This window comes from Neofelis nebulosa, chromosome 10 (genome assembly GCF_028018385.1).
Source record: "Neofelis nebulosa isolate mNeoNeb1 chromosome 10, mNeoNeb1.pri, whole genome shotgun sequence".
NCBI lineage: Eukaryota > Metazoa > Chordata > Mammalia > Carnivora > Felidae > Neofelis > Neofelis nebulosa.
Window position 1 is genome coordinate 88,597,818 of NC_080791.1, and position 144,179 is coordinate 88,741,996.

The 144,179-nt window shown below is 44.1% G+C and overlaps 1 protein-coding gene across 3 annotated transcripts; it reads left to right on the plus strand.

Annotated features, from left to right (window-relative positions):
• Positions 1-12,391: 12,391 nt before the first annotated feature.
• Positions 12,392-53,801, plus strand: EHF (ETS homologous factor). 3 transcript variants are annotated; one of them, XM_058688610.1, is made up of 9 exons: positions 12,392-12,549; positions 33,380-33,479; positions 37,303-37,548; positions 39,744-39,806; positions 42,433-42,501; positions 42,623-42,691; positions 47,782-47,841; positions 49,084-49,279; positions 49,369-53,801. In XM_058688610.1, the coding sequence occupies exons 2-9, from the start codon at positions 33,383-33,385 to the stop codon at positions 49,466-49,468; spliced, it is 900 nt and encodes a 299-aa protein (XP_058544593.1). In that variant the 5' UTR covers positions 12,392-12,549; positions 33,380-33,382; the 3' UTR covers positions 49,469-53,801. The 3 variants fall into 3 exon arrangements, with proteins under 3 accessions (XP_058544593.1, XP_058544592.1, XP_058544594.1); XM_058688609.1 differs by having other exon boundaries at positions 12,393-12,549; positions 47,779-47,841; XM_058688611.1 differs by lacking the exons at positions 12,392-12,549; positions 33,380-33,479 and adding an exon at positions 36,670-36,745 and having other exon boundaries at positions 47,779-47,841.
• Positions 53,802-144,179: the final 90,378 nt, after the last annotated feature.

Here is a 144,179-nt window from a genome sequence, read left to right on the forward strand (position 1 = left end):
TACATGTGTTATCTAACTTAATCCCCTTCATTACCCATCACAGTTAGTACTGTTCTAGTCCGCATTTAACAAATGAGGAAGTGAAAGCTCGGAGAGGTCAAGTCACTCGGCCAAATTCACGCAACTGCAAGTGACATATGGAACGAAAACTGACGTCTCGCTGACTTACGACCAAAATGCTGAGTAGAAACTGCTTCGGCAGGGCCGGGCTCACCTTGGGGGTGGAGGATGCTGTCATGGATTGCTGGATATGATAGAGGCCGGTTTTCATTTTCTGTCTGGAAAAAGGATCTATTTCTGTCCCCTTGTAGGGCAACACGAAGACCCACAAGTTCCGTTTTTCAACCACATGGCTGATTTTTGTATATTTGACTTTCTATTACACTCCCAACAGTGTGATCAGAGCCCTCCTCCCACCTTTTTTGAGAATATTGGGTTAATGGTGGGGAATAGCATTGGGGTCTTTGGCATGGACTTCGGAGGGAAGAGAGGTAAGAAGGTTGTGTGCTGTGCTGGTCGGGATGGGGGAGGTTTTTACTTTTAAAATTCTAATTGGGTCCCCGGTGGCCTGGTGGAGGCTCTAGATCTCCAAGTCTTTTTTTTTTGTAAGTTTATTTATTTTGAGAGAGAGAGAGCATGCGCACATGCACATACAAGCAGGGGAGGGGCAGAGAGAGAGAAGGAGACAGAGAATCCCAAGCAGGCTCTGCACTGTCAGCACGGAGCCCGGCTGGGGGCTCGATCTCACCAACTGTGAGCCGAAATCAAGAGTTGGCGCTTAACCGACTGAGCCACCCAGGCGCCCAGGCCTCCAAGTCTTTGAGGTTATGACCCACTGCTCTATAAACTAGTCAGCCCTTGGCCTTCATGTTGCCTCTCCAGGCTGTAATTATCTCTGCCACAGGTTGCTGTTCAGCAGGGAGATGTTCTTTCCTTAGTCCCTGGGGATCCCTGTCACTCTCGGGCTCACGTGTGCTTATCAGGAGTGGGGAACCCCTCGCTATCATCTGGGAGGACAATGCAGTTAGGAGAGGAGGAAGTGCTCCCACGGGAACGTGCTCCCACCGCGAGGGCCCTCCCGCGTGAGGGGATGGCCCCTCTTTCCAGGCACATTTCAGGAACGGTGGGGCTGAGAACGGTGGGAGGGAGGACACGACCACAGGGAGGCTGTGAGTTGGGCACGTTCACGTGTGTCATCCCATGGAAAGCTGTGCAGTATGTGCTGCAGGAGACAGCGGACAGGGGGGAGGAGGGAGAGAGAGGGGGAGGGCAAGGTTCCTGGACAGCCTGGGTTCAGACCCAGGCTCTGTCACTTGCTAGCTGTGTGACTTCAGCCCAATTTCCTAAGTTCTCCAAGCCTCTATCTCCTCAACCGTAAAACAGATTAAAATAGTGACCTCATCGGTGGTCTGGGTGGCTCAGTCGGTTGAGTGTCCGATTCCTGATTTTGGCACAGATCATGATCCCAGGGGCATGGAATTGAGCCCCGAGTTGGCCTCCAAGCTGGGGGTGGAAACTGCTTAAGGTTCTCTCTCTCTCCCTCGGTCCCTCTCCCCTGCTCGCAGGCTCTCTCTCTCTCAAAAAAGACAAATAGGGACTTCACCGAAGAGTTTTTGGGAAGAGTTGCTACAAAGATGTAAGTATCATGCTTAGCTTAGTATGGGTATTCCGTGAGGGGTGATGCATCGGCTGATGATGCTGGGACGAAATTCACACCCATTTTACAGATGGGAGAACTGAGCCTCAGGTTGTCCCAAGTGGCATAGCTAGTAAGTGGTAAAGTTGGGATGAAAATTGTCTAAGTCAGGAACCCTTGCCTCTGTGATGGACAGCCTGCAGGAAGGGGTCTGTGTATTGAGGACTGAAAAACAATCTGTCCGAACTACAGTGGCTCATTGGCGTGGGTTGGTTCTATGTCCTCTCCTTGGTCTGAAGCTGGGAGAATGTAATGAGATTATGTAAATATCTATTCGGGGTTTGGGGAAACCCAACAGGGTTCAGGGTAAGCCATCCCCCAGCAAGCAAGGGCTCACATGCCAATTCTCTTTCTCTCCAAGGCTGATCAGATTGCTCTGTGCCCAAATGCCAGTTTCCTTCTATGTGTGGTGGGGAGAACAGCAGTCAGCTCCTGCCGAGGCACAGGGAGAGGATGCTTCCTACATAGGGGTAGGTGGTGGTTAGGAATCTAGGTTCTGAGGTCAGGCAGCCCTGGTTTTTGTCTGTCCTTTCCAGAAGTGTGACCTTGGGCCCACTACTAACCCTCTCTCAGCTCGTTTCTTCGTCCTTAAAATAGGGGATTACAATGAGGGGCTGTGTGAGGCTTAAGTGAGAAATTGCTGGTAAATAAAGTGCTTAGTATCGGGCACTTAGTAAGTGCTTAATAAAAAGAACAAGGCAGAGCTGAGTAGATGCCAGGTTTTTTACAGTGCTTTGCTAGCAAGTGTCTTGTTTCCTGCCCATTCAGAGACCCTGGTGAGACTGTCTGTTTTGGCCACAAGAGCCTTGGCACATCGGTCTCCAAAAGAGATCTGCTCAGTGGGCATCAACCAGCTCACAGGTCCTTTGGTCCCCCTGCAGCAACCCCTTTTTACTCTGCCATCTCCAAAGTTACTAACGGCAACCATTTATGGTGCACTGGTGGCCCCCTAGACCTCCTACATTACTTCTTCAATCCCCGCCTCAGCCCTGGGGCGTAACATCATCTCCATTTGCAGATGAGAAAATAGGGACTCAGAGATGGTGGTAACTGCCCAAGGACACAGCTGTTAGAGAAGAGCAGATTGGAGCACAATCTTTGTCACCTTCCGGTAGATTGACCAACCTTCGTGGGTTGTTTGGATCACGGGGTTTCAGTGCTAACCCTGAGGAAGTCTGGGAAGTCTGGGAAGTCTGGGATGGGTTGGTTAGCTTAGCCACAGCCTCCCTGTCAAGGCTTGGCAGTGGTTCTGGAAAAGAGGTGGGCGTGACAGAGAGGAGAAGAGAGAGATGCAGGGAAAGAAAGGCAGCAGGAACTCTGCACTGTTTCTGGAAAGATGTCCAGGGCTTTTCCTGCTCCTGACAGTGTTCTCTGGGGTCCTCCTTCCCCACAGTTGCTACTGAACTTTGCACCGAGGGACTCAGTAGCTTCTGGGGATTTGATTTCCAGTGGGGATTAGAGTGGCCTGTGTCCAGAGGTGTCCCTCTCTGAGGCTTGAGGAGAGCAGTTGCGATGGCAGGAGGAGCCCCCGGGACCCGTGTACCTGACCTCAGGCCCCTGCCTGCCATGCACTGAATGACTTCTGGAGAGATGCTGAGCCTGATGGGGTCATCAATTCGACTATCTTGTGTGCATCACATGTGATGCTGGGAGGAGCTTGGGAGATACACGGAGGTATGAGTTTCTAAACCACCAGATACACAGGGTGTGTGGGTTAGGCCACTGCTTCTAGATACGTGAGACTCAGCTCTGGGGTTTCAACCTCTGGGAACGGCCAATTCAACGTCCCGCTCCTTGAGAGGGAGTCATGTCAGGCCTTTCTGGGAATAGGTGAATGAAGACACTGTCTGCCTGGGTTCCCCAGGCTGGCTGGAGAAGGGGAAAGGCAGTACCCCAAAGTGGCCCCACATGGCAGAATAGGAAACATGCTGCCATCTTGCTTCATTAGAATGTCCATTCTGTGATGGCGGGAATGTTGCCTTTTCCTCCTCTTATGGCTGAATCCCCATTGCCTAGCACAGAGCCTGGGACATGGGAGAAGCTCAGTGTCAACTATCAAATGGTTCCAAGTATAGCTCTTCTTCAGCGTACTGTGGGGGTTTCATCCGGGTAAACCTATTGTAAATTGAAAATATTAAGTCGATAACACACTCTTTTGGCAGCCTGACCTGCCAAACATCCTAGCTTAGCCTAGCCCACCTTAAATGTGCTCAGGACACTTATATTAGCCCACAGTTGGACACAATCTTCTAACACAAGTCTAGTTTTATAACAAAGTATGGGATATTTCATGTAATTCATTGATTTCTGTACTGAAAGTGACAAGCGGGGATGGCTGTGTGGGTGCAGAAGGGTTGTGAGTGTATGGGTTGTTGACCCTCGTGATCGCGTGGCTGACGGGGAGCTGCGGCTGCCCAGCCTCACGAGAGGATGGCACCCCGTGTCACTAGCCCCGGAGGAGACCTGAATTCAGAATTCAAAGTATGTATGGTTTCTACTGAACGTGTACCACTTTTACACCATCATGAAGTTAGGTCGAATAGCTAGGTCGAACCACGGTAACTTGGGGACCATCCGTACAAACTGTCCTGGGAGATTTCAATTCTGATGAAGCAGCTGTGGAAAGCGGAATGGGGAAAACGAGTTGCGTTTCACCGGGCAAAGACGGGGAAGGGTGGTCCGAGTGGCGGGGCAAGCGGGAAGCTGGGAAGCACGTGACACACGTATGTGGACGTGAGGTGGGTCCACCGTGTCTGGGATGCACCCCGTGAAGTATGGTCGGGGACCAGGGGACTTAAGGTATGGGTGGAGACCATGGAGGGCCGGTAAGCGGCCTGCCCTCAGGGAGTTAGGACTACCCGTCTTTAAGCCATCGTTTCTCAAATTTCAGTCACCTACGTGTCCTGAACACTATTTTCGCCATGTGTGTGTACCCGCCTATTTGTCGTCTTGCTTCCTACCCTCTGTAGGTGCACTGCCCTCCGAGGAGCACCTCTAGGGACTGCAGAACTGGCAAAGATTTTTGAATACGGCAACGATCTAGTGGCTTTCTGAGAAGGCCGCAAACATAAAGAATGGGAGTGTGTGTATAAAATTCTGGTACGGTTGTGACTGAAACGGTAAGAAGTAGTACCAAGGTGAGTTTCTAGGGAATTTCACAGCTCTGTATGGGCACTAGGATAAAACACGCAGGACCTGCTCTCTGCCTCTTTCTTTCTCGTGTCACCCTTTTTCCTAGCAACTCAGCCCTCCTGCCTAATGCTCGCTGCTAACAGCTCTGGGGGCTGGAGAAGGAGCACAGTTGGAGGAGCGGATGGTCCACTCCGAGGGGGGCTGTGGGCCGTGCCATGACCCGTGGGGGGTCCGGATACCTCTTGATTGTATCCACAGTGTTGTGGCTTCCTAGCCTTGTCTTACCTGGCTGTTCAAAGAATGTTTCCCCCAGCCAGGGCTCAAGTTCACAGAGCATTGACCCATCCCCTAACAGGCTTATTTTCCCTAGCTGTGCATTTAGCTTCCAAGTTAAGGTGACCTGCCAAGCTGGAAAGAAAACGGATCAGCAAAAATTAGACATTTGCCAAGGCTACCCCTCCTCCACCACAACCACACACAATTGTGAGACCTAGGGTTGGCCTCCCTGAGTCTTTCTGCTCTGGTGGCTTTGGCAACTCGGAGAAGCACAGACTGGTGAGTTAGAGGACTATGAACCTTGCGGAGACTTTGAAGTCTTCTGGAAGAAGTCCATCAACACCAATCTTTGCTATTGACGGAGAACGTCGCCAGCAAGATGACCGTGACTTTCTCACACAGTTGTCTTGTCAGGAGTGGTTCCTGTCCCTGGGCCTCCGTATCCCATTCTTTCTAGCATAACAGAACTCTGTGGCCTCCACGTTTTCCACTGTAAGGAAGTGGGTAGACTGTGGCTGGTCCCTTTCACAGCAGGGCTGTCCTCCCTGACAGAGAAGTTTTCAGATGAACCGACAGTGCAGATTTTTGGTTCAGTTTGCAAAGAAGGAGTTCCTTATTTCAGTTTTACTGTGCACCCACCTACATAATATTTTTTGGTTCTCAGAATTTCAGAGCCATTAACCTCCAACCTTAAATCAGGATTCTCATAAAACTTTCCTGGGGCACCGTCATAAAAGAAACTAGGTCTCAAAATATGACTGTTTGGTATGCTGTCCTTGTCCAGGAAGACAGATTGACTAATTTCAAACCCTGAACTCACATGTAGTTGCTAAGAATGGGGGTGGGGGAGAAATAGGGGAGAAAAATCACAGATATGCCATGATACATGAGGGAAAATTTCATCTGGATTTCCCCCAAATATGGAATTATTCAGAAATAATTCCAAGGGCTTCTCTCTTGACATTCCACCAATGTGTGGATGCACATGTTTTGAGTGGACCGAATGGATAATTTCTTTATGCAAATATGTCTTTTGTACAGTTCCAACGGATGCGCATGTCATCTCTCAGATATTGTTTCCAGGGGGTGTCTTGATATGCTCTTCCAGAGGCGTGACCAGATCCAGAATCCTTAATTTCTATCTGAAATACATTTAGGGGCAGAATCTGGTGGATTAGCATTTCGTGTAACCTTGAGACGCTCTCAATTGCTTATGAAGAACGGGGATGGAAGAAACTAGAAATTGATGGCAATTTGTACCCTCAACTAGATTCCACTCAATCTTCACATTTGATGCCTTTATCATCACACTGACTCTTTGATCTATCCCTCTATCATTGCTGGACCCAGATGCCTACGATCCTCTCGCTGTGGAATGGAGCCTGCCCAGGGCTATTAAGCCTGGTGGGTGGAAGAGTGACCTTTCTATCAAAAGAATCTCATGATTTCCCAGGCAAGACCAACTCACAACCTTTCCAGTGGGTTTCCCCTCAACTCTTATTCTGAGCATTTAGCTCTTTAAGTATTTGACATTGAAGGGCAGGGGCAGAAGATTGTCATATTAAGATCCAGACCTGTCTGCCTATTTTATAGTTCTTTCACTTCAACTTTACCATCCCAATCTTCCAAGAAACAGTCACATTTCCAACAACCTTCCAGAAAGGAGCTCAGTTTTCCATGCCTAAGGAAGGTGTTATAGTCCAAATTTCAACAAGCGGTTAAGCTTCTTTTTTTTGGCAGAGGGTTGTGGTTAGGAGATCTTGTTTTGGAATGACACTGACTTTGGCCTGAGCTCCCGTCATTGGTTTTACTGTGTGACCTTGGTCAAATTGCTTTTCAGGCTTATGAGGCTTAGTTTTCCTAATCTGTAAAGGAAGAATAGTAATAGCCCTTTCCTGATGGAATTTCATGAGGATTAAACGAGGAGGTGCAAATTAAACTCTTAGGCCAGTGACTAGGATAGGACATGGCTAAAACTTCGTAAAGGTGAGTAGTCATTTTTACTCTGTGTTTCCTAAGACTTTTCCAGTTTCACTCCCTTCTCCTCTTTTGTCTTTCGAAACATGGAGAGTTCATTTTCTGGCCACTGTGTGTGACCTCCTATGTCACTAAGGGGATCGCTTAAGATTCAAGCTTCATACTTCGAGGAGACAGTAAACATTTCCTGAGAGCCCACTTTGCTAATGCCTTATACAGTTTCTCACTTAATCCCCTATAGCTCGCTGAGAAGTTAATATTCCCAATAACACAGACAGGGCAACTGAGACCAAAAGTTTAAATAGATGTGGTAAGCTTGTCCTCGCTCCCTCTCTATCACACCAGGCTGCTCCCGAGGAAGCTGAGCCATCTTGTTTTTCTAGGGTAAGAGAACAGGTTCTGAGCACTCCCAGTCTTCCAAAGCCACAGGCTCTCCCAAATAAGTAGGCATTTAGATGGTGATTTTCTACGTTTCTCCTTGGGTCTGAGAGTTGGCTGTCTCTCGTGGTCCCTGGGTGAAAGAGACCAGGCACCGAGACCTTCACCGGAGGTTGGCTCCATCAAAATGTCCCTTAAATGGTAGAAACCCAGTCTTCTGGTTTACCATCCGTAGAATAATATGGGAGCCTACAAAACATGAATAGATCATGATGAATGAAGAGCCGATTATTGTCTCTGCTATCACCCACCCACCTACCCGATTTGGTAGGTGTGGGGAGGAACCGCTGAGTTGGGAGGGTGGTTCTGATGCTCCATTGGCTTAGAGCAAAGAGCAGAGTCGGAACGATGGTCTAGTGGAGAGAGCTGTGCGTCAGGTGGATGTCGGGAAGGGCGACGGATTAGGGGAGGCGCCAGCTCTGTCACCCCCAACCCACACACAGCAGTATCTCTTCGTTCTGTGTTCTGTTTGGGGGCTCCGTGGGAGTGGAAAATGAGTTATCATGCTACAATAATAAACTAATATGTAAACACACCTGCTATAATTATAAGAAACTTCTCCAGACAAAAAAGAAGAAAATACTGGCTGCCGGAAGGTTTCCTGGAAGGGGCCAACGTTTGCCTTGTCTTCTCTCCTGCTCTGAGACTGAGAAATGTGCCTTCTCGAAGACCCCGCTGAGAGGACTGTTTAGACACTAAAGCAGTTTGGTTCAAGAACCAAAGTGCCTATCTCCACAGTAAAGTTGGCACTGAGTGTAGAGCAATTTGTGAGGAAAGATAAGGCATGATAAGCACGATACAGTGAAGAAACAGAGCAGGGTGATTTAAGTTAGGCAAGACGGACTTGAGAATAATCAAATATGAAAGGGGAGTTCTGAACCCTCATTGTCGGTGCATAGCTGAGACTGGGGACATATTCTGATGCCCGAGGGGTATCTGTGTGTGTGTGCGCACGTGCATGCATCTATGAAATGGGTCCTTCTTTCCAGAAATGGTGAGCCGCCCTCCCCCACTCCAGCACGACACCTGTCCGCCACCTCAAGCAGTTCAGTGGTAGGTGCCATTGGTGTAGGATTTGCTCAGCACGCAGGCACAGATGTGATGGCAAAGGGCATGATCAGGGGTGCCACACAAATCGGTTAGGACAGCTGTCAGTGCCAGACCTCCCACATAGAACTCAGAGGCCACCTTCAGAGCCCAGAAAGCTTCTCCTCAGGGGATTTGAAGATTCTCCAGGTATCTAATCTAAGTCAAAAAGTAAGGATTTTGGAAACGTGGCGTTTAGAGGAGCATAGGGTAAGAGGGAAGATGGCATTTATTAATCCTAGTTCCTTATTTGACACCAGCCAAGGTAATTGATGGTAATGTTCTGCTCTCTGGAACCTCCTCTCCACCACCAGACAGGGGTTCTCATTGCGGTCAGTCCTATAGTAATGCTCTTGTGTGGCTCTCGCTAAATAGTTGTCAGGTTCTGCCCTGAAGGTAACTCCATGTCATCAAGAGGGCATGATGGACAGAAACATATACAAACACACACTTGCTTTCAAAAATAAATACAGGGGGCCTCTAGTTAAAAGGTGCTGTGTAAAGTAAGCAAGCATCCTGTTTCTTGCAAAGCAAGCACAGAACTCACATTAACCTCATAACCACAGCCCGTGTTGGTATTAAGACTCAGACCCCTTAGGGCTTGATACTTGGCTCAGAGAGATTCTTTGTCTTGGCCTTGATTTAGGAAGTAAGGTCCCTTGAGGTTCTTTGGTTCTGTGTCTACGACAAGAGGTGAGTCTTCTAGTAGACAACCCAACGGAACTCAGGGTCGCTGTGCTATCGCACACGATGTGGTCTTTTCCTCTGCGGGAACCAGCATTGGGACTTGATTCAAGCGTCTTTGTGCAGATCTGGGACAGGGATAGGGCCTTGGCCTGCAGGGGAGACCAGGAAGAATAATTGGGTCTGTAGGGCTGGTTCCTGTTCCCAAAATTATCTTGATCTTGACCTGAGGGCAGCCTGTGTTGCCTCACTTTCTCTTATGTGAGAGAAACACTCTGTAAATCCCAGGCAAACAGCTCTCCCTCATCACTTCATTCACATCCCCACGTCTTCGTCAGTCTCCCAGGGAGTCACGGGAGCACAGAATGAATGGAATTTGTGCTAGGATTGAAGGTCTGACGTGACAGTGAGACCCTTGGCTGATCTTCCTCAAGAAGGTTATGACTTTTAGGAAAGAAATGATGTATCCATATAAGAGCTCTGGTACACTTGATGTTTTGTGTTTACACTTTTAAATTTCTTGTCTGTGAGAGACATGCTCGATATATTTGAAACTGTTGGAATAGAAGGTCTCAGCATTAAATCCAATTTTTAGCATTCTCAGTTAAAAATCGGGACTTCTATCATTTTTTTCTATCTATCATTCATCTATCTATCTATCTATCTAATCATCAATCCATCATCTATCATTCATCTTCTTTGATGCAAGTGCTGTCTTGTTGAAGCTGACCATAGATTGAAGAAATTTCTCTGTGGACTTAACATACCTAAAAATCTAGCTTCCCTTCTTTTCTTTTTCTTTCTTTCTTTCTTTTTTTTTTTTTTTGAGAGGGGAGGTGTTGTTTTTGTTTTTGTTTTTCTTCTAGAAGTTTTGACTAAGACCCAAGTAAAGAAAAGAACCAATACTTAATAAGAACCCAATAAGTCCCAGACACGTTGTTAGGTACTTTATATACATAAGGACTCCACAAATAAAATGGCTTGTGAGTATGAAGTGACATCTCTCCATCCCCTTCCACTGCCATTCCCAAACGACCCTGGTCAGGAATGCCTTAATGGAGCAGTCCTTTGATGTAAAATAGGCAGAAGAGTGGATAAAGGAATGGAGACGTAACCGGAACTCTTCAGCCAGAAACGAAAGGGACTGTAAATTCTAAGTAGTTGGGACTGGACCGGAGAGCCACATCATTTTGGGGGTTGCTTTTGAAATGTGCCACCACCTCTTGTCCACACAACCTCTGCCTGCCACCTACCCCACCACTCTCTCAGGTTAATCTCAGGCAAAGTTGTAAAGAAGGCCAAGTTTACTTCCTGGAATCACACTGGTACTAATAACAGCCCACGGTAACCACCTCCCCTAACATGTGCGCACGCGCGCGCGCACACACACACACACACACACACACACACACACAGAGGCACCCATGCAAATACCCTCTAGTGGGTGGTGGTGTTACTTCAGACTGCTCCTGATTCATCTCTCAAGCAAAACGTCACCAGCCTATTCCCTCAGGGCCCTGCTCTCAGATCTGGAGCTGATTAGACTAATTGGGGCTAATGTGATAATGGGCAGTAATGACATTTACTGTTTTTATCAGACATTTGAATTTTAACAGGGCCCTTGGGAAATGCACAGGTTGACAATAGGGGACAGTGGCAAGTTTGGTGAAGGCTAGGAGGCCAAGGGGCTTTTCAGGGCCTGCCTAAATTGCACTCCCCAAACCTTTAAGACCTTCGGGACCCGCCTGAGTTCCATGACCCTCCCCAATCCACCCCTGCTCTCCCACTGAGTTTTTCCCATATTCAAAAACCTCTGCGTTCGTGTTATGTGACCTAGGAACACGGGCAAGAAAGGAATATGACTACCACTCACTTACCATTTCACCTGAGTAGGACAACCGCGTACTTTTTGTTCTATTCCGTCTTTGCCCACGTGCAGACTTTCTTTTTTATACAAGGAACTTCTTGGTTTTGATCACAAAATCTTTGTGTCTTTGCCAAAACTCAATTTCCCTTTTCTTTCCCACAAAGGGGTGTTCTGATGAGTTGAAGAAATTTGCTTGGACGCTTAGCTCATGCCAGGTCAGTGTCCAGGAAGGCTCAGGAGAGAAAGTTAATGGTTAGGGGATGGTATTTTTCCTTGCCAGGGGCCATCACTCACTTACACAGTGGAAGTACATTTGTGACCCAGTGAAGCAGGCCCTTGGCCCAGGGAGACAGGGCCGCAAGGACACTTGAAATCCATAGCTCCTCTCCGGGGTTCCACTTTTTCTTGTCCAAATTGCTCTCTTTTATTTCCAGTTTCAGCATCTTGGTCTTTTTCTCTCTAGCTCCTAGGGAGACATCCAGGGAGCATCAATAATATAGTAAAAAAAGACCATGTAAGTATCAAGAAAGAATAAGAACCTGGATAATCCACCAACTGGATAGTCAGCTCTTGCATTGTTGAGAGTTGACTGTTCCACCTGAACAACTCAGATTCAACCCTCTCTCTCAGGACTCTCCCTTCAAACTTCCCAAAGCTCTTATCTGGGGCCAGGGGAGAGATTTGTTTTTCAAAGTCCATGGAAATTGCCAAGGGTCACTGTCAAAGAGACAATCATGGCACCTGGAGAGAGCTGCTTCAGAACCTGGTACCTGCACAGCCAGGGCACTGATCTTGATGCCAAAGGAGAGTGGACTAAATACAGATTAGTACACAAGACAGGTGTTTAAGGGCCCCCCCCCCATCATTTCCTCCAGATTTGAACTTCTGCTTAGTTTGCTTTTACGTGCACCCTTCCTGATGGTGTTCTGGGGGAGCCAGCACGGTGCTTTTCACCTGAAACAGCCTCTAAGCTGAAAAGAACAGTCACCACCAAATCAATTCCTCATCCATTAACAGGTTGTCTCTCTGTTCTTGAGACACAGGCATAACCTGGTTAGACCTGTTTTGTTTGAACACTAACGTGTGAGTTGGCCAAATGCAAATGAGCTAATGTTTGTAATCCTTTATTTTATTTTTTTCAAGAGCCCGGCGGCCAATCAGCAGAGGGGGAAGTGACTTAGGGAATTCCCGGTTGGTGGCTTATTGCTTAACATCCTACAAAATGATTTAAAATTATTGTCATATGCATTTATCTCCACTCTGATGAGGGCTCAGACGTGATATCACCCCTGGTTCCCTATCCCTGTAGGAGCTGGTGTGAGTGCTACATGCTGCCTCCCCTCCATTAGCCACAGCTATTGGATTTCCCACCCAGAATCGTTAGGTAAATGAGGTAAGTCTTTATTTTTAAACCTTCTTTTGAATCTGGAGTTCAAACACCTGAGTGGAAAGAGAAGCCTGCCTTGAAGCAGACAGATGAAAATAAAACAGACTCCCGGAGGCAGCTGGCAGGAAGTGAAGCTCGCCTCACCTGCGCTCACCTCACTGGGTCTTATTAGAATTTTATTTTGGAAGGCAGCCGGGCTTCTTTGGATATTATCTGTGAACTGGCTGCATTGAGTTCGGACTTCCAATCACTGTGGATTTAAAAGCCCCTTGGGTTCCCTCTGCGTGACAAAGCCATTTCCCTGGGCTGAGTTCTGAAGCAAAAAGGAAGCTAGGGACAGGTGACCCTGATATAGCTCAATGAAAAGCTGGTTGGTTAAATAGCTGTTGGGGCTCGGAGAACGCATCCTCACTTTCGAGAGAGGTCTTCTGTCGGTAATTTTTCTGACTCATTGGTTGTAGGGGAAGGCAGATTGGTCTGTAATACGTTCTGTTGTTGGAAAATGGCTGGGAACGGGCAATGGCGCACGCATCCACACTGGAGAAAGTGGTCGGGCGGTCCAGGTAGGCAAGGGCACTGGGGAGAAATGTACACCTAAAAATGGCTCTGTACAGAAAAAAAAAAAAAAATTGGCAAAGAGTTTTGCCATATTGCAAGGGGACAGATTAACCCTTTGTTTGTGCCATAATGGGCTACTGAGACCAGACAGGCAGTTGAGTCAGCAGCACCAAATGCCTTCCAAAACAGGGACTCTTTTAATATTGTTTGGACACCATGGAGAAGTGTTGGCCTCAGTGTGGATGGAACTGGGAACAATGGGGAATTAATCTTGTTGGTACATGACAACATGGTGTTGGGAAGTAACATTTTCACCATCTGTCTTTGAGTGGATTTAGTATATTCCCAGTGTAAGTGTAAGTAAGTGACTGGATTGAGAACTTTCCGATGGAAGGTCTAATTCAGGAAATGGTTCTGTAGGCGTGGGTGTGAGGATGTGTTCAGATAGAGCCTTTCTGTGTGTAAAGGGGTAGCCGGGGATCACGAGTGGTCATGCGCTAATTCCACGAGGTCGAGGGAAGTGCTAATTTCCAATAGGAAAGACGAAGTCATTAGGAAACGTTTCATGGGCTAGAGACCCTACCAGAAAAAGGCTCTTAAAAAATTTCAAGAATAATTTTAATAACTGCATTTGGAGTTGCGGAAGGCTTCTTCGCTTGTCCTCTTTATGAGATCTCGAATTCCGAGGCTGTGAAATAATTCATCCATTCCATGTTCTTATAACACAAAGTTGTGTAGGGTCACATCTTTTCTACACCAACTGCTAATGGCTGATGTGGACAGCTTTTACAAACAATGGGAACATGAAATGAGGGTCTTTTGGAAGTCTGTGATCACATTTGAAAAAAAATTACAAATATAATGGAGACAATCCTTCTGCATGTTTCCGAAGTATTTTGCGGAGGCATTTTAAAAGAAGGTAACTTGGAGGGAGTAACTCTGCTGGGAGTTCTCTCGCGTTGTTGTTCAAGATGGCAGTGTTAGCCAGGCCCTTTCTAGGGTGACCGTGGGCAGGGCAATGAATTTGATACAGGCCTCATATGTATGGAAGATCTAAAATTCAATTATATTTGTTCTTTTGTGTTAAAAAGCATCTATTTGTTAAATTCAAACAATGTTGTTTTCATTATTTTTTTCCATTTTTTAATATATCGTGAGCTCCCCAAATGGAAACGTCTGGGGCCTTTCTGAACCTCTGAAAAGTCCTACACTCACACTTATAGTTCTGTGTTTATGCCCCCGTCAATTTACCCATATCCTCTTTCAATATCTTTTTGACCCCTTGAGAGGCTGAGATAATGCATCCAATCAACTCATTGGAAACTGGAAGGAACTCATATCAGGTCCTAGGTCCAAACGTGAGTGCTCTGGGCCAAAGTTCATTTTCAGGAAGGACAATTTAGCTCTCTGCAATCTTGCAATATTTTATTTCCTCCTCGTCCTTCCCCGATCCCCTAAATTAGGGAATTTTAGCACTGGGCTGTGTTTTTCAGACCCCCTCGCTCTTCTGAAAGCCCAGTGTAAGAACCTTGCCTGATGTGAAACAGCAAGCATAGACAGAGAGGTTTATACAAATCAGTAAAAAGCCAGTCTGTTCCCCTTTCTCCAGACGGAGGCATCCCCACACCCTTTCTAACAGATGTGATTTTCAAAGACCTGAGGGGGGGTGGGGTGGATACCAAGAATGCCACGGCAGAACCTGCCAGCACACTTGAGAAGCAGTGCCACAATTTTAAGGGACCAAATACAAACTTGGAACCTGATTTTCAGTGACACCTTTTTGCTGCTGTTTCAGCCTGTTTCTTTTGTTGACAGCTCTTTCTGGTAAAACTGAAGCGACAGTCATTTCTGTTGTGGGTGGGGCCCTGGTGGGGAGGCATTGACTCCACTTCAGGCTCTATGTTTAGAGACCACGAGTTCTCACCCTGGCTTTGTTCCTGAGTAACCGATGAAGTGCGGTGGCTTTCGGCTTGGGTAAACTGAGTCCGTGGTGGGGGGGATTGTCATCTGAAGACAGAGGCAGGAAGGCAGCCATATCTTGCCAGTATTCTCTTAAATCTGTTGCTGAATAACTGAGGAGATGAGGAAAATACTAAATTTTTCTTAATGTTTTCTTATCTAATTAAAAAAAAATTTTTTTTTAATGTTTATTTATTTTTTGAGACAGAGAGAGACAGAGCATGAGCAGGGGAGGGGCAGAGAGAGAGGGAGACACAGAACCTGAAGCAGGGTCCAGGCTCTGAGCTGTCAGCACAGAGCCCGAAGCGGGGCTCAAACTCACAAACTGTGAGATCATGACCTGAGCCGAAGTCGGACGCTTAACCGACTGAGCCACCCAGGCGCCCCTCTAATTTTTAATAGTATGATTTTAAATTATATGATCTGTTTTAAGGTGCAGGCTCTTGCTAGAAATAGGTGACTATTCTGTTTGTTTCAATTGAACAGGGTTTTAAAGGGCCAGACTCTTAGGTTATGCAGGAAACAGTGCAGTGGGGAGAATGGCTCCCGCAGCAGCTAATATTAGGATGAGAGGTATGTTCAGGCCAAATGGCATTGATGTCAGGAAGCCGAGATGTGCTGGAATAGAAATGTCCACAGATCCCTCAGAGTTATTTGACAAAAAGTTTATTGGACTTCGGCGGGGGCGGGGGGGGGGGGGCGCGGATAGGATATTTCTTTAAGAATCTTCCCTGAAGAATTTCAGACTTACGCTTTTGAATGATTGGGGCACAGTGTGTACAAGGCAGTATACAGGACTGGAAGTCAGGAGATCTGGTTGTCCAGTCCTGGCAAAGCTGTGTGCCCAGACCAGCACGCTCCAGCTTTCTGGGCTTCCATTTCCTCATTCAAACAAAGGAGTTTGAACCCGATTATCTTTAAGATGCATTTCCACCCTCAGATTCTGATGACCGGGAGAAAGCAGGTAAGCCTAGTGGTCAGCTGGTTTAGCTTGAGTGGCAGCAGCTGAGAAGGGGTGGGAGCTGCCCTCCTAAGGATGAGATGGGAAAGGAAGGCAGTAGGAGCCCTTCAATGGCTTCCTTAAGGTCTTCAGAACTTTGGCTGAGGGATATACCTGGTGGAGGTATTAAGATCGGATTCCTGGAGTCTTTATGAAGGGTGTTAGTATCTGTTCCCGTGGCAACGTCCCGTCTTTATCGATTTGCCTCATGTGTCCAAAGTTGGTGGGGGTATGGAAGTGGATGAAAACCAGGTGTTTTGTGGCAGCCAGTGGACACAAGCAGGGACTCTAATGATATCTTCTGTAAAACACCAAAGTGGCCCGCTGAAAGGCGAACATTCAGGCACCCGTGGAGTCTACTCCATTTGTGTGGTGCTGATCAGCTTGCTTGACTGATTGCCCATGGATGATTGGGTAGATTGGATGGATATGGACTCACTTGTTCTAGAGGAAGACCCAAGAGGTAATCAGAAGGGGAGTGTGGCTGGCCCAGCCCCCGGGCAGCCAACCTGGAGACTTGGTGCTCTCAGAGGGCCTCAGCACGACTCTGGAGCAGCCGGAGCTTACAACAGGGTCAAGCGGAGTGGCCCATTTAAAGAGGCTCCAGGGGGGGCGCCTGGGTGGCGCAGTCGGTTAAGCGTCCGACTTCAGCCAGGTCACGATCTCGCGGTCCGTGAGTTCGAGCCCCGCGTCAGGCTCTGGGCTGATGGCTCCGAGCCTGGAGCCTGTTTCCGATTCTGTGTCTCCCTCTCTCTCTGCCCCTCCCCCGTTCATGCTCTGTCTCTCTCTGTCCAAAAATAAATAAAAAACGTTGAAAAAAAAAAAATTTAAAGAGGCTCCAGGGGTTCTAATTGGCCTTGTTTTAAAAGAGACACCCTGTAAAATACCCCTTTGAAAATTGATTTCACTAGCACCTAACCACACTCTGTCTTTGGTTTGTTTTATGGGCTGGGCCCCCTGTTCTGGTTCATCGGATTCACATTACCTCTTCTCTTCCGATCTTCCCACACACCCTTGTCCTTAGAGCCTCCTTCTCTGTCCTTCTCAGAAGCATCTTCAACACTATTAAGAGTATCTGCCTATTTATTTAAAATATGGCCAGCATGGGGGCATTTGAACGTGTTTTCTGAGGAAAACGAAGCCAAAAATAAAAAGAGAATGAAGTGCCTTCTATAATATTTGGATTATTACGCTTAATAGACCACCTGATTAAGCCCATTATTTTAACATAGCTACGTATTTTTACTTTTGTATGGCCTTGTCTCGATGCACTTTTTTTTTGAAGTTGATGTGATTGTGGTGACCTTAAAATTGCATCTTTTGTCCCTTCCACCTCACTGTATGTCATGGACACAAAATGAACAATCTTGGGGGCTGGGCCCTTATTGGCCCAACCGTGATATGAGAAATTTCCATCACCCTGCCAGCCCTTTCTCAGCTTGATACAAATTTCTTCTAACAGTGTATTGGCTTTTTCTTGGAATACGAAGGGGGTCTTCCATTTTTTGTGTATGACAATGGAGCTTGGAGAATATGACTGTCTTGTGGAGATTATTTTGGGATCCCTCTTAGGAACCTTTCAAAACAAACCTCCCTCAATAGGGCAAATGATATATTTTGGTGGACATGGTAAGTGAGATCTGGAAGGTGAAGGCTATTTTCGGCACTGTCTTCATGGTGACTACTCACAAGACTTGTTTTGTCTTTGAAAGGGGCTTTAGATTTGGCCCCAAGTCCAGCCTCTGTCTCAGTTGTGTCCACTTAGAAACTCAGACAGCACTTAGCTCATCTTTCACCCAACTTAACTCCACCAGCCAGAAGGCTGTGGGTTGAGGAACACTGATGAAGAGTAGACTTTGACCACTTGTGTATCAGAATGGGCAGGAGGCTGTGAGTTTTTCGTTGCCTGGAAGCAGCTGGAATGTGGCACAGAGAACACCAGGTGTAGAGTCAGAGTACCTGGGTTCAAATGTAACCCTGCCACTGAGTAGCTGAGTGACTCTGGGTGAATTATGCAAGCTCTAGACTCTAAGTTTCCTTTCTGGAAAATGAGGTTAATAACATCTGCACATGGCTATTGTGAGGATTAAATTAGAGCCGCCACCACCCCCCCTCCAATCTAAAAACACCTGGACAAATGCTTGTAAGTAAATAATTAGTAATTTGTGGAATGGAAATTGAGGCTAAGTCCTCAATAGGGGTGTTCTCAAAGACTCTTGACTGGGTGAGAGTGGATGGATAATTCCGGGATTTTGTTTTCAAAGTGATCAACATTGGTTTTGCACTTAGCCCATGAAAATAAATGCCATAAGGTTTTCACTGGAGAAGGCAGGCAGCAGGGACATGGAATGAACCATGTTAATGGGGGGCTTCCAGATGGAGCTTGTCCTAAGCTGGCTGCACGCCACCGTCTATGGGAGTTCCAAGCAAGGCTTGGTGCGGGCACACAGCATGTTCCTATCCATGTGTCTTGATACCTGCCATAGAAGGGGCCTCCAGAAGAAGCTGATCCCCCACAAGGCAGTTCACTTGACTAGCTGCAACCTCATAGACCATTGCCCACCCTTAAAATTCTTGATATTACCTCCAGATGTGTACTAACCGCCACCCTGGGTGTTCTGGAGGCTTTGAAAACAATTGCCAAGATACCATTGCCAGACCCAACAGGGGTCTGCCTCTTGGTAAATTGTTCAGATGACACTTGTAGTCATGTGGAAACGGTATCTAGAGGCTATTTGAGTTGAACAAGAAGTGTTTGCTGTTAATAAAACAGCAAGACTCTAACCTGGGATCCAAGAGGCTCCTGGTGTACATGGAGAAAATACAGGTAGTTTGTCAACCTGGATGTGGAAAAAAAAATGATATTTTTGTTTTTAATCATCTAACTAAAATCTGACCTTTTCTTTCAATGTAAATGTAGGCAAAATTCTACAGTAGTGTTAGCTGTAATTGACTATCACAAGATAAATTACAGACATTTTTATATACATTACACCTGTTGCAGATACCTCAAAATATCGATGTTCATCATGATTTTGATGCCGTGGAGGTTGTTTGACCTGCACTAGATATTCTTATTTAATGTGTTAAGAAGCATATATATTATTATTATACCACACTAATTGTAAAAGTATTTAAAAAGTCGATCATTGTATTTCAATATAAGCTTCCTTTCTAATCTTGCTATTTTAGTTTGTCATTTAAAAGCATTATTTTGAGGAGGGGTCCGTAGGTCAATACCAGACTGAAAAATGGGTCTATGTATATAAGTAAAAGGCTAGGAACCCTTAATTTAGATCATTCTCTTGCACAGGGCCAGTGAAATGATTTCTGAATGACTTCAGCTAATAGATGGTCTCTGTAAAAACAGGGGTATATGTTCTTCCCACTCTTTGCTTTTGCCTATGGGTACCTTTGGAGTTGTGGAGGGGCCTCGGCATAATGAAAATAATGATTAATCATAATTAATAATAATAATAGTAATAGTAATAACAGCTAACATTTATTGGGTGCCTGCCATAAGCTAGGTGTTATTAAGGCATGTTCAATGTCATATTTTACTTAATACTACCAAACGCTCCAGGAGATCATTCCTGGGGCAATGACAAAAGATTTCCCTCTTCTCCCCATGTTGATTGAGTATTGATGCAGGTGAAGACAGGGGATGGGACTAACCCCCGGACAGGGCCAATGTCCTCAGTATACAACCTGTGCAGTAACGCAGGGCTCCACATTTAGAAAGGCTCTGTGCTTGGTTTCATGCTCTGAAATTCACACAGTTTGAACAAGGGGCTCTGCATTTTCCTTTTGCTCCAAGCCCTGCGAATTATGTAGCTTGGTCCATCTCTGGATGTGACGATGTTGTAATGTGTGACAACTCCTGATACCCGGAAGCTGGGACTCTACTGTGGAGATCCCCCTGTTCCTCCTTACTCATCTAGCTGACCTTTGGTGGAAAGCTGAGGCCTGTCACAGAGAGAGGCTGTAGTTTCTGAGTTGGTGAGTTTTATGATTTTTTTCTTTTTTCTTTTTTTTTTTTTTTTTGAACATCAAAGATTTCTTTCCTCTGAAGCAACTGGAGGAATGTCTGAGTAACAGGCTGGAAGGCACCTGGTTCCCTACCTTTCTGGTAGGGAGCTGCCTAGGTTTGCTGATGAGTTGTCTTCATTTTTTTATTTTCCAAAGTGTGCTCTGCAAGGGAAAATGAGCCCCGGTGTGCCGAGAGCCTGTCATTCTTGTAGGAAGGTGCTATGAATGAACTTGGCTTTCTTGCCCACTGTCATTTAATGGTTATCTGTGGGAAAAGAAAGCCCTACTTCTAAAAAGGAGATCCCCTAGTCTGTGAGGAAATTCAAATAGCATTTGCTTCTCAAGTTCAAAGATGATCATGGAATAAGCTTTATGAGGTTCTGTCTGCATTTTACAGCTCTGTTTTTACAAACTGTTCCAGGATCATGGACCTGGTGGAAGATGGGGGATCTTTCCTAGATTCGTTTGTCAGAGTGATGGGATTCAGGCTCTAAATGACACATCCATGTCCTTTCTTTCATTGGTGCGATGTCTACAACACAGCAGGTCTGTCATCAGGACCTATGTGTGACAGCTCAGGCATAAGGTGCTCTTCCAAAGGAGCCATAATTTCCCCTTAATTTTTCAACAGTGTTTTTTTCCTTGTTGTTATGACCGCTCTTTTATCATGGCTAATAAGTCTGAGGTGGCTTCGAGCAGCCAAGCCCAACCCCTGAGTCAATGCGGGGCTTTCAATGGGAAGCCAGACTAAAGTTTGACAGATGGGTTTGAGGGGCCATGTGCTGCTGTGTCTGTAGTATCTGGGCTGATGGACACCAAAGGCACGTTTCGTAGTATGCCACCAGGCTGATTGGTGTGCCTCCTATCCACATTTAGGGGAAAAATTATGGGAGCTGTCCTTAAAGAATCTCAATTTCCAAAATAAAAGCGTGAGGTCCTAAAAGACACCCTCTTCCGCTTCAGAAATACAAAGGATCCGTTTTCAAAGTTACAGAGAATTCTGTTGCATTTCCTGTCATTCCCAGAACCCTGCTCCCGGCCCCGTACATTTATTGAAATATATCCAGTCCCCCATTTACTAGCTCTGTGTCCCCGGGCAAGTTGCCTACCCTCTTGTGCCTCCTCAGCTGTAAAATGGGGATAATTATTAGTACCAACGTCCGGGGTTATGGCAAGGATTGAACGAGATCATTTAAAGTCTAGCTCAACTCCTAGCACGTCAGGACTGCTCGATAAATAGAAACTATCGTTGCGGGGCGCCTGGGTGGCGCAGTCGGTTAAGCGTCCGACTTCAGCCAGGTCACGATCTCACGGTCTGTGAGTTCGAGCCCCGCGTCAGGCTCTGGGCTGATGGCTCAGAGCCTGGAGCCTGTTTCCGATTCTGTGTCTCCCTCTCTCTCTGTCCCTCCCCCGTTCATGCTCTGTCTCTCTCTGTCCCAAAAAATAAAATAAAAAAAAAAAAAAAAAAAAAGAAACTATCGTTGCTATCATAGTTTTGGCTGTTGTTTTGTCATTAGTCTGAGAGATTCCATTTAGTGGCTATCGATCTTCCTTTGGCTGCAGCATCTTGGTTTTTTCCTGGAAAGAAACTCAAATCTTGACACGGTCAAATCCATTGTTCCAGTACATCCCAACCCCTCCCTGGCTCCAATCCCCACCTCTTACCTCTCTCCACCCTTCCCGCATTCCTGCACAGTCGGTCTTCTTTTTTTTTTTTTCTTTTCTTTCTTTTTTTTTTTTTTTTTTTCAGTCAACTGAGGGTGTTGTTAAATCTTTTATTTTTCTGGCTGCCCAGTTTGGTTCGGAGGCACTCCACTCCCGCCCTGCTCATGACAAGAATGCTGGGGAATGCTCAGCCAGCCATGTCCCTCCCCTGTCAGAACACCCAGTTCTTAACGCTCCCTGAGAAGCGGCATTTCTGAGGCCCCACCTGCTGCCGTGACTCCCCCATTGAGCCGGTGGTCTGGTGATGATGAAGACTGAATGGCTGAGAGAAAGCCAGGGGTAGGTGGTAATCGAGGGGAACATCACACATTGCCCACGTCCTGTGCTTGCTTCTCAAGGCTTCGAAAGAGACACTGAGAGGCTTTCTCTGATTGTGTACGTTGAAGGCTGGGTAGTGATGCCATTGCTTAATTAGTGTTGTTGTGATCTACGTTTGAGTGATTTGTTTAGCTCTTTGTGGCCCTTTTGGGCTTGAGCTCATCATGTGATATTGACAGAGTGATGAGAAATGGGAGTGCAATCATGTTTGAATTAATGCGGAAATCACATCCTCAACGTCTCGGGTCCTTTCCACATTGGACGTGGGACCTCAAGTCACTTGGCAGGACATGAGTGAGTCTACACAGCCCACCTTCGAGGTAGGTATGGATAGCCTCGTTTCCCTGATGGAAAAACTATGGTCCAGGGACCAGAGGTTTTCACATTCTGCTTATTGCCCAGGGCCAGACCGAGGAAATCTGTGGGAGAGGCTGGACTGAGACTCGACACGCTGAGTCTCGGCTTTAGGAGGTAACCTGGAGACCACACCTCCTCCCTGAGCCGTGTTGACTTTCGGAAGTCAACCATTGGGAAGAGCGGGGTTTGGGTTTTGATCGTATCCTGGCAGCCCCTTCTCTGCCCCTCTTAATCTGATTCATGATCTTAACCTGGGCTGACTGGAGGCAGGCCGTGTCATTCTGCAGATCTTGGACACCCCTCAGTGCCTTCGCAGAGCCAGCCGATGAAACAAAAAGACTGGAAGCCAGTCTTCTGGCTTCGTGGCCCTGCCAGCTCTGGCCAGTCTATTCGATACCTCCTTTTCTTCTGAGGGAGTGGGAAGGGAGCATCCAAACTGAAAGCACAGGTTTTTCTTTGGTTTTTATAGGAAAAACAAATTGGCATGAATGCTCAGTCAAACCAGCTCAGGCTGTTCGGGCAGATGCCTTTCTTTGCCTTTTTCTGTTTATTTTCCAACAAATCAATGCTTAACTGCGTTGTTATTGGAGCAGAGCAACAGGTGCAAAAAAATAACTCTGCTGCCAACTCAAATGAAAAGGTAGGGCTTATACCCTCTGGGAGGTATTCAGAAGATAACAGAAGACCCTGCCAGCAACTGAATTAACAGCTCTGTTTACGGTGGGTTTTATGTTAACAGCTTGCTCCTAACCCTCCCACACAGAAACGTGCCATTGTCTTGGGGACGGACAATCAATCAGCCAGCCAGACAACTGACTACCTTATTCTCTCCTGAGTGGAGATCGGTTTTGGCCGAGGCTGCTTTGTGACAGTCGGGGGCATTATCCTGTCTGCCAGTTCGATATCTTAGTACGGGTTTCCTGTGAAGGCAAGGGCATGGGGTTGCCAGAGAGAATCCGTCCTGCTTTTAAATGTAGTCACGGTTCTTTCCAAGGTTGGTTGTTTCCAAATGCCAGCAGGCTGCCTGGCTCCCTCTGCTCTGGCTTCACTCTCTCCCCAACAGGAGGTGGGGAATGAGCTCAGACGACTTTGGAAAGAGCTACCGTTGTTTCGGAAGTGGTGTCTTTGCTGAATAGTCCATCAGGGGAGGGCAGCGTCTATGTTCTGTTCATTTTTGTGTCCCCAGCACCTAGCAGAGTGCCCAGCATCTAGTAGACATTCCATAAATGTATATTAACTGAAGGGGATGAGTAAATATGTATATTAGCAAGACAAGCATTTCTTGATGACCATTTCTTGCCACTGAAGGCTAAGACAGCAATTTTCTTGGGTATGAAGCCTCAAATCTAGGGTGGTTGAGTAATCTTTTGAAAGCCTAAGATGGGGAGTGGGTTGGGTAAGCTAGCCATGAGATTTTGTGATGGAAGCGATCGTCATCTAAATCCTCTGCAAAGGCTATGTTCTGAGGCAAGGTTTGTTGGTTCAGGTCTTCAAAGACTCATAGTTGTGAATAGCTGAGCACTGTTGAATTTAACAATTCAGTAGGACTGAGCATTAGGGCCTGCTTTATTTCAAGTTAGCAAATAATGTGATAGGCTCTCCACAGATGCCTTGGAGCTTGAGTTCTCTGGACTGCAGGTGTCATCTCTGATTTTGAGAGGATTTCCACTCCGAGGTGTTCCCTTCAAGGATAATATCTCCTGGAGTTAGCTATCTTGTTGTGAAAATTTGAGGGGAGATAAGTAGGTGAGTCTATGACCAGAAGTTCTAAACCGCATTATTGCTTAAAGATTGATGAAGGGAGCTTCTTAAAAATGAAGATTCTGATTCAGAGGTTTGGGGTGGGACCCAAGAAAACTTTAAGTTTAAGCCCTCCTTAGTTGATGATGATACGGGTGGTCTATAGACCAAACTTTGAGGGACACCTGTGTGACCTCTTCAGCCTGGTTGGAAAATAAGCATCCTAGGAGTAGCCCTGGATGCTCTAGTCTCCACACCTGGGTCTTTCCAAAGACCTGTAGACACCTGTGGTTGTAATAGGAAGTGAGGCCTGTTTTTCTTCTGCTATACAGTTTCCTCTCTATTTTATGATTATTTGGTTTTAGACTGGAGAAAGGGGATTAGCAGGGAGACAGATACTGATGTTCAGGGTGTGGGGAAAATGGTGAATTCTTTACTGCATTGCCAAACAGAGGTCCAGAATGAATGAAGCCTTGTTCCTACTTCAACTGCCGATGGAGGGGGTTGGTGGGGCTCTTCCTGTTATCACCGTAGGGAAACAGGGTACATCCGTGCCAAGTAAGAGGGGAAGAATATAGTCTCTCAGGCTTTCTCTCATGTGTCAGAATAAACTTATGTCTCCTGGTCCTGACTCCACTACAAAGGTTTCTTTAAATTTCAATCTACCATGAGTGTAAGAGAGATTTCTTAAAGATCCATAATATACAGGGATCTGTAGGAGTCAGTGGTCTTTAGAGGGCCTGGGACCCACAAAAATATATGCAAAGCAAGGTGTGAATGTGCATTTTTTGGAGAAGAGAGCCCTAGTTTCCAAAGGCTCTATGACCTTTGAAGATTCAAAGCTTGCCCTATTCTTAGTTTGTCATATCTGAAAGGGATAAAGGCCCTGGAGGTCATATAAAGCAATTTTTTAATCAACTTTGGTGCCTGTCCTCTGTCAGTATCTGCGTCTTGTATGAGTCTGGCACCAAGAATGATAAAGATCAGCATGATATGTATATTTCCAAATGGCTTACAGTCAGTAAAGTGTATCTATAATGGATCAACACTTGGCTTCCCAACACTGCATCATCACTCATGAAAACGCTTGAAAGCACAGGAATAATGCTTCAGATATTGCCCCTGGGAACGTGAAATGTCTATTTCAAAACACATTATGAGGGTATGAAATTACCTGTGATGTAATCCCAAGAGGATCAAATACATTCCCCAAGCTTGATTCACATTTTGATTCATTTGGAAAACATGAATTATTGCCTGTCTTACATTCAGTTAAATTTCACACGTACATGAATTTTCTTTTCTCCTCTTTGGGAGTAGTTCTTTTGAAATGACAGTCATATTGAAACAGGAAGTCAGGAAGCTGGTGGAATATCCTCAGGGCAAATGCTGTGAATTCACCTGCTGGTAACTTTGATTAAGGACCGAGAATGGTCTGAATATCGCTGTCATCACAAAAGTAATTATTTAAAATGCCTAATTGCTCCTCTGGCTTGAGGAGTAAAAATACCCACGAGGCAGCCAATTCTGTGGCAGTTCGGGGATGATGTGGTTGAATGAATAAAGGAGTTGGGAAGAGGGCAGACCATGACTTTGACTCTTCAGTTCTCTGGGGCTGGGGACAGGGAATGCAGGCCGAGCCCTGCTTCAGATCTATTCTGTGACTCTGATTGTTCCCAGTGTGTTTTCACCCTCACAGCAGGAGCAAACCATGTTTTTTGTACTGAGGTCTCATTCCGAGGAAGAAAATAATTATGGGCTAGTTTATTTCCAAAATATAAAATACAAATTACTTTACTGAGTCATAGAAAGGGTATTTATATTATATGTGTATACATGTTCATATAGATGGCATACATATCCACATATATACATGTACGTGTGCGTATAGATACGTATATATACATAGATCTGTTTTAATGGCTATAGGGTTATCATGGCCCAGTTTTCAGGCTACTAACACATTTCTACCTGAGCATCTTGTAGAAGTGGCAAAATGAAGGCAGCTTTCTATTCTTTCATTCTGAAGGATCTCTCTGATATACTGGCAAGAGAGAAGACAGAGACTCACTGGGGGTCCTGGCATGATTGGATGGACCAGAGAATTTTATAACCTTGGAGAAGCTCAATAAAGGTGTGAGGCCCCAGATGGCACAGGGAGAATGCTGTGACTCTGTATGGAAAGGGGGTAGGGGTGAGGAGGGGTTGAAAGCAACTCTGTCTTCTGGCCAAACACGTGCTTCTCAGCAGAAAGTGGCTAAGTTCCCAGAGATTTATTGCTGGACGGTCCGAGTTTCCATTCTCTTTTGGATCCAATTCTTGCTAAACTGTGTGACCATGAACAAGTTAGCTGACCTCTCTGAGCCTCAGATAGGCCATCTGTTAGGTGACATAATACCTTATAGAGTTATTGTGAGTACTGACTGAGATAACGCATTTAAGACTATCATCATAGAATTGGCACATTTTAAGTGTTCACTAAGCCCTAAGGGCTATAGTATAGTTGTTGTTGTTGTTGTTATTTATTTATTTATTTATTTATTTTACAGTGTTCGGTCCGAGATCTCAGTAGCCACACCATGGATCGAAAGACCTACATCCCTCCAGATGAGCATGCCCAGACCAGACTAGGTCATGTTTGTCTCTGCTAGCAGGTTCTCTCTGTATATTTAAGAAGAGAGAGTGGCACCTGAGCAGCTCAGTCAGTTGAACACCCCACTCTTGATTTCAGCTCAGGTCATGATCTCACGTTTCGTGAGATTGAGCCCCACGTCAGGCTCTGCGCTCAGCATGGAGCCTGGTTAGGATTCTCTCTCTCTCTCTCTCTCTCTCTCTCAAAATAAATAATAAACATTTAAGAAAACAAAAGGAAGAGAAATCAGTTGAGCAGTACTTGGTCTTCTTAGGAGCCCCAAGACTGGGCAGAACCTTCTAGGTTCTAAGGTCTATGGCTCCAGCTCCCTGCCAGAGTCCCAGCGGTGCCTCCTTCCCCTTGCTTTTCTGTCCCTATGAGTCTCAAATCCTAGTAATTGAGCATTCCTTGGGCCAAGGGACCCCGTAGGATAGAGAAGCCCTCTGGCCACAGTCTTCCAGGAGCTCTTGCCCTTCTCCTCTGCACCTGCAAACCAACTGGTGTTTGCACCAGTACGATGCCAAGGCAGTAACGAAGAGCTGGTGGGGTTGTACTGTCCCACTGCTCCTGGCAGCATGGTGTGTCTGGTAGGAGGAAGGGGGAACGGGAGGGATGGCTTTTAGTCCCTGAGCAGGGACCATGCCCGGAGGGTCAGAGCACAGCTTCTGTGAGCAGGGGCTGAGAGATGCTTGTCATAGCTCAGCCTGATGGCACATCCATAGAGCAGTCCAAAAAGGGAGGTGGGGAGGCCAGAGATCCAGCCTAGACTTGACTATGCTGGCAACCTGGGATTGCAAAGCATTGTATGGATGGTAGAAGTTACAAGCCTTGCTTGAAATGAACTTGGCTCTCAATTTCCTCCTTGGAGATGCAGTAAAATAACAGTAATCACATGATAAAGAATAATAATAATTATTATAAACACCACCTGACATCTATCGAGTACTTACTATGTGTCAAACACTTTTCCAAGGATTTTACAGGCATTATCTCATTTTGTCTTTCAACAACCCTTTTCATATCATCTCATTTTATAAACGAGAAAATTAGGGCCAAAAGAAGCTGAATAACTTGTCCAAATTTGCCCCATTAGTAAATTGGCAAAGCCAGGATTCGAACCACGTTTGTCTGACTCCAGAGATGAGAGCTCCCAACCATTACACTATCCTGCCTCTAAAGGATCTACCCTGACCCCAAGAATGTCCTCGAAGGCGATCAACACAGTTTAATGAGAGACTCATGGGCAGAACTTATAACAATAGCTGACATTTTGGGGGGCACTTGCCATGTGCGAGATAATATGTGAGAACTTTGCAAACATTCTCATTTAACCCACACATCAGTCAAGCTGGTACCAGATAGGAACTTAGCCTTTGATGAAAGCCTGGAGGAGGACTGGGGGAAGATAGTGGCTTGTCTGCACATCTAACTGGCACAGAAGTGGTCCTAGTCCTTAGCAACTGGGGCACAGTGGGGGTTTGCGTTTCACCTGCATCTTCCCATTGACAAAGTGGGAAGGAGAAAGTGGCCTGTCTCTCCCCCATCAATGTGGGCTGTGGCCACCCCGGCACAGTGCAGTGTTATCTCTCTGCAGAAATGGGTTTTGGATTGACCAAATGCGAGTGGCTCATCATTTACAGGGCAGTTGATGCCTAAGGTTGAATAGGTCCGGGCTGGAAGCCTGGCATGAAGTACTCATCTGTACAATGGTCTACTGGGTAACGTGCCTGGCTCTTCCTCTTCAAATATAGAGCGGACTTCTGTCTCCAGAAGTGTCAGTCTTAGAAAATGCTGCGCAGGGGGCGCCGGGCTGGCTCAGTGGGTGGAGCATGCAACTCTTGATCTCGGGGTTGTGAGTTTGAGACCTGTGTTGGGTGTAGAGATTACTTAAAAATAAAAACATTTTAGAAAGAGAGAAAGAAAGAGAGGGAGGGAGAGGAAAAGAAGGAAGGAAGGAGAAGGGAAAGGAAGAAGGAAGGAAGAGGAAGGAAGGAAGGGAAGGAAGAAAAAGAAAAGAGGAAAGAAAGGAGCTGCTGTACAGAGGGTGATTTCTTGGGTAGATGTGGAAGTCTGGGCAATCACTGGGGCACAGAGTCAAATACCATTCTCTCCAGTCATTGTTGCTCATGAAGGGAGGGATAAGAGAATGCAGATGGAAAAACCCTCTGGGTAATCCGCATTTCATTCCACTTTGGGTTTGAAATAGAATTCACAGGTTGTGTGCTTGCGCGTGCAGGCGTGCGTGCGTGTGCGTGTGTGTGTGTGTGTGTGTGTGTGTGTATGAGGTAATTACTCTTTATTTGTACCAAGCACTGCCCTGGGGGCTTTAAAGCCCCTTATCTTTTTTAATCCTCTAGCAAACCTGTGCTGCAGGTACAAATGCCAGGCCTTTTTCCCAGGAGAGGGCACAGCAGTTCATAAAAGCTAGGGGACAGCCCAAGGTCGCCACACCAGCATGATCAAAGCCTGAGCTGCGGCCGGCCTCCACGGGCTCTCTTTTAAGTAGTGTTCTCAACTGGGGGTTATTTGGCCCCAGGGGATATTTTGAGAGTGGGGGCGGGTGGGAGGGGGGAGGCTGGAAGGGGTTGCATCTGGCATCTAGTGGCTACAGTCCAGGGATGCAGCCAACACCCTACAATGCCCAGGGCAGCCATAGAACATTCCCAGCCCAGGATGTCAGTCAGGCAGACTTGAGAAAATCTGCTTTTCACCCAGAGCACTTGGCTGAGGATAGTTGCCGGAGTCCCCCTCCTTGAGCTGGAGATGAAGAGAGGTGGGTTCTGTTCTCCACGTGCTTTTGACTTGAAAGGTGGAGTCATTCTTATTTAGGCTCTGAATTTACTTTTTCCAACCTTGGAAGAGTTAACTATGTTCGAGAAACATCTTCAGAACTGATACTTAAAGAAGGGGAAAGGAACTGATTTTTCATTGAGGCCACATGTACTGTGCCAGACCGGACAGCTTTAAATCCATTGGGTTATACATCCTTCAACACAGGACATCAGCATTCCCCTCCATGCCGCCTTTGAGGCCAGAGAAGAAATTGAGTTTGGAAAGGTTAGCATACTCAAGATCACATGGCCTCGGATGGGGAGTCTGGATTCTAACCCACACCTCCAAGGTTCCCGAGTCTCTACCTGTATCTACATGATACATTTTCTTAAACAAATAATAAAAGCTATGCTGAAGGTAAACTGGGAAGCTTAAAGAGGAGCATTAAATAATCCCCCTACTTTGTAATTAAAAGGATTTCTTTTTATACCCCATAAAGTAATCACCATGTACCATAGAAAGTCTATATTAGTATATGGGAGTGTGGGTGAGTTGGTTATAATAATGCTTTTTTACAATTCTCAACACACGTTTATTATCTATTATCTCATTTGATCTTCTCAAGACTCTTGGGAGGCTGTCGGTGGGGGGCAAATGTCCTCATTTTCCACCCGAGGAACTGGGCCTCAGAGGGAATAGAACTTGGGGAAAGTCCTTCAGCTATGCTAGCCCCGGGCCCTCTATGCCCACCTCCAGGGCACTGCCCAGGCAGCGTGCCATGGTGGGTTGGAGACGCTGACCTTCTTCCCTCATAAGCCTGGGTGAGCTCAAGTGAACTCTGACTCAGTAAGGGTTAAGACACATAAACTCTTTTATGAGTAGTAACCATTTACTGTGCCCTGTAAAAAAAAAAAAAAAAAAAAAAAAAGGGCCCCTTTCTGTTCTGGCTGCTTTCCCTAGCAAAGGGGGTACCAGCAAGTAACAGCAGTGCTCATGGGTAGAGGAGCCTCTTGGGGCGGCAGGGGGGCAGGTGGTAATGGGGCAGCTGTGGCCTCCTTATCCTAAAGGCTTCCCTGTGGGTTGAATAGTTCTGGATGCAGTCAGGGTATTGCAGACAGAAAAGATGCCTGTCCCAAGGAAAGGGGCCGTGGGCACTTGGTCACAAGTGGAGAACTGTGGTATTTATGGGATTCCTTTTTACTAATTGCTAAGCTTTCCACATGCACAACCTCATTTGATTCTCTCAGCCCTGTGAGTTTGCGACTGTTCTCAATTTATAGGTGGGGAAAGTGAAGATCAGAAAGTTTCTGGCTAGACAGACATGGAACTTGCTCAAAGTCCCACACAGCAGGGGACCCGGGATCTGAGCCCAACTCTCCCCAGATCTAAAGCCCGGTTGCTTAGCCCTCACATCAATCTGCCTTCTAGATTTGGGGGAAGTAAATGGTGAACAGAAACCCTGAGCTGGCTGAGAAGTAGCTAGCTGGTGATTGGCCCAGGGCACATCTGGGTCCCATGGAACAGCCACTTTGAAACAGCCCTGCAGGCAAACCCTTGTGAAAAAATTTCAGGGAAGACTTCCCCCACCCCAGCCCTGCAGGGCCCATCCCTCCAGGCAGATGGGCTGGGCCCTGAGCTTCGGCTCTTTCAGGGTTAAACAGTAACCTTTCTACTGCTTGTGGTTGAGCAAATGCTGGCGAGGAACAAGCCCAGCCTTGAGCAAACAGGAGACCTGGCCGTGCCCCTTCCCTCCCCCAGCTGCCCCTTTGGGGGCCTGCAGGTTTCTTTTGCCCTGAAGTCGCCCATTGGATTTCTTAGCTGAGGGCAACTGCTCTAGAAAGCTCAATGGGAAAAGAAGAAGAGGGCTTGCCTTCTCTGAGAGAGAGAAGCAAAGAGGTTTCTGGAAGGGGACGTAAGAATCGATTTAGTCACCTTTCTAAAATTTTTGCACAGGGAAACTGAGACCCAAGACTGTTTCTGGTTTGGGTTACCAGAGGGGGAGTGACTCTCCTCCTCATAACACCTGCCATATAGCCGTGTCTTAATTTGTGCCAACCGCTCCAGGTATAGAAACTCACTTAATCTCCAGCCAGCGCACATAGTAGGTCTGGTGATCTGCGTTCTGCATGTGAGGAAACAGGTTCCGAGAGGTCAGTGACTTGTCTGAGTTAATACTAACCGGCCGGTAAGGGGTAGAGCTTGGAATCAAGCCTGTTCCTTCTGGCTTTGAACCTCATATATATGGTGCCACCACACAGATCTCGGCTCTGCCCACCTCCCGGCCCCTGGTCTACTGTGGTGCTCACCATTCTCTTCTGTATTTCTTTTGCTACCTTCTACTTAGGCTGGATTCAGGCCTAATTATTTACCAAACAGCCACGATGATGTTAATAATCATCACGAATGTTCCTGTTTGGCCTAGCTTGACTCCTAGTCAAAGCTCTGTCCCTGGTGCCTGGAATAGTACCCAGCCCATTGTATGGCTGGTAAATATTTGTTGAGTGAATCAATATGCGAATGAAATTTTTATGCCTCTTCCAGACCCCTCTTCTCCCCTCTGAAGCCCTACCTAGAACCAGAGGAGTAGGAGCTAAGTTGGAGGAAGGGGTTTGGGGGCTGGAAGCTCTCTACTGGAGCGATTTCAATCTGGGGGACATTGGTGACACCCAAGGATATGATTTCCCTAAAACAGGCAGAAAAATTTCCAGGAGTCGCTGCTATGAGGCTACCTCCTCTCCTCACCCCAACATTTTAGAAAGAGCAAGTTATCTTTACAGGCCCTGGGTCATGCTCAATTGCCTTCTGGAACAGGCCGCTCTTCTTTTGAGTGACTGAACCTACTTCTAGGGCTTGAGTCTAAAAGGAAGAGAGCGTCCGACTTGAGAATAGGGAATATTACGAATGCCGAAGGGGTGAGACGCATTGTTCTAAAGTGTAGAATATTTATGTTGTTTAAAAAACCCAAACAGTTCCCCAGGAGAGAAAGGCTCTTCTCCTGTGTCCTTTGCTGAGAAAAGGAGACTGAGAGAGCCACCTTGGGGTCAGTTTCCAAGCCCGTGGTATTCTTCAGGGCTCTAAAAGGAGAGAGAAAGCTCGTCAGAATTTTTACTGGGATTCCTGACATTATCATGGAGCCAAATACTGGAGGAGCTCTAAGTACCTACGTCTGGAGTTCTTTGACATGTGGACACGGGCTGTGGCAGGTATCTACACTGAGGAAACGCGGTTAGGTGTTCGAGTGCAGGGCCGCTCAGTTGTGTTGGGACTTGTGAACGTCTGATTTCAGATCCGAGGGCCTGTGCAGGTGCCGGGTCTATGCCGCCACCAGCTTGGATTTTTATTGATTGCAATATCACTTTACACGAAATCTCTTTGGCATTTTCACTTTTGTAAAAAAAAAAAAAAAAAAAAAAAAAAATCATGGCTGCTGGCCAGACTCGCCCTGTGAGCAGGTATTGCATTTTCCTCCTGCTTCATTCCTGATCAGAGATTATTCATTTATGAATGGGTGGCTGTAAAAACTTGCCTCATGCATATGAAAGTTGAACCTGGAAATTTTTAATTGCCAGTGAGTTTTGCTTTTACTGAAGGGGCTGTGGTAACGTGCTTTGGAGGCAGTGGATGGCAGGACAAATTCTTTTTTTTTTTTTTTTTTTTTAATTCCTGAATTAACTCTATGATCTGTGCTCCCAAATGACGTTTGTCCGAGAGGCACTGACCGAGTGAACTGTTTGATCTCCTTACAGATCATGATTCTGGAAGGAAGTGGTGTAATGAATCTCAACCCCAGCAACAATCTCCTCCACCAGCAGCCAACCTGGACAGACAGCTACCCCACGTGCAATGGTAAGGGGACCGAGTGGGCGTCAGTGTCACGCCCCGTGGGGCTTTTTCCTCTGTTTTAATTATGCTTCGTTTCTCAACTTAATGTTTGAAAAATGCAGGTTTTATTCAGCAGGGGTGTGGGGACGAGGGGGAATGGAGCAAACTGCGTGCTGGAGGTCCCCATAGGCTCTTGGGGCCCCAGACAGAAGCTGGCTCCAGATATTCCATTGTTTCCTTGCAATATTCAAGGCAGTCTGGCAGAAAGGGTGGTAGAAGATATGCCCAAAGGGAAGCTTTTAACAGTGTTTGGCTGGGATATCAGGATAGGATAGCAGACGAAAGGGTGTGTGTGTGTGTGTGTGTGTGTGTGCGCGCGCGCGTGCGCGCGCGCGCGCGCTGTGTGGAAACGTGGAACTTAAGGAAGACAGGGTTACAGCAGCTTATTCTAGTTCATCTTCCGTGACCAGCCTTCGTAAGGGGAGAGATTTGTTGGACCACGTGTCTCCCTTTGGGGCTTTCACTTGGAGCCGATTGATTCGAAGAGGGAGGGCCTGCTGATGCGGCTTCCGGAGGGTTTGGGGATCAAGCCCAGGGCTTACTGTAGAAGTGAACTGGATGAAGACGTAGCTGAATCAGGCCCCACCCCCCACCGTGAAGGCCTTAGGTTCAGGCAGACTGCCGTGCATCAGACTGCAGTGGGTTTAAGGAGCTCCAGGCTCCTCTCCTGCCCCAAACTGGCTGCTAGTCTCCTTGCAAGAGATTCTGCTGCCCTTGCTCCTCCGGAGATGTGGAAATGGGCTGTCGGCAAAGCACAGCCGCGGAGATGTGGAAATGGGCTGTCGGCAGCGAGCACAGCCGGAGAAGCAGAACAGGAGGATAATGGAAGGCTTGCGTTCTCCAATGAGGGGTTGATCGAAGTGCAGCTCCACCCCTTTCAGTTTGGAACCCCAGTCAAACAGGGTTGGGAAGCATGGTCAGGTGACCTTCCCTCATTTGGCCACCTGTCCACAGAACTGCTGCGCTTTCCGGGCAGTGACATTGTCTGGTGCAGGCCTCAGATTCCTCGTGAGGACCTCAAAGGAGGATTCCAAATAGGGTAGGAAGTTTCTTCAGCCTGGAAAGTCTTTGGCATCCCCAGTCTGGACCCCGGATTAGGACAGCATTCCTCCTGTGTGCTTTGGAGAAAGCTGGGGCAGTGTTTTTAGCAGGGCATAGAACTTAGGGGCCCCAAAGAAGTCCCAGTTCCTGGTCATGATTGACAGGGGTCAGTTGAATAATAGACACGAGTTGAACTTACGGGATTTTCAGGGATTCTCCTAAAACTTGAGGAATTGGATGAGTCCCCTGGCAGACGGGGAGAACCCATCTTTAGACAAAACTCTCCGGTTCTCCCAGGTTCTAACAGGATACAGTATCAGGAGCTATCCTTTATTCTAGGAGTTGGGAGAGGAAATGGAGAGGCCTGTTGTCGGGTTATTGAGAGTTATTTCTCTTATTTCTAAACTCAGAGCTATACTGTCATAGCAGAGTAATTATCTCGGGAAAAAAAAGATCAAGGACTCAGGGAGTGACAAAAATATACCTCATCCCGAAACAGCTGTTTTTGTGAGACACCAAAAAATTGGAGGGACGTGGAAAGAGCCAGTGTAAGCTCTGCATGTTTGTATATTTGGGAATATTTCTGTGTAATTAAATTTTGGGACCAGATTGTTCCAATCCTTGTCCTTGTTCCCCACCACAATTGGCTTCCCCTTCAGGGCCCCAGTGGAGGGTTTAGGGCTGCTTTTGTCTGGCCATGACGGGTAAAGAGTGAAGCACATACTATGAGTGTAGATATGACCCATGGCAGTCACCTTCGTACCTAAATGACCTCTATCTCTTGCTCTTAACGCTTCTGAGGTCTGGAAGCAGGGGATGAATTCAGACGGGGTGAAACATTCCCCCTTCAGCCTTTCTGAGGGGTTGAGGGCTAGGCAAACAGCATTAAGGAAATCAAACCCTTGGAGCTCTTTAGCTGCTTGTCACTCAAAGTGTATCCACAGACCATCGTCATCATCACCATCATCATCATCATCATCATCATCATCATCTTGTGGAAGCTTGTTAGGAATGCAGAAACTCAGGCCTCACCCTAGATCTATGGAATTTGGATCTGCATTTGAACAACATTCCCTGGTGATTGACAATCATATTAAAGTTCGAGAAGTACTCACCTAGCATGCCTTTGAAGAAAAAATTAGAGATGGTTTTCTTGCACTGTGCTTTCCCGTGTTGGTCCATCATTCAGTTTGTGGGAGTATCTGTGTGCCATGTTCAGTCGGACTCCTCCCCTTCACCTTGGTGGGCTGCAACAGTGTTTTCCCCTTGTCCCTGCCCCTCATTTTTCTTGGATGAGAGCTCCTTCCCTTGACCTCTGTTTTCAAGGGGACTATAAGATCTCAGCCCTATTACCATGTCCCCAGGCACAAATTCCACCAAAGAAATAGAAAGAAACCCTCTCCATCCACCCCTCCCCCCCCCCACCAAGGACCAGGACTTTGGGGTGACTTTCTGAGGTTCTCTTGAGTGAGACAAGAGAGTCACAGATGTGGTAGGTTAGCCCACATCCAAGTCAGTGATATTTGTTGCCTTTGATGAATTTTACTTCTTCACTGGTATTTAATTTAACCATCTTGTGAATGCACCTCAAACTCTTCTAGAGTCCTACGTGATTTCTTCTTCGGCAACAAATTCCGCCAAAGAAATGGAGAGAGACCACCTACGATGGCCTAGTCTCTGAGTCTCTTTCAGTAGGAGATACAAAGATGAGTTAGACAGAGTCCATGACCTTGAGTTTACAATTTGCAAAGAAGGATGAGACAGAACTTAGAGATTTGTGAAGACAAGCAGAACGTGACAACAGCCATCAGGAGAAATGCCAAGCACATCTCCTGGAGACTCAGGGGACATCAAGCCCTTGCAGTAAGCTGGGGGGATCTGTGATGGCTTTTATGGGGTGACCAGAATCTGCAGGCTGGGTAGGACTTCAACAGGGAGTGATTGGCAGGATACTAACCAGGCTGAAGGAACACCTTCAGAAGTGATAGATCACTCGAAGAATAGTTACTGAAGAGCCCCAGTGCTGGACTTGTCAGTTTTGCACTTAATTTCAGTGAATAATGGGAAGCCACTGAGGGTAGCTGAGTAGGAAAGTGACATCATAGAGGCTGCAATAATCCATGGGGGGCAGGGGTATATCAGCACAGTTTGCTGATGGCTAGTCTGGACCACTCTGGGGAGAAGCAAAGGTATCAGAGAGAAAAGAACCTTATTCTCAGGCTTCATTTTTGGTTGAAAATGGTCTGAATTTGTGTGTGTGTGTGTGTGTGTGTGTGTGTGCGTGCGCGGGCGCGCGTGTGTGCATAACAGAGAGGAAAAAGTGGGAGAGAGAAAGAGAAAAGAGAGGAAGGGAACCGCGTGGGTGTGGACAAGAGGCTATTAGGTTGCTGACACTGTGGTGACACTTTAGCTTTCATGGCACTTTGCAGGAGGTGGGAATGAGCTCATGATCTCAGAGTACTTCAGGTCAAGTCTGTGTGCTCACGAAGTGCCCAGGGGTAAGTGTTGTACTAGGGAGGACATGAACCGGCAGGGAGGCTGATGATCAGCCCCCCGCCACAACTGAGGAAGGGACCGGGTTTCTGAGAGCCTCCTCTCCAGGGCCCGTCTCGTGCCCCAGCCCCCCCACTGCCGTCCCCTGACCTGTAGCGGTGCTGACGCCTGGCAGCCGGCGGTGCATCTCGTGTCCGAGATGATGTCCGGGAAGAACCACGGGTCACTCACGGGACCGCCTCCTGTTTTGCAGTTTCCAGCGGGTTTTTTGGGGGCCAGTGGCATGAAATCCATCCTCAGTACTGGACCAAGTACCAGGTGTGGGAGTGGCTCCAGCACCTTCTGGACACCAACCAGCTCGATGCGAGCTGCATCCCTTTCCAGGAGTTTGACGTCAACGGCGAGCGTCTCTGCAGCATGAGTTTGCAGGAGTTCACCCGGGCGGCGGGCACGGCGGGCCAGCTCCTCTACAGCAACCTGCAGCATCTCAAGTGGAATGGTGACTATCTCTTGTCCACCCCTCTGGGAGCCGGCTGCAGAGAGCAGGGACCCCGCAACTGGCAGGGCTCCTTGTCAGGGACATCAGAGGACGGTCTCACCTCCCAATTACTGGGTCCCGAGGGAGGGACGGAGAAAGGAGGCGAGAGAATAGGCCCAAAGTCTAGGGTTCCAGGTGTGTCTAATCCCATATAAACCCAAGATAATTTCATTTCTCCTTATGGTTAATTTTTAAACTGGATATTCACAGACTCACTATCAGAAAACCTTTCTTCTTTCCCTCGCAAACAGGTTTCAATAGCTTAATTCCCGATCACTTGCTTGTTAAGATCATCATGGATACTTTTTCTTTTTTTGAAACTTCTGGACCTAGGCTCTTAAGACGGGACCTACGGGGGGTAAGAAGAAATGCAGAATTAGGTCTATGTTTGTGTTTTGGGGACGAGATGGCTTGTGGTATTTCAACAGATTCTTAAAAGATCTGAAACTCAAAAAAAGGGGGACAAGTGGGGTTACAACTAATGGTCTGTGCACATGTGGGATGTTTCTGCAGCGATTTCCGGAGTTAGGGCCACCCCAGCGCCCCAGATGTGTCTTTCTTGAAGCCTTGCCTAGAACACAGGCAGGCTACCCTTTTGCACACTGTGCATCAGTGACAGCTTATTCACACACCTTCCATACTGGCTCGTCAGACACGCTAGGGCAGACAACTCACCTTGCAGAATGTCTTTGACACTGACATAAGGGTCTCCTGATAATACCAGTAAAAACCTAGCTCTTCTGAGAACCATGGGCATCTTGGAAGGCAGTAACATGTAGGAATTGCGAGCTGGCCTGTCCACATCAGAACAGGCATGTCTGTCTTAGCAGAACCTATGTTTGGGCAGGTAGCTGTAACTTTGGGAAGGCGTCAGTTCCAGGGCTCTGAAGCAGAGTCAGACTGTAACAGCCGTTACCAACACTGAGGAGGACCCAGGGTCTGGCCTCAAAGCTGGCAGCTGGGGTGGCCATTTTGGATGACCTCATCCAGCTCCCGGGCACTCCCTTCTTCCCAAGTACCTCACACAGACGGTTGCTCATTTTTCTTTTACTAGAACCAGACCAAACAAGGCTCTATAAATAACCCTCGGGAATCTTCAGAAGGAGCAGACTTACACTTGAAGATTTAAAAATATTTACCTCCCTACCTGCAATTAAATCCACTCCTTTAAAGCTTTGCCCTGATTGGAACCTAAGGCAGACAGGCTTGGGAGGCAGAGAGCGAAGGTGCTGCGGCCATCTTTGACCTCCTATGACTTGTCTGGTCCCACTGCATTCTGTTGGTGCCTCTGAGTGCCCGATCACCAGATTTCTTCCCTTTGTTTCCTTGTTCACCTTTTTGTAGACATTATATTAACTTATATTCTTTGAGTGTTTATTTATACCGGACACTCTAAGTGAATTGATTCATTTAATGACCTTATGACAAAAACTAAACATTGTACCCATTTTACAGATGGGAAACCCAAAGGTCAGAGAGGTTAAAGGTATGACCTCTTCTCTCAAGATATTTAAAATCTGTCTGGAGAGGACACACATACTCAACTCATTCACGTGTGTGTGTGTGTGTGTGTGTGTGTGTGTGTGTACGTTTATTTTTGGTATTCATTTATGTGGACATACCTCATAGATTGAATCTCATCAAATGGGTTTCATTACATTTAAGATCAAAGAAGAATCAAGCCAGTCAAAATGGTTTCTAGCCTATTTTTGTTTTCATTTTGTATCATATCTTAGTAGGGGAAAGCACCTTAGAGGCCATCTAGTGACTTTATCTAGTTTAATCCCCTAAATTTACAGATGACGAAAGCAAGACCCAGAAAGGCGAAGTGCCTCGCAGCTATTAGTGGGAAAACTGGCCCGCTGACTTCTGAAGTTCTATTTCCATCATACTGGATGGCGTCCCTGTACAAGGCCAAATAATTCCATCCGATGTAGATGCCCTAGCTACTGATTTTCTGGGCCAGGACTCCAGGCTCAAGTTTGTAGGTGCTGAGAGGGAAGCCCCCTCGCATAAGCCAACAGAGGTGGACAGGTGGCAGGACTGGCATAACGTCTTCCAAGAAGCCAGCTCTATCCTTGTTTAAGCTTTTGTGGCTTGTTTAAGTTTTGGCTCCATGTGAGCCGGCTCAGACTTTCCCAATCTGTCCTTCACAGGCCAGTGCAGCAGTGACCTGTTCCAGAGCACACACAATGTCATTGTCAAGACGGAACAAACTGGTGAGTAGCCCCAGACAAAGGGAGCCAACTCGGTAGGCAAAGCCCCGGGGGAGGACAGTTGGAGGGAGTCAGGAGAGCGTGGGAGCAGACGGATCCAGTGTGATGGCAGGAAACCCAAGGATGCCTCTTCCCTGGCCACCTCCAGCGGCCACTCCACCATGAACCTCGTTCTGTGCCTTTGGGACCAGTGACTGCCATCTATTTCTGATCTAGACTGGTGTGCTGCCCACACTTCTCTGCTTCCCACTACTGGTCAAGGCACCATGCAGGCTCTGGTCCAAGAGCAAGGAAAAATGCAGAACCTAGGTGGGCCTCCTTCTTGTAGGAAGAGAGACAGGGCACTGGGCTGAGCCGAGTTAGAAGAAGCAAGGGGAGAGAAGAGACAAAGGCCAGTGTCTCCTCCCCGCTCCTCTTTAGATGGGGGTATATTTCACAAAAAGGAGGAACATACAGATGTGCTCTTGTAGATACCGTAGCTTCTGGAAGGCCCTGGGGGGATGTCTAAGAGCAGCTGCAGAACCCAACTCCTGCCTCAGGTGCATTTTTAGACAAAAGACACTATTCTAGGCTCTGAGTAGGCTGTGCAATCTCATAGCATCTACATTTACTTTTGTTCTTCCCCTGACCAATCAACCCTCCTTTCTCTGTCCCACATCTTTCTCCTGGGGACTTTCTGCCGGTCTGTAGGACTTGCAGAGGGCAGGCAGGAGCTGCCTTGAGAAACTGCGCCCCAGGGCCTGGCACCAATCAGAGCTCCTTGCATCTTGGCCTTTGGCCTATGACCTCTCCATCTAGGGACACCTATGCAAGTCCCCCAAAGTCTACTGGCCACGATAAAATCGATAAAATCGTGCGGCTGCCGCTGCTCCAGGGTCACTCCCTACAGGCACGTCAGTGAGATTGTGAACCGCCTGGGATGAGTTTGCCACAGGACTCCCTGAGGGTTGCACGCTAGTCACCAAGGACAGGATTTGACCTCGGATGGGTTGTGAGTCCCTAGGGGCTGAAATTGACCCCACACGTTATTTGCTCTCTTTATTTGAGGCTAGTCTCCCATTAGTAAAGAGAAAACAATAGCTGCTAAGCATGTTAATTAGGTTTTCCTAGCCTTGCCCTCCCCTGCTCCCCCAGAGACCAGCGCTTGGGTTCCCCAGATGGTCTGTGCTTCTGGGCCTGATTGCCCTAGAGGCAGACACTGGACTTGTCCCAGAGGCTGGGGTTCCGCCCCTACTCCCACCAGGACCTGACAGCCCCATTGGAGGAGCCAGCTGGTATTGGAGAGGGCCCAAATAACCTGATAATTCCTCCTTGACCATCCAGACATTCTTGTGTTGCCAGTTCAGAAAAGCTAAGCCAAAGGGTGGAGAAGAGGGTCCACCCTAGGAGGAGAGGAGAAGAGGCTCAAGAGGGGGCAACACCCCCCAAAACTTTTCGGTTCAATTTGTTTTCAGAGACAACAACAGGTGTATGAGGTGACCCAACAAGGAGAGAGGGTGTGACCCCAGGAGACTGGGCTTGGGGTGGCCAAACACGTAGCTATTAGCTAAAATACCAGCTAAATCCCTATGGCGTAAACAGGAGGACTTAGCCAGTGAGTCTATGCTATAAAAACAAAATGAAACTCGGCCAGTGGCTTACCACCCTGACCCTGAAATTCAGAACCCAGACAGGAGGGGAGCTGAGGGCAGCCTCCATTGGTGAAGAGGGAAAAGCAGGACGTTCCTGGTGGGGACAAGGTGAGAGCTCCTGCCAGGTCTCACAGCTCTTGGCCAGGAAAGAAAATGCTTCTGTTGGCGATCAGCCCAGACGTGGGGGTTGTGTAGGAGTTGGGCTCCATTTGGGGTAGGTGGGCGGGAGTTTCCTTCAAATCTGAAATCTGAAGAGTCAGACATGCTTACCCAGCACACTGCAGGGGTGGGGGTGGGGGTGGGGGGAAGAAGCACGCTTCTTTTCCAAGATGAGGCAATGGGGCCTCACTCTCCAACGTTGTTTGCTTGATTAGGTGACACGCTCTTCTCCTTCTCTATTTTGTTTTGAGAATTTTATGTTGCCCCTTAAGATAATTGGAGAAATCCTGGGGGGAGGGAGCTGTCATCCAACTGGAGGGGGACTTCCAGAATTTCAGCCACAAAGACACCTTGATAAGACTAGCTAGACTTCCTGCAAGGAAACATTAATTCTCCCAGGAAGAGATTTCTAGGAAAAGACGCTCATTAATTAGGAATTATTTGTCGCCAACAATTTCTTTTTCTAATGTGAATTTTATCTAGTAGAATGCAAGACAATGCCAGGCTCCCGAGCCCAGCCCCTGCCACGTGCAGACTGGGAAAATTCCCAGGAAGCCAAAGCGATGGTCTGGGACCGGGTCTCACTGCGGTAACTTGTCTCATGTCCCCAAAGAGGCAGCAGGTATAGAACACCTGGCTGGGGCCGTGATAAAGCCCATTTCCCCCAGGACCCTGGAAGAAAAGTGAGTTACTTGTGGCAGAAACAGAATCTTACCCTTTCTCTATGAGGACCACCCACTATGTCCTGCCCCTCTCTGAGGAGCAGGGAGTTAGAAAAGGCAAACTCATCACCCAGGGGAAGATGCTTGCTGACCATTCCCATTTTCCGTCTTTTGTAGACCCTTCCGTCATGAACGCCTGGAAAGAAGAAAACTATTTATATGACACCAGCTATGGTAGCACAGTAGGTAACTAACTAACTCCCTGACACTTAAAGGCCTTTGACATTTTTACCCTGTTTTCTAACAGCCACGAAGTTACATTGTAAGGAGGGGGCGCCTAATGTCCTTTGTCTTTTCATTGCCGCAGATCTGTTGGACAGCAAGACTTTCTGCCGGGCCCAGATCTCCATGACAACCACCAGTCACCTTCCTGTCGGTAAGTTGTCCTGACATCAGGGCCCAAGTGTGCCACCGGCAAGTCCTTACTGAGAATGAATGAGAATCACCAACATCCTAGGTTTCCACTTTGCTGGATGGAGTCTTTCTCGTTAAAAGACTAGGAAAGGAAAAGACTTGCTCTTTTTAAGAGGCTTGCTTTCCAGCCAATATTTGTACCTCGAAAATGACCACCAGGGAAGCCTCTAGGAAAAGTGTCTGTCTCCTGTGAAACCAAGTCACCCTCTCGTGACAACAAAAACCTCTCTTTTCAACACGGACTTGCTCTTGGGAAACTATCTGATAAAACTATTCAGACTTGGGCATAGTTATGGGGGAAGAAGGCCATATCTAATTTTCAACAAACTATATCTGACTTTAGGGGAAGGCTATCTAAAAGTGGCCTTCAGAGATCAACGAACCTTTGCTGATGGTCTCTGAGTAGAAGGGTGGCAGTTGGACATTTCTAGAACCCTGGTTTTCACAGGTCAGTTTTTAAGTCTGCCCCCTGATGGCTCAGATTAGTCAGACCACCTGCATTTTATATGAACTATGTTCACATTAGCTGTGTTTGGTTAAAATTAGATGCAACTGGGGGGCTACCCTTAGCTCTCTGTCAAGGTTCCACTGAGGGGGTTGGTTTGTTGGGAGTCTGCAGAGGCGCTTTCAGATTATCTCTCCCTCCCCTCACAAACAGGGACATTGGCAGGTGCCATGTGAGAACTGGGGAGGTGAACAGAAGGTTCCATGTTGTCTCTTGACCTGGGTATGAACCCGTAGCTCTGCTTGGGTCTGTGAGGTTCAGAGCTTAGACTTGTCATGAGTCAATTGATCTTTTCCTGGAATTGAATTCGGGGCATCTTAAGAATTGGGATTTAAATGAAGAACTTGGAATCAAACAGCCTCTCCTCCCCTGACCTCCCCCTCCTTTTTTTTGCTTTTGTTCACTGTGTTTGAGAACTGAAGTAACAAGATTTGAGGTTCTGTTTTCGGGTCAAACCCCTTGAATGAAACAGAGCTGGGAGCCGGTGTAAATGCATCTGGAACTGAAGTGAAGAATGAAGGCCAATTCGTTTCCCTACTTCCCCCTCCCCTGATGGCCCAGAGGGTTATGTGTCACTGGAAGGATTTGTGTAACTTAGGAAATAGGTCAGACACTGGAAAGGCTCTGCAGTGGGTTCGCCATTCTGGGGGAACAGAAACAATTGGGGGGAAATTTCTGCAGCAGCCATTGCCACCCAGTCCAGACCCAGGATTTCAGAGCTGAGGAAACCATCCGGTCGCACTCTGACTCCCTCTCACGCTTTGCAAGGTGGTACCTCCTGCTTCCTTCCGGTTGGGTCTCTGGCTTATGGCGAAAGATGGCAGCTGAGAATAAACTTGCACAAACCACTTCCTAAGCTCAGAGGTTGTTAGGTCTTCGGGCACCTGGGAAACATAAAAGCCATGTCACAGCTCCCCTGACCTCACAGCCTGGCCAGGCTTCTCTCTTCTGTCTCCTGCCTTATCTTCTAGAGTCTCAGAACCAATAGGGGCCCTCTCTGCTTTCACATTTGCAGTAACCGGGAACTCACTGTCCCCTTATCCCACCTTTGAATCATCCTGATAAATGGACTTTGCAGATCTGCACACCTTTACCTCCATTGATCCTGGATTCCCCCGTCCGCTGTTCCTATCCTACGATGGAACCGCAGTGAAACAATCCGGGACCTCTACCAGAATCATTACAGCAAGAATCAGCTCAGTGTCTGGGCTTGGGAGATTCTTTGGAGGAACGGCCCTCCAGTGGGATAGTGAATTACAGCCTTGTATGATGGGTCCACTCCTTCCAGAAAGGTTTAGTCTTTGCTGAACCCCTGTAAAAAGACCTTTGTCATTTGTCTGAGTCTTTAGATTTTCAGTTCCCATTAAATCGGGTGCAGGTAAATATCTTTCTATGTTTTAATGCCAGTTACAAGCCAAGCGAAGGCGAGGCCCAGCATAAACTGATGCCCTCTGTGATAAACGCAGGTGGGGAAGCAGGCTTTGTTTTGATTTCTCTGTCGTCTGCCCATTTCACAAAATGGCTGCTGCCAGTGTTCCTGATCTGCCCGATAGTCCTCGAGCCAATCATGCCAACTCGGGCTTGATGTGTTTATTCACTGACTTGTTGAGCCTAGAGCTAGGGTGGCACGGTCTATTATAACACTGACATTTGTATATCCCGTAAAGAAATGGCTCACAGCTGAATCACATGCAAATGCTTCTAATCTGCACTTCTTGCGAAGCGACTTAGCTGAAGTCATGCTCTGGAACTTGCGTCACACACCTGTGGCTTGGTGCTGCCCTTGCCCAGACTGGACCTTGGCCTGAGGTACCTGGGAGCAGAGCAAGAGAAAGCCAAGCTGGACAACTTCCCCAGAGCGAGCCATTATTTTATGAGAGTGAATCACTCAACCACATGGCTAACTTCAAAGGTTTTGACTTTTATTTTGGGGTGAGGGGAAGACACAGGGGGAGAGGCCATCATATTAAAGTGAGCTTTCAGATCAAAAGACTTTAGTGCTAAGGCAGGTTGGTGATTCCACAGCTTGTCCACACACACCAGGGACAGGAAGAGGAGGCTGGAAGAAATCTCGAGTTTCCTTTTGCCTTTGGCTGTATAGTCAGTCCCCCGTATTATTTATGATGGAAACACTTTTGTTAGGAGAGTTATTTTATTCTTTGTTTTTAGTTTTTCTTTAAGCTGGATAGAGGTCCAGTCTCGGTAAATGGCTGACATCTCACAGAGGAAACTCCCTCATGGTCCGTCTGGTCTGGGGTCTTTAAGTCTAGAGTCCACGGACTGCTAAGCGAGCCTAAACCCCTAAAGTTGTTCACAGATTCTCCCTGAGTGTACACATATGTGCATTTTTTCTGGGGAGAGGGTCTAAGGTTTCCATCTTATTCGCTAAGTTACCTTCCCCCCAAAGTAATTGACTCTATGTCAGCTTGGAACCCCTAAATATTATTTAGGCCAATATTATTATTGAGGCCAATAAGCCAAGAAACACTTGGGTTTTTCTGAGTTCAACCCTGGCTCTGAAATAATGGCCCCATATCCCTCTTGGATGCCATTGGAAAATGAGCTTTGCTTGTGGCCTCCTGGGTAAATGCCACTCTTTGTCTGCAGAACAACGCGGCCCTGTCAGAGTGATGTATCACTTGGAAACCGGGGTGGGTGCCAGGCCTGTCGCAATACTGTCACATCCTGATGGGATGTTGCAACCTCGCCCTGAAACCTACAGGGAGGGAGAGTGGAGTCTCCTCACGTTTCCTGTGAATTTGCCCTTCCAGATTTCAGAGAAACCCAAGTCAGGTGCAGGCCCTCTTGCCGGCAACGCCTGGGGAGAGAGTCTTAACCAGAGTGAGAGGCTTCTCTGCTAACCAGAGCTGGTGAAATCCCCGTCCACCCACCATGGCTTACAGAGAAACTGCTCGGAACGCTGAGTCGTGACAAGCCGGGTGCTCCTATAGGTGGACGTGTCCATGCATGCTGGAAAATACAGAATCCTCAAGTCGGAATTGCTTCTCCCCCCCAGCTAGAGCATTATAGAACTGACCCTGATTCTCGGCAGGGAAGACATCTGTGAAATCTGTGCTGTGCCACCATCTTTGGAAATGGCACAGGGTGGTGGTTGAGATGAAGCCTCTGCATTCAAACTATTTGTGTTCACGTCCCGACTCCCCTCGCAGGCTGTGCGACTTTACACAAGGCATCTGACCTCTCTGTGTCTTAGCTCCACCACAGCTATAATCTGTGAATCATAGCAGTACCCACCTCATAGGGTCATGGAGTGAAGTAAATAAGGTCATTAAGGTAAAAAGCTTAGCACAGGTACATAGTAAGTGCTCAATAAACAGTAGCTATGCTTCTTAACCATTTTAATTAGGAGCTAATGGTTATTCTAGCTCTTTGAATGATGACACTCTTGACAATTAAATGAATGTCAAGAACCCTGTCCCTTTGCACACAGTTTCAGTCAGTCTGAAATGCCCTTGAAGGCCACACAGGGGTCAGTGAACCCTAGCTTAGGAAGCCCCGATGTAATGCCCACAGAAGAGATGCATTTTACTGGCTCAGTTCCTTAACAGGATTGGCTTGCATTTAGAGACTACTCTGTATTAAAATTGTGGATTTCTGATTCAGAGAGTTTTGGTGAGATCTGCTTTGGTCCTCCAAATACCTGAGGGGCCCAATCTCTCTCTTCTCTCTCTCTCTCTCTCTCTCTCTCTCTCTCACACACACACACACACACACACACACACAGACACACACACACACACACACTCCACATACCCATGCATACATGCACTGCTAGACCATTTAGTTTTCTATTTAAGAAGTTTCGTTTCACAGATCTGCCTCGGCCGTCTTCTCTTTGGCGATACTCTCAAGGGTTACCATGATGAGTCATTTGTTAAACTAATCTGTGTTTCCATAGTCCACTGGTGGCCCTCTGTACTGAGCTCAGGCCAGTCAATGGTCTCTTTGTCAGGCTGATTAAAATGTAACTTTGCATGCCAAAAAAGGGCACTCCTCTGGCTTAAAAGCCATTTTCTTTGTTATAAATGTTTACGTTTTATATTATGTAAAAAAAGAAACACACACACACACACACACACACACACATACACACTCAACTTACTTCAATGACCTAAATCCTTCAATGGCTTCTTATCTGAGTATAAAAGCTAAAATCCACAAAGAGTCCCATCAAGCCTGAACCTTTACCCCTTTGTCACAGTTGCACTGGCTTCCTTCTATTCTGTGAATGTACCAAACACATACTGACCTCAGGGCCTTTGCACTTACTATTCTTATTCATAGCAGGTTCTTCCATAAGCTCTCTGCATGGCTGACTGTTTCCCTCACATCCTCCTGGTCCCCTTATCCGCGGGGGATAGTTTTTATCATCTCTGTTTTGTTTTGCTCATATACCACATATACAAACAGTGCCAGGCATGTACTAGGGGCTCAAAAAATATTGGTTAAATGAGTGGATGAATGAATGGAAATCACGATTGTAGGAAAGAGGTAAATTAAACAGTTCTTGTTTTTTCCTTTAGCAGAGTCACCCGAGATAAAAAAGGAGCAAGACCACCCTGCAAAGTCCCACACCAAAAAGCACAGTAAGTTGGCGGGCTTTCAGATGGCTCTTGGCCCTTCCTTTCACGTTGGTCATAATTAGAGGCCGCTAATTTTTAGGCAAATATGGCCTCTGCCTGTTGCCTCCACTTTTCTACCTCCGCCTGTGTAGGCGAGAGAGTAGGGACGTCGCTTGCCCGGGGAAGCAGTTTCTCAAATAGAGACCCCCCCCCCCCCCGAGAGTTCCTCCTCATGCTGCTCTATTTGTTCTAAAACTGAGATACCAAGGGAATAACCGCTTCTTGCAGTCATGAGGTTAGTGACTCCCCCCGTTCCAGAAAAATGGGTGGGAAGAGAAGAAGGGTGGGAAGAAACAGCTGAGATTTTTTTTTCCCTTTTGTTGACTGTTGACTTCCTACCTCTGTCACGTTATTGATCCAAGAGGTGACTGTTTACTCTTAAGATGCAGCAGAGCGCTTTGGAAGTTGCATTTCCCCCAATAATCAAACCTCTTGAAGATACAGGAAATATCCGAGACATGGAGGAGAGGGCACAGGAAGATATCAAGACGGTGTAATATACAAGTGATAGGGAATCGGACATCTTCACTATCTGTACTCCACATCGCTCCACGGAATCGAATGAACACAGCACCTCAAATGGCGGGAGGAATTGTGCGGCCCAAGTCTAGTGGGAGTCCAAGTAGGATTTGGTTGCTAATCTTATTATAGGAGCCACTTCGTTTTCATATTGGCCCCCTCAACTCCCACAAGACCTTGCCCCAATATATTCTAGGAGTTAAAGTTCCAGAGCCCCGTCGATGCGCATTTGACTAAAGCACAGTTGCTGGGTGAGAGCGATCTACTTGGGCTGAGGTCCTAAATGAAAGTGGTTGAAATTCGCTCTTCAGGGAAATAACAGTTTAAAATGAATCCTGAACAATTTGTCCACGGTAATTCGAAGAGACTCTCCCTGGCATTGGAGGGCCGAGACCTATGCCTTCGTCTTAGCTTTGACACTGGTCAATTGGGTGACCTCGGTCAAGTCACTTACATTCTCTGTGTCTCAGACTCCTGATTTATAAGCTAAAGCCCTGTGCTGGTTCATTCTCAAATGCCTTTTGTTTCGATCTGATATTTGGTCGTCCCGTGTCTGGCTTTGCTGGTGGGGAGGGGAAAATGGAATGTGTCCTACTTGCTAGAAAATGTCACAACTCTGTGCCTCCTCTGCCCCTTCTTTACCGTGACTTAGGCCGTTAATACACTCCTTTTCCAACCTCTCCTCAGATCCACGAGGGACTCACTTATGGGAATTCATCCGTGACATCCTCCTGAACCCAGACAAGAATCCGGGGCTAATCAAGTGGGAAGACCGGTCTGAGGGCATCTTCAGGTTCTTGAAATCGGAGGCTGTGGCTCAGCTGTGGGGAAAAAAGAAGAACAACAACAGCATGACCTACGAAAAACTCAGCCGAGCGATGAGGTGAGGAGTTTCCAGTCCCAACCGTGACCGGTTGTTTCCTCGGCGGTCTGAGTCTGACCAGCCACCTCATGCGATGTCCTTTGTTACAGATATTACTACAAAAGAGAAATTCTGGAGCGTGTAGATGGACGAAGACTGGTCTATAAATTTGGGAAAAATGCACGTGGATGGAGAGAAAATGAAAACTGAATCTGCCAACACTTTGAACTCAAGCCAACACATACCCCAGACAATAGCAAACCAAGAAACCCTGCACATGCGTATTTCAAAGACTACTTTTCTCTGATATTTATGTACCATGAGGGGGAACAGCATCCGCTTCTAATGGGAAGAAGGAACACTACAGTCGATAAAATTATTTTGTTACTTTGAAGTATGTCCTATATGGGGAACAAACGTACACAGTTTTCTGTGAAATATGAGGCTTGTATGTGGCCGTGATTTGTTTTTGCCTCTATTGAAGTTCTTTTCCATGGCAAGAAGAACAGGATTGGTAGCCTTGTGCTTCCTGCTAAAAGAAAGAAAAAAATATTAGAGGGCATTAAATGTTTTTATGTGCAAAATGATTAGGGAAAGGTGATGTGTCTTCTGCACTTACGAATCCACGTGGCCTCATCAAGAGAGGTGGGTGTGGTTGTTAGCATGGACCCCGATGGTCTCAGATTGACAGGATGAACCAGAGGATGCTGGGAAGTTTAACCTGGGCTTTGGGAGCCGGTGAGTGGAGCATGAAGCCTTCTGAAATCCAAGTGGACTATAATCACTGCATAATCACAGGACTTGCGATGCTTAAATCATCGAGAAGAATAATGGTGGGGGCTTTCTACTCATTCAAGAATGATTTACCTGATGCCAAGGCCGTTTTTCTCTCTCCCCCTTGGATGATTGGCGGAGGGGGTGGGGGGTGGAAACTTCAATTGCCACCTCTGCTCACTTCTAGATATTTAAGAGAGGGTCTAGCCTTGGTTGTTTTTATCCCAATTGCTCCAAAATAAATGGGAAAAAGGAGGTGGTGATGAGTTTGCTGTTGGAGCCCTATAGCCCCTGAGTAATTCTTTGTTGTGTGTTATTGGGCTGTTTTGTGCATTGTAGGATGTTTAGTAGTAGCCACTAATTGCCAATAGCACTCCCATCCCCAAAGCTGTGACATCTTCAGAAATTGCCAGGTATCCCTTGCGGGGCAAAATTGTCCTTGGCTGAGAACCACCGATGTAGCCAGTCAAGAGGAAGGTGGTGATTTACTCTCAGAACAAACCTGTGTGTAGATCTTTTAGTCCCTAGAGTGAAGTAAAAGCAAGACTGCAAAGTCAACCAATTTTTAATTTTTAAAATGTCAGGGACGATGGGAATTCAGGAATGGGACATCTAGAGGGAGTTTTCAGAACCCCAGATGAGAGCCAAAGTCAGATGACAAGCTAAACATAGTAATGTAGCAAAGAACTATAATAGAAGACATTTCACTAGAATGAAAAAGAAGAGTAAAAATTAAATTGCACAAGGAAATGCTGAGAAAAGAAAGAGAGAGAGAGAGAGAGAAGAAGGGAGGAAATGAGAGACAGAGAAAGAGAGAGGGTTCCAGGGAAAATCTTTGCACATGTTAATTCTTATCATCATTCCTCTTTTGGATAATCTCTTTCTTGTCTCATCTCGACTCATCCCGAAGTGAATGGTATGTCGCCTAGATTCGTGTCCAGAGGGAAATTTTTGTTTGCTTTGAAAAGGAAAGACAGAAAAGAAAGCAAGAGGGAAGGGAAACAGAGAGCTCAGCTCCGGAGTTATGGTTAGTCAGAAGTTGGGGATTTCTTCGGTGGAATTGTTGAGAGGTGCCTGGAGACTCAGCACTGGGCCCTGCAGTCTGGGAGGAACGTGAGCCTGGGGACACTTTGGAAGTGACTTTAAGCACTCAGATCCCTTTTGCACCTTTTCGTTTTGGTTTCCCGTGTCCTTGGCTTTCTCCCCCCCCCCCCTTTTGCCTCTCTACCTTGAGCACAAATGTGGGGGTGAAGACAATGGGTTTCATCAGCTAATGGACCACCTACCACCGTGTCTCACCCAGGGAAGGCGAGTGATTCATAGTCGAAGGTTGTGAAGTGTTTGTAATGTATTCAGAAGGTAGGAAGTAAGAATTAAGAATTTGTCCTGATTATAATGAGAGCCGTTATGGACGGTGACCTTGGAGGCCCGGCTTAGGGAGAAGATCTCCTGAAGTTACAACCAAGTCCATTTTTATTTCCGCCTGCCTCAGTCACCTGCACGTACGTTGTCAAATAACAGTTACTGAGGAAACTGAGGGAAATAACAACGAGCAACACAGACCTGAAACATGCCTGCGTAAAAAAAAACACAAGGGGCTTTTCCAAGGGAAGCGAAAGAACTGTGAGGCCTTTCCAGCATTTCAGCACTTTTCACATGGAATGAATTAAACATCCAAATGTCTGAGTTGGTGTAAACGCATAGATGTTTGCACGTCTGTGTGCATCTGAACCACGCGGCGTCATTAGGGGCATCTGCTCACGTGCTCTCTGCCTTTTCCCCCCTGGCTTTGCCTGCTCTTCACCTAAAGTGGCTAGATCCTTCCCGGAGTTCACCCTTCCCCAAACCTGTACGTTTCTCACACTCCTCCTCTTGGCTCTTTCTGCACTATCTCCATCAAGAGCACTTTCTGGTAGGTAGTAAGTAAATCTGGGGAGTACCGACTGGAACAGTTCTGCAGATAATTCACAGATTGTGTTATTTGCCCAAAGTGACGGTTTCTTGGCACCTGGTTCCTGCTTAAATAGGCTGGAGCATTAAGTTCTTAGCGTATCTCTCTATTGTCTTGGCTTGAGTTGATGCATTTTCTATGTGCTGTTCGTGACTTGGAGAACTCATGGCAATTGGGCCATGCCAACTTAGGGTGTGAACGGAATACTTCCCACCACAGTGTTGCAAGGGAGAGCAAAATCCCAGAGAGAAGCCAGCATCGGGTGAAGCACCCTTCTCCACCCCCCCCCCCCACCTTCTCTTGGGGACTCATAGCTTCTCACTCAAGACGCTTATCTGTGTTGGATGCTTACATGGTTATCACACCTGGTCTCTTGAATTCTCAAGGCTTGGGCTCTAATTTGTCATTTTCATGGGAATCCGAGGCAGGAAATGTGTTGCTAAGACTTTGCCAGACTTAGATAATCTGAGACTCCGGGATATGTGACTTGATGAAATTTGAGCTAGGCCTTGGATCCCAGAGACCTATACCTGCGGCTTCTTGAACTTGCCTTCTGACCAGGGCAGACCCAGGTGATGAGTTTTCCTTTGAACATGCCGGTTCTTCCTTAAAGTTCTTGTCTTTCTAGACTGTAAGCTCTTTGAGGGCAGGGACTATATCTTACCCATATTTCCCAGCACCTAGCATGAGACAGGTCCTCAGCAAACATTTGTTGACTTAATGAGCAAATGTCTTCTGGAAGATGTCTCCATATCCATAATTGGGATGTGAATCGTTTCTTCACTGGAATAGGAGCACAATGGCCACAACTTCAAGGGCATGTTATCTATTAGACGAACATTCATTCTACTGTGAGACTTTTTACTTTGCCTTCCTCCTTGTGCTGAAATGAAACCAAACAGACAAGTTGTTTGGTTCCACAAGCCAACATACATCAGAGGAGAATTCTGTTGCCTTATTAGGAGCTGTGAGCCTTATTTAGTACAAGAAGCCAGTAATGGACCTTTGACCTGTTTTAACCAATGAAGATTATGAATGTGTTTATACGGTGTAAATTGCTATTTAAGTGTAAAGCAGTTCTGAATTTTAGTATATGGGGGTTGGTTTATATATAAATATATATATATATATATATGTATTTTGTCTTTTTGAAAAATGCTGAGGGATCTTTTGATAAGGTTAGTCATGCATGTTAGACTTTAATTGTGCAAGTGTGCTGTTTTTCAAATGTATAAAATATAGGAGAAGGTAAAATACTAAGAGGGAAAGGCAATTATGTTATTCTTCTATAGTTACTGTTGAGTGCCTACTAAGTGCACAGCATGGAGCCATATACGTGAGGAGCTTCTTTAATTAGACAGAATGTACCAGATGTTCCATAGGACCCTATTGCGTGGACACATACTGTGTGAAAAAAGGGACAGCGCAACAACGACGATATCAGAGCTGAATTAACTTCAGCTTTGGTTCTCAGGATTCCATTTCGGGATTAAGATAGCACTTGGTAAAACCCCACCGAGACTGTGCCTGATGAGCCCCTGAAATGTATAAGCCCTCACAGTTAGCTTAATTGGGATTGATCTTTCTGTAGGTATCTGCATAATTCTTGCTTTTCTTCCCATTTGGCTTCTGGGCTGACAGTTGGTGAAAAACAATCCTACTGCCGCTATTTTTTTTTTTTTAATCAGAAATCTTGCCCTTTATGTGAAATTAACACTGAGTATTTTTGTTTTACGAAAGAATTATATTTTTCAAAGTATTGTTTTTTGTTTGATGTGTCCCAGAAAACACTAATAAAAACCCAAGACCAGCCTGTAATTGTGTGTTTCATGCTTCAAGGAGCCATCTAAACCTGGGCTTAGAGGAAATGCACTTAGTCCATAGCAACAAAATGCATGTAATTCTTGCATATATTTAATAAGCATTTATTGAGCATCTACGACATGCCAGGCACTATCCTAGACACTAAGCTATGGTAGAGAATGAAAGGGACCAAATCTCTACTCTCATGAAGTTCGTGTTTCATGGAATGGAAACAGACAAGAAACAAAATGCTAACAGGCAAATATTAGATGTGTAGTAAAGAAATGTAGAGCAAAAAGGAGTGGAAAATGCTGGGGTGTATGTAGGGATGTATGTAAGTTTAGCTCACATTTCAGTGAAGACCTGCAAGATGTAAGGGAAAGAGTGATGCACGTAACTGGAGGAATGATACCTTACAGAAGGGACCAGCAAGTGCAAAGGTCCTGCGGTTATTGACATACGTTCCTGACATGTTCAAGGAGCAGCAAGGAAGTCTTTTTGCCAGAGCCAAATAAGCAATAGTAGGAAATGATGTCAAATAGGCACTGGCAGGTTAGATGACATAGAACTTGGAGGATGTTATGAAGGCTCCAGTTTTTCTTTCGAGCGAGGTGGGGAGCTATAGAGAAGTGACATGTTCCCACTTCTAGGTTAAAAGAACCCCTCTGGGTGTTGTGTTGAGAATGAATTGCAGGGAGGCACTCGATGCTGAGCACACATTCTTCCTGAAGGATGAACAAAGGGAGGCAGAAAAGATCACACATCCGGGCTTCCAGTACAGTACTTACAAATACTTCAAGCCAGTAAGTGAACTCTAGAGGTTCCTAACAAGTTTCTCCTGGGGCCCAGAAAGCCTCAGCCATTTGGTTTAACTCTGTAAACAATAACATGAAACGAATATCTGACCATTTGGAGAAGATCCACGATATGTTCTTTATATACATTATTACATTTAATCCTCCTGTAAGTCCCTGGTATATAGGTATGATCTCTAGTTTTCAAAGGAAGGAAATGAAAATCATAAAGATTCCATGACTTTCTTAAGGCCACACAGCTAGTAATAAGCAGTAAAGCTGTAATATTCTCTAGTTCATCAGGATCCTGCCATTACACAACACACACACACACACAGTTTTGTGGTTAAATATGTTGGAGTAATACTGTGTTAAGCAATGTCCTACAGACTTATTTACTGTAGGAATTATTAGAATCTTTATTATGACAGTGTGCACTGTAAATCTATAAGACGGGGAAAAGGGTTCCCAATTTCCCAAACATATCCATCAACGGTGAACGGATAAAGATGGGGTATATACATACAATGGAATACTACTTGGCAATGAGAAAGAATGAAATCCTGCCATTTGTAGAAACATGGATGGAACTGGAAGGTATTATACTGAGTGAAATAAGTCAGTCAGAGAAAGACAGATATCATATGTTTTCACTCATATGTGGATCTCGAGGAACTGAACAGAAAACCAAAGGGAAAGGGAAGGGGGAAAAAATAGTTACAGAGAGGGAGGGAAGCAAACCATAGGAGACTCTTAAATATGGAGAACAAACTGAGGGTTGATGGGGGTTGGAGGAGAGGGGAAAGTGGGTGATGGGCGCTGAGGAGGGCACTTGTTGGGATGAGTACTGGGTGTTGTATGGAATCGATGAACCATGGGAATCTACCCCAAAAACCAAGAGCACACTTCACACACTGTGAAGTGTATCGCCAATTTGACGATAAACTACATTTTAAAAAATAAACTATTGAATAAAGTATTACAGTCTTTGTAATTTGAAAAATAAAATAAAATGGACCCTTTTCATCAAAGAAGGCTTGATGAAAACAGCACCCTTAGATGCCCAGGAACATGATAATATGTAAAGATGACTTCTCTGACTTAGAAGAAGCAGTGTTTTCATGTTTGGGCCAAATTAGTATGCGGATAATATTCATGCACATCACGTTTGACCCACTTTGAATATATTCTATTTTTTTCTCATTGAGAAAAAAATTCCTTCCCTGCCCTGGGCACTATTTCATTTGCATCGATGCATTTCTCAGCAATCACAGAGAACTTGCTGACTGCCAAAGAGAGAGAGTTGAGAACTGTGAACCCTCACGAATGTCAACTCTTTAGAACTATCTGTCCCAAACTATGAGCACTGGCCACATGTGGTTATTTCAGTTTCAACTAGCTAAAATGACATAAAGTGAAAGCTTAGTTCCTTAAGCACATGACCCACATCCCAAGTGCTGCCCAGCCACACGTGGCTAGTGGCTACGGTCCCTGGACAGTGCAGATGTGGAATAATAGTTTCATAATCAGAGACAGATCTATTGGACAGCGGTGCTCTAGAATCTGACGCTAGGAGGAGCGGGTAGAGGTGGAAAGGGTGGCGAGCAAATCTAACCCAGGGTGAAATAAGATCCATTGAGCCTTAGAAACTGAAGGTGACCCTGAATGGTAGAGAACAATAAAAATAAAGATCCAAAGCAAATATCTCTGCAATTGCTGGAATGGTGACAGTACCTGCGAGTGCAAACAAGTTAGATGCTGTCAGTGGAGCTTTTGAGTGGGAAGATTTTATTATTCTTATCTCCAAACCCCACACATACCCTACAGTCATTCATATGAGTGTTCCAAGGATGTGGCTTTCTGGTTGAGAATACGGGCGTTGAGGGAAGATCACTGAAATGGGCAGGGAAACGAAAGATCCTTAGATAGGAATGGCTGGCACTCCAGCCATTTGTCTGCTGGCACTCCAGCCATTTGTCATTTGTCTGCTACAAATGACACTAACACCATTTCCTTCTTCTCTTCAGGACTAACTTCTTGAATCATTAGTTTACCCATCAGCTCGCTATGTCCTTATAAGTAAATTCTCTTCTATGAACTAGCATGACCTGGCGTCTGGTCACATAAAGTCGCCGAAAATGCTCTCTCGAGGGTCAGCGTCAAACTCATTGCTGCCCCAGGGAGTTTGCTTTAGCTCTTCCCGCTACCTAAAATGCATTTTTGAGCTTCATGTGGATGGCTACGTCTGGTCATGCAGATTTCAGTTCAAAACGTTGCCGTTCCTACCTACACTCAGAGCTGGAAGATATTTGCTGCAAAATCCCATACTAAGAACACAGAGAGCATAATGCACAGACCCAAGGTCATGCAAGCTTGTAACGAGGAGGGGAAGCCAGTTTTCCTGTTTTCCCATTCATGATCCTTACACCCACGGGTCCTGGGGTCTCCTCATCACAGGGATCTTTCATCCCCAACACGGAGACATCCTCAAGGAAGCTCCTTTTCTTCTGCCTCCATGGCGATGCCAGACAACTTTCTTATGCTGATTCTTTGAATCTGGTCAACATCCAGCCAGATCTGGGAGGGAAAACCACACATCCTAGACATTAGTGGAATAGCAGATGAGACCAAGTTAGAGCTGCTAAGACACCAGAAATTCAGAGGTTCCTGGCATCACTGAGGAAGGAGCACGGGACAGTATAGAATCTAGTAAAAGATCCAATTAATCATCAGCTTTTTGACTTCTCTCCTAAGCTTCACTGTGTGTGTGTGTGTGTGTGTGTGTGTGTGCCTTCCTCTCTCCTAGTCTCTGTGTGTCTTTCAGAGTCTTCATTTCTTTCCCATACCTTTCCTTCCTCTTGCTCACCAGTCCCTTTAGGACTCCTTCCCACTCCAAACCTGTCTTTCCAGGTTGCTGAAAGATCGAGGGCTGACAAGAGGACAGTCCTGGACCAGGAATGGAGCCACCTCTTTGAAAGCCTCACTGGTGACAATAACAAATGGTATTTACCTAAGAGTTATTAACACATCAACTGTTCTCCCCTTGACTGTTTAGTCATGTCATTCAGCATTAATGGACTTTTCCAATGGCAAATAGAAAGAGAAGAAGGAAAACAAACAGTGTATTCACACTTGATGGAGTCGGTGATCCCTGCCAAAGCTGTGAAAACAGAGGTGATCTCTTAAGTTTGACCCGAGGACACGTCTCACCTGAATGGGAATACACAGGATTCTGGGTCCATGTTGGACTTTCCATTGAGGTTTCCCATGAGAGGGAAAGCAAGAACTAAAGGATGTGGCAGCATGGTGCAGAAGAAAAAATACTTCACTTGTTTCCAACTCCATGATGATTACAGCCAAGGTACCAGGCACGGCACCAGATTGACTAAAGGCAAAATCAAGTGGTCCAAGTTCACATCGCAGATTCGTGTGAAAGCCCACTTGACTTCCGGTTCTACTTTGCTGTATTGTCTCCATCAATGTCCACGTTTTCTTTAAGAAGGAGATATCGTTGAGTCATGGGGACTGGAAAACAGGTTAACAGAGTAAAAAGCATAGGCTTTTGAGTCAGAACAACCCCCGTTCCAAATCTCATACCTTCCCCTACAAGCTAGATGACCTTGGCCAATTGACTTAACCTCTCCCTTTGAAACTCAGCTTCCTCATAAACAAGCAGGAGTTCTAAGCTGGAGCTTATGCTTTATGGGGGAGACGGCCAAATAAGCAGGTATTACATTGTAGTGTAATCAAAGATGGGAAAATGCAGGAAGGTGAGACCTGGGTTCTGGTCATGGCTCCACCACCGACCAGCCATGGCCCTTCAGGAAGTGTCTTAAACTCTCTTGCTTTGGCTTCTTCCTTTATTAATTGGCTGGTTGGACTAGATCATCTCCAGAGTCGTTTCCAAATAGAAAGTTCCAGGAATTTATGAAAATAAGTTTGAGTCTAGTCCAAATTTTATTTAAATGTTTGAGTCTGCCCTGGGATGAGTTGGGTTGCTAAAGTAAATATGGAGGTGTCTCTGGCGGTTCTGTAGGACTGTGGAAGTAGGAGGCGGCTGGTGACAAAGCAGCAGAGTCGGGAGCCCTGGACTCACGCAGCTAGTTTCAGCAGAAGCCATCCTTCTGGATCCAAGAACTGTGTCTTTGCCTGGTGAGACTGCTCCCTGGGGAAATGGCTCATGCACGACAGTGATGGCATATATTTATTCAGTGCTTACTATGCTGGGCAGAGTCCCCATACACTGTGCTTATAAGAGCTCATTTAATCCTGTGAGGTAGGTAATATTGTTATTACTGTCTTTCCCTTTGGATGAGGAAACTGAGGCTCAGAAGGATTTGAGCGTTTGCCAAATGGCAGAATTAGGACGTGAACCCATCCCGCAAGCAATGATGTTTCTATCACATAAATTCCTGAGCTACTAAGGGAAGCACCGCCTGAGCTTTCAACTGCTGAGTTAAGTCCCTTCTTTGAGTAGGCTTGCTCAGAAGCAGGAAGTAAAATTTGCCAAAAGTGCAAAAATAAACAGGACCCTGAGGCGTTGAGTATAGTCTGAAATTCAAAACCTACAAGAGATACCACCTTTCCTCGAGCTGATGGGTCCCAGTAATGCTAATGGTGGAACAGATTGGACTCCCAAGGAGCTGCTGCGTGAGGCAGACGTTCTACGTCCACAGACAGTGCTGGTCTCAGAGCATATGTGTGTGCTGTGTGAGTTGAGTGGTGCCAAATAAGGGATACAGAGTGATAGAGAAGAGAAAGGTAATTTCTGGTCCCAACCACCTGCAAAACCTTTACAAGAGTGGGATTTAACTGGCCGTTGAAGGAGAGACAGCATTTTCATTTTTAATATGACAACTTTAAAAAGTGTCTAATCATTATTTTATATATATAAATAGTCAGAAAGTTAAAAATATACCTCAAATTCCAACACTCAAAATAACCAGTGTACGTGTTTGGTAGACACCGTTCCAGGTCTCTAGAATAATAAAAAGATGGGTGGATATATACACCACATCTTCTTTATCCATTCATCCATTGATGGACATTTGGGCTCTTTCCATACTTTGGCTCTTGTTGATAGTGCTGCTAGAAACATGGGGGTGCGTGGGTCCTTTCGAACTGGAGGGTATTACGCTAAGTGAAATTAGTCAGTCGGAGAAAGACAAAAATCGTATGACTTCACTCATAGGAGGACTTTAAGAGACAAGACAGATGAACATAAGGGAAGGGAAACAAAAATAATATAAAAACAGGGAGGGGGACGAAACAGAAGAGACTCATAAATATGGAGAACAAACGGAAGGTTACGGGAGGGATTGTGGGAGGGGGGATGGGCTAAATGGGTAAAGGGCACTAAGGAATCTACTCCTGAAATCATTGTTGCACTATATGCTAACTAATTTGGATATAAATCTAAAAAAATAAAAAGTAAAACAAGTTAATAAAAAAAATAAAAAATAAATAAAAAGACGGATTGAAAGCTGGAACTAAAATGGTGGAGAATACGGGTGAAAGCAAGATTTCACTGTAAAACCTTATATCTGAACCATATTAATGTATTAGCTACTCAGTAAAAAATGGGTGTGTAGACAGAAAGAATTTTATAAAACTGTGACCTTAAATACTGCTTAACAATGAAAACATACCATTCAATTTGACTTGAACTCAACTTGAAGAAAAAGAAATGGAAGGGATCTGGGAATTCAGATAAATGTTTCCTTAATATGAAACATATTAGTTCAAACCAGAAACTTCTAAGCTCATGACAATAAAGAATATTGACATTGGGGTGATTACGCTTTCTGAGGGTACATGTTTCCACTTAAGACACTATTGGCTGACTCCTTGTTCTGAAAGATGATAAAATTAACATGTGCTGTCCCTCATACTCCACTTCCTCATTTACTGAGTCACATTGAAAATATGAAAATATGAGGATTCAATACTTTTATTATTTTTGATAAAATCAAAACCCAGCTTCCAAAGTTGTTTAGTCTCAGATATAAATTTCAATGTGTTAAGTGTTTGCCACCAGACCTTCCACCTTGGTTCTTCATTTTGTATTTCTTTCTTTCTTTGGATTCACTTCTCAGAGGTCCGGATTCATAATGTAATGGATTCCCATTGATTCCTCCTGTGTCTACCTTCTTCTCTCTTTCTAGTAGGTCCCTCCTGTGAAAACATTCTTCTCTCTACTAGTTCTAGGGAATCCACATAGTTCTGAGGAAACTAGCTCTTACTTGAACTCCAGGTATGGAGCGCATGACCCAGGCTGAGCAAATCAAAGCATTCTCTATCCTTGATGAGGGTTATCTTTATGACCTAGGCTGCCGTACTCAGAATGAGTCTCAGCTCACTTTTTTCTGGGAAAGCGAAGACCTAGAATTCTCTTCCTCGGGATTGTGTGACGTGAGGATGTGAACGATAGAACTAATGCAACTTTCTTTTTCTTTTTCTTTTTGCTTCCACTGGGGAAGTTAGCCTGAGGATAAAGTCAGGACACTGAGGAGGGGCAGAGCAAGCCAGATTGCAGAGAGCTGCGCTGGACGCCTGATGACATCATGTACCCTGGATCAGGTTGCAACTGAAGTCCCCCGACCACCGGGCTTCAGTTACAAGAACCACAAGTCCCTATTTTAGGTTTCTGAGTTTTCTATTAATTATAAAAAGGAAGAGTACTAGTTAATGCAATTGTGAAGGTAGCTGCTGATAAGGGCTAGTGGAAAGAGTATTCCTGTATAGGCAATGACATCAACAAAGCTTAAGAGGCCAGAGAACAGACAGCCCGTGACTTAGTCTTTGAGAGTTTAGTTTTTTCCTCCAGTTACAAGCATCCTTATTCTGGTCAAAGAGGAGTAGAACCTTGGAGTGACAACTTGCCTGTCACAGTATAAGTTATTTCTTCATAGGAAGGTCTTACCTGGTGCTGGGAAAATGCAAAGGAGACAAGAAGAACTTGGTGGGGGAATGGGGAAATTGGGGAAAGGAATCATCCGGGCAATTAGATGAAGCTCGTTTCATTCTCTTGTGGAATATTTTAAGGCATTGGTTACAGTCCAGTCCTGGGACAAGTACAGACAGAATCCTGAGTAAGAGAAACCTTAACTCATACTAATGAAGGTGACAACTTTTTATCGGAAATTCTGACTGTAGTTTTTTATCTACGGGTCCAAGTCCTCTTTTGCAACCTCCTGAAAGAGTCCAACTTTGGCGCCAGTGATCTCTGATCTGGTTGAAACTATGAGCCAGGACAACTGCAGGACGTGGGTGACCATGCAGGGATTTCTATTGCCTCCAAATTCACCTGCACAATGGAAAATATTGCCTTTGGATATGTTTGACTTGGGGAAACTCAACAACAATCTCTGATTCTTAGAGAGGCAATATATTGTAGTACTTAAACACTTGGCTCCAGAGTCAGATTGCTTGAGTCTGAATCCTGGCTCAATCATGATCCTCATTGATCCTCAGTCAGGATCCTCAATGATCCTGAAATTCCATTTCATCTATAAAACGACTCTATGTGCTATTAGTATTCTTATTGTACAGATTAAAAGATGAGGTTCAGAAATGTTGTGAACTAGGGTGCCCGGGTGGCTCAGTCGGTTGAACGTCTGACTTCGGCTCAGGTCATGATCTCGCAGTTCGTGAGTTCGAGCCCCGCGTCGGGCTCTGTGCTGACAGCTCAGAGCCTGGAGTCTGCTTCAGATTCTGTGTCCCCCTCTCTCTCTGCCTCACCCCTGCTTGTGCTCTGTCTCTCTCTGTCTTTCAAAAATGAATAAACATTAAAAAAATTTAAAAAAAAAGAAATATTGTGAACTTACCAAATTCATACAATTAGTTAGTGGCAGAGATAGTGTTTAAACTAAAGTCAATCTGGCTTCAAAGCCTTTATTTTTATCCCTCAACTACCTTTTATCACTTCTGTGAGGGGATGTCACCCATAAGCTCACTGTTGCAGGAAGAACACCTTTTTCTGATATTTCTAGGGCAAGGAACAGGAGTCTAAAAGATTGAGTCATTTCTCAGGCAGGGACACAAAGTGGGGAAAAATTGCCAGTTTCTTAATTTTCTGCCTCTCTCACCTCTATTTGATCCCATACACTCCTGCCAGGAAACTCTAAGTAATATGCAGCTCCAGTCATGCCACCACCGGGCATTAACATCTTCAAAATCTTCCCACTAGATCTACGAATCAAACTCTAGCTGCATATTTCTACCCTTACCCTTCAAAAAAATAAAATTATGGTCCAACTCTTCAAATGTTTAATAACACTGTAGGCTTCTACTTTCAACTTTAATTCAGTAGCTCCCACCAGAAGGACTAGAAAGGTTGGAAGACCTGAAGGCAACCAGGACTGGAGGGGACAAAATCCCAAGAAAGAGAGAATCATGCCAGGTGAGTTGACAGTTTGAGTGACTTTTTAATCTCAAGTCATTTTTCAATTTTGGATGTGAGACAAAAAGCCCAGGTAGGAGGCAGCCAAGAAGCAGAGACACCATAGAGGTTTTGAAAGTCTTGCGGGGCTGGTGAGACAAAAAGCAGACGCTTAAGGAATCAGAATAACAATGAGAAGAGAAGGCTAGAGAACTGGTCACAACACTCCATCAGATTCCCCACCCCTCATGATTTGCCAAACTCTGAAACTGTTTATGGCAAGAGATGAATAAACCTAGGCTCTGAAAAGCAGAACATAATGCCAAAAGAATAAGGATTAGGATTCAGGACCAAAAAAGTTAGAAAAATCTTCCATAAACACCTGAGGTTTTTATTAGGAATTCCAGAAGGTAGAGATAAACTCGATGGGATAAATCCTTGCCACAATTGCAAATCTACTTCAAATGAGCTTAGTACTTGATTGGTGGAAGTTGGTAGTCCCTAATCTGGCTCACAAAAGAAAGAGTAAAGCTTTTCAGGAGAAAGATAACACTATTCAAAATCTCGACAGTTTTTTACACATATTTCAATACATTACAAGGACCAAATAATGAAAACCTAGAAAAAACTAGACAAAAGAAAATATATATGGATGCAGTAAATAGGCCTAAAAACTGTATAATTGGAGTGCCAGAGTGTGAGAAGAGAAAGTGAGCCAAAGCAACATTGAAGAGGTAACAGGCAAGAATTTTCCAAAATGGATGAAACCCACCTGTTCAGTGATTCCTGTGAACTCTGAGAAGAAAGAAACAGAAGAAAACCACACTCAGGCTTTCATTGCTACACTCTAAAAACAAAGACAAGAGACAAAGAGAAAACCTTAAAAGTAAGCAGAGAAAAAAATTAGGTATGTGACTCTTCTAAACAAATAATGGAAGCCAGAAGACAATGGAATAACTTTTATAAAGTTCTAAAAAAAATTCCCAATTAAAATTGTGTACCCATCAAAAATATCTTTCAAATGTTGAGACCAAATAATGACTTTTCACACCAAGAAAAATAAATATAATTAGCTACCGGCAAACCTACAGTAAAATGAATACTAAAAGGAGCTCTTTGGGAAGAAGCAAAACTATCCTAGTCTGGAAGGGACCTGATAAGACCATCCAGTCCTTTCCTCTGTCTCTGGGAACACAAAACTCCTTGATCTTGAGATGCTTGGAGCCCAGTGATAATCTGTGTAAAGTCTGCACATTGCCTGACACAGAGTGACCACTGACTAAATGAAAGGGATACTTGCAATGTCACAAGATTTAATCTAAAGTCTTTACCTTTCTGCTCTTGTTGGATGAACAATAACAAAAAATTTCTTCGTTAAGACGAAAAAGTCTTAGAATTCTACAGAGTCTAAATTAGGAGGGAAATAGTCTGGTTCACTGCTTAAGGGCAAAGGCATTGAGGATTGTATCACCTGGTGGTAGCCAGTCTCTAAGATGGCGTCCCAGTGATCCCTACTCCCCAGGATTCACATCTTTGCATATTCTGCTCCACCGACATACCAGGTTTGGTCTGTGGAAGCAATAGACAATGGCAGAGTAACGGCATGTCACTTCTAACGTTAGACTACAGAAGACATCAAGCCTTCCATCTTGGGCATTCTCTTTCTTTCTCTTTCAGATTAGTCAGCCTAAAAGGAGTCAGCCGCCATGTCATGAGCAGCTTCACAGAGAGGCCCACATGGTGAGGAACTAAGGTCTCCAGACAATGGCCACCTCAAGGAGCTTGGAAGTGAATCCTTTGGCCCCAGTCAGGATCAGATTATGAGCCAGACCTACCCAACTCAGCAGCTCTTAGTCCTGGTCCTCAGAAACTGTGTGAGAAGATAAACGCTTCTTATTTTAAGATGCTGAGTTTTAGAATAATGCGGCAATGGATACTAATATACACCTTATCTGTGCTTACTAATATTTGTGGAATAATTTAATGCAACTGTATTTGGTTTCTCATCCTAAGTTCAGTGTACTAAGTAACTTTCCCAAGATCCTACACTTGCCTCTTTCTTTCCAATGAGTCATCTTTTGCTTCTCGATCATGGTATTTCCCCTGGTCTTCCTCCTGCTCAGATCCTCCCTTCAGCCAGATGGGGCAAGCTGGTTAGACTATGGGTCCCTTGACTTGGGTTGGTCCTTCTCCACTGCAGTGACTGGGCCCGTTTTCCTTAAGAGAAAATAATCCTGAGCTTATTATACATCCAGAAGCTATGGGAATACTTACTTACCTCCAGGCTCGTTTTCATTACATTCAATGTCAACACATTAACGAAGAAAGCTTATGTTTGAGCTCCTAAATTATTTTAAGATTATTCCATTCTTATCTTCATGTTTTTTTCCAGAAGGTAGGCTAGGGTGGAAGAAGCACTTGTGGGAAAGAAAAAAGGCTTTTCAGGTCACCCTGTTATACCAGGCTGTGGGCAAAATCAAGGCAGAGGTTGATAACAAATCCCAGGGTCAAACCAGATGAAGGAAAAACACAGGCCTGTTGAGATCTTAGCAAAGCCTGACCTATATGAGAAGCCTCTGGTGTTTCTCTTGCTTCAGCAAGAACCAGGACAGGGATTCCCAGAGTCTAGGACTCCAGGCTGTTGTGTTGTCATAATTTGCCACACTGAAAAGAGTTTGGAAATTTCCTGTGTGTGTGTGTGTGTGTGTACAATTATACATACACATGACTATAAGCTCCTCCAGGGCAAGGTAATAGTCACAGTGTTTATTCCATGTCAATACCACCCACTTCTAGGAACAAGGTAAATGTTGAATGAAAGCAAGGATGTGCATTTCTCAGCCTTGGTGATTATGTATGCTGGTTTTAGGATGTTTTCTTTATTCATTTTAACCCTTAAAAATTTCTTCCTCTTTTCACAAGACAAAACAAAACAAACCACAAAAACAAACCAAAACTACAATTCAGACTGGAGACCTAATAGTTGTTTCTCTTGTTCTGCGTGTGGTTTACTGTCTGAGACCATTTTCATCTATTACTGCATTTTCTCCCTCATTGACCTTCTTGGGTTGGATCAGAGCTCCATTTTACACAGGAGGAAATATGCTCCGAAAGATTATTTCCTTTGCCCAAACCACACACGTCAGAAAGGGCAGAGACGAGATATGAACCAGGGACTTCAGGGCCCCATGCACTTTCCACTGCCCATAGTGTCTCTATCCACATACCGACGGCATAGTTCTTTAGTCACCAGCTGCATGGCCGCCATCTTGAATTATGAGGTGACTGTATCAGGGCTCCTTGGAGGAGGTGAGGCTCTGGGCCTTCCACTCATTTTCAACAGACCGGTTGTACTTTTGCTGACTTTACACTTTGGGCCTTTCTATAAAATTTCATTTGAGCAAAGCTTTCCAAAGCAAACCGAGTCCACCTGGAACAAATGGCTCCACTGACCTTAACAATTAAGTAACCTCTAAGGTCCCTACTACAAAAACCCACTCCAGTTCCTTCCTTCTCAGCCATCAGTTCTTCAGTCTCAGGCTCCTGGCAATGAAGAATATGAAGCCAGACCTCCTTTGGCTCAATGCAGCCTCTGTGCCCTCCTGCTGTGCTCAGTTTCAGGGCTCAGGTCTCGTGGGAAAGGGGAACCCTGGACAACGTTAAATTGAAACTATTTAGCAGGTCACAACTTCCACTAACAGGCTGAGAGCCAGCATATCCTAAAGGCTGAAAGTGCAGGCTTTGGACTCAACATACCTAGTTTGAGTCCCGATTTCCTTTGACTGCAGCTGTTTGACAGTGGCCACGTTCTTTTGTCCCCCTAAGCCTTCGTACCCTCGCTAGTAAAACAGAGAGAGAAGTAATAATCGCTTCAAGTTGTTGCAAAGATGAAATGAGACCTTGTGTATAGTGTCAGCAGCTACCATTTATTGAGCACTTACTGTATGCCACAAGCTCTGCTAAGTGTTTTAGACAGTTTACGTTATCGTATCTTTATGGTAACTGTGTGAGGTAGGAGTACTTGGCCTGTGACCGGCCACCTGAGAAGGAATCAGTTAGTGGGAGCTGTCATTATATGGTTGTTGCTTTATAGTGACATGGTGTTGGGTCAGCAGCACCAGATGACTGCGGTGAACTCCCACGCACCATGGTCCTGGCTGTCCCTTCCCATGTGCTGCCTCCACCTGGCTGTCTGGCTGGGGCGAGCCACACTGCCACGGAGCTCCTGGGCTCATCCTATCAGGATTTCTCCCCTCTTGGCCCCTCCTTAGCCTCAGTTCCAACCAAGTCCTCACCAGCTGGCATTGACAGACAGGAAGGCAAAAAGAATTTTCAGAAAAGAAGATTTGAAGTCAGAAAGCTAACTGGACTCGAATCCCAATTCTCCCACCTCCCAGATGGAGAACAATGTGTGTCATTCACCACTGGTGTGGGAGACCCTTGGCGAATTGTAGCATCTCTCCAAGCCCTAGTTTCCATAGCTCACAAAACTGGATAAGGAATGAAATGTTCACTGAGCATTTATTGCATGCCAGGAGATCCATATCTCAGTCGTTCCTATCAACACCCTGTCATTGTGGTCACCATTTTCCAGACGATAAAACTGAGGCTCAGGGGAATTAAGACTCACCCAAGATCATACTGTCATTAGGTGACAGAAGTGGAACTTGAATGCAGGTTTTCTTTTTTTTTTTTTTTTAGTATGTTAATGGTTATTTTTGAGAGAGAGAAAGAGAGAGAGAGAGAGAGAGAGAGAGTATGGCCTGGGGGGGAAGGGCAGAGAGAGACACATACAGAATGCGAAGTGGACTCCAGGCTCTGAGCTGTTAGCACAGAGCCTGACGTGGGGCTTGAACTCACAAACTGCGAGATCATGACCTGAGCCGAAGTCGGACGCTTAACCGACTGAGCCACCCAAGTGCCCCTTGAATGCAGGTTTTCTTAAACCAAGTCATATGTTCCTTCTGCCATACCAACCAACAACTCCAAAGGCTATCCTGAAACTGCTTCCCATCCCCACTCCGGGGATAGAGAAGGACAAAAGTCTCCCCGTTGCTTCAACCTTTTCATAGGGAAACATCTCCTTGTGAACTATCCACTATACTGGAAACGAAACCCTGCAGCTGAATTTCAATGGAGTTTTAAGGGCTATCCCACGTCCCCCAGCATGTAGCCTGTCGCTCTCTTACAGGTAATTTGGAGTAATAGGAGCCTTTGTTTTTTTCATGAGATTGTTTCTTCTCTGGATCTACAAGCTTGGACACAAATGTAGCTTTGGTCCCTGTACACAAACGCAGTGACACAGCTGCATGAGTCACCCACCAGTCACTTCCAAAGCCTGGGCATGGCATGGCCCTGACCACCTGTTCTGTCTCCTGGAAGCTGGCTCTTCGGACATGGCTGTGAGGACTAGTTTATGCACAAATCGCCTGCACTGTGCCGTCCTGGTAGAGTGGATCTGAAGGCCTGAAAGCAAGGAGAATTCATGTCTTTGTTGGGAAAGAAACAGGCCTTCTCTTTGCCAAGAGAAATTGAGCATTAGACAACCAGCAGATTTAGAACCTGCGAAGAGCCAGATGCCTGGATTACAGAAAGGGATGGGCACTTGGAGGCAAAATCAAGGTTGGAACACATTCCTGAACCAGCACAAGTAGCAGACTATTCAACATAATGACTGTTTAGGAAACTCTGGAATTGTGTGGTAGGCTTAAGACACGGAACTCTGCCATTACTTCTAAAATCTTTTGGTAAAGGAAAATGAAGTTCTTGGGATTGAAAAGCTCTTCTTTCCAAATCTCCCCTCCCAAATATTGGGCACCTAAAATTCCACCTTGGGTTTTTTTGGCTTTCGCCTGAAGTTCTGATCTAGTAATGAAATATGCTTGTAGTTAACATGTAAATATCCTGGGGAAGAATGACACAGGAGACCACCGATACACTTCACCCACTGTACTATTTTAGTTGATTAGAAAGAGAGAGCTGGATGATTGTATTGGGAAGGATTATAATCTCCGGTAGGATTCAGGGGAAGAATCACAGGAGGCCATGCTTGATTAGCAGCGGCCACATTCTGTGGCTGGAATGGGACGTCCTAGGACAGAGGCTTTGTAGACACATTTTTTGGCTTCACAATAGGTACATTTGTTTATGCATTCACTGGCAGATGTGTGAAAAGAAGCTTTCAAGTGTGAAAGAAGCATCTAGGAGTAAATCAAAAATTAATCAAATATTTTTTCTCCATTAAAATGACTATTATAGAGAAGTTAGGAAGCCAGAAAAATCAGAAAAGAGAAAAGAATAATCCATAGGTGTGCCCCAAATATGTGTTACATATGTTAATAGCGTGTTAACATTTTGGTCTGTTTCTTTGTGGCATTTCTTCCATGCCTTACTTCTTTTGAAGACAGTTGAGATTAAATAATAGTAATTTTGTATCTCGGTTTTTTTATTATCCTTATACCACGAGAACATTCCATGTTATTACACACCTTTTGTTAATCCTGAAGTTGCTAATATATATTTTAAGTATTGAGGGCAAGCATGTGCTAGATAGAATGCTGGACGCTTAGCATTCACAGTCGCATTTAATCCCCCCATAAATCCTGTTTAGTGGGTACCATTACCGTGTTCCTATTACAAAAGCCGACACTGAAGCTTAGAGAGGTTAGTTCATTTGTTCACAGGCACACGGTTGGACCCGAAAGAGCTGGGATATAAACCCTGGCTTGCCAGGTTGCTGAACACGTATTGTTGTCTTTTTTTTAAAGGATGCCATTATGTCATAGTTTAATCGACAGCGTTTTTTCTTACTTAATGAAACATAAAATAATAGAGCACTTTACAATCAATTAGCATAGATGAAATTTAGTTGTACTATGCCAGGATTACTCACTATACCTCTATAAATCTCTACACCCTCACCCAAACAATTTTGAAAAAATATCTTATTATATATTTTTATTCAAGTGTGACCTGCCATTGTCAGCCATGATCATTCTGAACTCCCGAAGGGTTAGTAGAGGTGTGGAATTTGTTAAATTAAACGCTACTTACAAAGCAGATGAGACAAATCTCTAGGACACCAGCAAAGCAACTCACTGGGGGGGGAAACTGAGCTGGATTGTGAACTCGTGTTCCTAGCCAAGGTGCATCAATGTCCTCTGTAGTGCTCTGTCTTCCTCTTCTCCTTCAACATAATTGCCACGACTTTATACGATTCTATCAGGTGGGCGAAATGATTGACTCGATTGTCCCCGGATTGTCCCCTGAGCATGCCTGTTATTTTAGTGTTTCAACGATGACAGGGAAGGGATTTGAGGGAAGGGGGAAGAAAGGGCAGAAGGGAAGTGTTCCTTTTTCCCCCCAGTACTTTGTTCTTCTACAGGGTCATCTTAAAATCTAGAAACGTAGGCAGATATACATAACAGATGGCTTCTTGCTATTATATACAATAAATATGTTCCTCTTTCTGTCCCTCAATTATCAATGCATAGTGCAAAGCACTGAGGAAAATGGCGGTGAAGGCAGAGCCCTTAATGCACGTCCATCAATGCCTATATCCGCATCTGTGATGTGATGCCTCATGTAGTGTGTGCTCAGATTTTCAGAATAAACTGTGCCATTAATGTTTTATTTTCATTTCCACTTTTATGGGCAACCGTTCTACTCCATTCAATGTGTTTGTTGCTGTGGTACACATTTAGGTCTTTTTTGGTTTTATTTATTTATGTATTTATTTATATTTTTAATATTTATTTATTTTCGAGAGAGACAGAGACAGACTGAGAACAGAGGAGCGCAGAGAGAGAGAGAGAGAGAGGGAGACATAGAATGTGAAGCAAGCTCCAGGCTCTGAGCTGTCAGCACAGAGCTGAATGCAGGGCTCGAACCCACGAACCGCGAGATCATAACCTGAGCCGAAGTCTTCCGCTTAACCAACTGAGCCACCCAGGCACCTCTAGGTCTTTTCTAAATATACATTCCTCAACTGTATGTTTTTGTGGGTATGTTTTTGATGTTATATAAATTATATACCTCATTCTATTTTTTGCTTTTTTCCCCTTGTAATCCTGGGTAAAACATTTTTAAAAAGCCTCTCCATGTTACCATATTTACACGTAATCCATTGCTTCTCATTGCTACACAATGCCCCAGGGGCAGTCGGCTGACCTGCTCTCCTCTTCTACTCATGGATGTGTTGGTTGTCTCCAAGGCTTTATCACCACTGCAATCACACTGCAGTGAACATTATCATACCTGGGCTCTTACGGGCCTGGGAAAAGAATTCGTCTGAGATATATACCTAGGAATGGAATTGCTGGAGAAATGGCACAGTGCGCAAAGAATTCTTGTGGCTCCTGGGCCTCACCAAGGCCGCCGTTGTCCAGTCTTGCCATTATGTCCCGATACTTTGGGAATAAGTATTTGAAGTAAAGTGATATCTTGCCTTGAATTGCTTTCTCTGGTCACTAATAATTTTGAGTCTTTCAAATACTAAGGAACCTTTTATGTTTCCTCTTCTGTAAATTGCCTTTTAATACCCTTGGCTTATTATTTTTTTTTTAATTAAGGCTCTTGTCTTTTATTGAATTTCCTTGAAAATTTTAGATATTGGTTTCCGAGACTCTAAGTTCTATCACTTACTATTATTTTTGTTCATGGTGTCCTTCTATGAACAATAATTCGAAATTTTGTTATAGTCAATCCATCTTTTTTTTTCCCCCATATCATCTATACTCTGGAAGTTGTATTGCCTGCCATCCTTCCATCATTCTCTAACTTTTAGGTTACAGAGATATTCTGCATATTTTTCTATTTCTTTTATAGTTTTACTGGTCATATTTGGTTTTTTAGTCCATCTGGAATCTACCCTTGTTTGCGGAGTTAGAGAGGTATCTAGCTTCAGTTTTCTTCCCACAATAATCTGTTTTGTAGTCTCTCAATGCCACTTATTAAACAAGTGTCTTTGCTTATGAATCTGTCGATAAGTCTGTCATCTATTATTTGTCCTTATCAGACATTAACTTCTCTTCCATTGCCTGATCTGTCTGTTTCTAAACCAATACCACACATTTTTATTATCGGTCTTCCAATATGTCTTAAAATCAATGATGGTTTGGTAAGTCGTGAGCCAATGTAAATGTTAGAACATCAAGTTCCTGAAAAACAATCCAACTGGCGTTTTAATTGGGATCGCATTAATTCTACAGGTCCTTACCTGAAGCCCAGGAGTGTTTTTGGCTGTTGGTGACCTTGTGACAGTTGGTAATGGGCCGGAGGCCGTGCTCTACATTAGGGGAAGGGAGCACATCTGGTGAAGCCTGCCCTTCAAGCCGCTCCTCAGGCTCCTGGAAATCCTCACCAATAGGGATGACTCATGGTTTCGTCAAAAGCTGCTGATCTCATTAGTTTCAGAAAAGATTGCATGGCTGGGCAGGGCCTCTCAGTAGATGCAGTGCTGACCGGGTGCCCCTGCAGTAACACCTCACCCTTCTTCTCCTAAGGTGGTGAAATAGCCAGAAACTGGTTTCCATCCAAACCCTGGAAACCACCGTGGGTGAGGTCATTCCACACATGCCAAGACTTCTGTCAGATTACCATCTGCAAAGTCCAGAAAAATCACTTTTCCATCGAACGTCCTTGTTGATTGATGGAGAAAACATTTCTCCAGTTGTTACTGTCATTGTTATTACTAAAGCACTAGGTGCTGTATCACACATGCACGCACAGACACACACGTCCAACATACTCAGAGAAAAAGCCTAATTATTTCATATTCAGGAAAAGACCGCCCTTCTGAACAACAACAAAAGGAGAAAAGAAAAAGAAATTCTAGAACACCACCACCAAGATAAATCCATACACCCAGAGATAATCACTGTTAATCATGATTTTAAGGGTGCCGATGGCTCATTTAGTTAAGCGTCTAACCCTTGGTTTCAGCTCAGGTCATGTGAGATCGAGCTCTGCGTCAGGCTCTGAGTGGACAGTGGGGAACCTGCTTGGGACTCTCCTTCTCTTCCTGTCTCTCTTCCCCCCCCCCCCCAATAAATGAATAAACTTTTTTAAAATCTTGATTTTACTTTTCCTTCTGACTTGTAAAAATAATTGTGGATATTTCAAGCATATAGGAATGTGTAGAGTGTTGTGGGGGTTTTTTTCGTTTTTTTTTGCGTGGGGGGGGGATAAAAGATTACAACAACAAATAACAGGTGGAGACCCCTGTGTGCCCTACCCCTAGTCCTATTTTCTTTCTTGGTTCCAGAGAGAGAAGTACTCTCCGGAATTCCCGTGCTCAATTTTATACTCTTGCTATCTGTGTATCTATTCCTAAGCTGGAAGTAGCAGTTTTGCACATTTAAAAACTTTGTGCACATGGCCTTACTCTGTCTGGATCGTTTTGTAACTTACGCTTTGTCCATATGGGTCAATGTCACTCACTCATCTTCATTTTAAGTGTTGACTAGGGTTCCATTATGTACATAGATCACCATTTACCCATTATGCTTCTATTGCTATTTAAATATTTCCCAAACTGTTGCTCCCACGAAAAAGTTGCAATCACCAGTCTTGCACGTACCTCCTCAAGCACATGTTAGAATTTCTCCCGCATGCTACACTAGGAGTATGGGTGTCTTCTGTGTTCCTAGATTAATGCTGAAATGTTTACCCAAAGCAGTGGTATCAGGTGAGCTTCCTACCAGACAGCGTGAGTGTCACCACTATGTCCTCACAAATACTTGGCATTGCCATAATTCTGAATTTTTGTAAATGTAATGGATGGGAGATCGTATCTCATTATTATTATAATTTGCATTCCACAAAAGTTAATGAGGTTGAGCACACTTTCGTGTATTTATTATCTTCCCAGTTGTTCTTTCTTGGAAAAAATGCCTGTTAATATTCTTGACCTAGTTCATTGAATTGATTATTTTTCTTATTGCTTTGTATGAATTTTTAATATACTCTGGATATGGACTGTTTTTGGCTACATACATTGCATGTTTTTACACTTAGTAGATGGCTTGCCTTTTTAAAAAATAAAGACCAAAGTTTTTTAGAGCAGCTTTAGGTCCACAGCAGACTTGAGAGGAAAGACAGAGATTTCTTATCTACTTCCTGCCCACCCCCCATGCACAGCCTTCTCTACTACCAATATCACCCACCAGAGTGGGTACATTTGTTCCAACTGAGGAACTACATTGACACATTATCATCACCCAAAGCCTATAGTTTACCTTAAGGTCTATTCTTGGTGTCATGATTATTAGATCATATACTAGGAGTATGTTGAGTTTGGTAAGAAAACACCAAACTGTTCTCCAAAGTGGCTAAACAATTTTGGATTCCCATTGGCAATGAATGAGAGTTCCTGTTCCTCCACATCTTCATCAGCATTTGGTGTTGTCAGTGTTCTGAACTTTGGCCATTCTAATAGGTGCATAGTAGTATCTTGTTTTAATTTGTATTTCCCTGATGACATATGATATGGAGCATCTTATCACATGTTTATTTGCCATATCTTCCTTGGTATATTTGTTAAGATTTTTGTACCATTTTTAAATCAGGTTATTTGTTCTCTTATTTTTGAGTTGTAAGAGTTGTTTGTATATTTTAGATAACAGTTCTTTATCAGATGTGTCGTTTGCAAATATTTTCTCCCACTCCATGGCTTGTCTTCTCATTCTGTTGACATTGTCTTTTGCAGAACTGAAGTTTTTAATTTTAACACAGTTCAGTTGATGAATTATTTCTTCCTTGGATTCCATCTTTGATGCTCTAAAAAGTAATTGTCATATTCAAGGTCATCTAGGTTTTCTTGTATGCTATTTTGTAAGAGGTTAATAGTTTTGCATTGTATATTGAAGCCTGTGATTAATTTTGAGTTGATTTTTTTAAGAAGTATTTATCTCTGTTAAGTTTGAATTTCAGATAAACAATGAGCAATAGTTTGAGTGTAAGTATGTCACAAATATTGTCTGGGACATATTTATACTAAACATGGTTTCTTATTTATCTGAAATTCAAATTTAATTGCATATCCTGCACTTTATCTGGCAAGCCTAGTCTTGAAGCAAAGGAAAAAAGATCCTGGTGAAGTACACACTGGCTCTGAAAGCTTCCAATTGACCATAACACTTGTTATTCCCAATTATGTTTCAAAGACTGAAGAAGTCAAATAGCCAAGCCTAATGTCAACAACTCAGAGAAGTATTGTTATTCCAAAAGGAAGTCAACTTCACAAGAAGCAAAAAATATGTTGAATAGGATTTGAACATGTCACACATATGTAACCATAGGTTTATTTCTAATAAATTCTAAAGTTAGTCAACACACTATATGTCTACCCTTTCATACATGAGACTCAGAATTTAGCACATATTAAACTTATTTGTTGCAAATTCCTTATCTTGTTTGTGTTCACTGAGTTTTACTTTGGCCTGCTAAAATACACAAAATACAACTCTATTGATTTGTTTATTCATTTATTTATTTATTTAGAGAGCAAGCAGGGGAGAGAGGCAGATGGAGAGAGAGACAGAGAGAGGAAGACAGAGACAGAGAGAGAATCCCAAGCAGGCTCCACATTCTGTGCAGAACTGAAAGCAGGGCTCAAACCCATGACCCTGGGCTGAATTCAAGAGTTGGACACTCAATTGACTGAACCACCTAGGTTTCCTGCAAAACACAATTATAAAATAACAGCTAGTTAGTTAAAGATATTGGCATATCTTACAGTCTTGTGCTCATCATCACTCTCATATCTTCTTTATGGATTTGCTTACCTTCTTACTGAAACATATCCTTTAATAGTTCTTAGAGTCTGTGATGTAATTTCTCTTGGTACTTTAATGTCTAAAACGTGGTAAAATTTCATAACACAAGAGGTAACTAACAATATTAAAAGCTACTGAAAAGAACAGTCTTAATTTTGCCCTCACTCCTATGTAATTGCTTAACTGGTTATAAAAGTTATTTTTCCTCATTAGTTTGAAATGATTACTATAATGCTTTTGGAATCAATATTTCTAGTGACTTGCTCATTTGTGGAACTGCATCAGAATGACTCGAGTCAAAATTCTATTCTGACTTACAATAGCACCAATGAGCCCTCCATGAAGTGATTCTCCAAAGGAAGCTGGTAGTCTGACATCTACATCCGGGTTGCAAATATTTATTTTTGCCCTCAGAATTTCTTTTTTGATTTGAATTATTTGCCAACATTTAAAAATAGAGAGATTTTGCATTTTAAAAATATGATTTCTAGCTTCTCTTAAAAAATTCCGAGATCTAGCCACATGCCCCATGGAAACATTTCACAGGAACATACAGGGTGGTAACTGCTTCCTCTAGACAAACGCTGGGCCTTCCATTCCCCACAGTCTCCATGCAGCCATTTCTTTTATATACACTATTTTTTATACTCCAGTAGTTGAATTCAAGATCTCTTCCCTAAAGGCTAAGCACGGAACTTCTTGATAAAGATAGAAAAATGAAGCAATATCATCCTCTTCCCATTACTTAACAAAATGAATACAAAGGAGATTTAAAAGAAGCAAAAAAAAAATCAGTAGTTATAAATAAGAATATAGTATCATATTAGAAAACGTACATTATAAAATGTAAGAGGTAGAGGCAAGAAAAGAAAGAAAAATTCCTGAACAGCTCAGCATTATTCTAAATGTTATCCCTGCCCTGAATAAGCAATTCTGAAGAAAGAGCGTGAGCAGACACATTCTTGGGATGTTTTTACTATGATTCTTCAATTTAGGAAGAAGCAAAATGGGTCAGTGTAAGACAGTCTCAGGAAAGTTATGTGAAACACCAATGAGAAAAGAGGTCCCTGTCTGCCTCTGCATAATCTTAGGACATCAGGAAAGGCAAGTAAGCTCATAAAGTTTCACCATTTTTCAAGATGACACATTGACCTGAGAGAATGAATTCTGTACCTAGAACTCATGTAATGATAATAACATGCAACAAAAAGAAATAAAAAGCATACAGAGTGGATGGAAGTTGTGAAAACTGCATTTCAGATGAAAATTTTTCTTACATAGGAAATCCTAAGAAATCGACAAAATGACCATTATAATTAATGTGAATTTAGCAAAGTCACAAGATGCTAGGTTTATATACCAAACAAACAAAAAGTGTTTTATATAGTAAGAACAAACAGTTGGACAATAAAATTTTTTAAATTTATTAATGATAACATGAACATAAAATTCTTAGAACTGAATTTAACAAAAGATGTACAAGAACACTACATCTAAAACTATGTAACACTGCTGAGAGAAATGAAAAAAACTTAAGTACATGAAATTATATACCATGTTCATGGACTGGAATCTCATTATTGTTAAGACAATCCTCCCCAAAGTGATCTGTAGATTCTGTACAATCCCAGTCACAATCCCAGCAAATGTTTTTTTGTGTGGAAATTGACGAGACAATTCTAAAATATATATAGAAATGTAAATGACTTAGAATATCTAAAGCAATCATGAAAAAAATCAAACAACACATGACTGACACAAAGTTTTTAGACTTTATATAATAAATAACAAAATTATGTGTAAGGATTGTATTAGCTTTCCAGGGCAGCTGTAACAAAGTACCATAAACAGTGTGGCTTAAAACAACAAAAATTTATTGTCCCACAGCTCCAGAGGCTGGAAGTCTGAAATCAAGGTGTCAACTGAGCCATGCTCTCTGAAGGCTCTAAAGAAGAAATCTTTCCTTGTCTCTTCCTACTTTCTGATGGTTCCTGGCAATCTTTGGAAATCCTTTGACTTATAGATGCATCTCTCCAATCTCTGCCTCCATCATCACTTGGTTATTTTCTTGTGTATTTCTCCTCCCATGCCATCAGAGGATATCATATTGAAGTGCTAGAAACTGCATTACTTTTTGTTACTGTTATTTAGTACACAAACCACAGTCCCTTTCCATGACACTGCTTTTAGATGCAAGTGAGAGGGGCTCTTGACCCAGGCTTATCCTTTTTGAAGACTCCGCTTTGGCCTTTCTCTGGCTATCACTCTTTCTGTGAGGTGAAGGGGACCAAAGGAAAGGGCTCACCTGAAGCTCATATCCTTCCCTCAAGACCATGCTTCTAGACCCAATAATACTATACTCAAATGATCTTCAACTTCCTTCTGGGGCCTGCATAGACCTCTTCCTTGGATCTAGTCTCCTGAGGATGGATGTGTCTCTAGGAGAGGAAGCCAATGGGGACAAATTTGTGAGAGATGGGCCAGGATATCCATATATGTATGAAGGACACTTTTGGTGCAGGATAGAGTCAGAGAAGGGAAGAGAAGGAGAAGCATTCTTGGAGAATGGTGGAGGCTAATTCTTCTTGGGCCACCGTCTTGCAATGTGTTAGAGAATTCTAAATTAAAACCTGGTCTTCTATGTTATTTTCAAGGTATATTTGTCAAGGTAGTAGAGTGGAACATATTTTTTTAACTATATATGAACTTAATTTACACACTTTAAATATTTGGGAATATGGTATGTGGGTCTTCGTTTTCACTCTTGCTTTGAGCTACCTGAGTGTCCCACTCCAAACACCTTGTCTTCCAACCCAACATGATTTGGAGCAGATAGTCCTGGGGATCCATTCCTTACAGAGAGAGCAGGGAAGGGGTTAACCATACCATACTAACTCCCTACCTGCAAAGTTTAGACAGTTTGTGTTACCCAACAAGGCTAAATCAAGTTTTGTAGTTCAGGGCTTTTTATTTTGTGCCAAATCAGTGGGTTAACAGTGTTAGGGAAGCTTAAGGTCCTGAGTCTTGGCTACCTGTCCAAAACCCTGTGAACCTGTGGTTTGGCATGATTGATTTTTCAAAAATTCTTCTCTTGGTAAACCAGTTTGAAATTCTTTTCTGACGTCATTGCGGTTTCTGGTCTGGCACAATCTGGTTGTAACTTTGCCACAGAAGTAAACTGTGGCCAAAGTGAGATTCTACATAGCAGAAACTTACCAAGCTGAATAAAATATATCCTTTGCCTTCACGTAGTTCACATACATAGACAGTGGAATTATGAGATCCCAAGGCGGGGGGAGGGGGGGTGAGGGGGAGGAGGCAGTAGTATAAATTCCAGCCCAAGGGAGACTTCATGGACAAACCTTTGGAAAAGAAGTGGGATCTTGACATTTTGACAGACAGAGGTGGTGGAGGATAGCCGAGTAGTGATAAGTGGAGATCAGACAGAGGAAACTGGTTGAGCCTGGGCATCATCGTGGACATGTTCAGGGGACAATGATTGGTTCCTTACTGTTGTATAGAATAAATGAGAGGATGAGTTGTTCCATATGCCCCGGATGCTGTTCCCATCAGCACACCACAACAGTTTGCAGAGCATCTCATACGGCTTCTGTCTTTCCTTCATAACACGTATCACAATATAATTAAATAATTATATAATTACTTAATATTTGCACTCTCCCCCCCCTTTGCTAACATACTTCATGAAGGCATAGATTACATTTGTCTTATTCATGGGGATATTTCCACTATTCGGCATGGAGTCTTCAACATAATAGACACTCAAAAAATACTTGCATAACAAATAAATGTATGAGTGACAATAGATAACTCATGTATTAATTAACAATGCATTGATTAATAAGGCTAGAAGAGGAGGTTGCTATTAGATTGTAGAAATACCTGAATGCTAATGAGTTTGGACTTCATTTGATAAACAATGATGTCTTATTCATTTCTGTACTCAAACTCGAATAAATACCCATTTAACTGTTTATTTTGTGTTAGACACTGTGTTAAATATGGAACATAAAATGATGATTAAAACACTCTGCCAGGATCTTGCAGAACAGTAGGAGGAGGCAGATAAGAAAATAACTATAAAAAAATGTGGGAGATCTTTATTAGAGGTATGTTCCAAGTATATGAGAACACAAGACAATGGACTCATTTATTCTGCTTTGGCAGGTGAGTGGGACAGTGAATCCTCCCCAGAAGAACTGACATCTCAGTGAGTAATTTAAGGATGAATGAGGGTTTCTAGGTGAAAAAAGCTGGGGGGAGGACATTATAGAAACATTAGATTTCCAGCAATACAGAGAACAGAATAGTGTAAAATATTCCTTAAAAAAAAAAGGAGAAAATTTTAAATGTTGGATAAACTATAAAGAACAAATCTTTTAAGGAGCCTAGCTGATATTGTAAGAAGAGAACCTCTCAGATTCTAAATCTAAAGTTGGACTGCAAATCCATAGACAGAAGTAAGCATGTCAGCTTCTCCAATAATCGACACTCTTGATGTTTTGTCTTATTTTATTTTGTGTTTTTTTTAAATTTAATGTTTATTTATTTTTGAGAGAGAGAGCACCAGCGTGGGGGGGGCGGGGGGGGGGGGTTGCAGAGAGAGAGGGAGACACAGAATCCGAAGCAGGCTCCAGGCTCTGAGCAGTTGGCACAGAGCCCCATGTGGGGCTCAAACTCACAAGCCACGAGATCATGACCTGAGCCAAAGTCAGAAACTTAACCCACTGAGCCACCCAGGTGCCCCTTATTTTATGTTTTTAACAGCTGCACTTGTAACATCTGAAGATAGGGACAGGACCTGAGAATGCTTAAGGTGGAAGTCAAAACAGAGATTCGTACATAAAATTAAGACCCTGAGAAAGCTATTCTGTCAGTGAAACAATGTCTAGGAAAACAAAATCCACTCAGTAAGTAAGAGGGTTGCTGAGGAAGGAGGTGTGTCTGTTTTGGCTTTGAGTAGAGAGAAAAATTGCTTAAGAGTTCGTATCTATAAGCAAGTCCTCATATGAAATTGGACTCAAATTCATACTCCTTATGTGGTACAAAATACCTCAAACAAATATCAAAAGTAGTTCCTAAGTTAGTTCTCTCAAGTAACTGGCAGGAGCAAATACTAATCCTCTCTGGTGGATTGCCATTTAAACCCAACCACAAAGAATACCCATAGGTAATGTTTTTATGCTCATATAAATAAAATCCCAATGTACATGAGAAAACAAGCCACAATAAAGGTGGAATAGATCCACAAAGAATGAAACTACTTGCCTCACAGATATAGAATAAAAATTGAATATTAAAAATATGATGGGTGAGTACGCCTGGGTGGCTCAATCGGTTAAGCGTCCGACTTCGGCTCAGGTTATGATCTCGCAGTTTGTGAGTTCGAGCCCCGTGTCCAGCTTGGTGCTGACAGCTCGGAGACTGGATCCAGTTTCGGATTCTGTGTCTCCCTCTCTCTGTCTGTCTCTCTCTCTCTCAAAAATAAATAAACATTTTTAAAAAGTAAAAAAAAAAAAGAAACGCGTGAATATGATGGCCGGGCCGATACGGATGATAACCAAGTAGGACTTCAAGGAATAAAAACAAAAACACTCATAGGAGTCAAAATCCTTACAGAAAGCAAAATCTGGTTGAGAAGTTAATTATTTGACTTGAAGATAGATCTAAAAAAATTCCCCAAGTATATAGCAGAGACCCAAATAGGGAAAATATGAAAGAAATATGAAGAGACATGGAAGGATGCAAAGGGAAATTGAGCCAGTGCAACACTGGAAAATGCTAACATACATCTGACTCAAGCTGCAGAAGCAGAGAATAGAAGGATTTGGAAAATATTGAGAACTAAGAATTTTCCAGATTTTAAGAAATATACCCTATTAGATTCAGAAAGTCCAACAAATCACAAGCAGGACAAATATAACAAAATTGACAGCTAACTGATTGTGGTAAAGTGCACAGATCCTAGGGAGAGAAGACTAGATGGACGATGGAAATAGGAAGGAAGCCCCCCCAAAAGGTTAGAAATGACAGAAGGGAACCACACCGAGATTAGCCAAATCTTTGATGATTGTAAGGTAAATAAAGTTGAAAACACATAGACAAACGGGCCAAAATTATAAATACCAAAAAACGCAAATCAACAAAACCAGTTTGTGGATGAATGAAAGATCTGAGTTGCTCTGTGAACATTAAAGAAAATAAATCAGGAATTAAAATTTCACCCCCAAAGGAAACATCTAATACGAGATGGTTTTATAGGAAATTACGTCAAACATATTGAAGGAACGCATCATTCTAATCTTCACACAAACTTTTCTCGAGGAAAGGCTAAGATGTGACACTCATCAATTCATTTTACGCAGCGGGTGTAACCATTAATACCAAAGTCGGATAAACGCAGTATGAGAAAGGAAAGGACAACTGATTTCACCCGAGTAGAAGTGATGTTCCAGTAAACCACATGTATAAAAATGATACGACTTCGTATCAGAAATGCAAAATCGGCTTAACATTAGAAAACTAATATAATTTAGAACATTAACAGATTAAAAAACAAGAACTCAAGATAGCCTTCATAGACACAGAATAAGCATCGATGCAATTCAACATATATTCATGTATAAAAGATCTTATTAAATTCAGTCCACAAGGGAAATTCCCTAACCTGAACAAAGTTTATCAGACCTACATCTACGGCCAACATCTTATTCAGTGGTCCAATCAGGAACAAGACAAGAGTGCCTCCTGTCACCATCTCTACTGAAATATTTTATGTAGGTAAAAATAAATACATAAATAAATACATAAATAAATAAATAAATTACAAATATTCAAAGACAGAAACACAAATATTATTATTAGTCTATGATAGGATTATCTACCAGAAAACCCAAAAGCATTTACCAACAAATTGTTAAAATCAATGAGAATGTTCAAAAACATTGCTGTATTTAAGCCCTTAAAACTTTAAAAGATGATACAGGAAAATATTGTATAACTTTAGAGTAGCAGAGGGCTTTTTAAACAAGACACAAAAAGTAGAACCCTTTAAACTGGATGAATTTGCTAAATTAAAAAAAAACAATGTTCACCAAAGGGCACTTATAGAGTGAAACACAAGCCATGAACTGGGATATCTTACAAAGAACTTCCAAAACTCAAGAAAAAAAGATAAATAACCTAATAGAAAAGTAGTCAGAAGCTATGAAAAGGTGTTTAGTTACGGAGGCCATACAAATGGCCATTGCCTACGAAAAGATGCTCAACCTTATTCATTATCAAAACAATGCAAATTACAAGCATGGTGAGATACCATTTCACATTACTAAATTAGAAAAAATTTTAAACTTTCACAATGCCAATTTTGGGCCAGGAAGTAGAGTAAGGAGCTGTATACATTGGTCCTACTTTACCTAATAAAATTGAAAATGTCCATCACTATAGGAAACAGAAATTCTATTTCTAGGTATATAATGTAGGGAAACTCTTGCTCACAGGTTCTAGGAAAACATGAATGAAGTATTTTTGAGTAAGGATGGCTTTTAAGGGTTTAACTTTTAAATGAATGGGAATTTGAGAATAACTAGTTTAAAAAAAAAAAAGAAAAGGAAGAAGGTACCACTCCACAGCTTTGTGTGTTATGGCAATGCTTCTTTTGTGGCCTTTCAAGATAGGCACATTTGGGTTTGAATCCTAACCCACCTTTTACCACCTGAATGACCTTGGATAAATTGAGTCTGCTCTCTAAGCCTTGGCCTTTGCCTCTGTAGACTGTGGATATGAGACTATCTTAAGATTATTGCGGGAGTTAGGCATATTATATGCAAAACACCCAGTGCATAGTAATGTTCCATGGATGTCAACTATATTACTGCTCCATTGAATAGATTGGACAGTGACCCATGAAAGAGAGAAAGGAGAGGAAGGGAGGCAGCTCCTAACTGGGTATCACCAGCATCTCAGGCACTCTCAAAGGGAAGGGAAGATAAAATCTTTAGGGCTCGGAAAATTCAAGTTAGAAAAGAGTATTCCCTCCAGGTAAGACGTGAGGTGCAGGGATGAGGGTCTGGTGGAAAGAGCACAGAACTTGGGGACTCAGGATTTGCCTCTGAGTCCTACCACCATCGTGGTTTGGATCTATAACTTTGGGCAAGACCTTGAAGCTCTGTGGGTCCCAATTTCTTCTCTGTAAAAAGGAAATAATAATGGAACAGGCTGCCGTGAAGATTAGGAGAAAAAGTATGCACCCAAACTCCAATCGGCAAAGGGTTATGCAAAAGTCTTAATATCAATAGTAACCATGTTTCTTCCTAATTGTCACCCTCTTTGGGGACAATTCCCCCACTCTGAAACTTTTTTGGCACCCTACATTCTGTTCGAGTCTCATATGTCAAAGTCTTGCTAGAGCGCAGGCTGATTTGATGAACCAATGTGCGTTGGTCTATCAGGAGACAGCCATGGATTCCTCCACACTTCTCTCATCTTCTTATAATGTTGGCTATTAAGTAGTCATTTTAAAGATGAGCCTTTAGGAGGGAAAATCCTTTCATGAAAACACTGACAAATGCTCAAAATTTTAGGTGCAGTGGGAGTCTGTTGGGTGAGATTCACTTTACCAAATAAGGCTCCTTCATAGGACACTCCAGAAGCATCTTCTTCCTCTTTGATTCATTATGTCAAGTTTAATGACTTCTCTATCCTCAAATAAAGATTGAGAAAACTTCCGGGAGAAATAGAGTTTCAGAACTTGATGCTGAAAATCACAGTAATAGAGATAATACCCAACTAGCATTTTATGCTGCGCAAAGAACTTTTGTATGTGATGTCTCACTCAATTTTTACATCAATCCTGGGAGGGGAAAACTGAGATACGGGTTTGTGGTCCTCAGTTTTGTAGTTGAAGAAAGCTTGGCTCAGGAGGTTTCATCCAACATCACACATCTCTCTTGGCTGAGTTTAGTCACATCTTTCTTGGGCTCCTCTTCCCTTCTTGGTCACCAGAGTACTTGGTCACACCTGCCACCTGGGCCACACAAGAAAGGATAGTAGGTGTGGAGTCACCACGGACCAGTTCCTCTTGTTAGTGCTTGGTACTCCCGATTCCTGGGGGGAGCTAATTTCCACGTCAGGTCCTAGTGAAAAGACCAATGGCCCAACCAGAAGTCCGGAAAGCCCATTTGGACCGGTGTTCTTCACACCTCCACCATTGGCCACCATCGTCCCAAGGTTGGTGCTCTGGCTACAGAAAGACCCAGGTTTTCAGCAAGGCTGAGAGCGAGCACTGAGGGCTACCCTTGTATCCCTTCCACCTTCCCCAGGCTTTTTCTTCGCTCTCTCAAGGCTCTTCCCATCTAAAGCAATAGGTGGTTGCCACCTTCCACAAGCAACTTTTGAAATGATAATTAATCAGTCTTCCTAATGACTTAATAATCATGCCTTGCATGTCCTTAATTAGTTCTGCACCTAGGTGCCCCGAGCTGTAGGTCACCTTGATCGCCTTCAGGGTGGGGCTGAGTCACCTAGACAGGACGGGGATCTGCCTAAGGTCACCCAGCAGCACGTGCAGCTCAGCCACCAATCATAAATCAAGGTTATGAGGTCGGTTCTGCTCACACCTTCCTCCCCAGGGTCCAAGGGCCTTGCTCCCCTTCCCCCTTATCCCGGTAAAGCCTCCCATCCACACTCATGTGCCCTGGGTGCCCCGAGGGCCATGTTAAATAACAAAATAGCCCAATGCAATAGTTTACAATTCTGCATTACTAGTTAATAGGCCTTGGGTTGTTTTTTTTTTTTGTTTTTTGTTTTTATTTTTTTTATTTTTTTTATTTTGAGAGAGAGAGGGAGAGAGAGGGTGAGGGGCAGAGAGAGAGGGAGAGAGAGAACCCCAAGCCAGCTCTGGGTTGACAGCAGGGCTCCATCTTACAAACCATGAGATCATGACCTGAGTCGAAATTAAGAATCAGATGCTTAACCAATTGAGTCACCCAGGCGCCCCAGTAGGCCTTATTTTATTCTCCCCCATAGGTATGTGCATCTGAACAGAGGGTCTTCAGCTCCAAAGCTTTTATCCACTTAGAGATGAAGTTCTAATGGTAGAATTCCAGGCGCTTGTCACCACTGGTAGATAAGCTACTTTAGCAGTGGGGCTCTGGGGGCAGAAGTTCCTCACACAACTCTGCAGGTCACGTAACCTTGAGGATCTTGCTGGTGCTGCCTGCCCCCTCCCCACCCCAAGTCCCTTGTCTTGCTCAGGCTTGGTCATTAGATCACTCTCCAGGGACTCGAGAAAGGAACAGCAAACTTGGTTGCAGGCACAGCACATTAAGAGCGGGAAGTCAGTTCTCCCTTAATTAAACCCAACTAAAGTCCCCCCCCCCCCCCCCGAAAGCCAAGCGGTGTGCCAAGCCACCCTTCACCCTGGTGGGATCTGGGCCTGCCCAGCACGTGGTCCTGGGTCTGGGGATACTCAAAGACATGATTCACACGCATGCACATGAGTGCGTGAGCACGTGCCTGTGTGCGTACACATGTATGCACCTGTGCGTGAGGCTGAGCGGCAAAGATGGCCGACCACCTGGGGGATGAATCCTGCCCAAGCCTTTCCAGTTGGGAGGCCTGGGGGAACCAAATGAGTGAAGTCTAACAAAGTGCAAGATGGAGGACAGGGACGGTCGGTTCTCGTGTGCTCTAATGTGACGCTAGGGAGGCACAGGGATGCCGCGGCCAATCTCGAAGCATCGACACAGGGTTTAGGAGCAACCAGTTGGTTACCGGAAGACTTATTTGTGCTCCAGCTCTTGTTATTAAAAAGAAATTGGCTGTGATTGGAAATCAAGAGAGCAGGCAGGACTGGGGGTGCCCGGGGTTGGGGAAAGCCATTCTGAATAGTCGTGGGAAATTTCCTTGCAGCTTCTTATCCAAGGGGGAGGCTTGGGGCAATTAACCCCGGGTGGAAACAATTGGCCCCCAATCAGTCTAGCTGCTGCACTAAGACTCAGGAGCAAACCGCCTTATCCTAGACTAGAAACCTCCTGTGGAAAATGTGCTTCCCCCCCCCCCCGCCCCAACCCCCCACTCATCTTTTGGGGCAGCACTGGGATTGGGTTTTGAATCAAATGAATGTGAGTTCCAATCCTGAACTCCCCCCTTATAAGTTCTGTGGGTCGGATAAATGTCTTCCCTCTCTAAGCCTTGGGTTTTTTCATCCGTAATGATTTGGCAGGGTTTCTGTGATGATTAAGCGAGATAATAATGATTATGATTCTTGTTTATGATCATTATCATAATTGTCAATGTGCATTGAATTATGTTTACATTTATAATACCAGTTTACAGATACCCTGTGAGATACAGAGCAGGAAACAAGGGTTCAGGGAAGCGACACACAGACGTGTAATGAATATTCATTTTCTCAAGATAGTATGTGCAAAGTCATTCCACTTCAGCTAAATTGGAAAGTGTGTGAAGATAAAACAGAAAGGACATTAGGAAACATGAATTGTGGTTTTATCTAGCTAGTGGTCCACACGTGAACCTTACTTTTTTCTTGCTTAGCAATCTGTATTTTCTAAAGTTATTACTCGTTACTTGAGTAGTATGAAAAAAATCATCATTGGTGTGGAGAGCTATGAGCAAATTCTCTCGCTTCCCTTTAACATGCCAGCTGGTAATGTTCAAGACGGTGGTGTTCTGGAAGCTTGCAGCCTCTAGCCATTTTGGTGTGTAGCACAAATGAGAAATAACTGTTTGTTTCAGCCTCTGAGATTCTGAGGCGGTTACCCCTGCATAATCGAGCCCATCGGAACCCATAAAGTTGGTTTTCGCCTTTCAGATCCTTAATGTCTTTGGAGAGGGAAGTAAAAACTACGCACTTAAGAGTCAAAAATACGCACAAGACGTTATACAGAATAGTCATGATGGAATTAACTGTAAACGTCAATAGCTTGGTGTGTATCCTTCAGACATGCCCACATAAACATACTTATAAATGGGTAAGCCTCCAAAAAACAACTTCTTTTTATGAAGATGGGATCATGTTTTACAGGTTATTTTGTAATCTGACTCATTGACATTGGTGCGAAAGGGCACTTAGCTGTCATAACACCGTAGAAGGCAGGCATTGTCCCTTCTTAAAAGATGAAGAAACTGAGTCTCAGAGAGGTTCAGCCACCTTTTTAAGGTTACTCAGCTGATAAGTGATGGAATTGGGACCTGAGGCCAGGTCTCTCTGGCTCCTCAGAGTCAGGCACCAGAGACAGCGGGCATGGTGGGGACCCAGCCTTAGAGGTGGGAATGCTCCAGAACAAACGGCAGCCCTGGCTGACTGAGCTTGAGGGCTGAGGTGGGAAAAGATGGACTCCAGCTTCAGAAGACTTTGGGATAGGAACTCAACTCCTACTCCAAGGCTGAGATGAGATGATGGGGCAGAGGGTGGGGTAGGTGGAAGAAAAGTTACAATTCTCCCTTAAAGTGATTTCACCAGCACTGAACTTGAATTTCACTCATCCACGATGGTCCGGTACGTCGGCGTGCACCTAGCGAGACCCAAAGGAAGGGAGACACAGCTCCTGACACAGCTGAAAACAACAGGATCCATTACAAGGCAGTACAAGGTTGATGCTTGCATGTTGGCTATCGGCAGAAGGGGGGAGGGTGAAAAGCAGGCTTGCGCACGTGGGGTGACACAGACCTAGTTCGAACCCCAGCGCTGCTCCTCCGTATGAGATGCCGGGCAAATCACTAAGCTCAATTTCCTCCTTTGAAAAATAGAGTTAATAACGTCTGTTTTGCAGAATTTCAAGGACTGGGAAACAATGCAAGTGGGAAGTCTAGTATGGCCTATGGTGCATAGCACGTGACCCACAAAAGGCAGTGATGGTATCTCGTTTTGAGAATAAGTGGTTGGTTTGGGGCAAATAGTGCCACGTTGCACAGACTTGAGCATGGCTGCATGGAAGCTGCAGGCTATCTGGAAGACAGGTGAAATGCAGTTTAGGACCGTGGGGTGGTTTCCAGAATCTGCCCTCCGGTAAAACCTCCTCTACCAAATCAGCACTTTTGGTAAGGGCTTCTGATGGAAGATGACCTCTCTGTGACCTCCAGGCTCAATGTCTGGATGCTTCTTGCAACAGCACAAGCAAGCCCTGACTCACCGACATTATGTGGGCGGCTGGGACCCTTGCGGCCACCGCCAACACTTAATCTCCTGGCCACCTGCAGCCAGGTCTGTTCAAGCCTATGCTACAGAAAGCCAGAAACCATGAGCTTCTAGAGTGATAAGTACAAAGAGGAAGCCTCCTTCAAGATTGGCCCTTTCTTCTTTACCCAGGATACTCAAAATAACTTTGATTGTTGTCTTTCCTTACTACAAAAGCAAAGTAGGATCATTGTGGAAGATACAGGCAAGCAAAAGGAGAAAAGGAGGAAGAGGAAGAAGAGGAAGAAGAAGAAGAAGAAGAAGAAGAAGAAGAAGAAGAAGAAGAAGAAGGAGGAGGAGGAGGAGGAGGAGAGAAGGAGAATAAGGAGAAGAAGAAAAAAACCAAACATTATTCTACCCACCCAGAGATAACCACTCTTAACTCTGGTATTTTCCCTATCAATCTTTTTCTGAATATATGTGTGTATATATATACACATACATGCACAAAATAGTGTATATTATAAAAGTCTTTCCACATCAGTGGACACATTGCTTTCAAATAATTTTTAGAGACTGGATGGTATTTCGCTGAATGAGGGTACTGCTCACATGTCTAATCAGGGACATATTTAGTCTGTTTCCAGTTTTTTGTTTCATTGCAGTATTTCAGTAACTATCTTTAAGACTGTATCTTTTTTTCCCACGTCTTTTGTTATTTCATAATTTCTAGCGGCAAGTTTTCCTATCTTCCATTATTTTCTTGGGATGGATTCTAGCAGTAGTGTTGCAGGGTCAGAAAGGAAACGCATTTTCAAGACAGCAGCCTTTCATGTTGACGAGATTCCTTTCCTGTAATTTCAGTGACTGATAATGAAAAACACGTCTGGGAACCACAGCAGAAGTGAGTGTTGTATCTTAACGTTACGGAGTCTCTCGCACAGTGCTAGTGTTCCAAACAGCCTTATTAAAGTGGTATTTCCCTTCCGGCTTCAATGGCAACGGTAACAACTAATATTATTATTGTACTTGCTGCTATTATTACTGTCTTCTGTGCTGTTTTCCTGCTCTGAGATCCCCTCCGGTTGGGCTCATGAGGGAGACGTGGGTCATTTGCTGCGAGCCCTATTGACCTCCCATGGAGCATAGCACAGACATTCTAGTACATTCCTCACCTGAACAGGTGCGGTAAGCTTTTCCTGACCCCACAGAGCCCCTCAACTCTAGACAATAGGTCTTCTATACTGTTTGCCCAGTGACACCTGCAAAAGTCTGGTGTTCATTGTTATGCCCTTCTCTTGGCAGGCTCGTCTATTGAGTTTGGCTTCTGCTGACTAAAGTCAGGGAAGCTGACCCAGTTGAGGAGAGTAGCTTGAAAGAAAAGTCTTAGTGTTCCTATATGGCCCGAGGGCTCCATGTGAACCTGTCAAAATAAATCCATATGAATTAATCATCCCAAATCAAAACAAGTCCCAGCATTGAGCACAGTACACGGCACATCATGTTAGACACTTTTCTGTGAGTGTTTGCTAAATGAAAATATGGCTGGTGGATGAAAGATGCCATTAATCATCTCTTGTCTTATCTTGCTATAGATGGCATGCCATGTATCCAGAGTCAGATATTTATGTCTCCAGAAACCCTCTCACAAGAGGGTTGGAAGAGCATGCCTCTTCTATAAAGTTAAACACATGCCTATTCTTCGACTCTTGGGCAAAGAGCAAAATGCATGCTTGTAACAAGTCCCATGAAGTTTATAGAAAAGAAAAAGATGACCTGCCGACTACAAGTTGGGTGGGCCTACAATAAAAATATTTTCCAATATGTATGGTCTCAAAAAAATCGCTTCTCAAGCAGCTTTTCTTGGGAAGCTACAGGAGGATGTGTTTTACCGAAAAGGGGGGAGCAAACCAAGCCGTGGAATCTAGCATCCAGGGAGGGAGCCCAAGAGACAAGGTGCAAGGGATTCTCAGGATAACTTTGAAAGAAAGATCTTAATTCTAACAGCATAGCAGACTTGCAGAGTGACCTGCCCAGACTGTTGAAGCACTACCCAGGGTCTCCAGGAGGGAGGTATCTGCCCCCCTGCCCCCACAAAGAAACTGGAATCCTTTGATTCCTGGAAGAAGTTTTTTAAATAATTTTTAAAAAATGTTTATTTTTGAGAGAGAGAGAGAGAGAGAGAAACGGAGCCTGAGCAGGGGAGGGGCAGAGAGAGAGGGAAACCCAGAATCCGAAGTAGGCTCCAGGCTCTGAGCTGTCAGCACAAAGCCGATGGGGGCTCGAACTCATGAACCGCGAGATCATGACCTGAGCCCAGGTTGGACGCTTAACGGATTGAGCCACCCAGGCGCCCCACTGGGAGAAGTTTTATGGCTCTGTGTGAGAGTTGGGGGATGAATTAATGTTAGCTATGCAACACGGCGATGGAAAAATGAGACAACTGTTAACTATGGGAAAAAATATACAAGTAAAGAAATCTAGCCATAGTATGTTACATGGCTCATCTGTGAGCCACGTTTTCACTGATGTTATCCGGTAAAGAGGATTGGATTATTAACAAAGTATCGATGTGTTGCATGTGATTGAATGGGGAGGCGAAGTGTATGTGTTGTGGTGGGGTGGGGGGGGGGTGATGCAGGAGGAGCAAAGGAAGGTAAAGAGCTGGATCCTTACCCCCCATCACAGAAGAACGAAAGATAAATGTCTCCGATTGAAAAATCAAGAACTAGCAGTATAAACCTGTCATTTCAAGATAGATAAATTCCCAAGAAATAGCTAAAAAAGTCGAAAGTTATTGCCTTCTAGGGGAGCCGCTTAAGGGTAGGAAGGAGGAGAGCAGGTGCGGCTGGTTTTCACCGTAAGACTGACTTTCCAAAACCGATGTACATGTATTATTTCAAAAAACTAAATTAACAAAAAGTGCCAGAGGATGAGTAACTGAGAGAGTTGACGCAGACTTCTCTCGGGGGCTTTTGGTAGCTAAGCCTGTGTTTTGAATGATTTTGTTTAGTTTTATTTAAATTATCTTTTCTATTATCACGTTGCTTTGGGGACATTCACCGAGAGAAAAGGGATGGCCAAGAAGATGCGGCTCTTCAACTCTTTTATTGGTTTTATGTGTTAGCATTCCTGGTGAGATTTCATTTTCATGAAAAGATCAGTCGCTTTGAGGAGCCTGGGTGACTCAGTCATTTGAACATCCGACTCCTGATTTCAGCTCACGTCATGATCTCACGATTGTGGGATTGAGCCCTGCATCAAGCTCCATCTGAATGTGCAGCCTGCTTAAGATTCTCTCTCTCCCTCTCTCTGCCCCTCTCCCTGCTCATGCATGCTCTCTCTCTCTAGAATAAAATATTGTTTAAAAATTAAAAAAAATAAAAACTAAAAGATTGCTTTTAGATTGCTTTAAGAACTTTTTTTTTTTTTTTTTTTTGAGTTAGAAGGTACAGACCTAGACATAATTTTCCAGGGATTTCTCTTGATAGCCCAGTGGGTCCATTGCCAACCACAGGGACTCCCTTACAAGATGAATGCATTGTCCTCCACGCAGGAGGAGGACCCCTGTCTCACCACAGGGGCCTGGAGCTTTTCTGTCCAGAAGGAAGAATGGATTCATGATGCACGGTCTGCATCATTTTATTTATTCCTTTCTAGGACCAAAGGTCTGTGTCTATGTCTGGAAATAGGAGCATGGTGTGATTCCAGAAAGAGACTGAGCTAGCAGACGGAACTGAGGTCATGAGCTCGCACTCTGCCTCGGTGTCCTACCACCCTACCCAGCTGAGCCACGCCGCTGTGAGTGCAAACCCAGGAACACGCCAACATTGCTCCCTAGCCACAAAAAGCTAACAATCCTCGCATCCTTATAACTTGCCGGGCAGTGTTCTGAGCACTTCACAAGCACTGACTCCTCTCTTCATCCCAGCCACACCAAAAGTGCTATTCTTCTTCCCATTTTACAGATGAGGAACCTGAGGCACAAAGACGATGAGTAACACGCCTGGGTCACGTGGCTAGCAAGTGGCAGATTTGAACCTCCTCAGATGAGCCCAGAGCTCATGCTGTCAACAGTTTCACTCCTTCCTCCATGACACGGGCTCCGATATTCCTTTTCCTTAAATGCGCCCATGCACCCTTTCGCGGAGCTCTTCAATGAGGTAATTCTACGCCCTTTCCCTTCTCTCACCCATCTGGTTGGCTTTTTATTAAGCTGGGGCTTCAGCAAACATCAGACTCACCTACAACCAAAGCCAGGAGAGAAATCCTTCATTGACAAAATGTCTGGCACACACAGACAAGCCATTTGGAGCCACCGGCAGCAACCGGACACCCGTGTCGTAATGGTTTGGAATCAAGAATTTAAGTCTCACGCCCAAGGGCTGACATCCAGAGCAACCACTCACCGATCTCTGTGCGTGGTGCTTGGGCAGGGACGTGGGGGGCTGGATTTCTCCTGGAGAGGCCACTGGAAGCCAGAAGCCCCTCCACACGCAGAAACCAGAGACTCTCCAACCCAACCCCAGACATACTTTAACTGAATGGACCCCAGCACTCAGTGAGGGGCAGAGCACTGTGGCTAGGGGGCGGAAAGGAGGGCAAGAAGGAGGCAGGAGGTGGGCCCTGCCTCCATGATCTTCTGGCATGCCCCCCCCCCCCCCCGCCATGCCCCTGTCATTCACCCCAGCCTCGATGAAACCTCTTTGTATTTCTCTGACATGCTGGGCTTGCATTCGCCTCCAAGGCTTTGCACCTGCCATTCCCTAGGTCTAGAATGCTCTTCCCCTGCCTCCTTCCCCTCGCATGGGGTCTCACCTCGATGTTACCTGTTCAGAGAGGCCATCCTGTCCCCACCAATGCAGAGGAACTACATACTTCTCATGCTTGTTTCTTCCCCATATCCTGTTTTGGGGAAAAAAGCGCTTCATAGCGCTGGTCACTAGCTGAATTTATTTTGTTTCTGTATTTATTGTAGGCTTGCTCCTCTGCCATGACAGCAGGGACTTTGTCTTGTGTCAATTGCATTACCGTAGGGCCTAGAACAGCGCTGATAATAGAGCAGAAGTCCATGCCTGTTCCTTGAATGAACAAAAGGATGAATGAGTGGATGGTGTCCACAAACTAGATAGATAGGAAGTCTTGGTCTTGAGCCCAAGGACTCTCTAGTGGGGAAATTACTGTCCTCGTTGGACTTTATCTGTGATCTCCATTTCTAGTCTTCCCTTCTGCTTACCCAGCATTGAAGACCTTGCTTCCGCGCTCGGGCAGAGGGTGTGAAGCCTTCTTATTGGGAACATCTGACTTCTAGGGGATCAGGACCATGACCACGTCTGGGCAGCATGGGGTCTGAATCCCATTCGGGAGGGGTGAGTTGGGGGTCAAGGCCGTCCTTCATGGATGCCTCCCCAATCTAATGGCTATGTAATCCCACGACAACCTGGCCTATGTCGTCGATCCTGGGCTGCCCATTCAGTGCTTTCCTGACTTCTGTTTTTCTCTTCAGAGGTCTCTGGCTAAGGACACCTCTAAGCTGGTGAGCAGGGTCAGGCATCTCTCGAACGGAGGGCTAAAACTTATTCACATGCATAGATGGTTCTCTCACACTAGCCCCACAGTGAGAACACTCATCTCTAAGACATTCCCGCGTTGACCGGATTATGGGGACCATGATAGTAGGGGAGTCAAGCCTGGCTTCGGTGGGGCGTTCAGCTCAAGCCTTCTCCTTCCCTCCCCTCAAGCCGCACCCCGGAGTGGTGCAACCCCATCCTAATGGGTCACCGGACTGGTGAAACCTGAACAGTTGGAGGCCAAGGGAAGCACTTGATGACAAAAGGGTAGGGAGGTGAGCCAATGGAGGAGGAGTGGGGGCTTTAGGAGAGGGCCTGGGAAGGGAGCGGGCCAGGGAGAAGAACGGGGGCTATTTATTTTCAAATGGAGACGGATTTTATATTTCAGCCCCACTGTTTTTATCATAGTGAAATCTTAGGAGGTTCATGTGAACGGGGCCCTGTATTCATTGTTATGCTATTTGGTTTTGATAAAAAGTGGCATTGTACAAGATGTTCCTTGGCCACGTCAGACCTCGCCGCGTAGCTAATGGTGGCATAGAGCCATACCACAAGTTGTGCAAGGCAGGGGCAGGGAAAACAGAGCTGCTTCTGAGGGATTAAGGCCGGTATTTCAATTTGAACTTTAAGAGAGATTGAAGGAACAGGAGGAATAGTAAGAAAGAAAAAGCAAGAGGGAGAAGGGAGAGATGGAAGGACGGAATGTAGGAAGAAATGAAAGACCAAAGGCAAAAGGAGAATGGTCCCATTTAATGGGGGATCTTGTAAAGGAGGAGAGAGCTGGTAGTTTCGCAAAGAGATGATATGCCTTTGCTCTTTTTGCAACTTTCTTTCCTGCCCACCTTTGTTCCAAAGCACTGCTGTGTCTCTAAGTGTGTTCCTTTCTGAACTTCTTTCCAGTTAAGAGGAGGAGTCAAAAGGTCCGAGGTGCTTCTCTCGGTGTTGTGGGCTTGGAAGAGCCTAGCAGTGCACTTTCGTCAGCTCCCAGACCCGGACTTTTCCCCTCACCTGAAGCTAAACCCAGAGCTGGGGTGTTTGCTTGCAAAAATTGTGGGTCATTGTCCTACAAAAAAACGACTTTATTTCTTAACCTGTAACTGCTGATGTTATGCTGAAGCAATGAACTTAACAGTCCGTAAAAAAAAAAAAAAAAAAAAAAAATCTGACTCCATTTCTAAGGAAAACTCAACCAAATGGCTTCCCCCTTGTGCTGTCCGTAATGACCATGATCTGATTTGGAAAGAAATCAGTCTGCTCGTAGTCAAATCCCTAGAAAGCCCTGGAGAACCGTGCCCACACCCATCACACACAACGGAGCTATGATCCGCCAATGTCAATGGCTGGCCGTTGAGTTGGGACATGGTGGCTTCCTCTTCTGTTGTCCCCAGCAACTGTGCAGCATCTGGTGTGCCCCTTCCCTGAGCAGATCAGCGTTTGCTTAAAGAAAACACGTCCAGGACTTCTAGCTCCTACTTTCACCGGCTCCACTACGTGGTTACAGTCCTGCCACCTTGACCTAAGTGTGGCTTCCAGATTAGACAAGGCTTCTGCATGCGCCCAGGCATGCTGCGCAAGGCCCCTCTCTCCCACCTCTATCTGGTAAACACCGACGCATCTTCCAGCTTCAATTGCTCCGTGCGGCCTTTCCAGACTCCTCCCCGGAAGAACCCACCCCGTCCTTCTCTAGACCTCGAATGTACCCTGAACAGACTTCTCTCATAGCCCCTGTGCCTCCTTCCATTCACCTGGAAGCTCTTTGAGCTTAACGTCAATGTCTGTTTCATTTCTGCATCCCTAATACCTAGCGCCTTGTCTGGCACCCAAAGCAGATCAAAAATTGATTGTTGAATGAACAAATGAATCAAGGAAAGAGATCTTCAAAAACATCTACTGAGATATTTAAAAAAGCAAGAGGCCAGTTTTAGCATTGAGTTATTTTACCTTTGTTATAATCACAAAATCATTTGAACTCTCTTCTAATGAATAACCAGCACCAGCAGGAGGCAACAGTCCTTGCCTGTATGTTGTATGTTTCAGTAGACATCGAAAGCTAACCAAAGCAAGTCTGCCTTTCCATTCCAGAGGCAGTAAGTAAGATTCTAGAAGTTGGGAGTGTGAAGGGTTTTAGCGGAGCATCCAGTCTTACTCCTTGATTTACAGATGAAACTTAAGCTCAGACACATGGGCGTCTCGCCCCAGGTCACCCAGCAGGTGATGGTGGAGGCGGGATTCAACCTCAAGTTGAGAGCTCAGCCTCGTGAGGCTGCAGGACAACGGTTTCTGAGCAGTTCAAGGCCAGCCCACCACAGTGTCTGGGTCAGGTTTACGTGCGTGCAGAGGCTAGCACCAGAGGTTGGGGACAAAAGCAATTAAAGAAATTTCCGAAATCAAGCAACTTTCAGCTGATTCTGGGAAAAGGGAGAGAGTAGCTGCATATATGACTGGCCCCAGTACTTTTTTTTTTTTTTTTTTTTACCCTCTTAAACAAATACTTGTGCACATCCAGGAAACACTATAGATGAAATTGCCATTTTAATTCATTACCCATCCCTTATTTCTCACTTTGGTGTTAATATGATGGTCTTTTAAGGTGCATTAAAAGATTATGCAGTTATTCTAGTGAATTTAGTATTTCCTTTGTCATTTTCCACTAAGTGATAAATATTAAAACAATTCATGAAGAAATTTTCAATTAAAAAAAATTTTTTTTAATGTTTATTTAATTTTGAGACAGAGACAAAGCATGAACGGGGGAGGGTCAGAGAGAGAGGGAGACACAGCATCTGAAACAGGCTCCAGGCTCTGAGCTGTCAGCACAGAGCCCGACGCGGGGCTCGAACTCACAAACTGAGAGATCGTGACCTGAGCCGAAGTCGGACGGTTAACTGACGGAGCCACCCAGGCTCCCCTTTTTTTCAATTTTTTTAAATCCAGCGTTCTGTAGAATTCTTGTTGGCTATGGGGGCACCTGGGTGACTCTGTTGGTTAAGTGTCCGACTCTTGATTTCTGCTCAGGTCATAATCTCAAGATTCATGGGTTCAAGCCCCACATTGGGCTCTGTGCTGAGTATGGAATCTGCTTTGGATTCTCTCTCTCTGCCCCTCCCCTGCTCATGCTCTCTCTCTCAAAATAAATAAACTTAAAAAAAAAAAAACATAAACTATTTCCTTTTCTTAAGTCAGTTTTATTGAGATAAATTTAAATACAGAATTCACACTTTATAGGTGTGCATCTATAGAGTTTTTGAGAAATATATACACGTATATATAAATACACTACAACCAAAATACCAAATATGAAAATATTTGTATACTCTGCTCATGGTCCTTTATAGTCAATCCTGTGCTCTCAACCCCAGGTGACCACCAATCTGTTTCATGCCCTTTTTCCAGAACGTCTCACAAATGGAATCATACAGTACATAGCCTTTTGTTCTGGCTTCTTTCACTTAGCGTAATGCTTGAGAGATTCATCCCTGTTACTTACTTTTGTGATCCCACTTCACATAATGAGGAAACTAAATTCCAAGCTGCTTTAGTGAGTCACTCGCTCTTGTGAACAGTGGAGTCAGCTCCAACCCAGCCAGCCTGATTCCAGCCCCGGTGCCCTCATTCAAACTCCACCCCTCCGCGCCTGGGGTCAGGGCTCCCCAGTATGTCATCACACACTGCGGGGTCTTGCTAAATGCTTCACTCATTCGGATTTTCCCCCACTGTACAAGCACGATGTCTGTTTTACATACGGACGCCCCAGAGGTTGTGCAAAGACATGAGCCTCTTTTTTTTTTCATTTTCAGGTTTGACCAGAAAACGTTCTAGTTATAAAGCCGCGGCGGAACAACTTGGTCAAGGAAAATGAACTGTTCACTTGCTCCTGAAGGAGGGGTGTTTGCCCCCTGGCCCTGGAGTCTGAGTCCCAGGCCTTAGCCCTGCCTGCCACGCAGTTGGAGGTGAACGAGTATTCACCGAATGGTGACGACTATTCCTATCCAGTGATTAGCTCATTCAGTCCCTTGCTAGCTGGGTGACCTTGAGTGAGTAACTTAGCCTCTTGAAGTCTCTCACCCATAATACGGGGCTCAAAAATGGGGTGTTGAGTACTAAGTGAAATAAGACACATGAAGCCCAGGGCCCAAAATCTAGCAATACCTCCCCAGCATGAGGCCCTTCTCATTTTCCTTTTGTCACAATGGCCACTTGAATTGAATTAAAGTTCGGGTACGGGGGCGCCTGGGTGGCTCAGTCGGTTGAGAGCCCGACTTCGGCTCAGGTCGTGATCTCACAGTTTGTGGGTTCAAGCCCCACATGGGGCTCTGTGCTGACAGCTCCGAGTCTAGAGCCTGCTTCCGACTCTGTGTCTCCCTCTCTCTCTCCCCCTCCCCCACTCTCTCTCTCTCTTTCTCTCTCAAAAATAAATAGATAGATAAAAATTTCTTTTTAATTGAACAGCAAGTGCTGCCAGGGGGTGGTCGCCATAGCGCACAGCTCCTAGGATATACCATTGTCTTGGCTGTCACTTCGAATCATAGCCCTGGAGAGGTGCAGGGCGGGGCACGCACAGCCTATGGGACAGCCCCGGCTGCCCAGACGAAGGCGAGGGCTCTCCTTGGCAAACTAGTCATCAGAAAAGAAACGCTTGACACCAAGCAGGTTCCTAATAGATAGTTGTTGAGTTTTTTGTTAAATGAGCTTGGCTTTCTGTTGGTTCGAGCACTCACCCAAGAGTTTACAGTCTGAGACCAAGACATCTGTGCTGGAGAGATAGAAAACAAGCGGTCACTGCAAGAGCTGAGGTCACCAATTCCACCTGAGCTCAGCAACGTACCCCTCCTGCCCAGGCAGAGAGCCGGTGTGGCTGAGTTTGAGTAAGATGAGGAGGAAGGAAGAAAATCACATGACTTCCTCTTAGTCACAGGGGGCTTCCTAGAGGAGGTGTGCTCCTCAGAGAGCTACGAGAGTGGGGGAAGGGAGGCACTGATGAAGCCAGAGAACTTTTCAACACAGAAACATAGTGGCAACTAATATGATAATTTCAAAAAAGGAGAATCGTCCAGGATTCCTTTATAAAGAAGAGGACTCTCCTTGTTAAGAGGAAGAATGAAAGAGAATTCCTCTACCCTTCTTCCACTTTGTACATGTAACCTTCCTTTTCTGTTCATTCATTTCTTCCTTCAGTCAGAGATTCTCAGACTTTTCCGCGAAAGGGACGCTGAGTGTCTCAGTAAGCTCTTCAGTGTCCTAAGGCAAAAGAAATACCTCACAGTTAAATTACAAAGTAGTTAGGCACGTACAACTTCATAAACATTTATGTGCTAACAACCTAGTAGGTGTTCAAAAAAATCACACGCATACATTGAAAGAAAAAAATGTTTCATTCTTTTTTTTCTTTTAATCTTTATTTATTTTTGAGAGAGAGACAGAACGTGAGCAGGAGAGGGGTAGAGAGAGAGGGAGACACAGAATCTGAAGCAGGCTCCAGGCCCCGAGCTGTCAGCACAGAGCCCCACACGAGGCTGGAACCCACGAACCATGAGATCATGACCTGTGCCGAGGTCGGACGCTCAACCGACCGAGCCACCCAGGAGCCCCCCCAAAAATGTTTCATTTTCACAATTACTTACTGATGAGATGTATGTGCCTTTTAGGCACGGCACAATTTCTCAAATTTGGGGATCAGATAGAGGGCCACCCCCCGAATTCTCTATTCCACAATGACTTCCACAAAACCCAGAGTATTGTACAATCTGAGATCTCCCACTGAGATCTCTGCAAGACTGCAGAGATGGGGGAGCGGGGGACTCTCCTGACCTAACATCCATAGGAAAGTGGCTGCAGGCATTGGTCCAGAACTTCAATCACATTAAGACTGTCGAGGTGATTCTTTTGTCCTTTTCTTCTTGTTTGTAAGCTGGCTGCTATGGTCCCAAATATCAGAACAAAGCGGGAAAGAGGGAGGAAATAGTAGTGTCAAACTCATCTGATCCCTTTAAACAAGGAAGCAAGAGCTATTTCAGAGATGGCTTCCCACCCCAGAAGATGTCCCCCAGCAGATCTCCTGGGCCAGGAACTGTGTCGTATGCTCATTACTGACTGCAGGGAAGGCTGAGTAAGTCAGCATTTAGCTGGGTACAAAGTACTCCAAGTCAGGGCTCAGTAGCAAGGAAGGAGGGGTGGCTATGGGGTGAACGAACAGTCTCTACGAGACAGACACACTTACTCCTCCAAAGATCAGTAGGATAAGAATGAATTCCTACTCTCAGTCACCTCAGGTCTAACCTAGAGACAAATGTGACCTTCTCCAAAATTTTGACTACCGTACAAAGTGATAAAGAGGCACCTATTGCTGTGGGAAGGTACTTGATTTGCCCGGGAGGGTCAGAGAAAGTTCTAGAAAGCAGCTGACCACACCGTAACAGAAAGACACTGAGGGGGAGGAACAGCAGGCACAGGGGCCCAGGGATGTGAAGGAAAAGATGTAACATGATCTGAGTAGTCCATGATCTGGTGTCCAGAGCCCAGGAGGGATGGCGGGAGGATGGTGATGGCAGGAAATGGTATGGAACAGATCATGGAATCAGTGAGGGCTGTGCATGCCCCTGGCTCTGTGGAGAATAGTGTGAGAAGGGTAATGGACATCTACCACTTGTCTCTTTTCCTTTGGGGAAATGCTCCTCGCACACTCTGTGCGTCTGCCAATTACATGCTTCAACCTTCCATTTCCTGCCAGTGGACCTCGACCCAAGCAGAACCAGAGTCGTTTGTAGGGGGATTGATATGGATGCTGAATACGACTCCATCCTGAGGAAGATATAAACCTGGAGCTGCTAGCAGCCATATTTTGCTCCTGCAGAGAGAGCTTTGCCTGGTGGGGGCACCGGGGGATGGAGGCAGAGACTGGTGAAATCGCTCTAACATCCGGCCGGGATCGAACAGAACTAAAACCACCAGGAGTTACTTAAGCTAATAACATGTCTGTTTCTAGGTAAGCCAGCTGAAGCTACTTTTTATGAGGCTGGTTTGAGTTAGGTTCTTATCTCTTGGCAGCTGGAAGGGTGTTGACAGAAGGACTATGATTTGGAAGCAGGACAGCGCATCAGGAGGCTCTCCCCACATTCTCTTCTCATACCTGGCTACAGGCTGTGGGGTTCACGGGCTTCAGGGCCAACTGCCCTGGCTGCCAGGGAGAGAAGCCTCGCTTCCCCGGAGATTTCCACTGTCCCCATCTCAGTCTCCATGTGCAATCTGACAGAGGCATTGATTCTCGCCCAGCTGGCTAGATGGCACCCACTTCCTGTCCTGCAAACCTGGGCTGCCTTCCTGGGCTGTTATCTGACTCCACTATCAGCCCGTGGCGTCCAGGAACACATCGGACTTCTAGGAAAAACCATGTTCTACAAGAGCAAGCGCATGCAACCAGAGCTGACGGTAACTCTAGCAGCCGCGCACACAATGAAGCCCTGGACTTTATTCATGTCCTCTGGTGTTCAGGAGCCAGGCACGAGCTCTGGCAGTCAAGATTAACCAGGGCGTTTCTGAGCTGGTAACTCAAACCGTCCGGGTCCGAGGCTGTAGGTAAGACCTATCGTTAATTGCAAGGGGTTTCACCTGCAAGGTGTAGTGCGTGCTTCGTTCTGTCCCAAACCAGCCACTTAGTAGCTGAATGAGCCTGGGAGAGTCACTCCACCTCTCCAAGTGTCCACTTCTTTCATTTTTATATCAGCATGGGAACAGTGGTTGCTAACAGAATGGAGCGCCCACTAGGTATCAGACATGCTAAGTACTGCACACGCAGTCACTTCCCTCTGCAAGGACTGGCACATTTTGAGATTTTAATGTGCGTTTGTCATTGTTATCTGTGGTACCATGGGGACCGACAGCTTCAGTCTTCTCTTTCAATGAGGAAACTGACATCAAGAAGCAGTGACTGACTCGCCTAATAATCATACGGCATAATCAGTGACAGAGCAAAATCCAGAACCCAAGTCTAATCCACATTAGGGTACATATCAAAAAGCCACAAAAATTATAGGGTATCTAGAAATTATTTGATCTAGAATATACGTGACTTCTATGGAGAAGACTTTAACTGTCTAATGAAGAACATAAAAACCGATGTGAGTAAGTGGAGAATGGAGCTATTCTATGCTCTCGAATGGGCAATTTCACATTATAATGGTAGGAATTATTCTCAGATTAATTCTTAAATTAAATGCTAATCAGAAACCAGTTGGGCTTTTTGAGGAACTTGAAAAAGGAATTTTAAAATGTCTTTGGAGGAAGAGAGGGCCATGAATAGCTAAGTTAACTTTAGAAAAGAAAACTAGGGGAGAATTGCCTTAGCCAGTCATTGAGATGTATTACAAAGTGATTGTAATAAAAAGTAGTTGGTATTGGTACAAGAATGGACAGATCGGTGAAACATCGTAGAGAGGAGAGACTCAGACCCTAATATATGGCACAGGAGCCATTGTGATCCTGTAGGGAAAGACCAGATTGTGTAGCAGAGGAAACTCGTTCACTATTTGGAGAAAAATAACATAGGGTCCCCACCTAAGATGGTTCTGGGTGAATTAAAGTTCTAAGTGTGGAAGTTAAAATGTCAAATGTTAGAGAAAAAACAAAAGTCAAACATTTTTGTGACCTAGAGGAAGGAAAAGGCTTCATGACCAAAAAGAAGGATTACTTTTCGACAAAGAACATGTGGACAAAGTCACTAGACAGATGGCAGGAAAGATAAAGATTTTTGTCGTGTCTAAAACTGAACAGGCATTTACAGATAGCACTATGATTTCCTGCTACCCAACGAGATGAGGAGAGCAGCCCCTGTGGGCAAATGGGAAAAGATTGCCTAATGGATAATTAAGAAGAAACCTTACAAATAAATAGATAAATGAATAATGCTCCAAATCATAATAGTCAGTAAATGAAAGTTAAAGCACTAAGATGTCCCTTCAACCTAGTGACCAAAAAACGGGAAAGCTGTAAAATGCAAGTGTTGTATAGGTACAGGGATAAAGGAACCCACATGCACTGATGTGCACTGATGAGAGTGTTACCTGGATTAATCTGAGTTATTTTTTTAAATCAGTCTTTTTTTTTTAATTTTTTTTTAACGTTTATTTATTTTTGAGGCAGAGAGAGACAGAGCATGAACGGGGGAGGGGCAGAGAGAGAGGGAGACACAGAACTGGAAGCAGGCTGCAGGCTCTGAGCTGTCAGCCCAGAGCCCGATGCGGGGCTCGAACTCACGGTCCGTGAGATCGTGACCTGAGCTGAAGTCGGACGCTCGACCGACTGAGCCACCCAGGCGCCCCAATCTGAGTTAATGAAATTAGGGTTGTGCATGCAGCCGGCATCATCCAGCAATCCCACTCCTGGGCATAAATCCCAAAGAAATTCTTACTGAGCTCTGAGAGTGGTAGACTTTATTATTTGCAATTATTTGCCGCCTTTCCCCATACAGGGTCGTCCACTCACCTCCATAGGCTTTCCGGCGCCTGTCTGCAAGACGCTGTATTTCTCCGCTTCCGGGTCAGACAGCCACGTGACTTGCTTTGGCCAGTGAACCAGGCGTGGAAGCTCTGCGTGCCAATTGAGGCAGAAGCTTCAAGCGCTGTTGCTGGTTTCCTCCAGCTCTTTTGCTTTTTTTTTTTTCTTTTTTCTTCTGCCAGGATTAGGGCTTGTCCTAAATAAGGGCTTTTCCTCAGTGTGGACGCTGCTATGAAGGCACAGGGAATAGGAAGGAGCCTGTTGCCAGCAGCAGGAACCTGTGGCGTGACCAAGAAAGGAACCTTTGCGGTTGTAAGCCACTGAGGTATTTTGTTTTGTTTTCATTATAGCAGCAGAACTGACTAATACAGGGATCTGTGAGCTAATTGTTCATTGTGGTGCGGTTCCTCATGGCAGAGAGTTGGGGGTGGCCTCAGTGCGTATCACTGATCAAACGTGGCACACACTGTGAGGTATTAGGCGGTTGTAACATGCAAGAGAGTATGCGTTCCCATAAAAATATGGGTGAACCTTAAAAATACAGCGCTTGGTGAAAATATGAAGAAATGGGATCCTATGTGACCAAGGAACATAACACAAAACTACGTACTTCGCACAATGCACCCAGATGAAACGATGAAGACATTGGCGTGATGTCTAGGGATGAGAGAAAAATGGAAGTGGGATATGGAGATACATGTCTGATCCGTTACAAATTTTAAAGAGTATCATGAAAAAAACAAAGAAGGAAAATGGATCCACGGCGAATGACAATCTGTTCAGCGCTTTTTCTCTCCTATTCTATTGCTTCATGTATTATGCTCTCAGAAAAGCAAGAATACCTTAAATCACAAATTGCTTCATGTGTTTTAACCTCAAGTTTTCCTCTGACCCCTAAAGGACTCCATAATACAAGGAAAGTGGATGTCACACTTCTCATTTAACACACTTTTGAATGGGGCTAGAGTATCCGATGGTTTCACTGGAAAGAGATTAATAGTGACTCACCTCGATGTAGCACACGGTATGTGACAGGTATTCTGAGCATTTTACAGGTGTTAACATATTTATTTTTTTAATGTTTATTTGCTCATTTTGGAGAGAGAGGGAGTGGCTGAGGAGCAGAGGGAGAGGGAGAGAGAGAATCCCAAGTAGGCTCTGTGCTCTCAACATAAAGCACCACACGGGGCTCGATCCCAGGAACCGTGAGATCATGATCTGAGCCAAAATCAAGAGTCAGACGCTCAAGCAACTGAGCCACCCAGGCGCCCTACGTATTAACACAGTTAAGTCTCACAACGATTTCTGGGATAGTTCCTATTACTATCATTGTCTCCATTTTACAGCAGGGGAAACCAAGGCACGGTGCAGTGACTTGCTGAACAAATAGTATGTGGGATTTGAGTCTGGACATTCTGGCTCTGTAGTTAAGATGATATCATATTTAAAACCTAAACTGATGGGCGCCTGGGTGGCTCAGTCGGTTGAGCAGCCGACTTCGGCTCAGGTCACGATCCCGCGGTCCATGAGTTCGAGCCCCACGTCGGGCTCTGTGCTGACAGCTCGGAGCCTGGAGCCTGTTTCGGATTCTGTGTCTCCCTCTCTCTGACCCTCCCCCGTTCATGCTCTGTCTCTCTCTGTCTCAAAAATAAATAAACGTTAAAAAAAATTAAAAAAAAAAAACCTAAACTGAGACAGTTTTTTTTAATGTTTATTTAGTGTGTGTATGTGTGTGTGTGTGAGAGAGAGAACACAAGTGGGCGAGGGACAGAGAGAGAGGTGGGGGGGGGGGGGGACACAGAATCCGAAGCAGGCTCCAGGCTCCAAGCTGTCAGCACAGATCCCGATGTGGGGCTCGAACTCATGAACCGTGAGATCATGATCTGAGCCGAAGTTGGAGGCTTAATAACTAGGGTGTTATTGCTAATTAGTCCTGGACTGTATGCGTACACTAAGATATCCTGAAAGAGCCGGGACACATGACGCCCTGTCACACCCAGCTTCCAGATGCTCTGCTGTGCTGCCTCGCAGAAGGAGGTCCAGGCTCCCTGAATTCATAGGCAAGTGCCCTGCATCACAGCAAGACTTTAAAATCTGATCTTGCCAGTTGCTAGGAAAAATAACAGCAGAAGTGGGCGCACTGGGTATTTGAAAAATGCAAATGGGGACTGTGATCTGGTTTCAGAGCTAGAAAGTGGTTGAGTTGGGCCCTCCATTCTACAGATGAGGAAACTGAGGCTAATGGATGCTCAGTGCGTGCTGAAAGTTACACATTTTGTAACAGATCAAGGCTTAATCTGCCTTAGAGCCAGTGCTCTAGGATATGTGTTGACTCTCTATGTGAATTTAATTCGTCGATTCTCCTCCACCGCAAAGAATTATATCTGGTAGACAAAATGGGATCAATATTCCTCCTTCTGACCTGTGTATGAACAGGCAGCAGGGGTGGTTCCAAAGATGAGCTTCATTTCCCCCTCAGTTTTCGGGAAATCTGTACACTTTCAGACTTGAAATATTTGCTGATTGGAGTAGAAACAAATATCAAGAGAATCTTTTGGACATTTTTTTTTTAGTACAGACAGAAGTGGGGATGAATAAGGAAAAGAAAGTCTCCTCTCAGGAGCGAAGAAAAGAAGGTGCCCTGATGTAGAGAAATTGAGTCACCGTAGCTGGCATGAGATCAATGCACCATGCTGGTGAGAAACGCTCCCTCTCACAACCCGGGTAGCTATTGACTCCGGCAGCCCAGAGCCCTTGGGCATGTTCATCAAATTACTGGAATTATTAACAGCTTCTTGTTGGCAGTTCCGAGGAATCTCATGCGACTCCAGTCTGACTCCTGAAGCTCAAGTCTTTATTAACCTGCTTTTGAAGATGGATAAAAAATGAGAGGACTTGACGTGAGAATTTAAAGCACCTTAGGGAGAACTTTTCCTTTGTCAGGCAGCGATGGTCTGCCTCCGTCATCCAGGCTGCATCTAGGGAGGGTCCAGAGGCATCTGCGTCCTCTCGCCTGGATGTGAGCCTTTGCTCCCGCGTGATTCACATTGAAGACAGACCTTCGACTCTCAACTCTTTGTTCACTTCATAATTTTGTTTCACTTAAATTCAGATCTTAAAATCTGAGAGATGGAGAGAACTGTGGCAGATTCTAGCTCTGGCCCCATCATCAACTCTAACCGAGTGACTTCACCTCTTTGGAACTCTGTTTCCTTATCTTGCTTCAATAAGAAAAGGAAAAATGAGACTTTTTTAAGGCTCAAAAAAATTCAGGGAGAGCCACTTTGAGAATCCTTTGGTTGCTTGGGGGTGTATAAGATTAGCCTCCTAATAACAATTTTTGGCAGAGTTCCTCAGCCAACTTAACTGAATAAATAGCTCAATGATGTGGTAACGTGGGGGTAAAGTCATGGTGGCCAGAGAAAGTATAGGGCAGCTGCCAAGAAAAACACACAAATTCATAAAGGCAGTACTGACCCTAAGCCATACTGGTAGGACAGAATTATTATTCCTCTTCATGCAACTTAACTTTCATAATACTCTTCAGTGTTGGGAGATTAGCTTGGCAGATGTCCAAGAAGAGAAGAGCAGAGCCAGCTTTTAAGGTATTGGAATTCCCAAAAGGTAGAGCAGAGGAAAGGTGAGATCCCAGGGTCAGAAATACCCCAGAAATAATACTACATCACGGATGCATTTACACCATGGACAAGCGAACTTCTCTCTGAATCACCTACTTAGGGCTACCTTTCTGAAGATAAGACTGTTGGAAGGTACGCTTTATTCTAATGTGGGATTCCGTTGGTTAGGACCTTACTGACTGAAGAAACCTCTCCCAAGGCACAAGCATCCTGTCTCCTATTCTCTTCTCCATTTGCATGTTAATATCTCCAGAGTGCAGGGGCTAAGAAGACTTTGTAAAAATCAAAGTCTTGGATTCTAAGGATATAGCAGGATGAATTTGAAAAATATAATTTATTATTTCTCTTTCCCCAAGCATTGGGGCCATTCATTCCTCCATTGGCTGAACAGGGTTGGGCCAAAATGGGCAGAAACAGCAACAACTTAGATTTATCGAGACTTTCCTAGGTTCCTGGCATTGTTCTGACCCCTTTACACCTAATCTCCTCAATGACCTTGTGAGAAGAGCTCTATTATTATGTCCATTTCGCTGACAGGGAAACTGAGGCACTGAAAGTATAAATAACTTACCCAAGATCAAAGCTCTGGGAAAGGTGGAGCTCTGAGATTTGATGTTCAGCTTTTGCCTTCCAACCTAGGTTTATCGCAGAGAAAATGGTTATGAAAACAAAAGCATTCGATTTTGTCAGGGAGGGAAGATTTTTCCTCTACACTCATGGTCTTCCAGCTGGACTAAGAATTAAATTTATATGAAACAAGTTTACGGGAGGGAAAAACCCAAAGTTTTATTACGTGTGCGCTGAGGCCCGCTGGTGGACTCAAGGACTCAAGGTTTATTTTATAGCTTTCTTGACTTTCAAGTCCCTATCTCTGGTGATAAGGATGTCTTTTTACTTCTTCGTACAGGGAGGGTATTTTTCATATGGAGATTCGTTTGCTGCTTTCAGTGGGGGTTTGGGGCACAGAGAAGGGTCTGAGTGTCCCTGCACCTGTTGTTGCCCAAGTAGCTTTAATTCAAAATAATCAATATGCCTTTGTGGCAGCCTGCCCTGGGCCCCTACAATTTGCAAGTGCTTGGCTTAAAAAAAAAAAAGAAACCTGTTTGTTGAGTTATAACATTCGCACATACACAAAACGCACAAATGAACAGTACAGATCAGTGAAGCCTCGCAAAGTGAACAGTCCCATGGAAGCACTACCCAGAAATCTTCCCTGTGTCCTCCTCCAATTTCTGCCCCTCGCCAGTGGTTTGACTTTTAAAAGCAATCAATCTGTTTTTGCATGTTTTGGAACTTCTTATATTTGGAATCATACACTGCGTACTTTGTGTGTGTGTGTGTGTGTGTGTGTGTGTGTGTGTGTGTGTGTTTGGCTTCTTTCCCTCATATTTTTATTGTGAAATCCACTCATATCATGGTGTTGTGTCAATGATGTATGGTATTCTATATACATGTACAAAAATGCATTTATCCATATTACTACTTTTTTAAATTTTTTAACGCTTATTTATTTTTTGAGAGAGAAAGATAGGTGCAGAGAGAGAGGGAGACACAGAATCTGAAGCAGGCTCCAGGCCCCGAGCTATCAGCACAGAGCTCGACGTGGGGCTGGAACTCACGAGCCGTGGGATCGTGACCTGAGCCGAAGTCAGATGCTTAACCGACGGAGGCACCCAGGGGACCCTGTCCGTTTTACTATTGATTGACATTTGGGTTGTTTCCAGTTTGGGGCTGTAGTGAATAGTGCCACTATGACTATTCTTGGGCATTCTCTTTTGGTGGTCCTAAGGACACATTTTGTTGAAAATACATCTAGGAATGGAAGTGCTGGCCTACATGTTATACCTGTGTTCACCTTTATAGATATTGCTCAGCTGTTTTCCAAAGTAATCAAAGCACTTTCTACACCTGCTAGATGTATGTGAGCATTCTAGTTCCTCTACATCGTCACCAACAGCTGTCTTTTCATTTTAGCCATTATAGAGGGCAAGACTGGCTATACAGTTTGTGGAAACCAGTGAAAAATGAAAATGTGGAGCTTCTTATTTAAAATTATCAGGGGGGCACCTGGGTGGCTCAGTTGGTTAAGTGTCTGACTCTTGATTTCTGCTCAGGTCAATATCTCACAGTTCATGGGTTCAAGCCCCCCATCGGGCTCTGAGAGACAGTGCAGAGCTTGCTTGGGATTCTTTGTCTCCCTCTCTCTCTGCCTCTCCCCTGCTTGTGCTCTCTATCTCTCTCTCTCAAAATAAATAAATAAACTTAAAAAATAAATAAAATAAAATTATTAGGAATTTCAAGGCAGTGAGAGCAAAGCAGTAAACCAAGTGCAGGGTCCTTTTAAGGGCAAGCTCTCTGTGACCTCACAGGTCGCCTGCTCAGGAAGCCATTCCAGGTAATATTAATTACATTTCTTTGATGATGAATGAAACCGAACACATTTTCATGTGCTTATTAGCCACCTTGATATCTTCTTTTAAGAATAGCCTATTCAATCCATTTGCCTATTTGATTTTTTTTAATTTTGCCTTTTAAAAAATTAATTTGTAGAAACTGATCGTATTTCCTGTATATGAGGTTTTCATTAGACCTGGATATGGGGATGTGGATATTTCTTGGATACGTGGTCTTGTTACACATAAAAATATAAGCCTTTGTGTTTGTGTGTATATCGATTCCCTCTCCCACTCTGTGGCTCATCTTTATGCTTTTCATGGTGACTTTTTTGAATGAGTTATTAATTTTAAGGTATTTTAACTTACACATTCTTTCTTTTGTGATTAGCAATTTTATATCATACTTGAGAAATCTTTGCTTATTCCAAATTCATGAAGACATTATTTTCTGTTTTCTTCCAAAAGCTTTATTATTTTACCTTTCCACATTCCAATCTAAAACTTTATCTGGAACTGATTTTTGTCTGTGGTTGGAGAAAGATTTATTTTTATCGGTACATATGACTATCTAATGACTTTTTATCTGGCATGACTTTTTGGAAAGACCATCTTTTGCCTCTTGGCATCGTAGTAATACCTTTGTCATCTTTGGGCAATTATATGTGACACTCTTTCTAGATTTTCTATTCTTTTCCCTCAGTCTCTTTGCTACCCTCCTACCAAGACCAGCCTGTCGTAAAAATAGGCCTTAATATTTGGCAGGGTAAGTCTTCCATATTTATTTGTTTTCTCTAAGATTGCCTTGTTTATTCTTGGCCCAGTGTATTTCCATGTAGATTTCAGAGTCAATTTGGTGTTTGACTTGGGATTATATTCAATCTGTAGATCTATCTGAGGAGAACTGACATGTCTACAACATGTTATGTCCCTTCATTTATGTCTTCGATTTCTCTCAATAAAACTTTATGTTTTAATGTAGCAGTCTTAGATATCGGTCATTAGGTTTTTTTGTATGTACTTGATTTTTTTTATGCTGTTGTTAGTGGTAATGTCTTTAAGTTCATTCTTTATTTGTTGGTGGCAAGCATATAGAAATTCAACTGCACTGGCTATAGTATCCTGTACAATGTTGAGAAGAAATTTGGTTTTGTCTTTATCTCATTCCCGACCTCATGGGGAAAGCTTTCAATATTTTACCATTAATTGTGTTGTTTTGCTATTGGCTTTTTAGGTATTCTTTACAAATTAAGAAAGTTTCACTTTATTCCTAGTTTGCTGAGGATTTTTTTTATCATAAATTTGTTTTACATTTTATTAAACCTTTTCTATACCTTTACGATGATCATGTGATTTTTTTTCCTCTTTTTTTCTATTAGCATATAAATTACATGGATTCATATTCAAATGTTAACCTACACATGTACTCTTGCAATAAACCCAACTTGGTGATAGTGTATTACCTTTATTATATAATATTAGATTCCAATAGGTAATAATATTTTGCTCTGACTTTTTTCCAGTTATGTCTAGGAGAGAAAGTAGTCTGTAATTTTTGTTGTTATAAATTCCATGTCGGATTTTGGTTTTAAGGTTATTGTGATCTCCTAAAAAGAGGTGAGAAGCTCTGTAGAAGAGCAGCTGTAAGATTGGTCTCTTTGCTTCTTAAATGTTTGGAAGAATAAATTGGTGAAGCCAACTTGGGCTAAACCAAAGTTTTCTTAATGAGAAGGACTTTTATAACTGATTTACTTTTATTATATAGGATTGTTTAGGTTTTTAATTTATTCTTCTGTTTTTTTCTAACTCGTGTTTTTCAGTAAATTTGTTCATTGTATTATATTGTCAAATCTGTTTAGAGTGGTTCATAAGATACTGTTAGTGTCTTCCTAATGTCTATAGTAATGTCCCCCTTTTAAGTCCTGATTTGATCATTTGTGTTTTTTTCTCTTATTTTCTTAATTTGATAGTTTATCAATTTATTAATCTTTTTAAAACCAACATTTGACTGTTAAGTTTTTTCTACTGTATTTTTGCTTTCTGCTTTTTTAGTTTTTTGTTTTTTTTTTTTTAATTTCCTCCCCTCTACTTTCTTTGGGTTTAATTTGTTTTGTCAGCTTTTTTTTTTTTTTTCTTTAATGTTTATTTTTGAGAGAGAGAGTGTAGGCAGGGGAGGGGCAGGGGGGTGGGTACAGAGGATCCAAAGTGGGCTCTGTGCTGACAGCAGAGAGCCTGATTCAGGACTTGAACTCACGAGCTCTGAGATCATGATCTGAACTGAAGTTGGACCCTTAGTTGACTGAGCCACCCAGGTGCTGCTTATCAGCTTTTTGATATGAAAACTTAGATCACTGGTTTTTAGCCGTTCTATAGTACTTATTAAGATAATATATATCCCTAAACACTCTTCTTAGCTATATCCTGAAAATTTTAATGCATATTGTTTTTATTATCTTTCCATTAAAACTATTTTCTAGTTTCTATTGTGGTACTTTTTTGTTTCATGTGTTATTTAAAAGGTATCATTTGATTTCTAAGCAGTTGGGCATTTTTTTCTTTTTTACTTCTCTTTTTTCTTTTAAAAAGACTTTTTACAACCTTAACTTCCACTGTGGTTGGAGATTATATTCTATATTAGTTCAGTCATTTGAAATTTCTTTATGACCTAACATATGGTCAATTTTAGTAAACATTCCATGTATACTTGCAAAGAATATATGTTCTGTGGCTGTCTGGTACAGTATACTATATACTTCCATTAAGTCAAGTTTATTCATTACTTTATTCACACTTCTTTTTTTTTTTTTTTTTTTTTTTTTTTTCAACGTTTTTTATTTATTTATTTTTGGGACAGAGAGAGACAGAGCATGAACGGGGGAGGGGCAGAGAGAGAGAGGGAGACACAGAATCGGAAACAGGCTCCAGGCTCCGAGCCGTCAGCCCAGAGCCCGACGCGGGGCTCGAACTCACGGACCGCGAGATCGTGACCTGGCCGAAGTCGGACGCTTAACCGACTGCGCCACCCAGGCGCCCCTCACACTTCTATATCCATACCAAATTTTTGTCTGCTTGTTCTATTTGTTATCAAAATATATACATTAAAGTCTCCTATCACGGTGAGGATGTTCTTTCTCCCTTGGAGGTAATGCTTATCATGGTTCACATCTGTTGAAATATTTGCCCTACCTAGGGAAATAGCCAGATAAATAGCAGTGCTTAGCAGTAAAGAGGAAGACCGAAGAACAATAAAATGGTGGTAATGGCCAGGGGTGGAGCCTACATTCCTCAAATCCTTCCCTGACTAATTTGCTTTGAGCTGGACTCCTCAGGACACTGGACATCCATTTATCTGTCTGCCTTAAGCATTCTACCTTGCATGTAGTTACATTTGCTAAATATCTGATGAAAAGCCCACATGTGTTTATTCTAAAGGAAAAGTTGAATTATCACCAGTCCATTTCCATTTCCAAATTCCTTCTTACAAAACACTTCTTTTGTCTTCTACTTCCAGACATGTTTGTGGAAACTTATTTAATCCTCCTTCCCTTCTTTCCTCTTTCCCTCCTTCCCTCCCTCTCTCCCTTCCTTCCTTCTTTCCTTTCCTTTCTTTTATAGGGAAGTGAATATGGAACTTAAACTATAAGAACCAATGGTAGAATAAAACTTACACTCAGCATCTGTAAGAGGAAAAGGTGAAACCATTTCAGTGGTTTCCAACTTGGTTACTCTTGAGTGTTTCGGGCTCCATAGATTTAAAAATAATGGTCATTGAGCTCTTGTGATTGTATCTGATGGAAATTATAATAAAACAACACAGGTTAATAGCAATTTCACTTTTATTTGGAGAGCAGGAAACTGCAAGTGTTAGAAACCTCATCCAACTTGCTAAAGCAAAGAAGTTAATTTATTGATTCCCTTGACTAAGCAGTGTAACAACAGACTGTCTTCACACCCATCAAAATCGAGGTGTTCAAATGACATCATTAGGGCTCCAGCCTAGGGTGATCAACCATTCCAGTTAGTCTGGGATACTGAAATCCCCCATCTTGGAAAACTCCTTAGTTTGGAGAAAACTGGAGCATTTGGTCACCATTCCCCTCTCTTCATCTGTCTGTGGTGGTTGTTGGTTTTATTCTCATGTAAGTTGATAGCAAAGATGATCACTGGCAGCTCTTGACTTGCACAATTATTACCACTTGTAACCCCAGAAAAGAAAGGGTACCTGTATCCTAATAAATTCCGACAACTTTCTGGGGATCACTCTGATTTGTCTGCCTTGAGTTAAATGACCTCTCCAAACCAATTATTGGGCCAGGGGGATCAGGTCCTCAGGTGGCCAGCCTGGAGTGGGAGAAGTAAGCCATGTGTTTGGCTGCCTATCATGTAAGATGGAGTAATTCCCAGAAAGAAAGGGGCTAAAAATACAAAAATAAGAGATATCCATTATATTGAGCCACTTATTGAGCGTATACTCCATGCCAAGAACTTACAATGTGATTTTTACTGAATAAATGTCTGGAAGGTAAAATCTTTTAAATAACAGAGAATGGGGAACATTTATTCAAAGATGCCTCATTGGTGGAAAACTGAATTTGACCCTGACTCACAGAGCTGTAGGAGAAACCTAGAAGTGAATCCACAAATCGCCAATTAGTCCCTTTAAACAGGGGCCCGTCTAGCACTTCTGTCCAACTCATATGTAAAGGATCAGGGCACTGGGATCTTCCTTTGTATTTTGATAGAGAAGGTACCACATCATGCAAATCAAAGAAGACAAAATGCCAATGTGATCCACCACACGGAAATAGTTTTAAAGCTTCCCAAGGGCCATCTGCCTGAATATTTTTCTCACTTGCTTATAGGCCCCTTGATACTTAAAATTACACTCACAGAGTTAGAAATTAAGCCTAAAAACACAATTAGCTTTAAGGGAGAGAGGACCCTTAGGTTCAAACTAAGGTCTGCATGACTGGTTCTCATCTGTCAAAGCTAGTTTGGCTTGGGGCTGTCAGTGAGGTAGCGTTGAGGGGATGTAGCCGAGAAACCTGGGGAAGGAGTCGAAAGAACTTGGAAAACAAGAGCCTGGGTTGAAGCCAGACAAAGGCAGAAGCAAAGTCATAAGCAGTTCACAGGCTCAAGGACCGGGGCTCCCCAGATCCTTGGAAGGTGTGGTCCTTTTGTTGTTTTCTCACATCAAGGAGGCTCTCTGATGATTAGCATCCAGATCTAGCAGTAAGAAATTCTGATTCTGGAGAATAGGGCAGTTACAAGAAAGAGAGACACGTTGTGATCCATCCTGGGGAAGAAAGGTCTACAGAAACCCCTCCAGATGCCCATGATGCCACCAGCCCCGCAGAGGCATGCCTCTAGCTCCCCCAAGTAGCCCGGAAAGTCAACATCTCTTAGATCATCACAAAACGGGACCAGGGACTGCGCGAGTGACTTCATGTTTGGCTCACTTGGTGGCCTGGCCGTGGCTCAATCATTTTACACAATGTAGGGGTTCATACACATTTCCTAGGGGGCTTAGGGTGTTGGTCCAAGGTTGAGTAAAAAGCAAACAAACAAACAAGAACGCCCTACAGCAACACTATTTGGATTTGGTCTTATTAATTGTGAGATCTTCTTTAAGTTTTTGGTCAAATGACAGCTTTGCAGTGAAGCATTCACTGAACGCTTGATTGAAAATTGTAGCACTCCACACCCAACTTCCTCTATCCCTCTGCCCAGCTTTATTTGTCTCAATAACATTGATTTCTGCCTTCTAACGTACTAGATAGTCCATTTGTTTGTTGACTTCCCCAAAGAAGTGTACAGTCCATGAAAACAGAGATCTTTGGGACTTTGTTCCTTGCTCTGTGCCCAGAACTTAACACAGTGCTTGGCCTCTAATACATGGCCAGAAAATATTTGTTAAGTGAGCGAATGAAATCAATTTATACATGCAAAGCATTTGGAAAAGTATCCAGCACATATTCAGCATTCAAAAATGTTAGTTTTTACTATGTTCCTTGTTATGTTTGGAGTTAATACAGTAGAAATACTTCTTCTGCGTCATAATGTTAAAACAAATGGAAATGGAAAATGGAAATTCTTTTCATGAGTTTTAGAAAATAAGGCCAACACTCTGTCCTTAATGCTCTCTGCTGTTCCTATCTTTATCTCCTCTAGGTTCAGATCACTTTGTTCTTGTTTAGCTTTGATCTCTGATGTATACTGTCTATAGGGAAGGCAAGTTTCTAGGTAAATATATAGAGAAACTCCATAAAGGCAATAATGGCTTTTTTTTTTTTTTTTTGGTTACGAGTATTGAGGACATCAGTCAATGACTGATTGAAATCAATTTCAACAAGGAGGGCTCCAGGTTTTGTTGGTGCCTTAAGATATTTGCTAAACTCAGGGTACATTAGGAACCAGATAGTGAAATGGACTTATGCACTCTGTTAGCCGGACCTGACACCTTCTTCCTTCTAAACCTTATCTTCATTCATTGTCTTCCTGGCTGGTTAGTGATTCTTGGGTGCCATGTGAATCCTGCTTTATACACCAAGGGGCTCTTTAGAGGCCTGAGATATCTTTTCTTCCCCCATGAATGCTTCTCTCAAAAGCAAACACAGGGAGAAATCAGGATGTTAAAGTTTTGCTCTCATCCACCACTTTAAAAATTAGCAAACTGCTTCACAGATGTGATCTTTGCCAGGTCTCTCAGAAGTAGATGGTGACAGGAGGTGAGGTACTAAAGAGAGGGGTCCAAAGGCTCTTAACAATGATCAAAAAAGGGTTGCCTAACAGGCAGTGGGAATATCTGAGAGAGGTTCCTAGTGGGGAGGAAGTGTCCAAGACTCATAATGGGGTGGAAAGTGCCATGGCAGGTGACAGACATTAAGAAGAAAGGACTTCTTCTCTGAAGAAAAACTGGGAAAGATGACCCAGAGTGGTAGCAGTTGAACAGCATCATGGGGCTTTTTGGACCACAAACCCTGCTCCCTCCCCAGGTGATGATTTCATGTGGGGCCGAAAGGGGGTCTCAAGGATGGAATTGAGGTCAGCGCCTGTATTTGTCTTACACTTGTTGGTCCTGTTGGGCTCCTGCCCATCTTCTGGGGGCACACGTGACCTCCTCTGTGGAAACAGCCTTGGTCCAGGAGTAAGATGGGGCTGAGAATAACTCTGTGGAGCCAGTGCCCTATTGTGGAGGAAGGAAGGTGAGAGACCATGGCTCAATTACTCAATCATGTATTTGCACATATTTTCAGGGCACTGGGCTCAGTGCTGGCGATAACAATAACAATAATAAGGTAATGACTATATGTGCCAGGACTGGGCGAAGTGCCTCCCTTGATTAGTTTATTAATTGTCCCAATAATCCGATGAGCTAGACACATTATTCACATTATACTGCTGGGAAAATTGAGGCTTAGGGAAGTCAAGCAACTAGCCCAAATTCAAACATCTAGTGAGTATAGATGTAGGATTGAAATCCAAGTCTGTCTGACTCCTGGTCCTCTCTCTGCTTTTCACCACCATAAAGATTTGGGTGGATCCCAGCACATATATACATATACGTAGTGAAATGGTTACTATAGTCAATCGAATTAATGTGTCATCTCCTCATATAACCTTTCTGTGTATGATGGGAGCATCTGAAATCTACTTCCTTATCAAATTTCCAGTATTCAATACAGTATTCTTTTTTTTTAAGTTTATTTATTTATTTTGAGGGGGGGCCCACACGTGAGTGAGCAAGGGTGGGGCAGAGCAAGACGGGGGGGGAGAGAGAGAGAATCCCAAGCAGGCTCCACACCACCAGCACAGAGCCCAGTGCAGGGCTTGAACTCATGAACAGTGAGATCACGACCTGAGCAGAAACCAAGAGTCAGAAGCTTAACTGACTGAGCCACCCAGGCGGCCCTCAATACAATATTCTTAACTGTAGTCACCATGCTTGCTATGCATTAGATCTCGAGACTTATTCATTCTATGTAACTGCAACTTTGCACCCTTTGGCCAATACCTGCCCCCGCCCCATTTTCCCCACCTCCTTACCCCTGGTAACTACCATTCTGTTCTCTCTTTCTATGTACAGTATTCAACATTTTTAGGTTTCACATATAAGTAAGATCAGGAAGCATTTTTCATAATAACAAAAAACTGGAAACATTTCAATGCCCATCAGCTGGTGAATTGATCAACAAAATGTGGAGTATCCATGCAGTGAAATACTACTCAGCAAGGAAAAGGTAAGATATGTGCAACAACATTGATGTACCTCAAACATGTTATGCTAAGTGAAAAAGCCAGATACAAAGACTACTTATAGGATTGCATTAACAGAAAACTTCTAGAAAAGGAAAAGTTACAGAGACAGAAAGATCAGTGGTTGCCTGTAGCCAGGGATGGGAGCAGGATGGAATGCAAATGAGTACAAGAGAACTTATGGGTGATTGAAGTATTTTTTTTTATTTTTATTTTTTACATTTATTTATTTTTGAGTGACAGAGCACAAGTGGGGGAGGGGCATAGAGAGAATGAGACACAGAATCTGAAGCAGGCTCCAGGCTCTGAGCTGTCAGCACAGAGCCCTACGCGGGGCTCAAACACACAGACCGTGAGATCATGACCTGAGCCGAAGTCAGATGCTTAACCGACTCAGCCACCCAGACGCCCCAGGTGATTGAAATATTTTAAGCTAGACTGTGGTGCACAATTATATACATTTACTAAAATTCACTGGAACGTCCATTTACAACCAATGAATCTTATGGTATGTAAATTAAAGTTGTAAAAAAAAAAAAATGATTCCAAAAAGTTCTAAATGGAACAATTTATAATACTTGAGTTTGGGCTATCATTTCCCCTTTGCCCCACTTCTGGAAATAGATGTCTTCCCTTGCAGATTAATTCTGTGAGAGAACAGAGAGGTCACAGAACAGGTCTTTGACCTGTGTGCTCATGCTTTCTGTCTCACCCTTTTGGTGCTAATAATAACGTGGCCAAAACTAAGGGAAGCTTCCCTGAAGTTCAATAGCTTGTGTTCTGAGCTTTCTTTTAAATCATAAGCATAGAAAAAGAATTAAATAATGTCATGCTAACCAAAAATATGTTTGCTAACCTATACATAATGTAGACAATGTTCCTAAACTACGGAAGTGACTCCGGATCTGTAAAAGTAGGCTTTAATCCAAACAGACATTGGCGCCAGGTTGGAGGGACTTGTCACTGAGTAGATACAACAGTCAAAAAGTCTTTCATCTCCAGGTTGGTGTATTTCTAAGTGTGATTCCTGGACCACCTGCAAGAGACCCACCTTTTAAAAATCAACTCCTGTGTTTCAATCTGTCAATAACAGATTCCCGAGCCACACTGAAATTCACAAATCAGGTATGGACTGATCTTTGATGTCTGGTAGGGGGTAAGGAGTAATATTCAGTCTCTGCGTTTTTAACAAGCTCCTTGGGCATTTTTAATGAACATTAAAATTTAACAACTCTTGACCCCTAATTTTCTTTATTTGTGAAATGAGGTAATTGAACTGAAATTATTTCTAAAAACTTTTTGACCCCGTTAGTGTCTTTTCCTTTTACCCATATGGTTTACCTTTTTTTTTTTAAGCCCCTAATTTTTCTCTGATTAGATTTTTTAAATTGTATACATTTACTTGTAAAGGGCTGGAACATTCTCACCATGCCTTCATCCTTCACTCTGAAAGGCCCCCTTTGTAATCACTGTCAATACATCAGTTGATGAGTATGTGTTTTTGGGCTTTCTAGAAGTCTCTTCTCTTTTCTACCTTCAGGGCAGGAGCATGAGCTTTGCACTTATCAACGAGTGCTGGTGAGAGTGTGGTTATGTAGGGAGCAGACCAAGGGTTCAGATCCCATTCACTCCAGCCAGTGGACTTGGTCATCCAGATCCTGTAGCTACTCCCTTACCTATAATTCAAGGGGCCCTAGAGTAGGGTTAGAGTGTGGCCACTAGAGTCCACAGGCCTGGGTTCAAATCCCGGCTTGCCAGGAACTGTCTCAGACAAGCTCTTAGACTTCTCTGTCACTGTTCCTCGTCTGTAAAATGAAGAGAAGAGTATCTCTACCTCGTAGGATCTTTATGAGGATTAGGTTAATATTTGTAAAACGCTTGGAATTGTACCTGGCATATAGTAAGTCCTGTGTAATTGTTTGTTAAATAAATGTACTTGTTTGAATTGATTTTAGGCATAAGTTTCCCGTGGGACAGTTTTGAGGTGTCAGGGCAGTGGTTTGGAACATGTGCGAGGCACAAATGTTTGCTTTTGGGTTTCGGTATTAGGGGTCTTAACCCAGCCAGATAGACATCTCCAAAGCTCTGTTCTGAGGAGACCCAGAGTTACACAGCGTGCGCGTGGATGTGTGTGTTCGTGCGCATGTGTGTGTTTAAATGGGGAAAATACACAGTAAACAAGTAAGTGTGCAATGAGCTGGCTAATCTCAGAGAGTGGTGTTACGAAGTAAACAAAACAGAGTAATGGGATAACCAAAAGATGTTGGCCTTGTTGAATTGTTCCCTTTGTGGCTGTGGCTGTCCCATCCCTCTTCAAACCTACCAACCTCAACCTACTACCCAGCTCACCCCAAGACTGGACAGCCAGGGCCAAACAAGTGCACACGTGGAGCCACATCGCCACCCTTGATTTGATCCACGCCTAAGGGTCACGTGGGCCAATTTCCCACATCCCGTGCTTCTCTTTATTTAAAAGCCTCAAATGACTCTGCAGTGACAACCTCGTGAAAAATTTTCCATGAACTTCGGGCTAAAACCTTCCCTTATTTAATTTCACCTTAATTGCATCAATTAGGCTCCTTTTATGTTTGCTCAAGGAATCTTTTGTTTATTTCACTCCGCTCTGTGCAACAGCTGCCAAATGGAGCCTTTGTTCTGAGGGCCTTTCTAATGTCTTCACACGGATCCTGTTTGTTTTCCTCAGCGGCAGCTCCTAACAAACCTGAAAACGTGTGGCCATTAAGCCTCTAAAGGCAGGCTCAGTTGCCAGCTGCCATTTACCCACATTCGGTTCCTGGAATGAAAAATGATACCTTTCTTCTGTCCTTTGGAAAGGAGCTATTTTGGGTTATGTGGGCAAAGGTGTCAGAAATGCTCAGATAACCTGGGTATTGGTCATATTCTCACTATCTGACCATCACCGCCACCCCCTTCAGCCCCCTCCCCCACCCCCAAGCCACTTTTGCTCTTTAAGGATACAGAGATCTCACATTTTGTCTCCCTGCCCGCACTGTCATTCCAATTCACCCAGTTTCTGGAGCTGTCAGAAGCGGATGATTCTGAAATAAATATGATCATCCCACACCTTTGCTCCATGCTTAAACCTTTCCGCGGCTTCTCACGTAATATCATTAAGGGTAAATTGCTCAGCCTTTAGCTTGCTGCTCCCAGTCCTTTATGCTCAATTTTGTAGTCTCAGCTTCAACTCATAGCATCCGCTGAGAAAGCTCGTCTGGAAGATAGCTCCCTTTTATCAGATTTCTTCTCTCCTTCTGTATGCAAGCCATTCCCCTGTTAAGGGAAGGAGCTATTTCTCCACTCCCTTTGGATCTAGGCTGGCTGTAGTGACATGTTTGATGATTAGAATATAGAAAAATTAGGTTCTAGAACTTCTAAAGCTAGATCATAAGAAGTTTTGCAGCTTTCACTTGGGTCTCTTGGGGCACTCACTCTTGAAATATTTCTCTGGCTGCCATGTAAAAAGCCCAGCTACCCTGAGTTCACCTTGTCACGAGAAGACCGGACCACATGGAGTGCCCTGGATAAGGAGAGAGAGAAGCCAAGGAACAGAAGGCATCAGAGATGTCAATGAAGAAGCCATCTTGGAAATGGATCATCGCTCTCACTTGCCCCAGTACGCCAGTGAATGAGATAGGAACCATCCAGCCAAATCCTTTCACATTCCTTACCCGCAAAATTACAAAATCGTTGGTTTAAACCACTAAGTTTGGGGGTAATTTGTTATATAGCAATATATAACCAGAAAATCACTTCTTCAGACAATTTGTTCAGACCTTAAAGTCTATTCAAGTCTACGATGCCTATTCCCATCCACTGTCCTTGTACCCGCTACTTTCTGTAGCTGAAGTACCCTTCCCGCTCCTCTGCATGGCTCGTTTGCTTTTTCCTGGAGAACCTAAGTAGCACTATCTTCGCCTAGACCTTTTTGTAACCTTCCTAGTCTGTGTACAGTGGTTCCCCTCTAAGATTCATTCACCAAATATTTATTAAGCCCCTAGTATGTGTCAGACACTGAGGGTTCCACAGCGAAACATAACCCCAGGACGCTCCGTGCTTTCCTCTTATATGTCAAGGACTCTGCATTCTGTTGCAGTGGCTTCTACCTTTGATAATGAACAACCCCCAGGTAGAGGTTCTGTGTTTCTCTCTCTACATCCTGAGGATCTGGCACAGTGCTTTTCTATAGTAGGTGCTCAGTAGATTCCAACCAAATGAGCAAATTAACTGTGACCTTTAGTTGGAATTTGTTTGAGCAATTGACTTTAGGCTTGGCTGACTTAGTCCAAACTGATTTTTGCCAAATACAGCTTCCTCGAGTTGAAATACTGTCAAAACCCTGAAATGACAATGGCGGGGATAAAGCCTAATGGCAAATTTCCTGGTTTGGGTTCCCTTCAAATGCAATTCACAAATACAACAACACTAAGAACCCAACAATGGAAATTCTACACAAAGAGCATCGGGAAACGTCCAGAAATGGACAAGGAAATCTTTCACTTAGGAGGCGAGGGAGAAGATTAGCAGATGAACCATTCGCTTCACTCTAGACTTAGGTATATCAAGGAATCTCTGAACTCAGGCTGCCTGGGGGCTGCCTCTGAACTTCTGCCCTGGGGGTAGCAAACAAAAAGGAGGCTGAGGAGAGCCCCAACTGTGAAGGGTTTTTGTTTTGTTTTGCTTGACTATGAAGCCAGATGAGCAAGAGAACTAGCAGCTTAAATCAAAGTCAAAGTCACGTGCTCTTGCTTGGGGGTAGATTCAAAAGAAAGATTCATCAAGATAGGCTGTTAAGTGTTTCTGTCTTTTTGTGCTCCTTATTATCCTGTGCTAAGGAGCCACCCAGAATTTTTGGCAGTTGTTTGTCAATATGGTACAGAGAGGGGAGCCCAGGAGGCTCAGCTGCGCTGACAGCTCAGAACCTGGAGCCTGCTTCCGATTCTGTGTCTCCCTCTCTCTCTGCCCCTCCCCTGCTCATGCTCTATCTCTCTCAAAAATAAATAAAACATTAAGAAAAAAATTTTTTAAAATATGTAGTACAGAGAGCACAACAGCCTAGAGAAACAACAAGAAGTTTTCATGATCTCGACCAGGCATAATTTTACCTCCTTCCCCCACAGGACATTTGGTGAGGACTGGAGTCATTTTTGGTTGTCACATTGGATGAGGGTGGGGGTCCCCTGGAATCCAGGGGGAGAGGCCAGGGATGCTTCTCAACATCCTTCAGTGTACTGACAGCCCCCACTGGAAAGAGCCGGGGCTCAAACTATCAACAGTGCGGAAGGTGAGAAACCCTAGCCTGGAGCACTGGTTTCAGACTTCAGTGCACATTAGAATCACCCAGAAGGCTGGTGGGTGATGCAATTACTGATTTGGTGGCTCTGGAGTAGGGCCCAAGAATTTGCATTTCTACCAAATTCCCAGGGGAAACTGGTGCTGCACCCCCCCCCCCCCCCCGCCCCAGGGCCACACTTTAAGAACTGCTAGTTTGTGGCCTCCATTCCCTGGGTGGGAGAAGTCAAGACAGCATGCCTCTCACGGAGGACTGGTGGGAAAATCAAGGAAGGGAGGCTCCATGCAGGCCTTTTTGGGGACCTTTCTGACCTCCCGGCAGGAATCCTCCCCTTGGGTCAGTGAACTTCATTCTAATTCAGTCCAAACACTTACTGAACTGATCAAAACAACAACAACAACAACAACAACAACATGCCTGCAAGAAAAAGAGCAGCCTGAACAGGGAAGGAAAATCAGCCATGGCTTGGGTCAAGGTTTTGACGTGTTCCATGGAAGGACTCATGGAGCAGATAACAATGTCCTCTGGAGGGGCAGCCAGACCAACAAAAGTTCAATTAGTCAAGTCTTGGCAAATAAAGACGACAAACAGTTCGGCGAGAATAAATTAAGGCCAGGCTTGGCTGTCATCCAGGGTCGATACTGTACCCCTGCCAGGCTTTGTGAAAGGGTGGCTTTGAAAGCTTCTGAAAAGGGTCCATTTCTCAAACAATTCTGGCTTTTGTTTATGGCCACTCTGCTCTTCTCTCTGCTCCTTCCTTTACTTACGGTGAAGGGCATGTCCATGAGCATTAGGCTTCTGCCCTTCCAGAGGTTTGCCAGCTCACTGTGTTTCTTCCCAAGATGATACAAGAAGTCCACTGCCCACATCTGCTGTCACCTATGGAGGACACCCATGGATGGGATCTAAGGGATGGGACATTCAAAGAAATGAGCTTTCTAATTTAAACCTCCATTTCCAGGAAAACAGAGAACAAAGACCGCTGGCACTTAAAGACATTGTTTCCATTTGGAAATGTGTTTTTAAGGGTTAGGAAATGAAATCATTTGGTGAACCTGGTGAACACCTTAAAACCCTGCAGAATGGGGTGCCTGGGTGGCTCAGTCAGTTAAGCGTCTGACTCTTGGTTTCAGCTCAGGTCATGATCTTGTAGTTTGTGAGTCTGAGCCCCCTGTTGGGCTCTGCGCTGACAGCCGTGGAACCTGCTTGGGATTCTCTCTCTCTCTCTCTCTCTCTCTCTCTCTCTCTCCCCCTCCCCTACTTGTTCTCTCTCTCTCTTAAATAATAAATAAACTTTTAAAAAGAGAAAAAAAAAACCCTCATAGAACAGAGTGTGGAGTTCATGTTCCTCAAGGTTACCTGTGTCCCCTAAGATGTGGCTGATGTCATTAATGATGCCATTATTATTTTAGTATTCCCATGTAGGGGCCAAGGGCAGTCTGCCCCCAAATGTCTCACTTTGGCATATGGATTATTATTTTTTTTAAGTTTATTTATTTATTTTGAGAAAGAAAGAGAACATGTGCATGGGGCAGAGAGACAGAGGGAGAGAGAGAGAATCCCAAGCAGATTCTGCACCATCAGCACAGAGCCCAACATGGGGCTCAGACTCACCGACCATAACCTGAGCTGAAATCAAGAGTCAGAGGCCACCCAGGCGCCTCGGCATATGGATTATTTTAAATGAAAGTTACCTGAGAAACAGCCAGGGCAAGCTCACTCAGACCCTCCTGTGTCCCCGAGAAAGGAGGAAACAAATCACCCATGTGAAAACTAGCCTCTTTATACTAAGAAGCGAAAAGACATCTTTATCACCAGAGACAGGGACTTGAAAGCCCGGAAAACTGTAGAAGCAATCCTTGTTACTTTTTTCTTACTACCTTAGCCCAAATTTCGCTTAGAATTCGTTACTAATTAAAGCTCCCAAACATCTATTTTCTTTATCCTGTCAATTCCTCACGAACGTACTGTCTTTTTGCCTAAAAGATATCAAAACTGCCTGTCTCAATCATTTCTTCAGATCTCGTTTTTATTATTGGGCTGCCGTGTGCACGTAACGGGACTTTGGGTTTTTCTCCTGTTAACCTGTCTCCTGCACATTTCATTTTTAGTCCACTTGGAAGACCTGGAGGGGTAGAGGAAGAATTTTTTTCCTCCCTTTCACCTGTTTTGGAGATGAGTAAATAGAGGCAAAGAAACATTAAGTCATGGAGCTAGAGACTGACTAGTGTCTCTGACATGGGCATAGAGATTTTATTTCCTCTGTAGAGAAATGTGATCTGACTCTAGCCAGTCTTACAACTGTTGCTTGCTGGGTGAACGGTCTATAACCTGTGGAGGTCTCCGCACCAATGGCGCACTCTCGAGCAGATCGCTCTGCGTGATTTTATGTTTGACTGTAGTGATCTTCAAGGTCACTTCTCCCCTGCCAGTGTTCCCAAAGGGGCAATGGAGGCTCCAGTGATGCTACCCAAGGACGCACAGCGAGTGGTATAATAACACTAACAGACCATCGGTCCTGTGCTCTTTCCATCACACCCTTCAGCGTCGTATTATTGGCAGATTAGTGGCATGAACCGTGTGGAATGTCTGGACCCAGTGGGTTTGGGAATTTTCCCCAAATCACAGAATCTTAGCACCCAGAGAAATCTCACCTGGTTTCATCTCCTACCTTCTAGGAGGCTAGAGTGAAAGCCGCAGTTACACCATAGGTGGGTTCTGGAGCCTGCAGTTAGAAGAATGAGCTCTGCACGATGCAGCATTGAATATCCACTTAGTAAACTGTTTTTGAGTCCCACTGTGAGCCAGGTACTGCCATGGATTACAGAGTCCAGTAAGATGGGACTTACTAGGCAACAGTCTGACAAGAGCTCAAGATCAAACAGAGTTAAGTCGCCAGCTTTCAGAAAACATCAAGGGAGCCATAGGAAAGGGAGTTGAAAGGAAATTTTAAGGGGTCTTCAAGGTCAGGCCAGGCAGGCTTGATTTTACTTGGGACACAAATACGGGGGCCACTGGAGCTTCCTAAGTGGCCTGTTGACACGGATGGAGTTCTGCTTTCAGAAAAGGAACTTGGCTTCATGGCCAGATTTGGGGGCTGACACCAGGTGGCATCATGACAGTTAGGAGAATACTGTAGCCATCTAGACAAAAAACTAATGTGGTGGCCCAGAAATTTTACACTTAGGATGTATTGTATAGAATTGAAAGGCCCATAAAAAGGCTATGCATAAATGTTCATAGTAGTTCTTTTCACAGTAGCTGAAATAGAAGCAACCCAAATAAATGCCCATGAATAGGGGAATGGATAAACAAGTTATGGTTTATTCATGCCATAAATGCTACTTGGCAATATTAAAAAATGAGCTACTGGTTAATGAAACAACATGGAGGAATCCCACAGACATTATCCAGAGTGAAAGAAGCCAGACACAACCGAGTACATACTGTATGTTTGCATTTATATAAACTTCTAGAACAGCCACACTAATCTAAGATCAAAAATCAGGGGGCACCTGGGTGGCTCAGTCGGTTGAGCGGCCGACTTCAGCTCAGGTCATGATCTCGCGGTCCGTGGGTTCGAGCCCCGCGTCGGGCTCTGTGCTGACAGCTCAGAGCCTGGAGCCTGTTTCGGATTCTGTGTCTCCCTCTCTCTCTGACCCTCCCCTGTTCATGCTTTGTCTCTCTCTGTCTCAAAAATAAATAAATGTTTTAAAAAAAAAATCAGAAGAGTAGGTTGCTTGGGGGAAGGGAGAGATTGGTCAGGGACACAAAGAAACTGAGATAAAAATGTTCTAGATCACGATAGAAATGTGGGTTACATGGATATCTCCAGTTTTCAAATTGCACAGCAAAGATTTGTGCTGTGTAAATTTTGCATACGTTTTACCTTACGTAGACAATAGCTGTAAAAATACACTAACAATAATTAAGCAGGGGAGGGAGGATGTCATACGGCTGATAATTGCAGAAACTGAGTGATAGGTACCCGGAAGTTCATTATAGTATTCTGTTTACTTTGTATATGTTTGAGATTTTCCATAATAAAATATTAAAACTAAATAATGAGCTTGGATCAGGGCAGTGGGAGGAGAAAAGCCAGAACAGTTGAAAGATACTGTAGGGTGAACTTGGAATCCCTGATCAGCTATTTGGATACAGGGAGCAGTTTTCAAAGGCCAATTGTTGAAAGTGATGTAAGTTTTCGGGGGGCAGAGCCTTTAACGAAGTGGGAAGCGGGTTTCACGAGGAGTGGTAAGTTCAGGGTGAGAATGTACACATTCTGAAATGCTGGTAGAATGACTGGATGGAGATAAAGATAGAAAGACGTAAAGGGAGGAGAGCGATGTCCTCCCTTGAGTGTCCTGTAGATCGGGGGATGCCTCAGTTGCTGCAATAAGTTGTCCCACAGGTCTCTATGTCACTAAACTAACCGCAAATAGCAGATGTGTGACAGGTCCCCATAATTATCTACGTTGGATGCTTAGCTGAGCCCTATATCCCAGTGAAGCTACAGCCTCGTGAGAGAGAAAGGTGAATAAACATAAATTCAACAAAATGTTGAAAGGTAATGGTAAGGGTATGAAAATCATGCTATAGAGGCTCAGAGTAGGGTCTTTTTGGCCCAGCCTGGCTGAGAGATAGAGGACAGACTTAAAGCACTGTTATCCTGGAAGAAGACCTCTGAGCTCAGCTGGAAGCCGTGGCCAGCTGGTGTTTCTGGAGTTTGCAGACTTCCTGGATGCTTAGGAAATGCTAGGCTGAGAGGCTTATACTTCCAGATAACAGACCACTTGGGCAAGAAGTCATGCAATCATAGAAATCTGGAGGCGAAATGCACCCCGAATTAAATTCAAAGTATTTATCGGGGACTTGCTATATCAAAGACATTGTGCTAGGTACTATGGAGGTGTTCAAAAGGGAGATAAAATACAGTGCCTGACTTTAAGAGGCTCCCGTGGGGACAGAGAAACACCTGCTGCACCTGCTTTTCTACCCCCTCTTTAATGTATTGAACCCTGGCTACAAGGTGCTCAGAGTGGATAGAAGCCATTGCTCCTGAGTGTGAGACTAATGGAATATACTATAAAATTCAACCTGGGACACATGGCACCATTGACTTGCTCTTGTAGGAAGCCAATCTTGTCATCAATAAGGCCGTTTACATAATCACTGATTTGTGATTAAACACAGTTTTAAAATGCAATTAGTTATGGGCCAGAGCTACAGGAAGCCTTTGAATCATAATTGGCTGATTGTTTCCAGAAAATTAATCAAGAGAACAATAATATCCAGTTGGCTCCACAAGCCTCACCCCCAGCACACACCCTAATTCCTGCAGCTGCCCAAGGTTAAAGAGCCTCCTTGCTGAGGGGGCTTCTCCTCACGTCTCCAACCCTCAGTTTTTCAAAATATATATGGGATTATGTCACTCCCTGGCTCAGAATCCCTCAGAAGTTCTCCATTGTCCTTGGAACAACTTTTGGCATGGCCTGTGAAGCTCTTCCTGCTCCGGCTCCTGGAACCCTCATGGAACCTTGCTCACTGTGTTTTGGACCCTGACCTTTCAGATCATGGGATCTCAGTAATATATCCTGTTAGCAAACCTGTATTCGTTCACCTGTTGTTTTGCTCATTCGTTGATTCAGTCTGTGAATATATCATGTGACTTGATTAGATGTCAGCCCCAGTGCTAAACAGTGGGGATTTACGTGATAAACTGGGGAGTCAAGGAGCTATAATGCAGAGAGGAAGACAGGAGTCAAATGATCACACATCGACATGATTATGTGTTGCGAACATACAAAAAGTTGGAGAAAGAACATTCCAGGCAAAGGAAACAGCCAGAGCAACAGTGCCAGGTTTGGGGAAGAGCCCAGCAGAGTGGAGGAACTGACACCAGCAGCCTGATGAAGGAGGAACTGAATTAAGTGAGGGAAATAGCAAAGGACCAATCAGGCAGCGCCTTATAGGAAGAGGTAAGGCATTCGGATTTTCCCCAGGTGGCGACATTTCAATAGTGAGGAGTGGGGGGATGACACATCCATCTATGATGTTAAAGTGATGCGGGGGGCTACTGGGTGGAGAAGGAATCCAAAGCAAGCAAACCTGGGGTCTGGGGGGCTTGGGAGGAGGCTACTCCAGACAGCCAGACCAGTGGAGAGGTCAGTGAGCCTAGTTCGCCTGTAATTCTGGAGGGCTCCCTGGTGGCAGACTTGTGGTCCTAAACCTTAGAAAGTCCCAGGCAAACCTGGGGAGATTAGGCACCCCCTCCCACCCCACCAGGTAACCCATGATATCTCAAATGACAGAACACTAAGTGAAAGGATATGGATGGTCTGGAGATGGACGACGTTTGGTGATGGACTGGACAATAGGGCTAACGCAAAAGAAAAACTCTCAGGTTCTGGCTTTTGCAGCCGGTAGAGCCTGCTATCAGACTGATTCCCACTTCTCCGCCTGCCTCAGGGTTTTCTGAGCAGAAAGCAAGCGGATCAAGAAGAACAGAGAGAAGCCACCATTTCACTGGGTAGTAACTTCCAGGATTTTTAAGCCAGAGCCACGGTCAGTCAGGAGTTTACTTGGTGTCTTGTTTCTCCAGGAGATCAGAGCAGTTGATAAACTTGACGATGATCTTCACAAAGTCTCCGCCAATTCAGAGAGAGGCGAGAGGACAGACAAAAGGAGATCGAATGATCAGCGTTATCTCTGGTCAAGTCAGTGCCTCATCGTGCTCCTGGAATAACCGAAAGCAGATGAGAAGGCACCTCCTTGCAGAGAGCAGGTTCCTCCCTGAACAGAGAGCTTTGTGGTGCAATGAGCACAAACTTTGGGCTTCAGTCCTGCCTCAGTCACTTGCCAGCTGCGTGACCTTGGCCAAGTTACCTAAGCCCCTTCCTTGACTGTGAAAGGAGCACAATACCTACCCTGCAAGGTTCTGATGAAAATTCGAGATAAAGTACGCATTTGCTGCTGTGTAACAGGCTTTCAGTGATGGTACCTGCCTTTACTCCTGTGCCTTACTCCTCATCTGCACAAGGATGATCTCCATTATAACTGCCTCACAGGATTCCTGTGGGCATCAAATGAGATTATCTGAGCTCAGGGCTTAACATGGCTGCTGGCACACAGATGGAACTACATCATTACTGACCACTTGCTAATATTAACAGCAGCAAAAGCTGCTGCTGGCTCTCCCCACTCTCCCGTTCACTTCCACTCGTGACAATAGGACGCCCGTGGGGATCGAGGGGACCCTCACCTTGCACAGAAATTCGGTTATGGAGGTAGCATGTAAGGTGAAAATCACAGGTATGCAAAATTCCCCCTGAAAATACCTTTCGGTCCCCACAAAGTCCTGTGTACTTTTTTTTTTTTTAATTTTTTTTTTTAACATTTATTTATTTTTGAGACAGAGAGAGAGCATGAACAGGGGAGGGTCAGAGAAAGAGAGAGACACAGAATCTGAAACAGGCTCCAGGCTCTGAGCTGTCAGCACAGAGCCCGACGCAGGGCTCGAATCCACGGACCGCGAGATCACGACCTGAGCCGAAGTCGGCCGCTCAACCGACTGAGCCACCCAGGCGCCCCAGTTTTACACACAAATTAGTAGCTGCATATAAACGTATCGTGCATTCGGCAATTTATAGGACCTAGTAGAAGTCACAAACGCAAAATTTGCTTTCACAGTGTTGCACAGGGTTTTAATATTTTTGCCGAGCAGATGTAGTTGAATTCCTACGGGTTAAATCACATGTGGTGTGATTCCACTGTGGTTATCAAGAGCGAGAGTTTCTTTGCAAAGCTTTTCTAACAAAGTTTAAGGGACAATCGATGGAGTAAAGCTAAAGAGACGATGGTTATAGGACTTCCTGATGACACTAGAGTCACAATCAAAGATGTAAATAAGCAAATCATTCAACTAACTAAATACAGAAAAACAGCTATATCCATCAGCATTTATTAAGCCACATGTATTGACTTCTACTAAATCGGCATGTAATTCATGACAGACACTGTGCTTAATGCTTTTACTATATTTGCGAGAAGCAGCCAGCCCTATGTTTAATTGTCTTGAAATAATTGACTGGATTCCAATCCTGACTCCACTGTTTACTTGCTATGTGACCTTGAACCTATTCCTTCTGAACCTCAATCTTCTTGTCTACAGTCTGGGAATAATAACAGTATTTGACTCTTTGGGTTAATATAACGGATCAGTAATAAATACAAAGCGCCTCGAATAAATAGGCACTCACATATTCTCTTTCTTTATCACTACTTCATCTGTACACAAAAACCATAAGGTAGAAACTATTTCTTTCACCATTTGACAGACAAAGGTTTAGGACAGGTTTATATAATAATGTTGAGTTAGTATTTATTATGAACCCAAGATATTCTTAGTGCTTCGCCTCGGTTCCCTCACTTAGTCCTTACGGCAACGTCATGATGTCGGTGCTGGATCAAGCCCACTTTTCAGATGAAGACACCAAAGTTTGCAGGGACCGCTGATGAAGTCAGAAGAATTCATTTGGAGAAAGGCCCACCTGAATTTCTGAACAAGCCAGAACCAGTGCTCATTCCATAAATAGCCCTTTTCGGTTTATCTCCATTCCGGGTCTGAAGAGATCATCTCCCTCGAAATTTGTTCTGTCTCCTTACCTCTGTGGTTCTTGGGGAACTGTTATGTGGTATGGGGAAATCAGTGGTTTCTTCATTCCCTCAGCAAGTTCACTGACAGCCTGCTGTGCTAGCTGATGGGGATGGTGCGATCGAAGCTCTGCTCCCTGTCTACACCTGCACTAAGCACATTAGGAGACTAAGAGAGAAGCAATTTCCCGTATATAGCACTTATCCGCACTCGACCTGCCTGCTGGGGGACAGTCCCCCCAGTAATCAGGAATCATAACTCAGCCCCCAAAACGTTGACCATGTGAGTTCTTCCTAACAGTTAATTGACCCAACTGGCTCTGATTAGTTCTCCTACCAGGAGAAGACTGTCCAACCACGACAGGACATTTCCAACAAGGGAAAACACACCTAAGCAATGACGCGTTAGAACTTGTGGCAGAGGCATAATCATTTGATTCTTCTCTACTTACGCAGAATGATTTTTTGATATCTTCAGTGCTCAACTGGTTCCCCTGACTTGTTCTGATATATGTCTTCGCCTCAAGGTTATTGACTAACAAACAGGTCAAGGCAGCCGCACAAAGTTCTGGTCAACCCAGAGGTGCCAGGAAAATATCTGAGATTTTACGTAAGTGGTATTAGTATTTTCCCTGAATCTGTATGTTGTGATTGTTAGGACACCAAACCAGAAGCTCAGAGAGTTCAGCTGAAATCTCGTTTTGCCTTAAAAATTCACGTGACGCTACGTGGGCCTTTCACCACCAGCAGTTTTAAGTTTGGTCTTTTCTCATCAGAGTCGGTTTGCTGTTGGGTCCCTTTCAAGACTGATACTCTCTGTGATTCTCGAATTTGATTTCTAAGAATGTCCTGGTGCCCCAGACACCCCCCCCCCCCTTATCTTCCCCAGTTTGATCAATATCAGTATTCATCTCATGAGGATAAGACTAAGCACATTGAAAACCATTAGCATTTCCCCACAGATGAGGCCCCAAAGCATAGGAGATAATTCAATTTGTTGCCACTGGATTCTGAAAAGGGACAATCTCTCAATTTCTGCCAAAGGAAACAAGAAATCTCTCCTCTTCAACTCTCTTTATCTCCTGCCAAATAAAACAGTCATTCCTCTTCCCAAACTTTAAACCCCAGGGTCAAGCCTGTTTGTGATGAACATAGCAGTTTGTAAATTTGAATTTCAAGTGGGTTATTCGTGAGTCAGTAAAAGCAAAAGGATGAACCAAGTGTTCTCCTTCTAAATGACATTGATGACCTTGGTCCACGGGCGTCTTATGATCTGAACTATATAGGGTATAGCAATTAAGTGAAATTCAGGTTGTAAGCATTAATCTCATCACGTAAATATAGGGTTTTTTTTTTTTTTAAAGATTAAAACAGTGACTGTTGGCTCTAAATAAATGTCAACAGAAAAACCATTAAAAATTATATCTGTGATGTCTTTTTTTTTTTTTTTTTTGTCATGAGAAATGTTAACTTGGGGTTAGGCAACAGTGTTATGTGACTAAAAGACCACAATATTCAAAACTTTGGTACCAGGCCAGCTCTGCAAAAAGCCGTGGTATGACCTCAGTTAAAATAGAATTTTGGGGGGCTTTCTTTGCCCTTTATTAATATGGAAATAAAAGCTTTGGGCTGGAGAGTTTCCAAATTGGCTTTAAAAATCTAAGTTTCGATAACTCTATTTTAATTATAACTGATGCCTTCCTCACTGCCCTTTGCTCTCAGTAACTGTCACTTAAACTAATCCTGACCCCATCCCAGACATTGATTAAAATTCTTTTTTGCTAACTCATCCTTTGGTGTATACTATGAACAGGATAAATTTGGGGCTTCAGGTCAGCTTAATATCGAAAGCCCTTCCTAATGACATTCTCTCAAGATCAGAGAGCTTCTAAGAGTAATCATCCCTGCATTTATCTGCTCTCCTTCCCTAGCTGATAATGAAACTATACAGAGGAACTTCAGGCCCCTCCCGGCCCCTCCTCCCCCGCCCCCCCCCCCCCCACAAGGCTGCAAGGGAGAGGGACTGTCAGCCAAACAGAGATACAGAGAAAGCAGTGGACACATAGGAGATATTGATCTGCCCTGCAAACCTCAACGACAAGTTTTCCAATCGTAAGTGGGAACAACTTTCTACTCCTTTTTAATAAAGAACTATTGTTAGCTTTCCAACATGTCTTCAACCAGGAGCAGTTGGCCAGGTATTCAATGAAACAAATATAGTGGGTGTCTCTTAGAATGTATTTGTAATCTACAAGCTTTAAAAAAACCTATGCATAGAAGAATATTTCTCAGAAGCTGCTCTCAGAAGGAAACTGCCATATCTGTGGCAATATCTTTTAATATAACTTTTTTCCTAACGTTGTGAGTAACTCATGCTCACTATAGAAAATTTTTTTTAAATTTTTTTTTTTAACGTTTATTTATTTTTGACACAGAGAGAGACAGAGCATGAACGGGGGAGGGTCAGAGAGAGGGAGACACAGAATTGAAACAGGCTCCAGGCTCTGAGCTGTCAGCACAGAGCCCGACGCGGGGCTCGAACTCACAGACCACGAGATCATGACCTGAGCCGAAGTCGGCCGCTTAACCAACCGAGCCACCCAGGCGGCCCAGTATAGAAAAATGTTTAAATGCAGAAAATCATGAAGAAGGAAAATTAAAATGACACATACCCAGAATTGTGGGTTTGGTTTTTTTTTCCGAGCAATTTGGTGTAAGTGCATGTACGTAGGTGTATTTGTTAAGTATGTTACATATTTGTAGTTAAGGTCATGCTGGAGCTGTAGTTCTCAGTAATTCAGTAATGACATGTCTGTCCATATCCTTCAGAACATCCCTTCAGGCAAGGCTTGTTGCTGCCACATTAGGGCTGAGAGTGTAGGGACCACTGTCCATGGGTGGCCATCCCTGCAGAACATCCTTGTGCCAGGTGCTTTGGTAATCTCACAGATTTCACTGCAACAGTGAAAGGGATTCTACTTGCCACGATGTCACAATTTCCCATGCTTCCAGAATGGGTGTAATGCTCCCTTGACCCCTTCAAAGACACATTCCTGTGTCTCCTCTTGCAAGTGCTTTCAAACCTTTTCTGAAATAGGTTCCTGACAGCTTTGCAGGTACGACTTGGAAAAACTCTTGTTCGGTCACAAAGATTTTCCCAACCCTTCTGCTCAATGTGTATTCAAAATGACTTAGGACTATGTCATAGGAACCAGTGAAGAAACCTTAGAGACAAAAGCACTTGCCCGAGGATCACAGCAGGATGTCAGGGTTAGAATGCAAACTTCAGGGTAAGTTGCCAAGTCCCTTGCTCCATTCAACCCTTGGGAAACATCCTAAAGAGTTCTGCTCCCTTTCTTTTGTTTATGAAACATTTGCATTTGACTATTTCATTAATTTCAGAAACACTTATTGAGAGCCTAATATGAGTACAGTATATGAAAAGTAGTTTGCGTAGTCTGGAGCTTTGGCATGTATACTATATAAGCTGGGTAGAACTGAATTCAAGCCTCGGTTGTACTTCTTATTAATTCATTACCTTAGGCAAGAGAAGGTCTCTCTGTGCCCCTGTTGCTTCATCTATAAAAGGGAAATAGTAGCAGAATAGATCCTTCAGAGTTATTTGTTATTGTCATTATTTTTTATTATTATAACACATGCTAGACACCATGAATGGTACAAAAAAATGCCACCATCAATCCGGGGAGAGTAGACTCGCTATGAACCAAAAGAAATGAAATACCAAGTGAGCTGCTGTGTGCTGTATGCATTCAGAGAAGGGAGACAGTCTTTAAGGGCTAGGGTGATCCAAGTAAGTCTCATGGAGAAGAAAGGACTTCAGTTGTGTTATGGAAAAGAATGTCCTGTGAGCACAAAGATTCGGTTGAGAAAAGTGTGCTTGGACGACATAAGAGTGGCTATAGCAAGGAATAAGCTTGAAACCAGGCTGGGGAAGGATTAACTCTCCAACCGAGGAGTTTAGATTTCCATTCATTCATTCATCAAGGATTTATTGAGTAATTACTATGGTTATAGACATTGTTGCCTTGGTGATACATTTGAAAGCAAGGCATGGTCCGTCTCTATAATCTTGTGGAAATACACAAAGACCAACCAAATGAGAAAAGCAAAGGCTGTTTATTGGGAGCTGGCTATATAGCAAGGGAATCAGTCACATTTTGGCATAGTCTCAAAGGCAGGCGGAGGAGTGGGAAAGCTTCATAAGGGAAAGAAGGGAAGGCTTCAGGTGTGCCCTGACTGGGGGTTGTTGGCATGGGGAAGCTGTGGGCACATAATCTAGAAACAGGGCACCCTGTGTGATTGGTTAGGGGTCCCTATCTGGCTTTCTCTGATTAGTCCCAACATGGAAGTAGGGTCACAAATTAGGGAAGCTGTCGGTAATTCATCAAGTCTTGGCCAGTTGGGGTCAATTGTCACAGAAGTTATTGTCTAGCTTCCTGGATTGTCATTGGAGATAGCAATCTGTCTTTCTGCAAGTCTGGCTTACAGCAGGCTGACTTCCTGGTTTGTTTATTGTAGATAAGGGGGTTGGTTTTCTGGGGGAGGTTCCTGCTGCTTGTGAGCCAAAGTTCTATTTTTAAAGAGACTGTCTTTTTTTTAACGTTTATTTATTTTTGAGACAGAGAGAGACAAAGCATGAACGGGGGAGGGTCAGAGAGAGGGAGACACAGAATCTGAAACAGGCTCCAGGCTCTGAGCTGTCAGCACAGAGCCCGACGCGGGGCTCGAACTCATGGACCGCGAGATCATGACCTGGGCCGAAGTCGGCCGCTTAACCGACTGAGCCACCCAGGCGCCCCCAAAGTTCTATTTTTACATATGGTCTGGCCATTGTCCATTTGTACACTCAGTGTCAGCGAAGCAGAGAAATACACTAAAAGAGATTGTGGAGACGGGAGCAAAACAAAAGAGATGAGAGCATTAAAGGGTGATGAGAGTGGGGTTAGGGGAAGCCTACTTTACATGGAGTAGTCAGGAAAGGCGTCTCTGGAGAGGGTGACGGCTACGCAGAGATCTTAAAAATAAGAAAGGGCAAGCCTTTTGAGTAGTAGACAGAAGGGCATTACGGGCAAAAGAGCAGAGACAATACTCTGGTCTAGAAAGCGCATGGGATGTTCAAAGACTCGAAAAAAGGTCAGCGCAAGTAGACAAGACTAAGTACGGGAGAGGGCATGAGAGGAGTTTTGAGAAGCAGACAAAATTCAGCTGGGACAGAACTGTGAATGCCATAGCAAAGAACAGATTCTGTGGGTGTAGGGAGCTTAAACGAGAGAAAATTCAGGAACCTGTTGCAACGGTCGGGTGAAGGATGATGGTGCAGTGGTCTGGATTAAGGCAGCGGGAAACAGAGATGAAGAGAAATGGTCAGTTTCTGGAGATGTCCTGAAGATACAACAAACAGGACTTGCTGATGGCCTGCATATGGATACGATGAGGGGTGGGGATAAAGGGAGGAAGCAGAATTCCAATGATCATGGCATTACTGAACTGGGGACACCTGATACAGAGGAAAATACGTTTTGGGGGGAAAGCCTGATCACAAAGTTATTGGGCAGTTCCGCTGAAAAACAAATCAACAACAAAAAATGGAATCGTTTGACGCTGTGTGGTCCAAAGACCTGGTCTGCTGGCTGCACGTGAGGTATCCCTTATCATCATACACATATAAAATCCATTTTACACGGGTATATGAGTCTATTTCTGGACCCTCTAACCTGTTCTTTTTTTCCGTATACCTATCGTCGGCCTGGAACACATTGTTTTAATTACTATAGCTTGACAGTAAGTAAGCCTTGAAATTCAGTCATGTGAGTCTTCCAATTTTGTTCTTCTCTTTAAAATTGTTTCTGCAATTCCATGTCCTTTGCTGCTTCGTATACAACTTAGAATCACATTGTCTTTTTATATAAAAATAGCCTGCTGAGATTCTGATTGGGATTACGTTGAATCTCACAGATCAAATTAGAGAGACTCGATAGTGTGATCAAAATTGAGAGTTCCAATTCACAAACATGATAAGTCTCTGCATTTACTTAAGATCTTATTTAATTTCTTTCAGAAATGTTTCATAATTTGCAGCATACAAATCTCGCTCATATTTTGTTCAGTAGAGCTCCAAGCATCTCATGTTTGTTGATGTTACCATAAATAGGGTTGTGCTTCCATTTCAATTTTTAGTTGTTCTTTGCTGGTACTTAAAAATAAAACTGAGTTTTATTTTGTTTTGTTTTGTTTAATTTTTTTTAAGGTTTATTTACTTTTGAGAGAGAGAGAGAGAGAGACAGACAGAGAGAGAGAGAGAGACAGAGCACAAGCGAGGGAGGGTCAGAGAGAGAGAGAGAGAGAGAGAGAGGGAGACACAGAATCAGAAGCAAGCTTCAGGCTCCGGGCTGTCAGCACTGAGCCTGACGTGGGTCTCAAAATCATGGACTGCGAGATCATGACCTGAGCTGAAGTCGGACGCTTAACCGACTGAGCCACCCAGGTGCCCCTAAAATTGAGTTTTATATATGGATCTTGTATCTTATGACCTTATAAAATTCACTTATCCGTTTTACTGGCTTTTGGTTAGATTCCTTAGGATTCTCTACATCCACAATCATGTCCGCAAAAACGATAGTTTTCTTTCTTTCCACTCAGTATGCCTTTTATATTTTTTTATGGCCTTATTTCACTGTGTCAGACGTCTAGTAAAATGTTAAGTAAAAAAAGTGAGTGTGAACATCCTTGCCTCAGTTCTATATCTATTAAAAATCTTGAATTATTTATGAAAATCCAACCCCTCCCCCACCCCTGCCAAAACTCTACGCTCAGATGGTTTTCCTGGTGAAACCTACCTAACATTTAAGGAAGAAATGAAACCAATGTTACGTAAACCCTTAGTCATTGAACATTAACCATTATATATGGGACTATCTGTACGTTCTTAGTAGTTGAAGAATTTTCCTTCTGTGCTGAGACTTGAAAAAATAATTTTATTACATTATTTTTCTACATCTATTGAGATGATTGTATGGTTTCTTATTTTTAGCTTGTTAATTGATTACTCGATTCAAAAAAAAGACTGTTGAGCTAAACTTGCACACCTGGGATAAATCTGACTTGGTAATAATGTGTTATCTTTTTACATATTCTGGATTTGACTTGCTAAAATTTTGTTGAGGATTTTTGTGTTCCTTTGATCTATAATATTCTTATAATTTTTTTTCCTGGTTTTGGTTATCAGGGTAATTCTGGCCTTCAGAAATGACTTCAGACGTGTTCTTTCTTCTTCTATTTTCTGAAAACATTCATTAAAAATTGGCTTAATTTCTTCCTTAAATGTTTAGGAGATTTTTACCAATAAAACCATCTGAGCTTGGAGTTTCTTTGGGAAAGGTTTTAACAATGAACTCAGTTTCCTTTTGATATATCCCTATGTAGATTGTGTGTTTCTTCTTTTTTTTAACTTTTTTAAAATGTTTGTTTATTTCTGAGACAGAGAGAGACAGAACGTGAGTGGGGGAGGCACAGAGAGAGAGGGAGACACGGAATCCAAAGCAGGCTTCAGGCTCCGAGCTGTCAGCACAGAGCCTGACGCAGGGCTTGAACTCACAAACTGTGAAATCATGTCCTGAGCCAAAGTAGGATGCTTAATCTACTGAGCCACCCAGGTGCCCTGATTGTGTGTTTTTTCTTTAGTAATCTATGGTAGTTTGTATCTTTTGAGGAATTTTTCCATTTTATCCAACATAGAGAAAATCAACAAACTCAAAAATTGTTTGATTGAAAAGGTGAACAAAATTGACATACCTCTATCTACAATGATCAAGAAAAGATGAGAAAAGACTCAAATTATTCAAGTCAAGAATGAAAGAGGAGATCCAGAATAGCCAGGACAATCTTGAAAAAGAATGCACACTGACAAATTTTCAAGCTTACTGGAAACTACAGTAATCAAGCCCATGTGGTAATGGCATAAGGATAGACACATAAACCAATGGAATAGAATTGAGGGTCCAGAAATAGAACTTCACATTTATGGTCAGTTGATTTTCAACAAGGGCAAAGGCAATTCAATTAAGAAAGAATAGTCTTTTCAACAAGTAGTCCTGGAACAACTAGATATCCACTTGCCAAAAATTGAAAAATCATTAGTCCAAATGGATCCTTACCTTTTACTTTACACAAAAGTCAATTCAAAGTGGATCATAGACCTAAATATAAAAAGCCTAAACTATAGACCTTGAAAAGTATAAAACTCTTAAATAGAAGAGTAAATCTTCATGAACTTGGGTTACATGATAGTTTCTTAGAAGTGACACCAAAAAGTACAAGCAACAGCAACAACAAAATAGATAAATTGGATTTCATCACAACTAAAACTTTTGTGCTGCACAGGACACTGCCAAGAAACTGAAAAGACAATCCACGGAAGAAGAGAAAATATTTATAAAATATACAACTGATGAGGGACATGTATCTGAATATATAAAGAACTCCTACAGCTCAGCAGTAAAAAGACAACCCAGTTAAGAAATGGACTAAGGATTTGAATAGACATTTCTCTAAAGAAGACATGCAAATGGCCAATAAACACCTGAAGAGATGCTCAATATCATTAGTCACTAGGGAAGTTGAAATCCAAACTGCAATGAGATGCCTTGCACCTCCACTAGGATAGCCCTAATCAAAGAGACTAATAGTAATTGATGTTGGAGGGAATGTAGAGATATTGGAATCCACATACACTGCTGATGGGAATGTAAAGTGATGCAGCCACTGTGGGAAAGAGTTTGGCAGTTCCTCAATAGGTTAAACATAGAGTTACCATGTGGCTACCATATGATACTTGTAGGTGCATACCCAAGAGAATTGAAAACATATGTCCAAACAAAAACTTGTACACAAATGCTCATATCAGCATTTTTTTCATAGCCCAAAGTGGAAACAACCCAAATGTCCATCAGCCGATGAATGGATAAACAAAATATGGTATATCCATATACTGGAATATGGTTCAACAATAAAAAGGAATCAAGTACTGAGGTATGCTACAACTTAGATGAACCTTGAAAACGTCATGTTAAAGTGAAGGAGACGGTCACAAAAGACTACATTTTGTATGATTCTATTTATATGAAATATCCAGAAAAAGCAAACTATAGAGGCATAAAATAGAGTAGTTGTTGCCAGGGTCTGGAAGGGGAAGGATTTCCAGGGTAGACATGGGACTGACTACTAATGGGTATGGGGTTTCTTTTGATGGAAATGTTCTAAAGTTAGATTGCAGTGATGGTTACACAGCTCTTTAAATATACTAAAAACCACTACACCCTAAATGGGTAAATTATACTAATAGTGTGTGAATTATATCTCAATAAAGTAGTTTAAAAAATCATTTTTGACTCCTTTCTTTCTTTCTTTCTTTCACAGTCCATGTCCAGCATATAAGGAAATCCTGTAGGATCATGTACCTTCAAAATATAACCTGAATCCAACTACCTCTTGTCTCTTCCACGTCTCCTGCCTGGTCTAAGCCACATTGTCTCTCAGGCACTTCTGAAGTAGCCCCTAAGAGATTTCTTTTCTTTATCCTTGTCCTCCTACAATCTCAACACAATTGGCAGTGTGATCCTTTTAAATCTAGGTCAGATCATGACCCTCCTCTGCTCAAAGCCATGCAATGATTACCAAAATCCAGCAGGGGAAAAACTATAGGTCAAATTGACCAAGTACTTCGGGAGGCACCTGGCTGGCTCAGTCAGTAGAGCACGCAACTCTCAATCTTGGGGTTGTGAGTTCAAGCCCCAAGTTGGGAGTAAAGTTTACTTAAAAAATAATAATGACAAATTGACTCAGTGCTTCAACACATAAACTAGAAGAGAAAGAAAGGGATGAGGAGAACCCTCAGACTAAAAGTGACTTATGAGAAACATTAGGATTAAACTCTCGCGATCAGGGACGAGATGCAAACATAGAGAAACCTGGCAAAGTAATCAACAGAAAAGTCAGGAGAGTGGTTACATTTAGGCAGAGGCAAGAAACGCCGATTGGGACAGAATCCATGGAAGGGCTTCTGAGGAGACTGGCAAATGTCCTTCTTGACTTGGAAGGAGGTTAAAAGAGTAAAGACCTCATAATTCGAAAAAAAAAAAAAGCCATATATTTGTTTTGTGTGGGATGCTGTGTCTTTTATTTTAAAATAAAAGTGTATTTGTGTTTAGAAACACAAACTCCGTCATGGTTCCCCATATCCGTCGGTGAAAAGCCAATCTGAAAACAGTTCACAAGGCTGTACGGGACCTGGCCCATGGCTGCCTCTTTAATTGTTCCTCAGTTCCATCTTGCTCCTCGATGCCTGCCTTTCCTCACAACGCTCCAACCAGCATCATCCCCTTGCCTTTTATTGAACATTCCAGGCATGTTGCTCGAGCTCTTCTCTCTGCTAGAACATCTCTCTGGAGGTTCTAATCCCCTCAACCACGTCAAGTCTTTGCTCAGATCTCATGTTCTCCATGAGGAGTATTTTGTCACCGATTTCATGCAGCCATCTGCCTCCCTAGCTTAACCCTTTACTTTTACTGTTCTCCACAACCCATATCACCTTCTATTATAAGATAGGCTTCACCTATTTACTGTGCCCAGTGTTATGGTCTGGGATCCCAGCCTCCCCCCACCCCCCGAATGGAAGCTCCATGAGAGCTTTACTCACTGGTGCATCTTATGCAATAAGGTAAGGCTGAGGTCAAGACCTGAGTCACTTGACTGGTTAAGGTACACTGAGCCACTTCTAGACTCACACAGCTTATTACTTACAAAGTGCAAAGGAGAATAAGCCAAAGGGGCCAGCTCCCCATGATCCTTGTCCCCATAGGCCAAAGAGGATGGATAGATAGAATATGAGTTATGGGATGCCCTGTTGCTGAGGACCCGATTCTAGACGGCAGCCAAGTGGTTTTATATTCTGCAGCTCTATTCTGTGGAGGGTATGGCTGGAAGCCCTACATGTCATCAGAACCCAGGAGGCGATAAGAAATGATCTCGCGATAGCCTCCCACAGGGGATAGAAAGGTGAGGGGAGATGGCCTCAGAGCAGCTCTTTGAAAGCCTCCTGTGCTCTTGCATTCCTGTAGAACATTCTGTCCTCAAGGCATTCTGTCAAGACCCAGATAAGCTGCACTGGAGCACGTACCTGCATGGCCTATGTGGATCCGTGCAAAGCTGCCTAGGCACCAGGAAGAGCTTTTTCCCTGCAAGCAGACCCTCAGGAAGTATCCATGGAACGAATACGTGAATAGCTGAAACCCACCCAGTTGGATTGACATATGAGGAGAGAGAACAGGAGATGTGAATACATCTTCTTTTTTGTAAATTCTTCCGTTTTGAAGAAACAGTGTGGTTCATAGTGGCGATCATCTGCTCTGGAGTTAGACAGCCCAGGTTCTAAATGCAGCTTGGCCGCAGAGCGGCTGGACAAGCCCGGGCAAATAGGTGTTGTATAAGAAATTGCTACGATCTTTATTAACTCATATTTTATATTGGAAAAGATGTTACATTTGAAAAGATTCCTGGATGCATTTGCCTTCTTTCCACCCCCACCCTCTACCCCAAAGCTGGCCATGGCTCCCCATATCCCTCGGTGAAAATGCTTGCTTTTGCATCGCATTGGAAAGCTCAGCAGAGCTTGCTGGGGCATTTTAATATAATTTCATCTAGTACTCCCCCTCATATATATATAATATTTCTTGAGGGTCTAATACGTGTGCGGTTATTATCTCCCTTTTAAAATGAGGAAACAGTAACACAAGGTTAGTAGCTTGCCCATAATCACACCTAGTCGGAGCTGGAATTCGAACCTGTGTGATCAGCTTCCAGTATATGTTGTGCATTTAACCACTATCATAACAAACAATTTTGCACTCTTGCATGGAGGCTGTCTCAGTCTATTCGGGTTGCTATAACAAAACACAACA

Excerpts from the sequence above, each read along its gene's own strand:
- EHF (XM_058688609.1), top strand. The coding sequence starts at position 33,383 with ATGATTCTGGAAGGAAGTGGTGTAATGAATCTCAACCCCAGCAACAAT. Across the intron at positions 37,549-39,743 it reads GCAGCATCTCAAGTGGAATG|GCCAGTGCAGCAGTGACCTG; the intron begins GTGACTATCTCT and ends TGTCCTTCACAG. Across the intron at positions 42,692-47,778 it reads CACCAGTCACCTTCCTGTCG|CAGAGTCACCCGAGATAAAA; the intron begins GTAAGTTGTCCT and ends TTTTTCCTTTAG.